At 40.8% G+C, this 139,954-nt stretch overlaps 12 protein-coding genes and 4 long non-coding RNA genes across 25 annotated transcripts in view; 9 read left to right on the forward strand and 7 right to left on the reverse strand.

The window, feature by feature from the left end:
• Positions 1-435: 435 nt before the first annotated feature.
• On the reverse strand, positions 436-14,351 carry stat3 (signal transducer and activator of transcription 3 (acute-phase response factor)). Of its 2 annotated transcripts, XM_020094514.2 has the most exons (24): positions 14,090-14,351; positions 10,669-10,823; positions 10,081-10,324; positions 9,880-9,972; positions 9,675-9,756; positions 9,432-9,532; positions 8,711-8,862; positions 8,332-8,490; positions 7,936-8,028; positions 7,748-7,807; positions 7,607-7,636; positions 7,421-7,514; positions 7,281-7,328; positions 7,014-7,097; positions 6,157-6,255; positions 5,854-5,989; positions 5,697-5,749; positions 5,510-5,604; positions 5,204-5,343; positions 4,895-5,116; positions 4,739-4,781; positions 3,727-3,786; positions 2,307-2,404; positions 436-1,593 (listed from the first exon to the last, which is right to left on the reverse strand). In XM_020094514.2, exons 2-24 carry the CDS (start codon positions 10,794-10,796, stop codon positions 1,553-1,555), a joined length of 2,355 nt encoding a protein of 784 aa, XP_019950073.1. In that variant the 5' UTR covers positions 10,797-10,823; positions 14,090-14,351; the 3' UTR covers positions 436-1,552. The 2 variants fall into 2 exon arrangements, with proteins under 2 accessions (XP_019950073.1, XP_019950075.1); XM_020094516.2 differs by lacking the exon at positions 3,727-3,786.
• A 383-nt stretch (positions 14,352-14,734) lies between these two features.
• cavin1a (caveolae associated protein 1a) lies at positions 14,735-32,976 on the reverse strand. The gene is made up of 2 exons (XM_020094158.2): positions 32,181-32,976; positions 14,735-17,855 (listed from the first exon to the last, which is right to left on the reverse strand). Exons 1-2 carry the CDS (start codon positions 32,679-32,681, stop codon positions 17,094-17,096), a joined length of 1,263 nt encoding a protein of 420 aa, XP_019949717.1. The 5' UTR covers positions 32,682-32,976; the 3' UTR covers positions 14,735-17,093.
• A 1,636-nt stretch (positions 32,977-34,612) lies between these two features.
• Positions 34,613-48,748, forward strand: atp6v0a1a (ATPase H+ transporting V0 subunit a1a). Of its 3 annotated transcripts, none has more exons than XM_020094720.2 (22): positions 34,613-34,818; positions 35,958-36,122; positions 36,987-37,065; positions 37,619-37,716; positions 37,807-37,935; positions 38,650-38,732; positions 39,608-39,734; positions 39,831-39,913; positions 40,011-40,104; positions 41,260-41,472; positions 42,049-42,199; positions 42,477-42,616; positions 42,785-42,951; positions 43,055-43,145; positions 43,269-43,387; positions 43,476-43,692; positions 43,786-43,893; positions 43,989-44,096; positions 44,999-45,043; positions 45,417-45,534; positions 45,653-45,824; positions 47,785-48,748. In XM_020094720.2, the coding sequence occupies exons 2-22, from the start codon at positions 36,006-36,008 to the stop codon at positions 47,876-47,878; spliced, it is 2,553 nt and encodes an 850-aa protein (XP_019950279.1). In that variant the 5' UTR covers positions 34,613-34,818; positions 35,958-36,005; the 3' UTR covers positions 47,879-48,748. The 3 variants fall into 3 exon arrangements, with proteins under 3 accessions (XP_019950279.1, XP_019950280.1, XP_019950282.1); XM_020094721.2 differs by having other exon boundaries at positions 34,645-34,818; positions 45,026-45,043; XM_020094723.2 differs by lacking the exon at positions 44,999-45,043 and having other exon boundaries at positions 34,645-34,818.
• Positions 48,749-50,629: 1,881 nt separating this feature from the next.
• On the forward strand, positions 50,630-54,401 carry LOC109646454 (uncharacterized). Its single transcript, XR_011240966.1, has 3 exons — positions 50,630-50,696; positions 53,285-53,428; positions 53,636-54,401. It is a non-coding gene; the product is annotated as an uncharacterized lncRNA (long non-coding RNA).
• Positions 54,402-58,870: 4,469 nt separating this feature from the next.
• LOC138407696 (flagellar attachment zone protein 1-like) lies at positions 58,871-61,000 on the reverse strand. Its single transcript, XM_069524878.1, has 2 exons — positions 60,833-61,000; positions 58,871-60,607 (listed from the first exon to the last, which is right to left on the reverse strand). Exons 1-2 carry the CDS (start codon positions 60,857-60,859, stop codon positions 59,396-59,398), a joined length of 1,239 nt encoding a protein of 412 aa, XP_069380979.1. The 5' UTR covers positions 60,860-61,000; the 3' UTR covers positions 58,871-59,395.
• Positions 61,001-61,105: 105 nt separating this feature from the next.
• Positions 61,106-61,786, forward strand: LOC138407699 (uncharacterized). The gene is made up of 2 exons (XR_011241032.1): positions 61,106-61,193; positions 61,424-61,786. It is a non-coding gene; the product is annotated as an uncharacterized lncRNA (long non-coding RNA).
• Positions 61,787-62,208: 422 nt separating this feature from the next.
• LOC138407697 (flagellar attachment zone protein 1-like) lies at positions 62,209-63,983 on the reverse strand. The gene is made up of 2 exons (XM_069524879.1): positions 63,807-63,983; positions 62,209-63,581 (listed from the first exon to the last, which is right to left on the reverse strand). The coding sequence occupies exons 1-2, from the start codon at positions 63,831-63,833 to the stop codon at positions 62,535-62,537; spliced, it is 1,074 nt and encodes a 357-aa protein (XP_069380980.1). The 5' UTR covers positions 63,834-63,983; the 3' UTR covers positions 62,209-62,534.
• Positions 63,984-64,109: 126 nt separating this feature from the next.
• On the forward strand, positions 64,110-70,068 carry LOC138407698 (uncharacterized). The gene is made up of 2 exons (XR_011241031.1): positions 64,110-64,167; positions 64,408-70,068. It is a non-coding gene; the product is annotated as an uncharacterized lncRNA (long non-coding RNA).
• Positions 68,764-81,324, reverse strand: stk17al (serine/threonine kinase 17a like). The gene is made up of 7 exons (XM_020094800.2): positions 80,894-81,324; positions 77,106-77,318; positions 72,714-72,858; positions 71,800-71,926; positions 71,660-71,708; positions 71,182-71,361; positions 68,764-70,496 (listed from the first exon to the last, which is right to left on the reverse strand). The coding sequence occupies exons 1-7, from the start codon at positions 81,037-81,039 to the stop codon at positions 70,205-70,207; spliced, it is 1,152 nt and encodes a 383-aa protein (XP_019950359.2). The 5' UTR covers positions 81,040-81,324; the 3' UTR covers positions 68,764-70,204.
• A 14,255-nt stretch (positions 81,325-95,579) lies between these two features.
• Positions 95,580-105,103, forward strand: hsd17b1 (hydroxysteroid (17-beta) dehydrogenase 1). Of its 4 annotated transcripts, XM_069525238.1 has the most exons (11): positions 95,580-95,754; positions 96,965-97,279; positions 97,412-97,500; positions 100,956-101,011; positions 101,111-101,201; positions 102,385-102,545; positions 103,297-103,458; positions 103,536-103,715; positions 103,875-103,968; positions 104,086-104,269; positions 104,652-105,103. In XM_069525238.1, the coding sequence occupies exons 6-11, from the start codon at positions 102,416-102,418 to the stop codon at positions 104,805-104,807; spliced, it is 906 nt and encodes a 301-aa protein (XP_069381339.1). In that variant the 5' UTR covers positions 95,580-95,754; positions 96,965-97,279; positions 97,412-97,500; positions 100,956-101,011; positions 101,111-101,201; positions 102,385-102,415; the 3' UTR covers positions 104,808-105,103. The 4 variants fall into 4 exon arrangements, with proteins under 4 accessions (XP_069381339.1, XP_019950004.1, XP_069381338.1 ...); XM_020094445.2 differs by lacking the exon at positions 97,412-97,500; XM_069525237.1 differs by having other exon boundaries at positions 97,412-97,533; positions 100,956-102,545.
• Positions 105,104-107,229: 2,126 nt separating this feature from the next.
• Positions 107,230-110,444, forward strand: LOC109634133 (coenzyme Q-binding protein COQ10 homolog, mitochondrial). Its single transcript, XM_020094427.2, has 5 exons — positions 107,230-107,457; positions 108,039-108,191; positions 108,325-108,517; positions 108,694-108,795; positions 109,886-110,444. The coding sequence occupies exons 1-5, from the start codon at positions 107,354-107,356 to the stop codon at positions 110,036-110,038; spliced, it is 705 nt and encodes a 234-aa protein (XP_019949986.1). The 5' UTR covers positions 107,230-107,353; the 3' UTR covers positions 110,039-110,444.
• A 641-nt stretch (positions 110,445-111,085) lies between these two features.
• Positions 111,086-112,350, forward strand: LOC109634146 (complement C1q-like protein 2). Its single transcript, XM_020094443.2, has 3 exons — positions 111,086-111,397; positions 111,481-111,615; positions 111,705-112,350. The coding sequence occupies exons 1-3, from the start codon at positions 111,142-111,144 to the stop codon at positions 111,989-111,991; spliced, it is 678 nt and encodes a 225-aa protein (XP_019950002.2). The 5' UTR covers positions 111,086-111,141; the 3' UTR covers positions 111,992-112,350.
• Positions 112,351-112,830: 480 nt separating this feature from the next.
• On the reverse strand, positions 112,831-125,027 carry mylk5 (myosin, light chain kinase 5). 3 transcript variants are annotated; one of them, XM_020094142.2, is made up of 17 exons: positions 124,637-125,027; positions 122,222-122,371; positions 121,784-121,936; positions 121,464-121,646; positions 121,013-121,048; positions 119,444-119,571; positions 119,183-119,336; positions 118,787-119,098; positions 118,593-118,701; positions 118,074-118,277; positions 117,090-117,307; positions 116,887-117,010; positions 115,736-115,888; positions 115,525-115,654; positions 115,367-115,454; positions 115,133-115,273; positions 112,831-113,453 (listed from the first exon to the last, which is right to left on the reverse strand). In XM_020094142.2, exons 1-17 carry the CDS (start codon positions 124,785-124,787, stop codon positions 113,248-113,250), a joined length of 2,640 nt encoding a protein of 879 aa, XP_019949701.2. In that variant the 5' UTR covers positions 124,788-125,027; the 3' UTR covers positions 112,831-113,247. The 3 variants fall into 3 exon arrangements, with proteins under 3 accessions (XP_019949701.2, XP_019949702.2, XP_069381263.1); XM_020094143.2 differs by lacking the exon at positions 124,637-125,027 and adding an exon at positions 123,819-123,945; XM_069525162.1 differs by lacking the exon at positions 121,013-121,048.
• LOC109633943 (uncharacterized) lies at positions 115,373-124,739 on the forward strand. Its single transcript, XR_002203023.2, has 5 exons — positions 115,373-115,498; positions 119,469-119,589; positions 122,249-122,388; positions 123,154-123,203; positions 124,630-124,739. It is a non-coding gene; the product is annotated as an uncharacterized lncRNA (long non-coding RNA).
• A 9,404-nt stretch (positions 125,028-134,431) lies between the features above and the next one.
• On the reverse strand, positions 134,432-136,842 carry fzd2 (frizzled class receptor 2). The gene has a single exon (XM_020113633.2). The coding sequence runs from the start codon at positions 136,712-136,714 to the stop codon at positions 135,029-135,031; it is 1,686 nt and encodes a 561-aa protein (XP_019969192.1). The 5' UTR covers positions 136,715-136,842; the 3' UTR covers positions 134,432-135,028.
• A 1,205-nt stretch (positions 136,843-138,047) lies between these two features.
• The window catches only part of moto (minamoto), a 4,950-nt gene continuing 3,043 nt past the window's right edge, over positions 138,048-139,954 (forward strand). Inside the window, exons 1-4 of one of the 2 annotated variants that reach the window (XM_069525655.1) lie at positions 138,057-138,173; positions 138,429-138,534; positions 139,510-139,682; positions 139,912-139,954. The exon at positions 139,912-139,954 is cut by the window's right edge and continues 59 nt beyond it. In XM_069525655.1, coding sequence (XP_069381756.1) covers positions 138,436-138,534; positions 139,510-139,682; positions 139,912-139,954 — 315 coding nt within the window. In that variant the 5' untranslated portion in view covers positions 138,057-138,173; positions 138,429-138,435. Of the gene's footprint in view, positions 138,174-138,428; positions 138,535-139,509; positions 139,683-139,911 lie in introns of both variants that reach the window. The other variant, XM_069525656.1, reaches the window with a different exon arrangement.

Here is a 139,954-nt window from a genome sequence, read left to right on the forward strand (position 1 = left end):
TCACAGTCCAAAGACATGCAGGTTGGGTTAATTTGACCATAAATTGACCAGTGAGTATTAGCATGAATGGTTGTGTCTCTGTATGTTGACTCTGTGATTTGCTGGCGACTTCTCCACGGTGTCCCCACCTCTTACTAAATGTCAGCTGGCTCCACATTGTAAGAAGAAAATAAACAAGTTTTTGCTCTTTATTTTATTTCCACTTCACTTCAACTTCATTTTCCATCACATTGAATCTTACTTCGTCCTGCACATGACTGTGGAGCATAAACAGAGCTCAGCTTAATTTGATGTTTTTCACTGGCTGCATTTGACAAGTTTAGTTTTTGGTCCTTATAGATTGTTCACAATAATGTATCTATTTACTTCATGATGAAACATTGACTTTTTCTTTTTTGTTAATAGTTGTCAATAATTACACCCAGATTGCATGAATACTTTCAATCATCAATCAAATTTTATTTATATAGGCCATATTCACAAATCACAATTTGTCTCATAGGGCTTAACAAGGTGTGACATCCTTCATCCTTAACCCTCAACTAAAGTAAGCAAAAATAATTCAAAAAACATCTATTAACAGGGGAAAACATAGACTTTCAGGTCCAACTTGGTTTTATTGCGATCTGTCAAATCATGAATAATTACAGTGTATTTTGGAGAACCTCTTGATGTAACCCAGAATCGTGGTGTGGATTTATTCAACTGCGTGAAAAGTTATGACTGTGTACACTCTGATAAACTGAAAAAACATCCTCAAATATCCACAAAATCATTTACTTTATATATCTGGTCATATCAGGTGAATTTAACCAAACAAAAACTTACAAGAATCCTGATCTCAAAAGCAAGTACAGTTCACAAGATCACAAATTAAAGTATTTGAGTGGGAATGACAAAACACTTTCTCACAATACAATACAGTGAAAGAAAACTCATGACTAAATAAGTAAGTCTCTGAACTCCTCGTCTTTCCTTTTAGTTACAAATTTAAAACTCTTCAAACTGCTGTGAGAAATAGAACAAATATTCAATTTTGTGTAAAATCTGCAATGACACAGAAACAGTTTTAAGTGCAACCACGGTTTTTTGGAACAACTGTGACATATTACATTTGGCAGGGATCAAACATGCAACAAAACAAAGTAAAAGAGACAATAAAATGCATAAAAAATAAATCCTTGTACATACATTTCTAAAGCGTCATAGCTTATACAACAATCATTCTCATTACATTTCTTATTCAAAGAAAAAAAACTCATGATTTCATAACCATCATCAAGATTCAATGACACACACAGTACGATGTTTTAAAAAAATACAATTCCAGATATCTATGAAGAGGGGGAAGTACTGAATGGAAGGTCAGTGAGTCAGTATCGATCAAGAGTTCCAGACACTGTGTACAGTCAAAGGCTAAAAAAAAGGACATCTTCCAATTCCCTACTGTGTGAAAGTTTACACAGAAACAAGAAACAAACTGTACAGGCAGGACAAGTGTACAGAGGGAGGGAAGAGAAATCATCATATCCTAACAATGAAAGACATCTCTTCACATGGGTGAAGCTACGTCCATGTCCAAAGTCAGCGAATCTGTGAAAAGAAAAATACAGCTATTAATATTTATTCTAAATGTTGTACTGTGTGTTCTTGTAACCTACTTGAAGACAATGAAGACAAGTTCAACAGGATGGATTTTGGTTGGTCCCATCTTTATCAAAGTACTGTTTGGTTTTAACGTTAAGATTAGAATTTGTTTTATGCCAAGTTTGACAAAAGCCAGTCGCCATTTGCTCTGTGCAAACTCTTCAAAGACCTCCTACTAGATTACTAGCAGACTAAATATCTCAATGAATCTGAGGCTACTACAGCCAATCAGAGCGCAGGAAGGGGTGAAGAGGGTATAAAGAGGCAGAAATCAGACGTACAACTCGGGGGTTTCCCCTGGTAAAAGATCATGTAGTGTGACCCCCTGTCACCAGTCCCTCAGTGTAGCATGAATGCCTGAAAAGACTCCTGATCACAAGACAGAAAGTCTCCGAGTGGGATCTGCGCAGCAATCTGACAACTACTCTGAACCACAGCGTGGATAAAAAGGTTTTTTATGAATCAGATTCAGGTTGGGATCGGTCACGTTGGCTGGGCCATAATTGGGAAAAAACATCGGACACAGGTCAGATTCTGATTAAAAAACCGAATACCTCTCCACTCCTTTAGTTTTTGCGATTGAAGGGTTTCGACATGTGGTACGTGTATATAAATACAAATGTTTGTGTTAATGAACAGTATGTGTGTAAGTGACTCACCCAAATGTCCTGGATTAGCTTCTGCTTCGTTGTGCATCAGAGAGTCGAGGGTGCGGGGTGACATGGGGAACAGGTCACTGGTGTTTCCAGAATTTGTGCTGTAAAAACATGAAAAGAGGAAAAACATTTAAAAAAAAGGTGAACCAATGACCACACACGCACCTACGTGTGGATTCTTGCCATAGATGATTCATGTTAGTCAACCCAACTGTTAGTTTGTCCTTATCACACTGACTGCAGGGCTACCATTAGTCAAAAGGCTGCGATTCTTCTGAATTGTTTAATATACATCTAACAAGTATACTGTATATAATCCGTCAGTCTCATCATACTCTGAAAGATGATTCAACATTCAGCGTCAATATGAAAGGACTCCAAGAAAAGAAAGTAGATTTAAGATGGGGTGGCTCTGACAAACCGCGAAACCAAGAAACACTTGGCAGATGTTGAGGATGTTTTTTCTGCTTTAAATGTAAGAAGAGGGAAGCACAAAGACACAAAAGGCGTTAATGTTACTGAAGGTTTATATTAATGATGACTACTCTACGATGTCAGTTGTTGGTTAGCAAAGAGGGTTAAGTGGATGGAACAGGCATTACTCAATTTTTTTTTTATTTTAACATTTAACAAAGAGCAATTTCCCTTTTTAATTTCCTTCTTCTTTCAATGGCTTTTGCTTTGTCTACTTTTTTATGGAATTATTAAAGGTTCAGTGTGTAGAATCTTGTGATATCTAGTGTTGAAATTGCATGTTGCAGCTGAACACCCCTCACCTCACCCTCCCCTTCCAAAAGTGAAAAAGAACCAGTGGTGGCCCTTAGTTGTCATAAAAACTCAAAAGGTGTTTAGTTTTCCAGTCTGGACTAATGTAAAAAAACATGGCGGCCTCTGTAGAGAGGGTCCCCCCGATGCAAATATAAAGTATTTAAATATAAAGGGCCTTTTCTGGGGTAAAGAAAACTACAATTCATACAATTTAGATGAAACGAACTAATGAAATCATAATGAGGATTATTCTCCATTAAATATCTGCCAATAGTTCCCTTTCACCTAAATCTTACACACTGGACCTTAATGATTTTTGAATATGTGGATCAAAAACACAAAAAATATCTGAATTCTCTAATCAACCTTTCCCTGACACAATCACAGCATAAATAGTTTGGACTGTTTAATCCATACAGATGGATTTCATTGAGGAATTATGAAAAATGTGACCTGAAACAAATAAAAATGGATGATAGGGAGATGCATTTGCATTAGAACCAGGAGACAAGAAGCTGTGAGACACAGACAGCAATTATGTAGGTGGGGGTGCCACTCCACTATCCCTGAACCCCCCCCCCCAATCAGACACACAGACAAAGTGACATGATGCACACACAGCCCTGCATGCCAGCTTTCCCCCCTGGGTTCCTACCCTGGGAATCCGTTCCCAAGCAGCTCACTGTCCGGCAAGTCCATGAACACGGAGGGACACCTACGGAGACAGGTCAGGATCTCGCTGAGCAAACCTCTCAACCCGCCAGCACACCTTCTACCAACCAACCAGAACACACATGGCTGACTGGCCTGTGTGTACACACTTCTCTGACCTCTGTCAACCTCGCAATCACCTTTGACCCCTCTCCACCTCCCACCTCAGTTATTAATACGTCCACCAAGGAGGTTTGTCTACCGGACAGATAACCGCAAAACTTGGTACTTGGAATTGTTTTTCCAACTTTCTTTAACAATTTGGTGAGGCTTGATTAAATTTAAGGGGTGTTTGGCTTCTACTGCTGTTTTTATGTTGATCGCATGCCTGGTCTACAGAAATAAAGGTGTGACATGATGATTTGCTCACTGAGCATGGAAATAAATTCCCATCTGAGGCTTTAAGACACTAACCTGATTCCAGGTCTAAAAGTCAATCGATTTAAACAGAAACTGGACGGAATCTGCACATCTGGGTTCCTCTAATGATGGTGGTGACTCACAGTGAGAGTAAAAAAAACGTTGTTCTCTTTTCTTTGAGCATTAGAAAACACGTGTCGTGATTGAAAGAAGTTTAAAGAAGGAAGTTAAGTTCTTGGGCAGTCTGTTAAATATCAAGAGCAAATAATCGTTTTTTGGAACCAATTTCTACATTTCTACGTTTTGTCACTGCACAGACTTGACAGCAGCCAAACCTCCTTCTTTGTTACTGTGTGACATTATGATCTTACATATACATTTGTACCATCTAGTCCTATTATCAAGGTGCATATTACAGTCTATATTATCACTGTTATTACAGATTGTGGGATCAAAGTATGTATTACAGACCCGACTATCAAGGTGATCATTACCATCTGTAATTTCACAGAACTCATTGCTGAACAAATACTCCTATTCATTACAGACCATATTATCATATTCTCAATTAAGATAAAGGAGGGACAGATACTTACGGAGTGACGCAGATGAACTTTGTCTTCAAGTATGGCTGAATAGCTGTCAGGGAAAAGAAATGTCCAAAAATGAAAAACAATAACGTCCATATGAAGCAAAATGTTGTGTCTCTTAAGAGGCATAGATACCACAGAGGTCAAAGACGAGTGACTTACTGCTTGTTGAGTCTCCTCCTATCTCAGGTTCAGGAGCTGCCTCTGGCCTGCAGTACTTCCCGAACGCTTCCTCTTTGGGGATGTCAGGGTAGAGGTAGACGAGAGGTGAGACCAGGATGTTGGTGGCATCCATAATCTTGTAGCCCATGATGATGTCGGCGAAAGACATATTGTTGAGCTGCTGCTTGGTGTAGGGCTCCACCGACTGGATCTGAGTCTTTCCTGTAGCCACACAACTTGTGTCACAACAAGAACCAATGGTCTTAAAAATATATCACTGAACTGTATAAGAGGGATTAAAATACTCACCACTGATGTCTTTCTCCACCCATGTGAATGTTATGCCCCCCTCTTTGCTGCTCTCGCTGAAGCGCAGAAGAAAGGTGCCAGGAGGTTTTGGACTCAGAATGGCCCTCTCCCTCTCCTTACTGATAAATCCCATGATATATCTGTAGAAAGAAACAGGAAGGTAAATAATACACATCAAAATTTTAAATAGTAAATATACTCAAACTGTTGACAGTTGCATGCCAAAACACTTTCTATACAATGAAAAACACCAGATTCCAGCAGCTGCTCAGCGACTTCACTTGTAAACAAAGGATGACCTCTCACCCCTCATTCCACAGTGCCAGGATATACTTCTTCACCAGGTCAATGATGTTGTCCAGCCACACCCAGAAGGAGAAGCCTTTACCAGCCATGTTTTCCTACACAGAGGAAGGGAAAAAAATCACTTGCACCGACTCAATACAATGGCAATATGGCGGACAGAGGCATCTGTGGCTGGAAGGTGAAGTACCTTACAGAACTTGGCCCAAGTGATCTGACAGCCAGAGTAGTTGACACAAGGCCCTAAATGGAAAATTGAAAATCACACATTAAAACATGTAGTATTAGTATATGAAACAGTGCAATATTTGAAGTTTTTAGAGCAAGTCTAAGGCATGTCAACTCACCTAGTAATTTCTCAGCCAGTGTGGTGAGCTGTTCAATGGTCAGGCCTCTCTTGGTGGTGGAGGAGAATTGCCAGCTTAGCACCTCAGCAACCTGGTCCCATGTTCCCACTGGAGGCTTGGTGAAGAAGTTTACATTCTGTGCAAACATAGCCAAGACAGCTTATTACAAAAACATAACATTGTCCAAATACTTTTTAAGGTGCACCAGAGAACAACACAGAGTATTTCGACAAAACTTCCTCTCCAGGTAACATTCTCCACCAACAGAATTCAGGCCCTTTCCACCAGAGGGTGCTGTCTTACCTTTGGGTGGTTAGTGAGCATGTTGTACCACAGGATGGAGGCCCAGGCATTGGGCATCTGGCAGATGTTTGAAATGACTACCACAGGAAGAGAATGAGTCTGCATATATGAAAGAAAAAATGTATTTCAGTATGCCCTCTTAAAATATGAAAAAAAAAAATATATATTTTGCTTGTCAACATTTAGTCCTGCACAATAACGCTTAAATGTTCTTGCTTCTATTTCACTAGATCACCCACTCATCAATGCTGCAACAAGGCATGTAGCTGTTCTTAGTGCAAAATATTTTATTATGAAAGGGTTGCTTTGTTAAAGGACCCACAAAAGATTTAGCATATCAAGCCCTAGGATCACAGCAGCGATTATGATGGGCCCCGTCAAGAAAGATAATGACATAATGCACTGAAATAAAATCATAATATGTCAAATTCATTATTTGAAGATCACTCAAGATGCACATTTATTGTTTAGCCTGTATTCAGAACAAATATACCATCTATCAATGGGAGAATTTTGTTTTAAGATAATCCTTTACTAATCCCAACAGGGAAACTTGCCATTAGATAAATTATTATGTTGAAAAGGATAAATGAATAAAACATTGCTTCAGCATAAATATTCAGTGCTGTTACTCTGCCCTCAGTGGGTTACTAGGGGAAACAATTGCATCTTCAGTAACAGCTCATTTAGAAGCTTGGGCAAAGACAAAGTCTCTGAATGACTAATTTGTCCGATGAGTTCTCTATGAAGTGTCAGCGAACATAACACTGCATTATGCTCTCAGAGTTTTTTGAGTTTTCAAGTTTACTTCTAGTTTTGTGTGAAAGTTAGAATGAAAAACCGGAAAGGCTACTCACCTCCAGATCAATCTTCAGACCTTGGTGGTAGACTTCTGTCTCAAAAGTGATAAGATGCAGCTCCTCTGTGACAATCAGAGAGGCCTGGAGAAAACAGAACATTTGAACCTCTAGTGTATGAAAAGCAAACCGTGTGGACTGTTTATATGCATCTATGCCCACAAAATTTTAAGTTAAAACAAAAAATAATCATTAAATACAATCATTAAATACACTTTGGTTACAGTTATAGTATTATATAGTTATAGTGTTAGGAAGAGTACCTACATCACTATTGGTCCGGCCACCATTACCGCACCTCTGTTCTCTCAGGGTCTGTAAAAAAACAGGAAGTCAGAGCTCCATAACAGGCCATTCTGAGAAAACGTCATCACTGTGGAGTGTAAAGTTTTGCCTCCATAACTCACCAAGTGTTTAAACTCTGCTGACAGGCTGCCATTGTTGGATTCCTCCATGTTCATAACTTTTGTGTTGGTGCCGAGGATGTTAAACTTTCGTGACCTGAGAAAAATGAAAGGGGCAGCAGAAAGTGAGACTCTTTTTCCAACAGTAAATGACTAGGCTTTCAAAAAGCAAATGTTCCTAAGTCTTACCCTCGAATTGCAGCCACATCACCAGATTCCCTTAAAATAAAAAGTTCAAGTGTCAATGAAGCAGAAATCATTCTTTATCTTCAATCATGAAAGTGTCGTACTGATAAAGACCTAATAATAAATGATAAAAGAATAACTCACTTGTCAATGCAAACTTTAATTTTCAGCTGGTAATTCAGTTCAGGAAACTTAACAAGTAACCTGGAAAAAAAGAGATGAAAGTATTTATAAAATATTCATCAAGATATAAAACTGTAGTATTTTCTCCTTTAACAGATAAAAACACAAATTGTCTCTGATATCTCAGTGTTTTAAGTCTGCATCCTTACCTGACTTTATTTGTGAACTGCACTCCTGTTTTAATAACCAGAGGTCTGTCTGGATGCATGGGCATACAGGGTTGCCTTTCCACGACAAAAGCACTAGAAGAAGAGTGGATCATGTTTCAGGGGAGATTTACCATATGCTGTTGATAAATATAAGGTCCACATACTATTAATCCTGAGCTGTCAACTGTGTATCACATTTGTCTGGATCACATTCATCATATGGTCACAATGTAAACTTGATCTAAGCCAATTCATTTGTAGAATTTAGACTGAGAGATGTGGCTGAAAGCTCTGTATCATTAAAATGTGATACCATAAACTTACATTGTTCTTCAAGTTCCCAAAGAAGGAACTGCATCCATAGTTATACGAGTGAAGCTTAATCAAATGCAGTACCTCTTCATTAGGTTTCGGAACAAGTCCACAATCTTCTCCTCCAGGGCAGGTCGGTGCTGAATGATGGGGTCTCCTTTGTAGGACACTTTCTGCTGAAGTTCTTCCAACTTCTTGATCTGCTGACGAATCTGGAGCTGGGACTCAGCCAAGGATGTGATCCTGGTTAGAAAGTGAAAGCCAGTTCAGTCAACCCATGTTTTCAGATGCTGGACAGATGCTGAGCTGTTGTTTACTTGTTATTGATCAAATAACTTAATAAAGCTTTCATCAATGTGCATTTGTGTTCTGTTTGTTTTTTAAAAATACAAATAGATCCCTAATAATTAAAGTGACCGACATCTGGCTTAGGAAATTGCTTTAAATCTGAACTCATGGTTACCATGTCTCGAGGCGATCCAGGCAGATGTTCGGCGGACCCCCAATACAAGCAATTTGCTGTCGTCTCTTCCAGTCTGCTAGTTCTTCATCTGTCAGGTTCTTCTGCACATAATCCATGGCAGTCAGCAAGCCTCCCATCTCGGTCACAATTTGCTAAAAGATACGAAGGACAGCACATGTAAGCGGTGGCATAATTCATATGGGCAAAGTGAGTGGTGGCATTAACCTCTTTAAAGCATGTTATTGATTATCGAGGTCTAACTCGCTCTTTTCCATTAATCATCAGTGTCCTTTTGCAAAGACACCTTTTAAATGTGCCGAGCCAAGACCCGTCCTTCAGGTTTGTGCCTTCAAGTTATTCAGAAAATTTCACATAAAGTCAAAACTGGTGGCCTAACAACAAAATGCAACACACGACTCTATGGCAGATCTTCAATGGTTTCCATCAACAATCTCAAGCTGAGTATCATTGTATGAGCACAACATCATGAAACTATAAGTGTTTTACTGGATTTGTAAGTCAATACATTTGATATTATAACATTTGCCAATTATTAACTTTTGCACAAACATACAAGGACAAAGCCTCTTCATGATATTCTTGTGATCCTTGTTATTCTTGTGTTTATCAGTTGATGTCTTCTTGGTTATACTTAAGGCATTTAAGACAACCCAAACCATTTTTGACTTATCTCAATACATTGCAAGTCATATGGACCCACCCTCCTGAGCTGGTCCAAAGCGCTCAGCATCTGTTCAAGCTGAGCCATCTTCTGTCTTGTAGCAGTTGCCTGGCTATTTCCATTAAGGTCCTGGGACAACTCTGGAATGAGGCAGGGGCATGTAATAGGTCAGTTACAAATGCTGATCAAAGCATTTTAATAAATGTTCATTTAAAACAGTGTTCAGACATTTGCAACAGTCCAATATCAGGGAAAAGCTAAAAACTATGAAGTAGAATATACCTCCTTGGCTTTTCAGTGTCTTATAATTGAAGTCGAAATCATCCTGCAAGTTCTCAAGCATTTTCATCTTCTGCTCCATATCCTGTTGAGAGACAGATGATGATGATTTGTACATGTATGACAAGACTTCAAGGTTAGTGTGTTCAGAATGATGTATATTACATATGTGAATATTTCAAGCAGTGATTTTCTGATGGAAACTCACCTGCACTCGTTTCCTAATGTCTTGAAGGTTGTGCTCCAGGATCTGCTGCTTCTCTGTCACTACTGTACCAGTGGGATGAGCTGCCTGACCATCCTGCAAGAAGAAGATACACAACATTCAGAATCACTCAGCCAACCCATACCCATTAATGACTTTATTAAGTAAAAAAATCTTAAGCTTGGTTTGTGTGGCTTTCCCTACCTGTGCAGCAGTCGTTGCAGTCTGCAAGAGCCTTTGCTCCTCCCACAAGCAGCGGGCAACAATGCGTGCAATATCCATTGGCTTTTCCAAGTACTTGCTCTGCAGATGCTGTTTAATTCTGCGGAGGTTATGCTGGTAGAGCACGTTGTTTTCCTGCAGGAAACGGCTATACTGCTGATCTATCTCTCCCAGGAGGTTGTGAAACACCAGTGTAGCGTGTGACTCCTTATTGGCAGCGTAAGCCCTTGTCAAAGGAGAGGAGAAGATAACCCTTATAACTCAAAACATCAAACAGAAACATTCTCAGGAGAAAGCTTCACTCTGAATGGAAACTGTCAGGTACACTGTGATATATAATATGCATGAGTTCCCTGTAATTGAGTCGTGAGGGTAGACGTAGGCATGATAAGGAAGAGGTTGATAACTGATGTTAAAATATGATAGCTAACGTATTAGCAAGTCATGGCTACCTGCCAGTCTGGAAGAATAAAGTGGAGAATAAACACAAATGGCATATGATAACAAACAGGAGAAAAAACTTTAAAATGGGCTTTTATAACAGATCACAGGAATTAAATTATTACTCACCAGTCTTGGCTCTCAATCCAGGGGGCAAGAAACTGCCGGAGCTCCATGGGGAAGCTGTCACTGTACAAGTGGTAGAGCTGCTCCAGATACCTGGTCTCCAGCTGCTGCAACTGGTTCCACTGTGCCATCTTGACATACAGTATACCTCCTCAAACCTATATAAAGAGATAAGGGTAAGAACACACTGTAAATTAAGCAAGAGGAGACATACCGATAGAGAAACAGCTAAATGTCAAATTTCCTTTAAAAAATGATGACAGGCCCATGGGAGGCGTCCCTCTCAGTGCAGTCACTTCCTGTTCAGTGAAACACTAAACCTTCACTGAGAAATACAGGCCTACATGAACAGCTGTCAACTCCCTTAACAGATGGGAGTTATTGATCTTTTACTGATGTTTTGCCCAAGTCATAGTTGTAGTGAAAAAAACATTACTTCTGACGTGTTGAAAAGCTACGGTAGGGATGGATTTGTAACAAGAGAAACATACGTTCTTTGAAAAAATAAAAGATATTAATTTTCAAGCTCAATACAATGACTATTATCCATCAGATCCACTTGGCAGGCTCTTGGCCTTCTCATTTTACCAACAGCAGGCTCCACTGTTCTCTGGAGGGCTGTAGACTACAGTAAAAATACCTAGTCAGTGAATAAATCCAATAGAATGCTGTCTTTCCATCCATGCAGTATTAAATGATGAACTGAAGCCTTTGTTTAAGCCACTTATATAACCTTGGATACTTCTGCATTATCAATCAATGTATGAGTAGTTAGTTTCACAGTGTCACTGAACAATTCTGATATGAGCATTGACACTATGGAGAGTCAAAAGACAGACACACACGTTTAACCAAAGCTCTGATCCTATGTTAATGATGACTCAGATGTTTTTTTGACACTAAACCAGAATGTGCTTTCTGTTTCCAAGAGCTAAGGTGTTGCTTTTGCTGACAGAAAGCACAGATATAAGAGCCAACTTTTACTTTTGATTACTTTGTATACTCACTGTACTAAAAACTTTTGCCCATTATATACACACAAGTAGGACGGAGTAACACAAACTCCTCTCGATATAAAGCAATCCTCTATACCACAACCACAAATGTCAGCCTCAGTGATTACCATAGAGTTAATCAACTCTCCTCAGATACAGTGTCGAACAATGCGTGAACATTACATCCTTTATCCCCATTTGCTTCTTTCTCCCTCTGCAAACATTTAGACACAATGTAGAATAAAAAGTGTAGGTGTAACTAGAAATAGCCATGATGCCATTGCTACATTTAGGTTGTTTGCAGGGTGGACCTGTTGAGTTGTCAAACTGTTTAGTTGTGACAGAGGTCTCAGTCTATTTTCCAAGTTTCATTTACATCAAGTCAGTATTCTGAGGAAGCAACAAGAAAACAGTTAACAGCTCAGTTTTACATATTCTAAGTGAACTTTTTGTTGTGCATGCAAAACTGAAATTGTTCCACAAAGGTTCTTCTTTCACTGACATATGAAAGTGGCGTGTGAATTTCTGAGCACATGAAAACCCTGAGAGGTTCATCACTGAGCAGTCGGTTGTAATTACTGTGAAAATTCCATTCATCATCTCAATTGGGGTCAACTGCTTTACGTGTTGGTGATTTTGAGTTGAACATCTTTTATTTCACATTTCTTTGACACACAAAGAAACAATGCTAGGCAGTAAAAATATGGGATCAGGAGGGTCATTTAAGTTTAATCTGAAACCGTCGTAATACAATGTGACTTTTACTAGTCTCATTGATTTCATTTCAAGTCTTTTCATATATGGTATTGAATTACAAAATCGCTTTCCAGTAAAATCAGCACCTGCATCAATTGGCTGGACTCCTCCAACATATGCTCATGAAATACCTGTGAAAAATCTGCTGGATCACCAATGACCCAGTGCATACGATCATATCAGTGATATAACTATCTTCATGTTGATTAGCAATTACCTTAAATAACATCTGGCATGGAATTAATGATGCATAATCCCTGCTTTACAACTTTTTTTTTTTTTTTAATCAAATGACAAAGGCAAAATATTTGAGACAACTTGTCTGTGTCACAAAACATTTGAAAAAGAGAAATCCTGCACACTTAAAGCTTCCGATACAGGATTTATTTGCCAGTGACGGTTGGCATGGCACATAGCTTGACCTCAGACTTCTCCAAAAACAAATGTTTTGTGATGTTTTGTTGATCCATCACCCATCACAAGATTTCTTTACTGGGTGAATGATGTTCCCATTTTCTGATGTTGACTTTTCTGGGTGACACACATGCATTATAAATGACTTTCACAAATACTACTCTATGTGCCAAGAAAAGCGGTTTGAGCAAACACCACAGCTTTAATTAGCTTGCATACAAACAGACTTGGACAACATCATTGCATGTGCAGGGCAAACCAGATGTTCCAGGGCTTGCCAATGGTCAAAGACAATGAGTGATTCCATAATGTAGCCTGATATTTCAGTTAGTACTTCCCGGAGCCAACAAAAGAAAGCAGTGTTCATGCTGATGGCCTCTCCATACATAACACAAATAATATTAATAAGCAGACTAATTAAAATAATTACTTACAATGCTTTATTGAAGCATTTAAGGTGGAAGGCACAGCACTTTTTCCTTTCTTGACATGAACTCAAGTTAGACTGAGCTAGATGATGACATTTATGAAGATCGTCCATCATACCATATCCAATTCTCTCGAGATGTAATATAAGGATGTGTTTGGCTTCCAATGCTTTAAATTGACCTTTTTTTGCAATCATCTATCCATATGGTGTATACATGCCATAAACAGTGGCTCATCACTGTATCACTATGACTCCACAGCTGTAGTGACTGCAGTGAATACAATAGCATCACAAACATTAAGATTCGGTGCGGGAATACGGGAAAAGGTGTGTGTCAGACACGTTGGCGTGCAGCTGGGAGGAGGGAGATGGGCGTTACAATTCATGGCAAACACAAAACAATGATGGTCAATGACCTGATTTTCACTGAGTCAAACGAACTCAATAAAACATGATGTGCTAATTATGAAGCGTCAGTCATGTTTTCACGACAACAGACGGAAAACTGAGCAGAAGTAAACAGGGAGATCCACACCACTTGTGCAAAACAGGAAACTACTATCCAGGAATCTTTGGTTGAGATATAAGCAGGTTTATAAGGTGGGAGCAGGGCTGAGAGATTAGCTTGAGTTGCTTTTACAATAAACAGGACATAGGATGGTTGCTCATGAATAACTTATAACGTAGTCACGAAGCTGTAATTGTAGTCCGGTATAGATACACCGTGTAATCACTCTGGTCTGTTGTGACATTACTACAAAAACCAGTTGACCTCGGGTTTGAGAGAAACTCATGACGAAAAGAAGAAGTGGTTTTATTCTTCGCCTACCTGGCTCGGTGTCACTCCTTTAAAAGTTTCTTCGTGGCGAACTGCGACCCTCGCCCCTTGAAAACACTCACAAACAGCCAGAGGAGACTTTCCGAAACAATGGAGCCGCGAAATTGAAGATAAAGTCGCAGAGAAAATGGCAAAAACTCCTTTCCTATCGTCCCCTGGTCGGGAAATACTTGTCTCGCACACGCACGAACCTATGCAGTGTTTCCGGCCACACAAACCTTATCACCCGCTCTTATTGACACCTCCGACGACCAATGGTAGCGGGGAACTCCACTGCAGCCAATCAAAATGTCTGTTTTAGACATAAGAGGCGGGGCTTAGCTGTGGGGTTGGTTGAGAACGTGGTGTTTACTGCCGTCGCAGCAGCGCTGTTCCCGCTGGGCGCGCCCTCCCCTGGGTTGCAACGTAGAGGAGAGTCATGCGGGGGGGAAGAGGAGTTCTTCGACGGAACAGCCAGCCTGGAAGTCATCTGAGTTACTGGCAGTGCTGACGTCATCAAGACTTTAATAACACCAGAGCTGATCTTTACTGATCAGCCTTCAATCACAGGTCAGTAACGTACATCTCCTCTCTCAGTGGGTAAATATAACATCTCACATAGAAGTAGTTAAAGACCCACACAAATAAAAGGCAGTATTTATTATTCAGTAAGCTTTTATTTTTTATTGAAGGGAATAGGCAAATAAAACAAGAGGCTTTAAACACAACAGCAACAGCTCCAGTGTCTAATTTATTTAATGACACCTACTTATAGCAATTATGTGAAACATTCATTTAAATGACTAATAATCTTTTTTTCTGTATTAGCTCAGCATCACCTACATTCCACTCGCAGCACACTGGTAGCTTATAAAAATGTACAAGGCGGCAAAAACACACATTTTCTGATATCTTACAAGTGTTTCAATGTTTGATGTGCAAGACAGTGCACATTCATGTCGAAAAAGAAATCAATAAAAGTGTGCTACTGTGATTATAAGCCTATGTGACGTCACAGACCGGTGCCTTGAGAGTTTCACAAACACATTGTGAGTATATAGTATGCACATACTTTTCACAATCACACAATTACACACATACAAAATGTCCTTCACCCAGTTTTCATACCCTGCTCAGTGCTCGGGAGCACTCTCCTTAATTGCATCCCTCAGCCTATTGATTGTTTTAATGGAGTTCCCTGCTACACAGTGGGCCTAAACCACATCAAGGTCACATACAGCCTCTAAGAAGGGAAAATGGAGGCTGCACCACCACCTCGTTTCCATCTGCAGCCCTGTGGTCAAAAGCAACGATAGAGCACTGCCATCATCAGGTTCAGAATAATCACAACCCTATTAACAAATAGCTTCCTCTAATCCTCCACTGCCACCTTATTTTGTGAGTCATGTCTTTGACTGCTATTTGTCACAGTTGTATTTTCCCCCATCACAGTGGACATTCAATAATAATTCCGAGGAGGAACACAGAATTTGCACCTGGTCTCTGTGAAAACGTTTGTGAACTGGACCGTGCAGTTGCGGTGGTCTGACATTTGTTCAAGTACCAAGCCATTCATAAATACCTGGCAGCGTGCTGTCTGCCTTTAACTACATTTAGAATGGCATTTCAATCTCCACAAGCCACGAGTTACGTAATCAGCCATTAAACTGTCATCTTGTTCTTCAGACCATATATTTTGTGCCTGCATCTACCTTGGGAAATTTTTATAGGGCTGTGCAAATGGACTAGGATGAGCTGTAACCATGGAAACGCAATTGTTTTTTTTCTGTGCAGCGGTGTGCTGTGTGCAACTTAGAAATATGACATGGGGAATGAGTGCGCTCCAGTAAAAGATGACCAAACAGTGTTTTCAAGCCTGCATTGTAAAGATAAATCACAGCAAAGGTTACATCCTAAATTTTATTATTATATGCTTTTAGTAGTTTAAAATCACTGCTGAAATGAGCAACCGAATAATGACCCTGGATAGAGTAGCAGGAGATATTTCCCTAATAATATAGCATACATTTAATTTGATCATTTGTATTTGTATCTTTTTTGTTTGTTTGATATAAAACTTGAGATCCTATAATGTTCGTCACAAGTTCATGAAAAATTCTTAACTTTTTAATTCTTATACATTTGTGTAAGTATTTCAGTATTCCTGATACAATTGAAAAGATATTACACTTCTATTTTCAGTACTTTACATTTGTATTTTACCTTACAAATAATTCTTACATTTGACACGATGCTGTGAGTAGTATATTTTGCTCTGAGGCATAACTCATTACTCAAGCACTCATTCCTTTGAGTTCAGTTTTATATTTTTACACATAATTTAAATCATCAACCACAATAACATACACCACTCAGCCACAACATTTAAACTGTGCCTGGTTTTATTGTTGTGTGTGTTTGTGTTCACTTTGAACCATCAGGATTTCAAATTTAAGTTCAAGGTATTTCGTATGTCTTTCTGGCTTGACCAAGTCAAAAATACACAGATCTGTGTAAATCTTCCAACAACTTCCTGTTACCCTTCCTATTAATGTGCATTTCATACACGGTTAATATTATATTATACATTACATCTCAATAGCAAAGACTATTTATATCTTTTTTTCTGTATCGCTCCTCAATTTATCAACCAACAACAATCAGCAAAGATTCTAAACAAGTCTAAGATTCCCAGTCAGCCTGCAGCATGTTTCAAAAGCTTTGTTTTTTAATAGATTTTCTTATTTATATGGCAAAGAGGAGCAAATATGAAAGTTATCCATTTTTGGTACAATAAAAAGAGAACAGAAAACAAACGACATATCATAGATTGTGATCACGTCTAGAAAGTCTCTACAACTAATATTGTGTCCATGTAATTAGACTAATGTATCGAGACTTCTTTCCTTCTTCATTCTTTCATTCATTGAGACTTCTTTCCTTCTTTATTCATTCCTTCATGAGGGCTTCTTTCCTTTCCTCATTATTTCGTCTTTTCCTGCACAGGTGGGTCTCTCTACTCGCGTTGTGCCTTCTTGAGGTGGTCTGCCTCCACCAGGACCAGATCCTCAGTCACCTCCAACAGAGCATCCATCTCTGGGCTGTCCACACTCACCAGCTCCCCTTCCTCCACCTCCACGTGCACGCCGAGCCCATTCTCCTCTTCCCCCAGGTGGCCCTCAGACTCAGCCACCTCCTCCATCTCTGTGTTCTGTATCACCTCCTCCTCTTCCCCATCTCGGATCTTCTTCACGTGGAAGGTGAATGGGGGCACACGGTACACGGTGGTCTTAGAGCGAGCATAGACCGTGTGGTCAGGGGTTAGGGACTTCCTCACCTTATCTTTGGAGGTCTTCATCTTTGCCCGGCGCTCCTGGTTGGGTGTCATGCGGGTCCCGAGTTTGCCGATCTTCTTCTCTAGGCTGTGCTTAGTTTTCTCCAGGTTGTCACGGGTTCTCTGTCTTGTCTTCTCCAGGTTCTCACGGGTTCTCTGTCTTGTCTTCTCCAGGTTCTCCTTGGTCTTTAGTTTGGTCTTCTCCATTTTCTCTTTGGAGAAGGCTTTCTTTATGTTGTCCACTTGCTGCTTGGTGGTGCGTTGGAGTCGCTTGGTACGAGACTCTTCAATAATCTCCTCAATCTCCACCTCCTCGTCTGAATTGAGATTGGCCTGGACTCCCTCTTGTCCCTCTTCGGGTATCTGCTCAAGGCCCTCCACTGCGTTACCCTCTGCTGTCTCTGCCGTCTTGTCTTTTGATGCCTTTGGTGCCTTCACATGGTCCTGCAGGAGAAAATAAGGAGGGATACAGAAAAGCATTAGCCACAGTAGCATCAGATCATAATGCATGAAATTAATTGCATTTCCACTTTGACATTTACTCCAAAATTAACAGTCATGAAGCTAAACTGACTGTATTGTATGATTAATGTAAATTATGGCATTTCATTTTATATGTCATGTGAAAATTATCAGTTTGAGAAAGTGAAGTCAATGGCCTTTGGGTGATAAATGAAATAGAAAATATGAGCATGTTGCCTCACAGATTGATGTAATCGACAAAGTCAATGAGCTCAGTTGTTCACTGCTTCAAGCTAGTGTAGACTGCCATCTAGTGGTGTTTACCACGTGCCAGTAAAGTTACATCCCTTTACTTTACACTTACAATGATTACAATTACAACAACTCTGGTTGTGGTGCATTTCATGACACATCTCCCATATAATATGATTTCAAAGAAAAATGATACAATCGGCAGCTCCACAGTCATAATGAAACCAAAGCCTACGGGTACATTTTCTGCCATGCTGCTGTTATTTTCTCTGCACTCAGTCCAGTCTAAAAATAAATTAAGAAGACTCTCAGGTTCTTTCAGGTTATTTGTCTGAATAAAACATAGATTATCTATGAATTACAAAGGTTTTATAATTTATAATGCTCTCACTTGTATGTAAGGACGTTGTGGTTAGAACAGTATTCAATTTCTAAAAAATAAATAAATAAACGTAATTTAAAGAAAGGACTGCTTTCAAGGTGCTTTTCAAGTTAAAAACAAAAAAAAAAACAAGATACAGCCATACAGACAGCTTCCCCTATCCTTTAAAACCTATTTGCCAAGTTTACCCATGAATTCTCAAATGTAACCCCCCCCCCCCACCCGCCCAGTCTACTGTTCCACAATCCAAACCAATGCACACAGAAGGTTTTCCATGACTTAACAACATGATTTGTTCACACATCACTACACTGCTATAATGCTGACAGCTGCCAATCCATCAGCACAGCAGCATCCATATTTCCACAGTGTGGCACCAGATATCCACTCAGGGAGAAGAAGTTCAAGGCAAAGAATGTGATCCCTCTGAACGGGATGTCTGTGACCTCCCCTGGAGGGATTTGTGGCCCCACCCTGCTGCACCTCGTGCCACGCCTCACTGCCTCACTGCGCTGGATTTCATCAGGGCACCAACATCATTAACTTTACACTCATGGGAAATATAGTATATTTTCATAGAAATGAGAGCTTGAGTCACCATGGCCTTATAACCAGAGCTGCCCATGTCACTGTATAGTATGAATTATAGTTAGACTAATGAATGTTTGATGATACTGATATCCTGAATTATTATTTTTGATCTTTTTGTTTTATGAAATATATTTTTTTAATTCTTATCGTGGTAGAAAATAATTTAAACAGTATTCAGACTAGTTTGACATTTTTAAGAGACAGCAGGTCTTCAATGCAAATAACCTAAAATATTCTAAAATTAAAATATATATATATATCTTTGATCAATGTCTATGTCTTTATTAGCAGAGAAAAGTAGATGGTTCTCAATGTAAGGATTATCTCTCAGTATTGACCTTATGTGGTTTAATGAGGTTACACTCAACCTGTTGCCTCATATAGACTGGAGCCACATATGCTCAGTTGAAATAGATATACAGTACTGGCACACTGCACATGTCTGTTTGTCTCAGCACCTATTCATTGGACAAATTGTAAAAACAAACAGCCTCATAAGGCAGCACTATGCTGTCAAATTAATCACCATCACCACATCAACAGTTTGAATTAATTCATCACCTCTGTGACGACCAGCTGCACCAGCTTCATCCTGCTTCCTGTGTTGGGTTTGCTGCACCAACCAACAGACATCACACTATATTCTCACTCATCCACACACGTCTGACACAACTGATGTCTCTCATACTTACACATCCCACCATTCAATTAATATGCTGTATTAGTGGCTAAATAAATTACTTTTGATTGATCTATTTGTGTGTGCCCTCCCTTTTTGTTGCCAGCCTTGAGCCAGGTGGTAACACCTCTGACACAAGCGCATGTCCTCATCATCCAGTCTCATTTAATCACTCTTCCTTCCCCCGCCTAGCTGTCACTTCAGATGAAATCAGGTTCTAATTTATGTGGTTGTACTGTTTGTTTTTTATTTAAACACCTTGCCGTCTTATCATTATCTCATGTGCCACGCAGACGATGACTGTATCCACTGAAACTCAAGTCATAGAGGTATATGCCATTTGAACATGCAGGACATTGTTGAAAAAATAAGATTCACATAATTTAGAGCAAACAAAGATGGTAGTCAGTGTACGTCTAAGTTTTGGGGATATCAAGACTTATGGTGTGAAGAAAGAAACAAATGTGAAGAAAACGCAGGTGAAAATAATTTACGTATAGTTGATAAAAATCTGTTTCCAATGTAGAATTATACATCAAGAATTTTTGTTTTTTATTTTAGTATTTATTTCCGCTGAGGAGGTTATGTTTTCAACTGAGTTTGTAGTTTTTGTCATTAAATCAGCATAATTATGAAAAAAGTATTGGACAGATTACCATGAAACTTGGTGGAAAGAAGAAAGCGGGGGGGGGGGGGGTCTTTATGGACTGCGTGTGTGAATTTGGTGCAGATCCAAATAAAAATCTATATCTAGTGAATTCATAGGAGGCTTGTTGAGGTTAGAGGGATGTACTCTAGTGCCATTCTAGTTTGGGCATTTATTTGGTAGTTGCTGGGCAACAGATCAGGGGAATGACATGTAATAAATGGTATGGACGGCCATGATGGGAAATTGGAGCCTCACTGATAAGGGCAGCTGTACTCATTTGGTAAATGTACAAGAATAAATAACGTGAGAGTGTTTTTTGTTGTATTAATTCATCAGTAATGTGCAGTGTTGAAAAATACGCAGCAAATAGGATTTTAATCCTGATATCTGATTTATGACAGACAGACACCTGTCAGGTCACGAGTGGCAAATCTCCCTTGGCAGTTCAAATATTGCCATACAGTCCTGTCATGATACAGACCGTGCCTCCTTATCTGGTGCTGCGTGCGGTGTGGACCTGCTCCATATAGGTTTATTTTGGGCTGGCCTTTCCCTCTCTGTGGATACCATCTATCATTCTCTGGCCACCAGCCACCGCAGCATTCAGCCCTGCCACACAACACCCCTCCCCTCTCCCTACACAGCAACAGATAAACACTGCTCTCTGTCACCATGGCGACCACCTCCTCACGTTGTCTCTGATGGGCGGGTGAAGTTTAGCCAGATAAACAGCTGACAACTCAACAACAATATCCCAACAGGAGGCTGTCAGTTGTTCTAAGCGTATTACATTTACATTTTGATCAAACTGCACCTCCTTTGCAGACATGAGGTGTAACAGTAACATTGATGAGAGATATTTTTGAATCTGTGAGCAACATTTTTCCATATGTATGATTAGAACAATGTAGAATCTTAAAAATGGAATTGGACATATACAAAAAGCTCTAAAAAATGGCCTGATATTTTACTAAAAAATAAAATATTTCAAAGATAAGCCTCACATAGTAAACATGTGTACCCACAGCAGAATTACATACATAAAAAAACCTACTATGCACTCAATAGCTGTGTAGGAAGCTGTTCAACTGAGCTCATATGTCCCCGGCAAAGCTTGTTTTCTGCTGTGGGGTAAATTTGGCTGGAGGGCTAAAATTGAAAGCCAATGTGTTAATCTTACATTTTAAAAATATATTTATATACAAATGCATCTGTTACGTTCATGGAGAAAGTAACAAGTATGAGTATTCATGCCAACACGTATTTATCCACCCTCACGCACATGAAGCCAAACTGTGAACACCTTTCATAAGAAGTGGCAGCTCTGATCCCCGAGCAGGACATTTCCACAGCCAACGGAGAAACAGCAGTGAAGTCATGCAACACAGGGAAATTACGACATGTTCCAGCATCGTGTCCGTTATATAATACTACTATCTGTAATGAGCTAATACTTTGAGTTACATTGCAAAACTTTTCAGTCTTTTTTAGGCTCTCAAGGCTCGTGGGAAAGTGTAACTAAAAACAAAGACGCTGCTTGTTGGAACTTTTTGCTGTTTACATTCTTAAAACTTGACTCAGTCCGCTGTATCTGTGGAAATTGTGATTATATCAGCAAACCCTGTTTGGGTTTCCCTGCCTGATTACAAACCAAAAGAACCCAGTGAGGAATGGTCCAGTCCATTAGTGTCTCTGCGCTGCCTTCCTCTCTCCTTCCATTTACCAGCAGTGGAAAAGTCAGAACTCTGTGAGTGTGTGTGTGCTCTCCTCAATAAGAGGGTCTGTTGCTAATGTTTCTTTCCTCCAAATAGCATGAATCACACCTCATGGAAAAGCGGCCCATAATGGGGACTCTCTCTTTGTCCTATTTGTTCAGACAAGCTGACGACTGTCTCTCCACTGAGCTGTCTGTCTGAGCTGTCTTTCAGAAATAGGCACAACATAGGAGATGCAATTAAAAAGTCCCAGCAGATATGAGAGAGAGAGAGTTTGGTAAACAGCTACGACTCAAGTTATTATCAAGCGAGCCAGCAATGTATAAACAGGGAAAAGATGCAGGAAGCAGCTCAAGATGTAAAGAGACATCATCCAAGAATTGAGAATAATCAAAATCCCCAAAACAATAATATCAGTCTACAGGGAAAAACAATCCTTCAAAAATCTTTGGATTTTAAGTGTTTGTGTAAAAACAGCATTGTTTTTCTGTTCTCTGTCTGACTCATACAAGGGCTCAGGCTTTAACCAGAGACATTACTGGATTTACATGTAGGTTTTTGTGCTGGTGACCGTTGAACGAGCAGTTATGTCACTCTCACCATTCATTCTGACAGGAACCTGGCCTTATCCTGAAATAACTGCGAAGACGGCAGCAGAATGATGAGTCCTGCCTAAAAGGACTTTGCTGTTACTATGGACAACAGCACAGTGTATAGACCACAGCAGCTTTGACTAAAGCCACCGGCATTTCACTGTATTTCCCCCATCACATTCTCTGTCTCTAAATCAGTTACAGGGCTTCCATTAATCCACCTGGTTCAGGGTTGTTTCTCATACTGAAATATGTCCTCATGCTCAATGAGAGCCACAGGCATCAATAAATGAATGAAGAGGCTGTTTCAGCAGGTTACTTTATTGAGTCAAATTAAAATGATGTTGGAAGAAGTCAATTTCCTGATTGAGCAATAATTAATGTTTTCTGCTCTGGGTGTTTCTTTTATGGTTGTAACTTGGTTTTGTTGTCAAAGTTTGTGTTATGTGCAGTAATACATATATATAGGTATAGCCCTTGCATTAAAATAACAATCTATTCACGTTATAGTAATCAAACTAAAACTAAACTAAAAATCAAACAAATTCTATGTATGAAGTCATTTCAGATTTAAAAAATATGCAATTATGATTAAAATAGAGCACATATTTCTGCCGGCTTATCAATAACCGATATTGGCAGCAGGTAGGGAATGTATCAATACTGATTCTTGTTTTATTAAGAAATCTTATTTAAACAACATTCATGACCTCAATCCACCTACAGGATGGTGCGTGTATACACACACTGTTCCTTCTGAGGCAGAGTGATGAAAGGCCTGTCGGTGAGTCACAGGAGCAGCTGTCTTATCCTGTCCAGTGCTCTGCAGCTGTGCACTTAGCTTTCACAATGAATTATATCACTGACCCGTGTGCCAGCCTAGGATGGGTGCAAGGCCAGTTTGGGAGATTGAAATGAAACAGAGGTGGAGGTTTGCATGTTCGAGTCATGCGCAGGGCAGAATCATGTTGGTCTGATCCCTAACGAGAGCTCGGAGGCTAACATAAGGACGCTAATGTGCTCTGGTCATTAATATTGAATCCTCCCACTCTCTTCACATAATTCATAGAGGACTGCACCAGCTTCAGGCAGATTGGAGTTTACACAATGCAAATTCTGTTTCACGAAGCTCAAGTGTCCTACGTTTTTAAATGTCCCGTGGGCAATGGAAATATTAACCAGTCCTGCTGTCAATACACAGATTCTTTCAAAGAGAAGGCCTCTGTATACACCAAATAGCCACCATGGCGATATCATGTTAGGGGCACACCACAGGAAGGGAGTTCCTTGGCTTCTCTGTCACAGTGATGTGTGATTTCACACAGGAACCCCGAGGGGGAAGCCCTTTTTCCACAGCTCACCCTTCCCACATCCAGGCCTCTGAAACCGCTGGAATCCCTTGGTCAGTCTCATGCAAAGATAGAAAACAAGCTTTTCCACTGACGTCTCTGTGTGAAGCGGCAGCCACAGACCTGGAATATATTATACACAGTGGTGACTAAACCCCCTTTTATTCTCTGATGGTGCCATCCATATTGACACTAAAGAGGTACAGTAAATTTCAGCCAACTCGGACCCTCAAATTTGCACGTCCTGCTAGACTGAGCATAAAGATCCAAAAATGCATTTATTGATTTAATCATAAGAAAAGAAAAAAAAGAGATGTAGTACAGTAATACTGATATGTTGCAGATATTGTATAAATATTTTTTTCCTTTAAAGGATAATGTGATGTGCGGCTCAAGTGAGCAGATCACTGGGCCCAGCTTTAGGAAACTATAACTACTGAGTAACATTATGCCGATGTAATGATTAATGACCGACTACTCCCGTCAAATAACACCTGGTATGGGAAAGAAGGCGTGCAGCCAATCACCCACAATGCTTTGCTTTGTTCTGAAATAAGCAGTTGTTTGTGTGGGATTGAAAAATGAGACTTTCCCAGATGTGCACTTTTTTCAAATATAGTCAAACAGCTTGTCCTAAACTTTTGCTTCTTGCACAGATAACTGAAGTACTATTTGTATTATTAATAGATTAAACATCCTAAACATGCTTGTGCATGCAAAATCTAATCCTAAAGTGTTTCCACGCCGACACGCTCCCTGTGACAACCTATAACTCACATGTCAGAGACAAGAACAGCGAGCCGCCACAGCAGCAGTGAGCAGCACCAAACTTCACTTTCACACGCAACATATTAGGTTACAGGAATAACAGTGAGGAATATTAATACAAACATTTATGAGTTTACCATAAGCGAAGTACAGAATGCTTCTAAAAACTACAGACACTACATGGTCAAACTCACACATTTATCTGGAAATAGGTGCAAATGCAATTAGTCAGTTAATTGGTGGTGCTGATTCCTAAGTTCAGACCCCTTCAATGCAACAGGACACTGCACCATTCCACTGCACTGCTGCAGGTGTATTTATAATCAAAAGCAAAATAGTAGTAGCGTCTTTTAATACCGTGAAGCCACTCAGATAATTAGGCCAACTTTTTATTTTGGCGATGGCCTTGTAGATGAAGGGCGTGCCTGTAAATTTTTAGAATCAGCAGCTTCCACTGAGTTGTGGTGTGGTATGAGGACACATTTCTGTTTGCCAGCCAAGAAGCTGGATGAAAAACTACAACCGTTCAAAATCGAGGGGGCGACCTGATCGGTGTCCCAGCTGGTAAATCCTGTCTGCTCTGGTGGGATGGGGATGTGCGTTGAGAGGGGAGGGCAGCTGCAGCCTGAGATCAGGCGTCTGGGAATATAAATGTATTCTGATAGGAGCGGTAGGAGCATGTAATATTGTGGAGCAGAAGAAATGGCTCACAGCAAAACAGCTGGACTGCAAAATGTTGGATACATGCAGATGTGCTAGTGTATGCAGACAAGTGGATTTTGATGGTGACTGACTTGGAGCTAGTTTTTGTTTTTTTAAGTGCAACACAGACCAATGAACCAACATCAATCCAAGTTAAATTAACATTTTAATACCACATAGAATGTTTCACGTACAGTCATGAATAGATCTCAGTAGAAAAAGTACAGGTGTTACTTATAACATTCACACTGGCTCTGTCCCATTAACATATGACCATGAGACACTGGGCCAGCATGAAAAACACCAGGACCCTGAAGCTGAAGCAACTAAATGGAATTCAGCCATCACTCATTTTATTATTTGCACTTGTACTTTTTCTCAAAGTCAAAAATTTCTAGTGTGAAAAGGCCCATTAAATCAAGTTTGTTTTAGGTTTTGCTGATTAATGAGGTCCAACTAAATGAATACAGCAGACATATCATTTAAATCTATTTTTAGTCAATAATAATAATTGTATGCAGACACGTGCAGTTTTCACGTGCTGGAACAGCAGGGATCCTCTTTCTGCTGTACACGCTCTATAGCCTTATGACAGGAGCACGGAAAAGGCAACAGTAACACTATCAACAAGTTCAACTCCTATATCTCAGACACACACACACACACACACTCGATCATCTCACAGTGTAAATGTGTTATAAGTGAATATAAACCAGACCAGAAATGCCACAGCAATCATTATTACAGTCATAGCTGTTCAAAATAAAATAATAATAAATAATTCTTTTTATGACCAGATCAGCTTGAAAATTCACTACAAACACAAAGTGAACAATAGCAGAGGAATCTGGTCGTTATGTGTGGGTTTTTAAAGAAAGGACAATGGTTTGGAGCTTTACCAAATATGAAAGAACTACAAACAAACCTCTAAACACTTTTGTTTTTGCAATGAGTTGAACTCACTTGTTCCTTATTCCATGAATGACAAGTGTGTGACCAGAAATGTAGTTTTGGCTCCAAGATGTCACTGAACACAGCTGAATGAATTAAATGAGAGGGATGGGAGGCTCAGAGGAAATAAAAGATTGACTTTAAAGGAATAGTTCAACATTCTGGGAAATACAATTAGTACTTAAGTAAGTAGCATAAGAAGATCAAATCTGTACAGAAAATAAGAAGATTAATGATGATGATTTTGGGGCAAAAGTGTTAAACAAAGAGGACAAAATGTTTAGACAAATTTAAAAGTCTTTAAGCTGAGCTATTCTCTTTTTTTATTCTTTATTTTCATGGCAGCCATTTATGTTACAAGGCATATATCAGGACAAGAGCAGTACGATTTCTTCTGCTGTCTACAGATTTTGAACAAAATATAATGCTATGTGAACATCTGCCTGTGGAACCTTCCTATTTACCTTACCCATCCAAGAGTGGTTTCTGTCTCTTGGCTGTTTTCTCCGATACCTGGTCCTGGATGATTGTTGGCTGAAAGTAATAGTTCACAATCTTTACTGTAATAAACACTGTATATCTGAAATGTCTTTCTGTATCATGTGTGCCATTATCTGACCACAACTTTTTATCCGAGCACAACTTTTTACCTGCAGTGGATCACACACACACACACCACTGAGTACTGGAACTTGACTGGCTGGCTCGACACAGCAGCTGACATGCAATAGTGAAATGTGGAGCCTTCCAGATATCTTTCCAGTGGCCTAGAGAGCAGCAGAGGAAAGATAGCGAGGGGAGACTAGAGAAGAGCAACATAGTGAACATGTACTGTAAGCAAGCAAGTACTGAATGAGCCTCGGCCGTCACTCCTAAGTGGGGGTTGTGGGCTTAGTCGATAGTGAGAGTCAACTGAGAAGAGGGGAGAGGAACAAGTGGGCATGTTAGCAGGATATGCACAGAGATGCCAACGGGATGAATCACAACACTAACTTGGTTCTGCTACAGGCTTGTGCTTCTGCTGCTCCTCAGCTGCTCACTCTTGCCTGCAAGGGGTCGGCTAAATGCTTCATGACTATACCATCCCTGTAATGAGGCCAAGATCTGATTTGTGCCTGGAAACAAATATTCAGAGAGATGGAGAAGCCAGAAGCTTTAGCTGGACCACTGTGTCTGCAGAAAGTGGAAGTGAGTTATTACACAAAGTCTGGGCTGGGCTGAAGCCAATAAAGAAACTTGGGCTGAGGCTTGTTGGCGGCAACCTGAGCTCTGGAAGGTCTGTGAAGTCGGCGTGGAATAAGTAGACTGAAAGTGAGAAGTCTTACATCTTCCTGATAGAGTTGAGCACATGGCTATATCAATGTCCTTGAGCTGTAGCCATGCAATGCGCTGATTCCAGACACAGGGCAGGACTGTCTCACACTCTGATGGACAAACACTATCACGTTGCACAAACTCATTTACATAATCCAACAGATAATGTGCATTATGAAACACACACGTGACCCCTATCGTTTTTAAGGCCAAGTCACATTTTGAAGTCGCAATGGAACTATGTTACTTAACTGAATATGATTTTGGGGTTCTATCAATTCATTTGCAGATTCATTTTTCAATTAATAATTATGCCATCACCAATCATTACTTCTTACAGCCTATGTTGATCATCAAATGTTTTAGGTTCTCTAAAACCCTAAGATATTCAATTCACTGAAATGAACTTAGGGAAAAGTTGCAAATTCTAATGAGGCTGCAACATGATATATTTGGCAGTTTCACTTGAAAAATGAATAATTATAAATTGATGCGCAAAATATCTGCCAATTAATTTTTCTTCAAATCTATAAATTGAGTTTATGACTTATCTTTGCAGTTTTACTATGTAATTCTGCAGAATAATATTCAAATAATTTAATTGATTTACAAAAAAACAATACTGATTATTAACAAACACAAAATGTGTTTTATCATTTTTTATCTGATATGGCAATGTTGATTAGGTGGTCAAGTTCTAACATGTTTCACACCAAAGTGAAATACATCTCCTATGGGCTCTGGGAATTGATTTGTAACTATTTTCAAAATTTTATTGACAACAATTAATTTATTGATAAAGAAAATAATCCACAAAAGTACATTTATTAGTTTCCTTTAATCATGCCCAGCTGAGGCTGACACCTTTTAGCTGTCCCTAAAGACAAACTCAACATAGAGCTGCTGTGAAAACCCTCTTAACCGACACTTCTAAATCATACATCATAAAATCTTCAGTTTCATTTATAAACCTTTTCACCTTTTCACCAGAATTAAGTCTTGTTGTTGTTATCAGCCTCCATCTTGGTTCATTTCCTGACAATTTCTGCTGTCAACAAGCAGGAAATGAGGCATGTGAGGCTAAAATAGTCGCATGCCTGGCAATGTGAGACTAAATAAGGAAATAAGCTTGCAGTCAATTAGAATGTTTGTGTTTGATTCTTTGAAGAGACAATTGGTCTATTAAGGACAAGAATATCATATGAAACATGGTGAGGGAGGGTGTGAACAACACAGGACTCGCTCGCCATTTGAGCTGTGATGACAGGCTGGTCGTGCAGCAGGACACACAGTCAGAGGTTTGTTATTCTAAAAGCTCAGTGTCACAGCTGCAGAGAGACACCACCCAGTTGTACCTCACACGCTTTTCAAATTCTAAACTCTCAAAATGTAATTAAAATCCTTGAACTGGAACAAGAGGAAGCACATTTTAGATTCTAATGAGAATTTTCTCTGTTTAAATGGGATCACAGTTAGACTTTGGCTCCCCAGCTGTATTCTCATATCGGACATTATACTATGAGGCCAGGTGGATAAAGTCGGCAGAAACTGCAGAGTGCTTGTCTGAAAGCAGCTGAAGTAAAGATGGATGACATAATTGCTCCTCAAAAGTGCAGCCAAAACATCTGGATCACCCCCTGGTGGCTGGCTGCAGTATAGATCATAAAGCCAGCCTCCTCTATGTTAGTGGATGGAAAATGGGCCAAATTACATGTTAAATACAATGCTCTGTCATTTTAGTTCGATCTTATCACACCAATGTTTGTTCAAGTGTTTCGATAAGCTTAGTTTTGATTCGTTATTTGACGCTATAAAAATGATGCAACAGGTCATAATTGACAGCTGAGACTTGTGATTAGTCGAGCACGTGTATCGATGGAATCTCAATACCATGGTTCTACACCACGATCATTACTGAACACACTCCATCTTCGTATACAGTCTATGATCAGTAGCTATGATCCAATAATATAATATAAATGATTCTGAAATGGTTAGACTTGCTGCTAATATTCACTTTTATTTAAATATAAAAATCAATTTACTTGTAATACTATTTGTGTAGTATTTTCTACACTGTGGATTTGTTACTTCTACTTAAGTAAAGGTTATGAATACTTCCACCCCTGCTGATACATGATTACTGCCACACCCTGCTGTTGCCGGGGGATCCTGTGCACCACCAACATCGCAGAGTTAATTATAAAGCACCACTGTCAAAATCTTTCCTGCTTGAAATCCTGAAGTATGCGGTTATTCTCAGAGTACGCAGACAGAATGCAGTAGAGAGTGTCAGTTTGACAAAGCTGAGGATACGTCACTTGTCTTACTCAATTCTGCCTCAGTTGACACTAAATTTGTGGTTGAAATCAAGTACTGGTGAGGAATGGCCACACACCCACACACACACTGGTATGACTAAACTTGTGAGGACACTAAGCTAGCTTGCATTAATTCCCTAACCATATAGAAGCCTAACCCTGATCTCATCCTTAACCTAATTCTAAACTTATCCCACTCTAACACATTAACACACAAACAGACTGCGGAAAGTGGTGAAACATGTCGGGGAGCCAGTGTTGATTTGCAATGCTGCCAATATTGGAGCAGCGCGTCTGTCAGTCATCTAAACTGGACACTGTGCGGCCATCCTCTGGCAGTAAATATAGACCGTGGGAGCCCAAAACTGCTACTGCGCCATGGAAGCTGTGCACAGTTCTTACAACTGCTTTGTAAACGTGACAGAGACCAACTATAGACAGAGATAAGAGCATTACATTTGCAATAACACAAACAGGGACTGGTTTATGCCGGTTCTCTACCAGTTGTAATACAATCCAAACTCAGAATAAAAGCCTTCAAATGTCAAACTTCATAAATAGCTCAATATCTTGACTTGACTCCTGCACTGACAACTGCTTGCAGACCTTCGTGACTGTTAAGAGGCTCAAGCAGCAGGAAGCCACTGCTTTACAGAGTAATTTAGTAATTTAGTGTATGATTGGATTTCTGCTAGATGCCGATAGTGAAACCTGCTCCCACAAAGGACATCCCTGGAGGGGGAAATGAAAAAGTTTTGGCCTGCCAGTGCAGACCCAGAAAAGCTCTACTCACGAGAGGCTTGCAACTCTGAGATTTACTGTTACTAATGCTTTTAAAGAAAATCTTCAGCCTTTAACAGCCAGCAAAGATTGCAAATGTTATGATGTGACATGTGCAAACTCTCAGGAACAGGCATTTTCTTTGATTCGTGGCGTTGAAAGCAAATTTCAGATCATTCGACACTTCCCACTTCTGAGAAATTTTCATAATGAAGATCTTCATCTTACAAGTGACCGGCCTGCCAACTATCTGCCCTCTGGCCACTCGGAGGTTGGGGCGTTGGTTCTGTCTCGAGTGGCCCCATCATGTCAGTGTTTATGAGGTTTGTATTTTTATTTACACCCACAAGCCTTTCTTTAGTTTCATTGGGTAATCATGAACTCCTGTGGAATGAGAGAGGTCACTATACCTGCCTCAGTTTTTTTTTTTCCCCATGGAAGTCTGGCTCTCCATTGCGAGCATGAGCACAGATTACACAACAGCTTCTAAATAGAGGAGCACATTGTCGGACGCTTCACAAATATCACAGCCTCATTCAAGTTTCAGGAAAAAGTGATCCTGGCGTTTATGTCATGGAAACCGCAGAGGTGGAACCACCGGGAAAATACACTCAGATGCCAGTTTATTAGGAACACCGGGCTGAAATGAATGCAGCAGCCCTGCATTAATCAAAGCTCCACAGCAGCTCAGTTTGTGTTGATCTAACTCTACGGTTATTTTAGAGGCTACAGTTCTTGCTGATGTACACAAGCCTCTTTCTGTGTGATGCTATTTAGCAGTGTATTTCCATGAAAGGTAAGATTTATTGCTCAGCTCCTTTTCATTTGGGGGTGAAACTCTCTCTTGTGAGATGATGTCAATTGGCTTTTCAGGTGCATTTCACTTACTCAAAACTTTTATTTGTAATGTGGGGAATGCAACCGGGACTGTGAGTGTAATTTTTTACTGTGATGATCACATTCTCAAACCACTATTACTTGCTATAACATGATGAGACGTATAATACACACACACACACACACACACACACACACACACACACACACACACACATCTTAGTGAGGACACTCATTGGCATAGTGCATTCCGTAGCCCCTTACCCTAACCTTAACCATCCTTTCTAAATGCCTAACCCCGACCCTAATCTAAACCAAATCCTAAACCTCATTCTAACCCTGACCTGAAAACCAAGACTTGGTCCTCAAAAATGTATAAATACAAGAACAAACACACACACACTGTCATTTCACCCCCTATCACCTGGTAGATGAGGACTTTGAAGTTGCGTCTCTTCAGCAGCTCGTTCTCGTTGCTCTCCAGCTTCTTGATTTGGCCCGCCTGCTTCTCCAGGTTGCTGCGCACCGTCTTGACGTTGACGCTGACCTTGCGTACCTTATCCAGCATTTTGTTGACCGTGTTGGCGGTCCCCACGTGGTTCTTGGACAACTTGGCCAGCTCCCCCTGGATGGTCGACACAGACTTCTCCATGGATTCTTGCCGGGCCTCAAGGCCGTTCTGGGTCTGCTGGATCTGGTCGACCACACCGATGATTTTGTCTAGCAGGGACAGGACCATGACCCCATTCATCTGGGCTTCGCTTGGGCCTCCGGAGGCCAGCACCAGGTCCACGTCCCCGGTGGGGTCATCGTCATCATCATCTACTGCTGGTTCTGTGGCGGCACTCACCAGAGCTACTTCCTCATCGTCGTAAGCCACCTCTGCCAGGGCTGTGTGCTCCTTCATGACACCTGTGTCTGCCATGGCTGTCAAACCGCTTGCACGCCAACTACAGATAAAAATACACAACTGAAAAACAACCTGCAGGAGCCACTCTGCACAGAAACTCAGTCCCTAAGGCTTTTTCAAGTTTCAGTTCCACTTGTTTGCCTTTTCCTAGTCTACTTTCCACGGTAACTTTCTCTTCACCCTCCGTCTCTCACACTCTACCCTCTCTGTCTCTCTCTGCCTCTGCTCTGGGATGCCAGCCAGCCAAGGGGAGAAGGGCCTCTTACAGCTGAGGCATGTGTGCCCTGACTCAAATGCCTCTGCTCCCTGTGAAACCACCCCTTCAAACTTTTCCCTCCCCACACCCGCCCCTATCCTCGGCTTGCCGCAGGGGCTCCACCCAATTGTGTCTCCAGGCACAGGGCAGCATATCTCCAGACTCCCCCTATATGTGACACAACTCTTTTACAGGGAGCAGTGAGGGGGCCATCACAGGTGCAATCCAGTCCCACAAAAAGTCTTTGTTTCTACAGTTGATAATTTCTCTGTTCTCATATGTTATTATGTTAAGGTGGATTAATGAACAAAATGAAATAAATAAATATTAGCTCTGTGAAAACATGCTTACCTGTTGACCTTCTTGGCTGTGGTGCGATGACTGGCCCAGCTTTGTTGGGACGTTCACCATAACTTTCTTATGGCACAGGGTTAATATTAATTTGCGACATATTGTACGACAATTAGCGAACTACACAGGAATAACTTGGGATTGCGTGGCCCTTAGTCACATTCAGCTGCCACAAAACACAGAGACAAACGCTGTCGCGTGTTAGTTCTGGTTGACACATTCAGAATAAATGCAACAACAGACCAACAAAGCTATTGTTGTATGATTGTTTTTTAACATCTGCTGTTGGTCCCTAACATCTGATAATATCAACAGGTGGTAGGCAGGTAGGTATAGAGGTAATGATGTCTGATCTACTGAGCGGGCCACATGGCTTTCTAGTGTTGCCATACAACCCAGTAACCAGTCAGATTTACCTTTAGCCGCAGCGTACCCTCAAGTTTGGCCTGTATCATTGATTACAAGGCCAAAACACTTGATGACGCTAAGGTGTACAACTGAGGTTATGTCCCAAACATCTGCCAGTGGCCTCTAACATCTGCTTGCATCTTCTGGTAGTTTGTAAGTTAAACTGTGCAGAAGAACCTTCAAACATACAAACGCTGTTGACCATCTTGTACAATATTCTAATCTTATTTCGTGTTATGTATATTATCTTTCAGGTACTTGTTCTTCTGTGTATTTTAAAGCACACTGACTGTATATAAAGAAACAACGCCACTTTCATTAAAATATTTTTCCATTCCCTGTTAGATCCTTCTTTTGTTTTTAGTATGGATTGAAGTTGATTGTGTCATATTGTTAATGGATGTGTACTGATGTGTGTGTGAATCATATAAGTTCATCTTATTCTTTCCTTCAGCCATTAAAGGTTAAGTGTGTAGAATTTAGTGACATCTAGTGGTGAAGTTGCATGTTGCAGCTGAGTAGCCTACCCCTCACCTCATCCTACACTTCCAAACATGACAGAGAACACGTGGTAGCCTTCAATTATCATAAAAACTCAAAAGGTGTTTAGATTGAAAACACAGTGGCCTCTGTAGAGAGGACCCCTAAATATAAAGGGTCCATTCTAGGGAAAAGAAAACAACAATTTGTACAATTTAGATGATTACACACTAGTGATTATTTATATTCAATTTCTGCCAATAGATCCCTTTCACCTAAATCTTACACACTGGACGTTCAACATTTCACACAAATATAATCGAATAGACCTTTTTACGGTTGTTTTGCGCACTTGATCCACTGGGAGGCGCTGAACACCCGTGATCACTGTTGATGATTAACTTCCGCAGGCATCAAGGCGGACAAAACAAAACACACGAGCGTTTCCGGTACAGACCTTCAAAATAAAGGCGATAGAAGAGGGCTGGAGCTGCTGGAGCTGCTGGTGTTCATGTGAGTCTGCGTCTGCTCCACTTCCCCTTTCTTCAGACGGTCAGAGCAGTCCACAACAAACAGAAGAGGAAACCAGGGCGGAAATCGGAGTGTGGCTGAGAAGAGGAGAGACAGGATCTGCCGCTGAACAGCAACGACACAGAGGTACAAACAAAAAAATAAGAATATGGCTGAATTACAATTACAATTAACTGACAATAGAAACTGTTGGAGTCGCTTCCATGCTATGAAATGGGCTCGGTCAAATATTACAGAGCAGGTGCGCTAAGTTAGCATTATCCGTCATGTTAGCTCATTACAACTCAAGTCATTTAAGTGAGCTAATTTAGCTAACTGGGACCAGAGTCATCTCACGATAGCATCGAATGAACTCATATCTTTTATCTTCTTCGCCATGTTGAAGTTCTACCAGCATGCTAACACGGCTAACTCCAAATTGTGTGTTGCTTAAGTTAAATAAATAAAACGCTGACGCCTTCTAATTAGCCAACACAACCTGTCACGGCTATGCTACGTTATTAGCACGATGTGTGTAATAGTGTTGTTGCATCAATTCGTAAGTAGACGTGACAGTAGCTGTTAGCTCTGTAGCACCTCCAGCTTTGACAGGCGAAGCTGCATCAGTCAGGACGCTAAGCTAGTCAGTAGCTGTCTGATGTGTCAGTTTATAGATTCACTGTTAACAAAATGTTGAAACTGTATTTTTTACTTTTATTTAATGGTGTGGCAATGCAAACCTGTGTTACAGCGTTAGGTCTGTGAACGAGCACTCAGCCGTGGTGTGCGTGGGGCTTACTAGAGCTACAGGTCACATGCTACCTTGTAATCCACAGTTAAGCCCAGTGTGGTGGTTTTTACAGAAGGAGGTTATTTTGCTTGGCTGCAGGATATCCTGGGAAAACTTCACCGTTTAAACTACAAAAAAAATACAATTCAGCCTACTAGGACCACCAACTTGTGCTTTACTTCCACAATAAAAATCCATTATACACACACAGGTCTTTTAATGGTAGAGATCAAACTCTTTCTAAGCATAAGAACATTCCTGTACTAATCATGGGATCAGTATGGGGCAGGCTGAAATACTTTTCTTTTTTTAAAGTCACAAGGCTTCTTCTCACACTTGTGCTAAACTAACGCAGAACCGACACAGGCCTCCCATCATTAGTGGTTTTGACACGAGCATGCCAAGTAGAGAAAAGTGTTGAATGTTGAACAAAACTGAAAATGGGGTTTGCTTTTATTCTTGCCACTGACGGGAAAATATATTTTTCGTTTTCTAGAGGTGCTGCTTGATTCGAGGCGACGCAGAGCTCACATCCTTCAGCAACATGGGGGAGCTCTTCAGAAGTGAGGAGATGACGCTGGCTCAGCTCTTCCTCCAGTCAGAAGCTGCCTACTGTTGTGTCAGTGAACTGGGAGAGATTGGGATGGTGCAATTCCGTGATGTAAGTCCACCTCTATCCCTTCCTGTGGCCCCGTTTTCATAATGTCTTAGTTGTTTACTTGTGAAACAGACCAATAAATCAGTGGGCTGATTATTCAAGTTGATATTAGTCATCGGCTTCTTCACTCACATGGCTAATAACAAAAAAGGCAGCAGACACATCTTTAGACATTCTTTTATTTTTTGAGTGTAGATTTTTGATTACTTACATTTTAAACAAGTAGAACGCACTAATACATTGGGGTGAAATAAATCTTTATTTACACATTATTTACTTCAGATTTTGCGTGACATTTTCTACCAACTAAAACTTGGTGGTACTCACAGCATAAAGCGTAAAGTCTTTTGTGGTGATGTAAAAAATGATCACATCAGTAAAACTGTTGAGAAAGTGCATGCCTTCTGCATCATGTTCATCATGTGCTCACAGCTGACTCCTCATTCCGCGCATAAGAAAACCCATTCCTGACGAGCCGTGAGAGAAGCTTTGTGCTAGAGTGTTGGTTGAGCTTTAACAAGAGTAGGTCCGTTCACCCACAGTGATGTTTTATTCATATGATCAAATTACACTACACCAGTGAACAAAATCAATATTAAATCATAAGAAAAAAATGTTTTTTGAATCTCTGAAAAAGTTTATTGATATACTCTAAAATCAATGGAAATGTTGTTTCAGCACATTATTTAGTTACAGATTCTGGAGCTGTAGGTTGCTGATGAGAATCTGTGTACTTGGTCTTACATCTTCTCTGATACAAATGTTACTGGAGCATAATTTTAAAATTTCTTAACTGCCATTCCTTTGTAAACATGACGAATCCATGTTGTGTTGCTCGACCTTGAGTTATGTTCTATTTCCTTGCAGTTAAATCCTGATGTGAACGTGTTCCAGCGAAAGTTTGTCAATGAAGTGCGACGATGTGAAGAGATGGATCGTAAACTGAGTAAGTGAAGTTAGAGCACTGCCTTTTCACTGAGATTTTAACTCTCAATCACTGACAGATTTCCTTCAGGTGGTTTCCACAAAGGCCGCACATAAGGTCAGTTTAGATGTGAAAGGATAAAAAAGTCAAGGGGAGCAGGATGTGTCACATCCTGAGCCTGGCAGCGGTATGAACGTTTGCAATGTCGAATGTAGCTTTGCTGTATCTTAAATAATACAGACATCTTCCTTTTCTTTAAAAACACATCCATACAGTGACTACACACAGTGGTGTACTGGCCATCAAATATACAGAGACAAATCCTGGTGGGCCACTGGAGAGTCAAAATATAAATTAAGTTTTTACCAGCCCTGTCAGTCCCATCTCCAGCCCCCCCACCCCCTGTCAGTCAGAAGCTTCTGTGTTTTTGCTTGAATTCATGGGTGGACATGAAAAATGCTGCCACTCATACAGGCAGGCCCTTATGCTTATAAGGAGAGATTCTTTATTCCACATAAAACAACTATATGCACGCCTGTACCCTTCTTTTCACCTTTTTAATTCTCACTTACAGGATTTGTAGAGAAAGAAATAAAGAAGGCAAACATCACAATCATTGACACTGGAGAAAACCCAGAAGTCCCTTTTCCAAGGGACATGATCGACCTGGAGGTGACTGCTCTCAATCTCTCTTTAAGATAAACATTGAGCTCTACCATCCACTGCTACCTGCTACTCACCGCTCTGTACGTCTCTCCACAGGCCACATTCGAGAAGCTCGAGAATGAGCTGAAGGAAATAAACACCAACCAAGAGGCCCTTAAGAAGAACTACTTGGAACTGACAGAGCTCAAACACATTCTGCGTCGCACGCAACAGTTCTTTGATGAGGTCAGCTTCAATGAAAGTTATTTAATGTTGTGTCCCCTGAAAGAGAAGTGAGACTTTTCTAGTTTTTTATGCCTACGGGTCAAAATTACAACGGAAACTCAGCATCTCAGCTTTGCATTGGCAGTGGTGTAATACTTGCTGATGTCTATGCTGATTTCACACACATGCACACACAAGGGAACATTTATTTGTGCTTGATGGGTTTTTGCACTCATGATTCTTTATTTGCTCACATGACATAATCTATTCACATAATTTAAAACCGCTGTATAGCATTTTATTAAGGCTCAGTTCTGCGTCCTCTGTTCATTTATCTTTTAAGTAAAATTCTTTCCTCCACCTTTGCCCTACTTCAATTCCACTTCACTGCCTTCACAAGCAAACCTGTGTTAACTTGCAATGCCAAATGATCTTTTACAAGTTGTTATGGGCTTAGATTGAGGTGAATCATTTATCTAAACATGTGCAGTGTCTGTTTAGCCATTAACCAGTGAAGCTCACTGTCTTTGCTGTAAACAAACCCTTGCTAATTATCTTCCTTCTTTCCAAATCTCATGACCTTTTACAGTATGTGATTAAAATGTCTTTTTAATATATCTTCTTTATTAGATATTTTATATTAGCACTGTTCATGTGTATGTGTGTCCGGGTAATGCTGTGGCATAAGTGAATATGTTTCCATTATAACTGATGATTTAACTGACTCTCATCCAGATGGAGGACCCCAGTTTACTGGAGGAGTCAGCAGCCCCCCTGGATCCCAATGAGGTTACCAGAGGGACTCCTCTCAGACTGGGGTGAGTCCGCTTATATGGAATTTTCTTATTTATAAGGATTAAGCTCTACTGTTTGAGATTTCCATTCTGTGCCATCTGTGTCTAAACTGTTACAACCAGCCAATCAACTCCCACACACCAGCTCATGCCAAAAAGCTTAGATATACAGCAAAGGTCACCTGAAGTGAAAATTTCAATACATTCACAGAATAAAGAAGAGCGTCCTTTAGCAGACAGATAAAAAACTCTCAACCTGTCTTTTAAAGTCAGGAAAACAAACAGAATTTATTTAAGTACACTCAAACGTCTAGTGTGTTTTATTTCATACCATGGAATGCACATGATGGAAAACGGTTTTCATTTTGTTTAAGAAAAGACTAAAGTTGTCAAGGCCCATCCCAGATTTTACGAAAGGACTAATGGCCAGGGCTTTATATATATATAATACATGTAAATTATTTTGAGACCAATTGGAATGGATATCAGCGGACATATTGCACATATTTTTATGTTTCCAGTAAAATCACATAAGATATGGATGAAATTTTCATGGAAATTGATTAACATTTACAGTAGCCATGTGACCGTGAATGTTTGTCACGCCCCTGTGCCAGAGTTGACAGTAACTAGTAACTCTCTGTTGTCGAAGACATGTTGCTGCCACCTTCGTCTCTGCCTGCGGATTAAACACCACTGAGTGCAGGATGAGCCATCAAACTGTTGAAATCGTAAAAGAGTAAAGATTGGGATTGTATATTTTTATAACAATAAAAACAGAGACACAGGATTAAAACTATGAACATTTACTTTTCATTTAATGGGGCCTTTAAGGTGCATTTTATTAATAGCAGCCAAAGGAACCAGTAATAAGTGACAGATTATGTTTGTTTTTTTAGATTTGTAGCTGGAGTCATTGGCAGAGAACGTATCCCCACGTTTGAGAGGATGCTCTGGAGAGTTTGCAGAGGTAACGTCTTTCTGAGGCAGGCAGACATTGAAGATCCTCTGGAGGACCCGACCACGGTCAGTTAAATCAATAAACAAAATGATTTGTAGTCTGTGAGATATTGTACATGCTTCACTGTTCTCCTTCCAAACTCCAATTTCATTTCCCCACAGGGTGACCAGGTCCACAAGTCTGTCTTCATCATCTTCTTCCAGGGAGACCAGCTGAAGAATAGAGTCAAGAAGATCTGTGAGGGGTAAGTGAATCAACAACCTTTTACACCTGTACAAAACAATTTTCTCAAGTGTTCTCAGCCAACAGATCCTCATCTGTAATTCTTCATCTGTCCTTAGCTTCAGAGCCACTTTGTACCCTTGCCCAGAAACACCACAGGAGAGGAAAGAGATGTTAGCAGGAGTGAATGCTCGCATTGATGACCTGCAAATGGTAAATGCACTGTCAGGGAAAACACCCACACACAGTTGACTCATGAGCTTGCACACTTAAACTTTTTAGTCCTCTTTTCTTTTTGCTTTTATCTGTTTCGTTCATCACAGAGAGTCACTACAGGAAGTTTCATAAGACAGGAAGTGATCTGTTCTTTGCAGTTTGCTCTCAGACGAACGTCTAAGCCGGACATCCTTATCATAAGTACATTTATTAGATTCATGCACAAATGATACCTAGATTGTATAATTTATGGGAATTTAAATTGGCTCAAGTCTCTCATATGCTCCTAAACTCAGTTAACCAGTTGTGTCAGGTTTGTTCACGGAGGATATACTCAAATATTGTGAGATCACTGACCGTTTCAGTAACAGCTTGTATGACTCAGATACATGATGCCTAGCATGCCTCCTGTCTGTATGTATGTATCTTGGCACCTGTGGATGCAGTGTTATGCTTGTCGCTACGTGGGCATGAGAACTGAATGACAGAATGGCATAGAAGATGAAGAAAGTTGAGCTATTTGGCCAGCAATCAGCAATGTGCGTGGGCTATTAAGTCTCTTGACAGCAGGCAAAACCGTGCCTGTAGGCAGACAGCAGAGTTCAAATATACTTCCGTTTACCGATAATGGGCATCGGTTTTAAATCTGAGTCATAGAGCCGCATACCTGGTAACATCCTGTTTTTCATATTCGAAAAATCTAATGGATTAGATGGCCTGTTAATGTTGACTAATCATGCCGGTAAATGAAAACTCTTTCTATGAATATCGAGGAATGCGTGATTCATTGCTGCTATTTTTAGTTTTCTCGTTATGATTGCCTTTTTTGGTTGTCGTGGACATTACCATCCGCACAGCTGTGACTATATTTAAAAAGATTTATAGATGACAAATGTTTAATGATTTGATTTGTAAAAATCTAGCTGATATGTAAGAATAGTGTCCCGGCCCGGATAGGCAGCACAAACTATGAGCTTTCAGACATGTGCTCAGCTCTGGAAGTTCCGGAGTCCATGTATAAAAACAGCTTAAAGACAAATCCACATAAGTCATGCAGCAATATAAGCAGCAATATCAGATAATGCAATCTTAAAATACAGACATTTAAAGTATGTTTTCTGTCATTGACCCACATGACTCTTGTCCCCAAAGGTGCTGAACCAGACAGAGGATCACAGGCAGAGGGTCTTGCAGGCTGCAGCCAAGACAGTCAGAGTGTGGTTCATCAAGGTGAGGAAGATGAAGGCCATCTACCACACCCTCAACCTCTGCAACATCGATGTCACTCAGAAGTGTCTGATCGCTGAGGTGTGGTGTCCCGTCTCTGACCTGGACTCCATCCAGTTTGCCCTGCGCAGGGGGACGGTGAGTAACTGAGCAGTAGTTTATAGAGACTGTCTTCCTTTTACTAGGTCTAGCTCGTAGCCTGCTTTTTTTCTTAGATGATGATAATAATAAAATCATAATAATTTTTTCAGACAAATTCAAGCTTTGCTGTGGCTTACTTAAATAAAACAGAACCAGATTGAAGACTTGTTTTTCTAGCACGTGCTTGATCAGACTGAGAAGTGGAGAGGCCAAGGCAGTAAATTTGCTTCCACAAACCATTGCTAAATTATTTTTTGGACTGTGGCAGAGGCCACTGCCATTAGGAAATACTGTTGCCATGAAGGGGTTCACTAGTTCCAAGGAATAATGGTCTGTAACACCCTAAATCGTATGAAGTGAGAAATATCTTATTTCTGTGCAGTTAGTTGTAAGTATTCTCAAAGCATCATTCCATTTTTTGGCAAGACATGATTTTCTCCATCATGTGCTGTTTGCATAGCTTCCTCTCTCGCTGTCTGTTGCATGAGATTAAAAAGGAATAGAAGATCTGTGGGAATAAGATGCTTGTCTGACATCATTATGCCTTTTGTGACATTGTTTTCTGCACTGCAGGAAAAAAGCGGCTCCACTGTGCCTTCCATTCTCAACAGGATGCAGACTAAGCAGACCCCACCCACCTTTAACAAGACAAATAAGTTCACCTCTGGCTTTCAAAACATCGTCGATGCCTATGGAATTGGCAGCTACCGAGAGATTAACCCTGGTAAGCATTTGCTACACTGTCGCTCTGGTCATATTTAGATCCTCAGTGTTATCCTTCATCATCTGAGGCAGGTTTTTGTTCATGAAAAAGTCTGTTTACTCAGCTGCCTGCAGTATTAAACTCCAGTCACTGACAGGCTTTATGGCCTCAGCTGCCGCCTCCTCCATTATCACCTTGTTGTGATGTCTTTCATAATGCGTGTCACTCATTTGTTGTTTCACTTCCCACACCACCTCCCTCTCATGTGATGCCTGCCTCCCTGCCGTCTCGTCTCCAGCGCCATACACCATCATCACCTTCCCTTTCCTTTTTGCGGTCATGTTTGGTGACTTTGGCCATGGGGTGCTCATGACCTGTGCCGCCCTGTACCTTGTGTTGAGAGAGAGCAGGCTAATGGCCCAAAAGAACGATAATGAGGTATGGAACCCTTCATTCCCAACTCCCCAGTCCTACACCATCCTTACAGGTGAAAGACTAGCCCCTGGGCTGTAAAAGACTTTGGATTTATGCTCATGATTGCAGAGATAGAGCTTCAGTACTTATGTACTGTAAATGTTCATTCATTTTTCTTCTGCTTTGGGGCAGATGTTCAGCATGGTGTTTGCTGGGCGCTACATAATCCTGCTGATGGGAATGTTCTCTGTCTACACGGGCATCATTTACAACGACTGCTTTTCCAAGTCCCTCAACGTGTTTGGCTCTGGCTGGAGCGTCAGGCCAATGTTTGACCCTCGAGCAGGAGGCAACTGGACGTAAGTGTCACTGACGATGACTGACGGGTGCTATTACCCAGTGACTGTTGTAGCTGTGCAGCCATTCAAGTCAGATATCTGACTTGTGTTTTCATCTGTTTAGGCTTGATACACTTGAAGGCAATAAAGTTTTGCAGCTGGACCCAATGATAGAGGGAGTGTTCAAAGGGCCATACCCCATTGGCATCGATCCGGTGATTATTTTAATATGTTTTCCAATAATTCTGCTTAGTACAGACAAGCCATGTAAAATCACGTCCATCTAACAATTGTTGGTATTGCTAATTGTGACATTTTATGTAACTTGATCATCTCAGATATGGAATATTGCGGCCAACAAGCTGACATTCCTGAATTCCTTCAAGATGAAGATGTCTGTGATCCTAGGAGTCTTTCACATGCTGTTTGGAGTCTCTCTCAGTCTCTTCAACCACCTGTGAGTTTTTCCATCAAAGTGTATCCTTGTCTTTTGTTCCTGTTTGAAGTAGTTCATAATTGCTATGGCTGTTTGTATTTTTCTGCAGTTATTTCCAGAAGCCCCTGAACATCTACTTGGGATTCATCCCGGAGATCGTCTTCATGGCCAGTTTGTTTGGCTACCTCGTGATACTGATCTTCTATAAGTGGGTCGCATATGACGCACTCACCTCCAGGGATGCTCCCAGTCTCCTCATTGCCTTTATCAACATGTTTCTCTTCAACAACAACGACCCCAGTAACAAACCTCTCTACCGTGGACAGGTTGGGTACACATGTTGGTTGCGTCCATCCATTCTTTTGTCCTCAAATGAACCTCAGATAGATCACTCTCCTTGTTTTTTCTTTTCTGTGTAGGCGGTTGTACAATCACTCTTAGTGGTTATCGCCTTGGCATGTGTTCCCTGCATGTTAATAGTGAAAACTTTGATTCTGCGGAGGCAGTACTTGTGGCGGAAAAATTTGGTAAGATGAAACCTGCAACCACTTTCACTCTGAAAAATATTTAATACATAGTAAATAAAAATATTAAATATTACTTTACCCATCTTGTATGACAGGGTACACAGAACTTTGGAGGGATCAGGGTGGGAAATGGACCCACTGAGGACCAGGCTGAAATCATCCAGCATGACCAGCTCTCGCAACACTCTGAGGAAGAACCTGAGGTATAAATAAATAAATAATTAAAGACTTGTCCACGTCAGTAATGGCGTCTCCTTGGCAATTGCATTTTCCTTTTCTTGGCCACTAAGCAGGAGTAACGGCAGGCCGACAGTTACTGAGGTTATAAGATCTACTCAGGTCTTTGAATAATTCAGTCACTCGGACATGGTCGGAAACAGAAATCGATACCTTATGTCTCCACTTCCACTGTGTCAAATCAATCAAAAACATCAATTATGGATTAAAGTCTAGTTTGACCAGAGAAGGTTTAACGAGTGTCAGTTTTTTAAATATAGTTCACTCCTTAGTCATTTTTAAATGCTGTTTAGAGATTTTAAGAAATGTAATTTACTCTGGTGTTTACTTGGTTTCATAGTTAGGTTTCTTCATTCCATTCAAATTTGTTGACACTTTTGTAAGAATACACTTTTTAGGGAGTGTCTCAACACTGCCATAATACAGTCAATGACTTTTATATGAACCTCTTTAAAATTGATTTAATGATACAGTTTCGTAATTACCTTCGCCAAGGAGGGTGTATTTTTGTCTGGGTTTATTTGTTTGCAGGATCAGGCAAAAAACTTGACAGATTTCAATGAAATTCTGTGGAGGGGTGGATCATCACCTAATGAAGAACCTGTAACGTTCTGGATCAGATCTGGATAAATAAACTTTTCTTTAACATTGTGAGAAAGGTTGTTAGCCATAATGGAGGTATGCACTCATTGAGTGCCCTTCTATTTTTTAACTCCAAATGCACTGACGTGTGAGAAGACGTGTCATTCTTTAATGTTTGGTTCCTCTTGTTTCTATTGGAGTGTGTAACTGATTTCTCTCATCACTGTTCTATTTACCCATGTCTGTCTGTCCATTTATGTGTGTCTGTGTGCTGCCAATAACCAAGAGTTGCCTTTTGTCACCTGCTTTCAAGGCCCATGAAGAGGAAGAGGTAGGACAGGAGCTCGTGCTACACCCCCACCCTGCAACCTATCCCCTTGTCTTGTTAAAGTGCATGCGGAGCCAATTCTGTCCCTTTCTGTCCCTCGCTTCGTATTTTATCATCCACTGACTGCTGCTCTTAGCTGTATCTTCTGTCTGTATTAGTTGGTGTGTGGTAGCGGCTGATTCTTTGGGTTCACAGGGTCTTGAGTCGACGGTGCATCTACTAATTTATTGGATTTGGCTTCAATTACCTGAATGATCATGTAAATACAATGAAGCAGCTCCTTCTATATGGACCCTGGGACATAGAGATGTTGTTTTCCAGAGATTCATGCTTACATACATTATGTTTTGATTTTATGTCTTGTTATGTCCCATAGTTCAACTTTGCGGATGTTGCCGTGCATCAGGCAATCCATACCATAGAGTACTGCCTGGGCTGCATCTCAAACACTGCTTCCTATCTGAGGCTCTGGGCCCTCAGTCTGGCTCATGCACGTAAGAACACATCCTTTGTCCTTTCTTAATAAAGAGGTTATACACAGACATGAAATGCATGCACCTTTAAGTGTATCTGAGCAGTGACATCTGTGTGTTTTCACTGTCTCATGTGCAGAGTTGTCGGAGGTGCTGTGGACCATGGTGATGCACATCGGCCTTTCTTCCAGCAGCGTTGTAGGTTTCTTCCTTCTGGCCATAGTCTTTTACTTCTTTGCTGTTCTCACAGTTGCCATCCTCCTCATTATGGAGGGTCTGTCAGCCTTCCTACATGCACTACGACTGCACTGGTAAGCTGAGTTTTGCCATTTTTTATATATGTATATTATTGTTTTTACTTATATAAACTTTCATCACATGATCTGCATGACTGTAAGCACTGCAAACTGCAGAGCTGTAGCGCCATCTGCAGGCAAGAGTTTTTTTAACTTTACTGGTTTTCAGTGGACCATCCCATGTTGCACAGAAAAAGATATAATAGAAATGAGAGTTAATCTGTTCTATTTATGATTTCAATCTTCTGTCTTTCAACTTACAGATCTTTAATCAAAAAATAGATTATGTAGTTCTAATATCCAGTAGAGCTGGACCAATTTGGACTTTTAGGGACCAATGTCAATAATCATTTATATATGTCTGCCAGTCAACTTGGCTATGTCCTATTTAGAATTCAAACAATCCCATTGCCCATCACTCAAACTCTTTCCTGGCTGGGGACCTGGAACATTTTTGGCTCATGTCAGTGTTGTGTTTTCCATTTATTTTGTGTTTGCATTGTGCAGAGCAGTCTCCTTAGTGTAGCACAGACCAGTCTTTGTTGTTCCCTCATTACTGTCTTTGTCTGGCTTTGGTGAATGTCATCCACGGCTCATAATCCACTGGCACATTTACAAAGCATGCCTGTGCTGCAGCCACTCCTCTATAATTGTCCCTTATACAAGAATGCTGGTTGAATCAGCTTTCATCAAATGGGCTTCAAGGACAATTGGATATAATTTTGAGCAGAGGGAAGCTTAAATAATAACTCGTCATAGTTGTTTTCTATTTACATGGCTCTTGAAATCATTTGATAATTGAATGTATGATTTGTGCATGATTTTTAGAATCTGTTTGCCAAAGTAAAGGTGAACAAAATTTAAGTTTTAATTAGTCAAAGGACAAATGTCTGCACTTTTAAGTGCTCATCTCTTTTAAGCTGCCTTCAGACAGCATTGAAGTCCAGAAATTTCCTGAAAATTTCCAGAAGGGCTGTATTTGTCAACACAAACCTCAGAGTCAGTTAAACCCGCACATTTCGTCAAACTTTTCTTGCCACCCACTAGTAAAATGCCAAAAAAATATCTTAGTGAGCCCATGTGAGAATAAGGCATGAAAATGACAGGAAAATTCACAGCTAGCGAGTTGTCATGGTGATGATGTTTCTAGAACACAATGGCTGCAAAAATGAAAGAAGAGGAACGAAATTTGAGATAAACTCCAATGCAGCTGTTCTGGAAACAAAAATACTGCTTTCCACAGCGGAATGTTTGCATCATGTCTAGCCTCCTGTCCCACCGTTCAACTGAATGCTCTGGACATTGTGAAAATGTGAAAAATGTCTGGACCCAATTTTACAGACATTTTTCAGAGTTCATGTCCGAAAACGTGAAAAGATTTTAGCGCTAGCTGAGAAATCATGGAGACCATAACCATCAAATGTACTATTTTGCAGTGTATGCATCATTTAGCTAGAACAGAAGTTAGAACAGTAGTGAGCTAGTGTTTATAATTTTAAAAGAAAGTATATCTATGGGACTAAAAACAAACTGATAAGACTTGAAAATAATTAACTTAATTCAACAAATTACTTATTTTTCATTTTGAACACGGGCACCATCTGAGCTTTTTTAGAAGAAAACGCACAGGAAGTTATGTACAGCACTGACAGGCTATGGAATGACAGGTATCTGTGGCTGCTCAGTTAAAAGGTCAATCAGCCATCACTTAGCATTGGCCTTTTTTAAAAATAGAGCCCGATCACTTTCCAGAGTGGAAGAGGCTTAGGTATCTGGCCCCACGACCGATCCAGGAACAGAGCTGTAGACAGGAAGGGGAGCAGACTGTGGAATGAGGAGCAAGGGTCACAGGCTACAATCCCTTCACTCAGCATTTCCTTACCTGAAAGTCATCACTGATGTGTACCTGACCGTGTTATTGTGTGAAAGGCTTCCTGGTCATTGTTTTTTAATCAGATCTTTATTTTCTCTGCAGGGTGGAGTTCCAGAACAAGTTTTACTCAGGCCAGGGCTTCAAATTCCTCCCCTTCACCTTCGAAAGCATCTTGGACGGGAGGTTTGAAGACTGAGATCTGACGCCTCTTCTTCTTCTACTTCAATTACTATCTCTCATCTGAGAATCTGTGTGGTGTTAAACAGTGATTTTTGAGTGAAGCATTTTTCACAACTTTTCTGAGTGAGCCAAGATTATCTGTCAGACTGTCGCTTGTTTTGAACCTCTTGTCATTTTCAGAATCAGTAGCTAAGTCTTGAACACCTACCTATTCATTCCAGAGAAAAAAAAAAATAGCACTAGCTGTATCTGTCATGTGTCTCGTTTCAATTAAGTCATTTTGTTTTACCTGTGTTTTATTTAGTTTACTATTATTTATGCAAAATTCTTTATAAAACCTACATTTTTCCTATGTGGGAGTGTTGCAATACTGATTATTACAAGCAATGCTATGTGCAAATTTCTTGACTGATGATGCTGATAAAAGCTAGACAAGTCTTTTCCACATTGGTGTATGCTGATTGTCTCTTTCTCTTGGTATACAAGTACACCTATCAAATTGCATACTGACCTCGCACATCAAGCTATAAAGGTCTAAAGGGAAAACAATGAAACATCTGGATGCCGGTTGATTCTTTCATATCTGCATCTCTTGCGTTGTGCTCTGACGTTATCGAAGCCCTTTGTGCTGAGTAATCTGAATAAAGTGGAATCTGTTGGTGGTTGTTCTCAAACATCCGAACACACTGAAATTACTGTCAAGTAATTTTTGTTCCTTCTCAATTTTACTAAAATGTCAAAGTTTGAAATGTTTTCCTCAAATTTAAAAGGGAGTAAGAGCGACACACAGCAGTCAAGACCAAGTAGAATTCATTCAGCAGAAATGAATGAGCACCGGCATTCATTGTGCATCTCTTTGTCAATAAAGTAGAAAGAGCTGGTTTAAGTTTTGGTGTTGGTTTGATTATTTTTTTCCCTCATGTACTAAAGCAAAATTATAGTCCAGTAATAGTACAAAAATACACAAGTAAAATTCCTCTTATCTTTCTGAAATGTAAATACAGACGTTTTATCAGCAAAATGTACTTGCATCATCAAAAGTAGAAATACTTATTACATATACAATAGCAGCTTAATTGCTGTTTATGAATGTTTCATATGTATTTGGGCTTTGAAAACTATTTTCTTAAAACGTGCAACAACAAAAAACACAGCAGGAACTATAATTTCCTTTCTTTTGAATTGAAACCGATTTATTACAGAAGCTGCATTAGAATAAAAGCAGATTGAATGCTTAATTAACAACAGAGGTAACTTAAGCAGTTTTTGATACGTACAGCATGTAGAGTCTTTCTCTAAAATAATGTGTAACTTTAGGAGATGAAGTAAAAGCTATTGTCGAATTAACAAGAACCTTGTACACTTTAGAGGCAGCAGTGAAAACAATTATTGTGAGCTAAAATTCACAAGCACTAAAATAGTTTATATATATTACATATAAATTCACATTAAATAAACACATCACTAACATGATCCAATATAATGAGTGGTGAGGACCATGTGTCTCACAGTGTTATTGCTCCTCTTGGTGGCGCTGTTGAATAGGCTGAACTTTATATGTGACAGCTCCATGAGAAATGACAGAAATGAGAGTTCCCCCTCTTGTATGTCACCAGTTGTAATAAAAGCACTTACAGTGTTTCAGTCCTCGACAGATGGAGTATTTTGATTACCTGCTCTACTGCTGGCATTTGTGCCTGAAATTGGATATTGGAGATTTATTTGGCGACCCATGAGGAAATAACCCATAAGAACACCGACTACACTGGAAATAGATGGACAGCTATGTATTATCTACATAATGGTCCTTTTCTTTAGCGTGGCTGTAATTGCCTGGGTTCCCTCAGTCTTACAGTCGCCAGGACGTTGAGTTACAATGCCCCAACAGAAGTGTCAATTTGTCTCTCCACCTATTTTAAAAGGGTTTGGTTGACTTTTCTCAGGGCTTGTTAAAGGCAGCAGGAAACAATCAGCTTCACACAATATTACTTTTTTATGATTCAGCAGTGATGGAAGAATTACTCAAGGGAATAGCACAGTGTAAACACAGTTTATTCTAAGGGTTATTCTTTCAAACGTGTTGGCCTGGAAAGAACCAAAACTAAAAGTATTCAATATGCAGGATGTTGTGTTTCATAATAATCTAAATTATATTATTCGATTATTATGTATCTAATTAATGAAGCTGGTAAAGGTGGGGCTAATTCAATTTTAATTACTTTTACACAAAATTAATTTTAATAGCTTGTGAAATCTCTCCCCAGGGATTTCAAAAGTCTAATAAAGTCCTTATTGTTCTTTTACTGGTCAGCTGAAGGAATGGCTTATTGATAATCAGAGTGTGCACATTAGACTACTGACTGCCTGGAGACTTTTGCTGCTTGACTGCAGTTTGTCTTTGTTGGTTTTAACTTGCTTTGCTTTGTCTTATATGCTGTGTTGTTCCTTATTGTTATGCATCGTATCTGAATCTGTATATATTGCTTGCATGTGTTGACTATAAGTCTCATATACAGTCATCCTGATGTTGATTAATGAGCATTGTCCCTGTCAAATAAACCAATTAAATGAAATTGAATTATAGACCACAATTTGTTTGGTGATTATGTTTTGTAGAACAACCTGAAATTGCAAGGGAACTAGTAAAGGTTTTTCGATAGTAGTGGAGTAGTAGTAGATTTCTCAAACTATACTTGAGTGGAAGGAGGGGTAACAGGAAGTCCACCAAACCAGGAAAAGGGGTGGAGACTATAAAAGGGGGTGGGACCCTCACCTGGCCTTTCTTCCTGCACGGAGACACACATGAGGTCAGCTTTGGTTTGGTGTTTTATTCGGTGTTGTGTTTAAAATCATGACTTAAAGTGAAACTGTAGAACAAAAGATATGTTAAATTTAAATGTGTTAATGGTCCAGTGTGTAAGATTTAGGTGAAAGGGAACTATTTGCAGACATTTAATGTAGAATAATCCCCATGATGTTTTCACTAGTTCGTTTCATCTAAATTGTATGAATTGTAGTTTTCTTTATGCCAGAAAAGGTCCTTTATATTTAAATGCTTTATATTTACATCGAGAAGGTCCTCTCTATGGAGGCCGCCATGTTTTTTTACATTAGTCCAGACTGGACAAACAAAGCACCTTTTGAGTTTTGTGACAATTAAAGGCCACGACAGTTTCTTTTTCATGTTTGGAAGGATAGGATGAGGGGTGTTCAGCTGCAACATGCAATTTCAACACTGATATCACTAAATTCTACACACTGTAACTTTAAGTGTGCACATGTTTGGTGAGGGATTAATGCTTGAAGTAGTTGTTTAGGCCTGTCAGCCTTAACAAGGTGCTTAAACATAATGGAAATGCTTTTAAACAGATTTTTTCGAATATGTGTGGATTTAAATGCTGGGATGGACATGGATGTATAAATGGTGTTGATTATTTTACCTATGATGACCTATATTTTTTTTCTATGAACAAATGTGATAATCCTGTGAGGCCTGATCGTATTCATTACAATGATGCCTTGTCCTCTGGTAATTTTAATACTTGCCATAAATGCATTTAAGCAGTTTCACCTGCAAATTAAACCTGTCAATCCCTTTTTAATTTATGGCTGTTTTATCAATATACTTTTCAAACAAAGACACAATAGGAAGAACCGAACACAGTTTTTTTCCCCCCCGTCCATTTTATTAGAGTCTTATGTGCCATTTGCTAATCTGGGGCGGGGGGGGTATGCTTGTTTTCCTGTAGTGTTAAAGGTTACTGAGTGGTTCAGTTGCAGTTCTCCATGTCTGTTAAAGTGTGGTTGCCTAAGCTTTGAATTGTTTCACATTATGTACTGGTGGTTTATTCATAATTTGCAGACATATTTTGATACTGTTTTACCTGGCCATACTGCTTATTTTAGGTTTGTTCATTTAATAAATTGGGTTTTTGTGTTATTTGTAGAATTTGTCTTCATCCCTATTTTGCTGTGACCTGCATTTAACCCCCAATTAAATGAAATAATTTTGGCACAGCAATGTGTGGTTCTGGTTTATTCCTTTATCACCTGGACTCACTCTTAAGTAGAGTAAATGTTTGATTGTCGCAGGATTATGACAATCAACAATGTTTGCTGGTGGAAAATCCCACAGTGAATTTTAAATGTTTAATTTACACGTTGTAAAGAATGATTGTACATATTGCTTGATTGGTTGTACACTATTTTTCATGATGCATTATGGGAAACAATGAGTGCATTATGTAGGATATGAAAAAAGCTCACTAAACATTTGGACATACAAACTACAGAACTACAAAATGGCAAACTCACCATATAGTGATTAGTGAATGATTTTGGACACAGCCAAAATTTAAAGTTTTCTCCTGGTAACACCATGGGGGGAGGCTGACTGTAAAACCCTTCAGCTGCTCACCATGAGGAGCATCATGTTCACTGTATATTTTTTAAAAGGGGGGTCTGCTATTAGCCACAACAGCCCTGAGTAATAATACAGCTATTTATTTATCATTTTTTTCTTTTCTTAAGAAGCTCATTTAATTTGATATTTCCCAGTGTGTCAAGTATGAACCTGGGTGAGGGTAAGCTTGTGTGAAAGCTCCAGAAATCCTGTTGTTTACACATGTAGGGACTTATTACGCTGCAGTTCAAAGCACCAAACCCCAATGAGATCGAGTTTATTATTTTGCTCCTTTATCTAACGCAAATATTAAATGCACTTTAGTTTGGCACAAAATGGCCCAGAGGAATGTTGTGTTTCTTGTAAGGTTACACTTTTTCTTTGGGATAACAGAGATGCTTTTGCAGCTGTCCCAGGGCGGCAGGCGTTGCTGTCTTCTTGTTTCAGGCTCAGAAAACAGGGTTGTATAAACTGAAACTGCTGCTCCGGTGGCAACTTCAAATCTTTCTTCATGTACTTGGTTTGTCGAAGACAATTTCTCACTTGGTTTGGAATGGTTTCTAGAATTTTGAGTCATTATCGCTCACAATGTCATGTTCTTGCTAATTTTTCTGAAAATGTGTTTGCTTATTTGATTCTATAAAACCATGATGAATGAGAGCTGAGACTTGTGATTGGTTGAGCATGTGTATAGGTGGGACCTCAGTGTCATGGCTTCACTTCAGAGTAACAGACTCTGACTTCAAATGATGTCTGAAGAACAAGATGGCATCACAATATCTGAGATATTTTGGCTTTATTTTTGCACAGTGGGAGCAAATGATGATGCATCGTCTATCTTTATATGCAGTCTGTCTATGCACTAAACATGGAGTTCAGTTCTGGAAGATACCAATCAAAGTAGCCTATTGAACAAATTTGAATTTTGACCCCAATGATGGGGCTTCAGGGGAATCTGGCCAATGGTATTTTCAGATATGAAATAAAACTTCCCAACTTGTTTTTTGTTGTTTTTTTTAGGGGTAAAAAAAAGGGAGTGAGTCAGTGTACTTGCTGGTCTTGATCCCTCTCGACATCCACCTGCAAGGCAGCACAAATAAACCCTGTCAGAAGACTGCCACAAGCTGTCACATCAGGAGTTATCGTGGCTGACAGATGGAGAAGGTAAAATTGTTCATGCAGTCATGAGTGACAAGCCAATACATTCTTCTAATAGAAAGTTCAGGTGAAACTAGGATAGCGGAAGGCTTTCTTTACTCAAAAGGCTTGTACCTTTCCACACCATCAGGATTTTATTACCAGGTCTGCTGATAACATTGTTCCTCAAACAGTTTTCCCTCAACCTGTCTGACCCCTACCTATTGTTTCCAGGCTCTTTTTTCAGACACCGATTTGGCCGATTACATCAGGAAGCTTCAGACAATATGAAAATATGGCAGCAATGACTCTCACACGCACCCACATGCACACATCTTCATAACTCTGGATGAACGTTACATAACACAAACGGCCAGGGAAAGGAGGAACAGAAGGAGAGAGAAAAAAACAAGTGACAATCACTTAAAACGATGTGACAGTTGACTTTTTTATTAATTAATTCTTCCTGGCTCCAGGAAACTTTCCTAGAGGCAGAATGTTCCACACAAAAGTCTCCAAGTTCCAGAGAAATACATTTCCTTCTGTCATCAGTCAAGATTAAGTCACACATGCAGAACTGCTGAAAGATTAACAAATGGCAGCTCTCTCTGTCAACACTTTAGAGACAGGAGGTGCCAGACAAATAATCTTTTCTAAATACAACCTCTCCAGTAAAACAAGTGCTTGAATTCACTGAAATATCTCATGTGTTTGATGATTTGCTATAAAAATTTGAGAAACAAATTTGTGGTCCCCTGAGGATGAATCCTGCAGACTTTGGTGTTTTCCTGACTTTTCCTCCAGGACCACTGTGAGGCTGTCTTGACAATTATGAGTTGGACTGCTACTATGATTTGGAGCAGACACTCTGACTTTTCTTGAGCACCAAATAAAAGTTTTATTCATAAGGAAAAAACGTGTTCAGTGTGTGAACTGTCCACAGCTGAGTAGGTACTATGATGCACCAGCGTGATATGCTAGTTTGCTGTTCTCTCATTTAATATAACGTCGTTACATAAAACCTTGTCTCAGCACCCTCAGCTTTGACTCATCATCCTCGGTTGTATTTGTTCACAGCTGATTATCAAATATTTGAATGCTAACAAGCTAAACAAGGCTAAAGGTAGCTATGGACTCTTTCCCTTGTTGTTGTAGTGAATCCTAAACTTTTTGTCAAAATAGGGGAATTGTCTGCCACAGTTACCTTCATCCCTATTTTGCTGTGACCTGCATTTAACCCCCTATTGCTTTAATTTATTGTAAATAAAATAATTTTGGCACAGCAATGTGTGGTTCCGGTTTATTCCTTTATCACCTGGGCTCACTCTTAAGTACAGAGTAAATGTTTGTTATTGTCGCAGGATTATAACAATCAACAATGTTTGCTGGTGGAAAATCCCACAGTGAATTTTAAATGTTTAATTTACACTTAGTATTTTAACTAAAAACATGTTGAATTATTATCGTTATCTTTATTTCCCATCTCTCCTAAGCAAACTGATTGGGTTTTAAGAAAAGTGCATCATGCTGCAGTAAATCAGAATGTGTCAACATGTTGATGTTGAAAGAGGAGTTGTAGAGATTATGACATTTCATAAACATATTACATCAATGTGGAGAAAAAGAGGGAGGTAATAATGAAGGAAAAAATAAATTAGACTTATCTTATCCCTGCAATTGAGCGTGCGTGCGTGCGTGCGTGCGTGCGTGCGTGTGTGTGTGTAACCCTCTAATCCAGTACCATAGTAAACAAGGAGAGGGCTGTGGGTTGAAAATCCAGCGCTCGAAAAGATCCAGACCACCACAATCTGTTCCCTGCCGGTCCGAAAACCTGGACCTCCTCCCGAGCTTGAAGCGAGTCAGCGGACAGAGTTCACTGTGGGTACTCTGGCAAGTGTGTGTGTGGGTGTGTGTATAAACTACAGTGTAAGTACATGTGAGTGGGTATTCGTGTGCACCGCGTCCTGCAAATCCAAACAACAGAGCTGGCAGTGTTTTTGTTTCTTTCCATGAGCTTACCCACAGTGAAATTGAAACTTTTAAGGATTAACTTAGCCGTGTCCCTTGTTTTGGTTGGATTTTTTACATAGCTTTTGAGTTGAAAAGTTCTCCCTGGGCTCAGTGTGCCTATTGTGTGGCTCTTTGAGCTCCAGTTGTGCCCCCACGTCGAGGGAGGATATGGTCGCCACAGACAGAGGAAAACAGGCAGCAGCATTAGGTCGTGCTATCCTTTGTTGAGAATGCTTATGTTGTTCTTCAACTGTTTCCAGGCACAGAATAAATAGCTCGGCTTGACCAAAGGCATTTTCCTTTCTCGCTGAATGCACCACCATGAGAAACATATTACCTGTGGTTACGAGTGTTCTGCCTCTTCTGGAAATTCTCCCTTGCTTTTTGTTTGCAAGGATTTCTGGGAAAAAAATGTTTTTCCATTGCTCTCCCTGTCAACTTAGTAAGCATGAGTGTAGAAGATTTCAGCCAGACAATGGTAACAGTGAGGATATTTGTGCATTTTCCTCCTTGTAATATTCACTTGAAAGAAAATATGTACTAGTCTAATGGACCAAGGTTTTTAACACTACTGCAATTCCTCTATGTGCCATGTGCTCAATTCCCTCATTCACATCCCACATAACATATTTCAAACAAACTAATCCTAATGTGATTTAAACTCATGTAAACCTGAAATACACTCAGCCAGCAACATGTTTCTTACATTTACTAATATGTAGAGCAACATGCAGGACACAATAAAAACCTGCACCACATATCTCTCACCCTCAACATTCACCATCTTGGTAGCGTAGAGCAAGTTATAATAATAATAACTGAATTTTATAGCACTTATCTAAACAAAGTTACAAAGTGCTTCACAGGAAAAATAATCAAATCCATGACTAGAAGAGTTTAACCATCACATTTGAGCTCTTTAAAACTGGTGGTCGTAATAATAATAAAAAAAATTCAGTTGTACCTTGTTGTAATCAAGTATTTCAGCCTATTAATCACAAAAACATTGAGAGAGGCCAAAAGTAAATCTGACTGGCTACTGGCTTGTATGGCAGTGCTATGAAAGCCATGTGGCCCCCTCGATAGATAAGACATCATTATTATTTGTTTTTAAACTAAATTGAACTAAATACCTACTGTCATAGGAAGCAGAGTCAGAATCTGTCATATTAAACCCATAGACTGTATATAAAGAGATTAAACCCAACAGATCCCACAATGAGCAAGCTCTTTGACGACTGTGGAGAGAGAAAAACTTCCTCTTTAGCTGGGAGAAACCTCTGGCAGAACCAGACTCAGTGTGGGTAATCTGCCTCGACCGGTTGGGGTGAGTGGAGAAAAATGGGGAAAGAGGAGGTGGGTGGCAATTAGGGAGTACAATAGAGAGAGAGATGGGGTGGTGGGGTCAGGGGAAGGGAGAGGGACTTCAAGAACATCATACGTGAACTCTGTAAGTGTCATTATTGTGGTGCAAGTAATTAAAGGTCGCATGTTAGAAATGCTTTCCTATAAAAATAAGTTTTGAGCAGTGATTTAAAGATCGGTATTGAGTTTGCAAGCCTAATCTCATCCGGCAGCATTCTCTGCAGCCTGCTCTTTCAGTGCAGTGATTTCTGCAGCCGGAGCAGTGATTTCTGCTGCCTCCTTCCTCACAGCTGTGTTTTGTTCAGTCAGAGCTGCATTATTATCATCCACCTTCCTTCTCAGAATACTGTACACTGCAGCTCTCTCTTCAAACTTTGCAGCCTTCTTTTGCAGAGCAGTGTTTTCTGCAGCCAGAGCAGCATTTTCTGCAGCTTGCTCTTTCAGTGCAGTGTTTTCTGCAGCCAGAGCAGTGTTTTCTGCAGTCAGAGCAGTGTTTTCTGCAGTCAGCTCACTCAGCGACTGAAAGTCAAGAATAAACATGTAGCAGGTAAAAACACAGTCCCATCCTCAGTTCAGATATATTCAGACAGATTATTAATACATTTTAGTCATTTACACATGACTGCTTTTAAAGTCTGTAAAACTACTGTAAAGTAAGATGAAGAAATAAAAGATAATTGTGTCTTCATGAGGTATGAAAGTAAAGTTTAACCTGAAGTCTCTCCAGCTGAAAACAAAACTTTGTCTGTAGAGCAATTCTTCTTCGTGTTGGATAAACACAGGTGATCCAATGTAACAAAGTTGTTTTAAAGTATTTTGGCCGTGAAGCACTGGTCTACTGACAGTTGTCTGTGACGTTTTAAGGACGTTGTCAAAGAGAAGATTCTCACGCAGCTGTCATCTTCTAATGGTCGTAGAGTCTGATTCTGCTGAGAAATGTTTCTCCTTTATATATAAGTTAATTGGCTCTAACCTGTTCTGGCTTTGATCTGAACTGGACTGAAACAAGTGTTACGTGAGGGTTGGATGTGTGGTGGTTGGATCACTCTTTATTAGGAACAGCAGGATGACGACGGATAACTTTCTCAAGCAGCACTTTACTCGATTCCACACTTCTTAACATTTTTCACTTCCTGCTTCGCACTACTCACGTGACTGAACTAACCAATCAGAAGCTAGGTCTTCAATTAAGGTGAACTTGAGGGAATCAGAAAGGCAGATTCAACAGACTTAATCTTAAATGTCTAAAAGATGCACTTTTAAATATTTAAACATGTAAATAATAAATGTGTAACATAAATATGTAAATAGTTAACTAATGTAAATTAAACTTCTGAGCCTTACAGCTGTCAAATATAAATTAACTTCACTTCTTAACCTTACATTATTATAACATAAATTGTTGCTGCTATCGTTAATAACATATTTGCATCTACTATTCTCTTTCTCTCTCTCGTCTTTTCCATCCAGCCCCCCCCCCCCCCCCCCCCCCCCCATTTTTTCTCCAGTCACCGACTGGTCAAGGCAGATGTCGTCCACGTTGAGTTTGGTTCTTTCTTCCAGTTCATGAGGAGTGTTTTTTATTTCATTTCAGTTGTCAGAGCTGTTCATTTTGGGAATTGTTGAGCTAATGTATATTATAATTTAAAAATTTGATTCAATGTTTTTATACATTTTATTTATTATTGTAATTATTGTTAAAGGTCCAGTGTGTAAGATTTAGGTAAAAGGGATCTATTGGCAGAAATTCTATCTAGAATAATCCTCTTGATGTTTGGACTAGTTCATTTCATCTAAATTGTTTGAATTGTAGTTTTCTTTACCCCAAAAAATGCCCTTTATATTTAAATAAAGTAGATTTCAATACTTTATATTTACATCGGGGGGGTCCTCTCTACGGAGGCCACCATGTTTTTTACAGTCGTCCAAACTAGACAATCTAAACAGCTTGTGAGTTTTTATTACAACTGAAGGCTACCACAGGTTATTTTTAATGTTCGGAAGGGGAGGGTGAGGTGAGGGGTGTTCAGCTGCAACATGACACTTCACCACAAGATATCACAAAATTCTACACACTGAACCTTTAAATACACATTTAATGTTTTAATTGATTTTACTGTGTCATTTGTTTGTCTTTAGATTTAAATCAGTTTGGTCACGTCCTCTGACTCAGAAATCTCTTCTTCACCATAGTCTGTGCATCATTTATATGATTTCTCAAATGATTTTTTACTAGTTGACAGGGTGTTCAGTTTCCTGAAAGAACTTTGTAATAAAACAAAATTTCTCTTAGTCATGTTTCTGCTCTAATGTTTTTATTTTTATCAAGTGTTGGATCATTTTTTCCACTTAAATAAAACATAAGAAGTTTAGACAGAAATATCTTATTCAATATGTCACAAACCATGACTTAAACTAAAAGAAGTATCTTCAGCTATTAAAGATAAATTAGCATGAAGAGAAAAAGAACATTTTGCTGTGAGTAGAAACAGAGAAGGTATAGAAAGAGGTGAGTAATAGAAAGAGGTGAGTATTCAGCTGCAACATGATAATTTACCACTAGATATCACAAAATACTACACATTGGACCTTTAAAATCAAAATAATACAACTGCTTTTTTACTGCAGTTTTTTCTGCAGCCATAGCAGAGGTTTCTGCAGCCTGCTATCTCTATGCAGTTTTTTCTGCAGCCAGAGCAGCATTTTCTGCAGCCTGCTTTCTCTATGTAGTTTTTCCTGCTGTAACTGTGCAGCCTTTTGTGTTGCCTCCTTCGTCAGATTTTCTGCCGCCTGCTTTTTCAGTGCAGTGTTTTCTTCTGCCAGAGCAGTGATTTCTGCAACCAGAGCAGTGTTTTCTGCAGGTAGAGCAGCATTTTCTGCAGACTGCTCTTTCAGTGCAGTGTTTTCTGCAGCCAGAGCAGTTTTTTCTTTAGCCAGAGCAGTGTTTTCTGCAGCTAAAGCAGCACTTTCTGCAACCTGCTCTTTCAGTGCAGTGTTTTCTGCAGCCAGAGCAGTGTTTTCTGCAGGTAGAGTAGCATTTTCTGCAGCCTGCACTTTCAGTGCAGTGTTTTCTGCAACCAGAGCAGTGTTTTCTGCAGCTAAAGTAACAATTTCTGCAGCCTGCTCTTTCAGTGCAGTATTTTCTGCAACCAGAGCAGTGTTTTCTGCAGCTAAAGTAGCACTTTCTGCAGCCTGCTCTTTCAGTGCAGTATTTTCTGCAACCAGAGCAGTGTTTTCTGCAGCTAAACTAGCACTTTCTGCAGCCTGCTCTTTCAGTGCAGTATTTTCTGCAACCAGAGCAGCGTTTTCTGCAGCTAAAGTAGCACTTTCTGCAGCCTGCTCTTTCAGTGCAGTATTTTCTGCAACCAGAGCAGTGATTTCTGCAGGTAGAGCAGCATTTTCTGCAGCCTGCTCTTTCAGTGCAGCGTTTTCTGCAGCCTGAGCAGGTATTTCTGCAGCCAGAGCAGTGATTTCTGCAGCCAGAGCAGTGATTTTTGCTGCCTCCTTCCTCACAGCTGTGTTTTCTTTAGTCAGAGCTGCATTATTATCATCAATCTTCCTTCTCAGAATACTGTACAATGCAGCTTTCTCTTCAAACGTTGCAGCCTTTTGTGTTGTCTCCTTCGTCAGATTTTCTGCAGCCTGCTTTTCCAGAGCAGTGATTTCTGAAGCCAGAGCAGTGTTTTGTGCTGCCTCCTTCCTCAGAGCTGTGTTTTCTTCAGTCAGTATTGCATAATTATAATTCACAATACTGTACACTACAGCTCTCTCTTCAAACTTTGCAGACTTCTTTTGCAGAGCAGTGTTTTCAGCATTCAGCTGAGTCTTTGACTGAAAGACACAAATATACATGTAACAGGTAAAAACACAGTCCCATTCTAAGTTCAGATATATTCAGACAGATTATTAATACATTTTAGTCATTTACACATGTCTGCTTTTAAAGTCTGCAAAACTACTGTAAAGTAAGATGAAGAAATAAAAGATAATTGTTTCTTCATGAGGTACAAAAGTACAGTTTAACCAGAAGTCTCTCCAGCTGAAAACAAAACTTACTTTGTTTCTAGAGCAATTCTTATTCATGTTGGATAAACGCAGGTGATCCAATGTAACAAAGTATTTTTGCCGTGAAGCGCTGGTCTACTGACAGTTGTCTTTGGCGATTTAGGGACGTTGTCAAAGAGAAGATTCGCATGCAGCTGTCTTCTACTAATGGTCGTAGAGTCTGATTCTGCTGAGAAATGTTTCTCCTTTTTATAGAAGTTAATTGGCTATGATCTGTTCTGGCTTTGATCTCAACTGGACTGAAACAAGTTCACACTCTATGAAGTGCTTTTGTAAAAAGCAGTTGAAAGATATTGCGTTTCTTTGCAAAGTGTAGAGACATGTAGGGTTGACTGCAACATGAATTTGACATGTAAATATAATCACTTTATTCATAAAGCACCTTTGAAAACAGTTGTTACAAAGTCCTTCACTAAGAGGCCAAATGAAAACAAGAAAATAAACATGAAAGACAACAATAATGTCATCATCATCATAATTATTATATACATTGCTGTCATTAATGCTGTCATTAATAACATATTTGCATCTACTATTCTCTTTCTCTCTCTCATCTTTTCCACCCCCCCATTTTTTCTCCAGTCACCGACTGGTCAAGGCAGATGTCGTCCACGTTGAGTTTGGTTCTTTCTTCCAGTTCATGAGGAGTGTTTTTTATTTCATTTCAGTTGTCAGAGCTGTTCATTTTAGGAATTGTTCAGCTAATGTATATTATAATTTAAAAATTTGATTCAATGTTTTTATACATTTTATTTATTATTGTAATTATTGTTAAAGGTCCAGTGTGTAAGATTTAGGTAAAAGGGATCTATTGGCAGAAATTCTATCTAGAATAATCCTCTTGATGTTTGGACTAGTTCATTTCATCTAAATTGTTTGAATTGTAGTTTTCTTTACCCCAAAAAATGCCCTTTATATTTAAATAAAGTAGATTTCAATACTTTATATTTACATCGGGGGGGTCCTCTCTACGGAGGCCACCATGTTTTTTACAGTCGTCCAAACTAGACAATCTAAACAGCTTGTGAGTTTTTATTACAACTGAAGGCTACCACAGGTTATTTTTAATGTTCGGAAGGGGAGGGTGAGGTGAGGGGTGTTCAGCTGCAACATGACACTTCACCACAAGATATCACAAAATTCTACACACTGAACCTTTAAATACACATTTAATGTTTTAATTGATTTTACTGTGTCATTTGTTTGTCTTTAGATTTAAATCAGTTTGGTCTCGTCCTCTGACTCAGAAATCTCTTCTTCACCATAGTCTGTGCATCATTTATATGATTTCTCAAATGATTTTTTACTAGTTGACAGGGTGTTCAGTTTCCTGAAAGAACTTTGTAATAAAACAAAATTTCTCTTAGTCATGTTTCTGCTCTAATGTTTTTATTTTTATCAAGTGTTGGATCATTTTTTCCACTTAAATAAAACATAAGAAGTTTAGACAGAAATATCTTATTCAATATGTCACAAACCATGACTTAAACTAAAAGAAGTATCTTCAGCTATTAAAGATAAATTAGCATGAAGAGAAAAAGAACATTTTGCTGTGAGTAGAAACAGAGAAGGTATAGAAAGAGGTGAGTAATAGAAAGAGGTGAGTATTCAGCTGCAACATGATAATTTACCACTAGATATCACAAAATACTACACATTGGACCTTTAAAATCAAAATAATACAACTGCTTTTTTACTGCAGTTTTTTCTGCAGCCATAGCAGAGGTTTCTGCAGCCTGCTATCTCTATGCAGTTTTTTCTGCAGCCAGAGCAGCATTTTCTGCAGCCTGCTTTCTCTATGTAGTTTTTCCTGCTGTAACTGTGCAGCCTTTTGTGTTGCCTCCTTCGTCAGATTTTCTGCCGCCTGCTTTTTCAGTGCAGTGTTTTCTTCTGCCAGAGCAGTGATTTCTGCAACCAGAGCAGTGTTTTCTGCAGGTAGAGCAGCATTTTCTGCAGACTGCTCTTTCAGTGCAGTGTTTTCTGCAGCCAGAGCAGTGTTTTCTGCAGGTAGAGCAGCATTTTCTGCAGCCTGCACTTTCAGTGCAGTGTTTTCTGCAACCAGAGCAGAGTTTTCTGCAGCTAAAGTAGCACTTTCTGCAGCCTGCTCTTTCAGTGCAGTATTTTCTGCAACCAGAGATGTGTTTTCTGCAGCTAAAGTAGCACTTTCTGCAGCCTGCTCTTTCAGTGCAGTATTTTCTGCAACGAGGGCAGCGTTTTCTGCAGCTAAAGTAGCACTTTCTGCAGCCTGCTCTTTCAGTGCAGTATTTTCTGCAACCAGAGCAGTGATTTCTGCAGGTAGAGCAGCATTTTCTGCAGCCTGCTCTTTCAGTGCAGCGTTTTCTGCAGCCTGAGCAGGTATTTCTGCAGCCAGAGCAGTGATTTCTGCAGCCAGAGCAGTGATTTTTGCTGCCTCCTTCCTCACAGCTGTGTTTTCTTTAGTCAGAGCTGCATTATTATCATCAATCTTCCTTCTCAGAATACTGTACAATGCAGCTTTCTCTTCAAACGTTGCAGCCTTTTGTGTTGTCTCCTTCGTCAGATTTTCTGCAGCCTGCTTTTCCAGAGCAGTGATTTCTGAAGCCAGAGCAGTGTTTTGTGCTGCCTCCTTCCTCAGAGCTGTGTTTTCTTCAGTCAGTATTGCATAATTATAATTCACAATACTGTACACTACAGCTCTCTCTTCAAACTTTGCAGACTTCTTTTGCAGAGCAGTGTTTTCAGCATTCAGCTGAGTCTTTGACTGAAAGACACAAATATACATGTAACAGGTAAAAACACAGTCCCATTCTAAGTTCAGATATATTCAGACAGATTATTAATACATTTTAGTCATTTACACATGTCTGCTTTTAAAGTCTGCAAAACTACTGTAAAGTAAGATGAAGAAATAAAAGATAATTGTTTCTTCATGAGGTACAAAAGTACAGTTTAACCAGAAGTCTCTCCAGCTGAAAACAAAACTTACTTTGTTTCTAGAGCAATTCTTATTCATGTTGGATAAACGCAGGTGATCCAATGTAACAAAGTATTTTTGCCGTGAAGCGCTGGTCTACTGACAGTTGTCTTTGGCGATTTAGGGACGTTGTCAAAGAGAAGATTCGCATGCAGCTGTCTTCTACTAATGGTCGTAGAGTCTGATTCTGCTGAGAAATGTTTCTCCTTTTTATAGAAGTTAATTGGCTATGATCTGTTCTGGCTTTGATCTCAACTGGACTGAAACAAGTTCACACTCTATGAAGTGCTTTTGTAAAAAGCAGTTGAAAGATATTGCGTTTCTTTGCAAAGTGTAGAGACATGTAGGGTTGACTGCAACATGAATTTGACATGTAAATATAATCACTTTATTCATAAAGCACCTTTGAAAACAGTTGTTACAAAGTCCTTCACTAAGAGGCCAAATGAAAACAAGAAAATAAACATGAAAGACAACAATAATGTCATCATCATCATAATTATTATATACATTGCTGTCATTAATGCTGTCATTAATAACATATTTGCATCTACTATTCTCTTTCTCTCTCTCATCTTTTCCACCCCCCCCCCCCCTTTCATTTTTTCTCCAGTCACCGACTGGTCAAGGCAGATGTCGTCCACGTTGAGTTTGGTTCTTACTTCCAGTTCATGAGGAGTGTTTTTTATTTCATTTCAGTCGTCAGAGCTGTTCATTGTGGGAATTGTTGAGATAATGTATATAATAATTTAAAAATTGAATTCAATGTTTTTATAAATGTACATTTATTATTGTAATTATTGTTAAAAGGCAACATAATACAAATGCTTTTTAGTGCAGTTTTTCCTGCTGTAATTGTGCAGCAATTTGTGCTGCATCCTTCTTCAGAGCTTTGTTTTCTGCAGCCGGCTTTTTCAGTGCAGTGTTTTGTGCTGCATCCTTCTTCAGAGCTGGGCTTTCTTCAGTCAGAGCTGCATTGTGATCATCCACCTTCCTTCTCAGAATACTGTACACTGTAGCTCTCTCTTCACACTTTGCAGTCTTCTTTGTAGTTTTTAAGATTATGAGATAGGATATGTTTCACTGATTTCTCAGATAATAATTAATGAATCTTGAGGAAAAAAATCAGATGATTAAAGGACTAATATTTATGATCTAGTGAATTAAAATGTGGTGTTATGAGGAGACTGTTGGGCCTTGGGATGGGGGAGTCAGGATGAGGGGATGGTTGAGGGAGAGGAAGGATGAGAAAGGGGATTAGGACAAGATCTGGCCCATAAAGAGAAAACTAGGGAACATCTTCATCCTCTCTTTCTTCTCTCTCTTCTTCAGTTAATTCCTCTACTTCTTCTCTCTCTCCAGTTTCTCTTTCTTTTCTTGATTCTTCTATTCTTTCTTCTACTTTCTCTCCATTCCATTTTCCATTCTCTCCATTTCTTTCAGCTTCAGCTAAAATGATCTGATGTAAAGTACCTGAAGCTCAAAGTTGTGCAGGATCAGGGGTTTTACTTCTTTCTCCATCTTTCTCTCTTTTCACACTAACAAGTGCATATAGGGAGACACACACACACACACACACACACACACACTCAGTACAACCATCAGGTGCAACTTGTTGTTCAGTATGTTGTCCAAGGACACTTAGACAAAGGAGTCAGTGTTCGAACCATTGGCCTTCTGATTAGTGGACATGCCTCAGTGAACCATGGGCTGTAGTCCTTGACCTTATTGTGGAAGTGTGGAAATGTAAAAGATCTATGTGAATTATTGGGTTCAAACCCTCACCCTGGGATGTAGCAGGAGTGAACTCATTTGGCGGTAGTGGCTAAAAGGTTAAGGTGTTGTGGACGCCCATTAAGCACATTCCTAAAAGATAAGATGAAAATCATTTGATTAGCCATATGTTGCAAAATCAACAAGATCATATACGGTTATGTTGAAGAAAGCTGAGGTTATAGAGTGCTACGGGTTACAGGGTTTCCAACCCCAGGGGATAGATCATGTTTTCCTGACGTTTTCTGTGTTCTTTCTTGAAATAATCAGAAACACAAGCGTAAAGGAATTTCCTCCATTATGTAAGGTGTGAGGGGAACTATAGTTCTGAGAAAACTAGTTCACTGGGAGAGATCTAGAGATTGAGAGAGACAGGGAGAGCAGAAAATACGACAGTGAGAGAAGGAGAGCGACAACCATAGTAGGAGGTCAGGCAGATGGGGAGAGAGAGACAGGAGCATCTGTGAAGAACTGGGAACGCTCCCTTTTAGTCTTTCTAGTGATAGAAGTAGGCCATTCATAGAGGCAGCTGGCCGGGCCTTGAAGATCAGCTTTTAATTGATATCCATGTGCATGCACCACAGAAGTACTTTTAAGCAAGGCATCAGCCCCTTAAACTGCTTTACAGGAGTGTTTGTGCAGTAGAAACTAAATACACTTGAATTCCAGTTCAGCGATCGCGAAAAGGTAAAAACTAAAAGTACTTTGTACTATTTGAAGAAATGAAAACATGAAAAAAGTTGGTTGAACAAAGGCATCACGTTTTTGCAAATTTCATATTTGTAGTTCTTACTGCAATTGTTATCTATCGGGGTCTGTGTGGTGCTTTATGTAAATGTGTGAAATTTAAAGCCCAGTCATTATGTTCCATTTTCAATTCCATTTTGGACAATTTAAGTAATATGAGACAAAAACAAAGTTCTTTACATAAACAGAAATTCTATTTCAGCCATGATAGCATTTTACTGCATGTTCCTAAACTTTTAGTGGCACTAAGATGGTAATACCACAGTCGAAATGTTTCCATGCTGTCAAACAATCTGCAGTTATGTTCTGATAGTTTTGACCTTTACAGTGAAGATTACAGGTTTTCCAGTTTCCAAAGAGATTTACATTTAAAAACACCAGTTCAGGATTTTAACTAACTTCAGGCGATCAAAGTGCGGCAGCTGGAACCAGACTTATTCTTTAGGATGTGCCGTGGGTCAGTGTAAGATGAAACAAGTGCCTGTAGCAAACATCATCAGCCTAGTTTTTAGATATTGAAAGGAAAACCAGAACTCAAGAGAGACAAATTGATTTTTTAAGAAAAAGTGCCTCATTGTTGAGCTCAACTGGAATATTTGTTGCTTTCAAAAACCATTAAGTCAGACTTCATAGTTTTAATCCACGTGCATGTTGAGAGCAGGTTATCTGGACAACACAACAAGCTTTGGCTGGCTCTTTGTGTTTGTTTGGATCTGTGGGAGTCAAGTGCTCTTTTGCTACAAAGCCAGATTTTGCAGTGCACTGTGGGTCAGCAGATGACATGAACTACATCCACATCTGTCTTAAATCATCTGTTAATGGTCACCTTAAATATCAAAGTGAAATTAATTGATTCCAAGAATCCCTCTGAGACACGGCCACTTAATCATCCACATCAACGACCATGTTTGTGTGTGTGGGATGAAACCCATAAGGATGGAAGAAGGGAACAGAAGCATAAAGGACAAGGTTTGAAAAAAGGAAGGAAGCCAGTTATAGACATTTCTGGCATTCCTTGGCTTCATGCAGCAGGATTTTCTTTAGGGGAAACAGCCGGTCCAGCCAAGAGCCACCAGAGCAGGACCCTGCAGGGAGCCCCGCTTTTTCCTGGCTGGCCACGACACAGCTGAACTGGCTTGCTGCCAACCACAAGTGGAAGAACACATTAAAGCAAAACTTCAGGACATTGAATGGCAGGGATATTTTTTAACCTGACACAAGTAAACAAGAGTGTGAGCACGAGAGAGAAAGTAACTTTACTACAGTGGAAAAACTTTGTGTTCCTCCTCACAGGATGCTGGCATTTCCTGTTCTGAGAGGCTCCTGAATATTTATGGCTGACCGGCTCAAGAGAATGCTTTTATTTTCTTTATGATACTCCGTTTCTGTAAATAGACTCACTGAAAGGAAAAGCAGATGCTTCAATGATCCAAGCTCACGTAATCTGTTTTGTTATGAGATCTGCTCTTCCACAGACTGCACACACACACACTCGCAGGTTAACTGTCAACATCAGAACAGAACAGAGACATTGAAAGATATTACTGTTGATCATCAGTCAAAATCAGAATTTGGGATCATGAGGGAGTTTACGGAGCAATGGCAATACATGCTGGGATGATTTGTGAGTACTGGTCTCCAGTCTGAGGCCCCAGATGCTCCAAATTGTCATCATTAATATGCTAATATTATAGACCATAGTATAAAATCTGAAAATGTTATCTACAATTTTTAGTTTTATGTTTTTTTGCGTCTGACAGAAGTAGCCTACTTTAAGATCAAGAGGACACATCATGAGTTTTACTAAATTTTGTGATTAGGATATTCTTATGTAAGATTAGTTTCTTCTATTAAATATAGGTATATATGTAAAGAAGTATATTTACAATTTTACTCTGCGATTTTAAAATTTAGTCTGTAAGGAAGCTTATTCCTCAGCAATAGATTTAGTTGAAAGCTTATCATTCCGGTTGTAGTTTCATTTGTAAACAGTGATTGAACCTGACAAACCCATGAGTTTTTTGTGTGCTTTGAGCTTAACACTAACGTCAGCATGCTAACATACTCATACTAGTGCACAGCTTAGTTTAGCATTTTAGAAAACTACCATTTTTTACAATGTTCGCACTAAACGCAGCTCAGGAAAATCATTAATTTTGCACATATTTAGTTATTTATTTAAAGTTGTGTCCCAATGATGGTACTACAAGAATAAAAGCAACAGAGTTGTTGTGATATATCATCCAAGGCAGTCTCATAGCCTCTAGTAAGACTTGAAAACTAACCACAGACTATTATTGATTAACTTTCTTAATCCAAGCAAGTTCACTAGTAAACAGTTAAAAGAAAAAACTGTGGATCTATATAACTATTTGGAAAATAAACTAATGCTCACAAAAGTTTGATTTCATAACTATTGGTGCTTTAAAAATAGTCACACATACGTTAGTTTGATACAAAATGCACATGTATTTGATTTTCTTCGTTACATTTTGCAAGGCATGCCATCAACATTCAATCATTTAAACATAATGTCCACAAGGACAAGTGCAAACCTGCCTGAAATTCATGAGCAGACAATAATAAGTAAAAGTACAAAATAAGACTTGATATAATGATGTTAACATTCATACACTGGTAAACAAAACAAAACAAAAAACATTATCCTGACAAATAAATTTTAATACTAACGCACAATATACATTTCAGTACTTTTTTGAGAAATCAAAAACTATTTCTCTGCTCCCGAGCGTCTGCAGGCAAATATCACATATTTATTCAACTCTGTGCTCTTCAGTTGACCATGTCATTGCTTATCTATTACAATCCTAATCATAAAACCGAACTGTTGCATTCAACCCCTGCCATTCCTGAGAATGAAAGTGTGGCATCATTGCAGTTAAGTACGAAAAAAAACAAAAAACGTGTGCAACTTGTGCAATAGCCAACAAAATAAAACAAAATTTAAGTAAAACTGTTTATATTAACAAAGACTTGAGGTTGACACAGTGGCACTTTGTGAAAAAAAAGGTTGTGTGACAAAATCAGTGGATGGTGGATAAATATGAATATGTACAGTACATTGTGACAGCTGACTGTGCTTGATGAGCCTTTGGTTTCTTATGATTACACACACAGATAACGAAATGAAAAAGTGCTTGATTGTCCTTAAAAAAGAAAAAAGAATGCTACCATCTCCATCTAAAACTGTGGCATATACGGGGCTTTTGTTTATTCAAGGGACTGAAGTGGTATTATAAAATCATAAATTAGCATATCAAACAGTGGAGAAAGTTAACATGTGGTGGCCTCAGCGTTGCTTTTAATTCCTTTGTTAAGAAGAACCATCTGTCAAAACCCTTCAGTTCCTTCAAGAGAACTCATCACAGAAGGTATGTCTGGGTCAGCTGAAGCATAACATGTTTTGATGAGAGTGCACAGTGAGTGAAGTCATTTCCCAAAGAGGCAGGAAGCTGCCTCTCCTCCTTCAAAAGGAGAAACCAGTGTGCGTGCAGGGGTGAACCAGCCTCAGTGTGAAGCTGAGAACAGTTCTGTCACTTTTAAGGCAGCAGTGCAGTCCTGCGACAGAATCCTCATGCGTCTTTCTCCCACATCTTCATTCCTCTCACTTTCCTGCCGTGCAATCATAAATCAGCACGCAGTAGCAGGTATTATTCTCACACACACAGACACATTCAGAGGTGTCAAACAGCCCAGCTCACAGACGTCACAGCAGTGGAAGCAGCCAGCAGCAGCAGGCGCACAGCATCCATACAGCACGGCGCTGTGCCACATCCAGTCTAAGAAGCTGTAGGCTGATTCGCTCTCAGCGTCCGTCGAGATTGAATATGTTCAGTCCCTGTCTTTCCCTCCAACCTGTGAAGCATCACTCAGCAGATCAGCTCCTGCTGTATTTCAGGCCGCGTGGGGAACGGGGTCTCGCTGAAGGAGAAGGCATCGCGGCCCGCCTTTAGTCCACCCTGGCCCGGGCACCCCAGGAATGAGCCGATCAAGTCCAGCTCCGGGGAGGGGGCCGGGCTCTCTGGCTCTGACTCGGACTGGCTTGTCTCTGGTTCGTCCAGAGACGAGGCTGACCTGGAGTGGAGGTGCGGGTGGGAGTGGGGATGTGGGAGTGGGTTCAGCCAGGGGTGTTTGAGGCATTCCTCTGCCGTGGCTCTCTTCCTGCACACACAAACAAAATAACAGTGTGGATGAGTGGAAATTCCAGAAGAGTTTACATAACCGACAATTCGCCTGGATCTTTTGATTCACTCAGACGTCAGCCATATTACTTTTCAACATTTGGTTTGGAAAACCACAAATAATAAAATCACTTTTTTGCTCTCAAGATTTTTTCCCCCCTCAGTTTCTCACCGATTACTCAGACACTAGGGAATCTTCAATCTTTTTCCAGTGACACCACTAATCTGTGGCATTTAAATGATACTGACTGGAGACAGAGGCTGCTGCTACTCTTCATCAACAAATTGTGGTGACAAATTAAATGCTCCGTGTTGGAGAATTAGGGTTAGAATTAAGTATGACTGCTTGGCTTCCTTTGGAAATCAGCTTAGTTTACCTTCTTCATTTTTTTCATGGTGACACTTAAAGCTGATGTTTGGGGAAATGTGAGAACAATGATAATATCATATCTTTCAAAATGAGGTGAGCTTGCAACCACATTTTGCAAAAAGGGAAATGTCTTCCTGCCTAACTGACGTAAATCTTGTTACCACACATGCTCATTCAGACGTATGCGGATGTACTTCCGTGCAGATATGGACATGACTCACATCCTCAGTGTGCAGTTTTATCCATAATCAGAGCATCTCATCATCTTCACTGTTCATTTAAAAAACTGCCTCACCTGGGGTTTTTAACCAACAAGGACTTGATGAAGTCAACAGCCGGGGAAGAGATTCCTTCAAACGTGTCCTGCGAGTAGTCTACATTAACTTGGGAGATGTTGAGGAATGTCTCCTGCTTTTCGTCACCGAGAAAGGGAGACTCGCCCGTCAGCATGACGTAGGTCAGGACCCCGATACTCCTGATAAAAAGAGAGGAGGAAAAGAAATGAGGCAATTTGTCTTCTTTGACGGTTGCAGAATCTGAATTGCGACAGTTTGTGGCACAACGGATTTGGTGGACTTCCACAATGTCATGAAGCAAAGATGAGCTCATCATCAAAATTTTAGACAGAAAAACTGTTGTTTGCATGGCAAAGTGATGATGTCACTGTCCTGAATGTCTTTATTCCAAGAGGTAAAGCACAAACTAAGGGATTTCTGCATTGCATGCATTTTAATGAGTGGAAATAGTCTCATTAACTATGCCAGTCAACTTACCACATGTCTGTCGCAGTGCTAATGGGTTCATAGTTCAGGATCTCTGGTGCTGCAACAAAGCACATGGCTCCCATTAGTCATCATAAATGACACTCAATGAGAAAAGACACAGGTGACACTGGGCATTAAGCAGGACTTACCCACATACTCTGGCGTACCCAGGATCTCCCTGACTTCTGTGATGTTGTCCATGCGTCTGGACAAGCCAAAGTCCACAATACGAATGTCCCCGAGAGGCCTGGCACTGGTCAGCAAGACGTTCTGGGGCTGGAGATGTGGAAACATGCACACGTTAGACAGAGGTTCGTTACTACATGTGACTGATGACTATTCAAGGAGCCTGAGGACTGACATGTGAGGTCATTAAAGCGCTTGAGGTAACTGGTCTCAAGAGGATCTGGGGTCTGTTTGGTCAGTCAGCGTTCTAGCTGCTCCTCAGGGCTAAGATCATCCGTTAAGCCTATCAGACGATACTGAAAAACGGTACGGTGTTCCTGCCAAGTAAGTGCCTAATGCATTTTTGTGTGCAAATACTGTGGTATACCATTAACTGTGCTTCATTCTGGGTCAAACTGGCTTTGAGCCACAGTTGGTTGGAACATATGAGATAAGACAAGCTAACTTCAGGCTTGGGCCACAAAGTCTATCAAACCACAGGAGCCTCACACTGTGTTATTAAACACCAAAATGTTTTAAAGTGTCACTCCTGCTAAACCATGGGCTTGGAATATTTGAACTGAACATTTAATTTAAAACACATGCACTTTTTCAAGGCACATATTCACTTTTGACAGAATTGTATAACACGTAAAGAGAAACCAGGTTCATTTTTTGAGACAGACAACGTCAATGATGACGACCTTGTTACCTCAGGGCCCATTAAATAAAACATGATAGGGCAGTGAGGTCCCGTCACAGGCTCATTCCTCGTGGGAACAGGGTCATAACACACTGAATGAACTGTGCTTGCATAACAGAAATCATATCTCCCCCAGTCTGCCACTCGGGGGAATGCACTGTCCTACATCGCCATATCACGTTTCAGTGCACTTACTTTCAGATCCAGATGCACCACATTGTTTCGATGCAGGAAGGCAACCCCATTCAGGATCTGCTTGGCCAGCCGGATCACATCTTTCTCTGTGAAGGCCTCGTCATTATCAGCCACACACTGGTTGAAGATTTCACCACCGGCGGCGCTGGAGGGAAAGCACAGGAAGGAAAACTGGGAGTTTAGTTTGGCTCACCTTCATTTTTGATTATTCATCTTAACTTGTCATAATAAATTTTGCCTTAAACCGTACAAATACACCCTTCCTCCGAGCTTGAAAGTTGACAATGGCGAATTCCAAACCATCAGTATGATTGTAGGCCCAAATTATTTCCACTTTCTTTGAGATTATGTAACAGCCTGTCCCCTCATTAGTGCACTTTACCTTGGAGGAACAAAGTACATCCACATCTACAGAAATTATTATAATTTAAGGACCCCAACCTCAGCATGTACTTTCCCCTTCTCAGGAATATTACTGGAGATATATCAGACATATCAGCTGACAGCAGGCTAAGATAAGGACTTATATGGGACTGATATATAAGTTAAATTAATAAATCAAAAAAAGGGAAGGCAGCAATAGAAGGGGGTTAAATGATTCATCATTTAAAAAATTACAGTTTTTAAGTCATAAAAAAGACAGAGAAGGTGCAGAAAAAGGTGGCAGGAGAGAAATGTGTGGTTGGTAATTGGATACTGTTCTGAATGAGCCCCAGCCTGAATAGTTTTCTGCTCTAAACAACTTACAAGCACTGTATAAAAGGGATTATCCTTCTTTTGGAATTCAGTAATTATACAACCGGATGGACTCACATTTTCTGCACATGAAAAAGTCAGAGTCCTGCCCGGTCTTGCTGCACTTGTGAAATAACATTAGGGAAAAAAAGTGGAGACATGGTGGACTTATGCTGGGAGCTCCGTCAGTCAGATCAGTGCCTGAAGCTGACAGTTCACCCAAAATATGAAAACCATGTGTGGGGGATTTAGATGGCCCACATGCTTTTTATCTTCAGAGGACAACTTTAGGCCCTGGGCATGTCTCGTTACATAACCGCCCACCCTGAGCTCTTCACTATCCTCAGCTGTGAAAATAGTGCCCCTGTTTTTTTGTTGGATTTCGAGGATATCCTTGCTTATAATCTTTCCCTTTGCTCCAAACAGCAAAATACTTGACCTGCCACCTACCCTACTTGTTGCAAACGTGCTCAAACCCACCAAACAACCCCCAGAGAGTTTAAGAGCAGCAGAGATGGACAATAAAATGTTGCACTTAATCTGCTTATATTGATCTGCTCTGAAATCCAAATGCGAGCAAGCCTGGTGTTAGCGTTTTCATTTGGGAGAGGAAATGAAAAATGTGTGTATTGTTAAAAAATGAAATGGGGAAAAAAACCTGTGCCCCTCGCTGAGTTGGTGTTAAATCAAGAATAACCTTAAATCTGTCAACGTAACGCGGCCTGTGTTTCAAGCTGTCAGCAGAGCGCCCCAGAGGATTTAAAATCTTGATAAAATACCATCTTGTTTGAGTTCAACAGGGTGCACACATTCTGAACGAGCACTTAAGAATGATCCTACACTTCCCTGAACTCTAAATATCGTCTCTGCGTTCTCCCTCCCTCACTCCATCTCTCTATCCTCCCATCAATCCCTCCCTCCAGGAGAGTTAATGTGCTCACTCCTTCAGTGCGTAGGCCCGAAATCCTCCCACCAGACCTCAATAATACCCACAAACACGAGAGCAGGCATAAAACAAGCTTACAGACGAGCTTCAATCTTTGAATAAAAAGAAGAAGCAGATATAGTTTTCTATCTTTTAGCCATAAACCAAGTCAACCTCCTTTCTAGTTTTTTTTCCCAAAGCTATTCTTGGCTGACCACCAGGCTGGGTGATCATTGACGTCACCCTCACAGCAGCCTGGCAGCCAGTTCCCACAAGCGTAACCTGTCTGTTGGCTGAATTTTCTGGACAGCGATTGTGTTCCTTTATAGTCCAATTATAGCCCTGATGGTGAGAACATTAGTGCTCCGGGTTACATTATACGCAAGGAGGGATATTGAAATCGGAATTTACATGAAACATGGCTCTCTAAAAAAAGAAGAGAAAGCAAATCTAAAGGAGGAAACAGAAAAATCTAATGAAATTCAAGTCAGGCCATATTAAGGAGAGTTGTGCAGAGATGTCCTGCGGTGCATATGTAATGAAAAGGAGACCGAATTTTGAATAAATGATACCTTTTGAATATGAAACTCTTTAGATTTACAGAACACCAGGAATGTAAAGGGCTGAATCTGTAGTTTCTGTAAGTTCATCACTTTCCTTAAGCACACAAACTAATTAGTGTGATCTTCTTTGGCTATATGCACAAAAAAGTGCTCAGAGGTGATGCCTGTTCTTTTTTCATCAAAGTGACCATCTCTCACATCAGTCACACACTGTGGTTTTCTGTGAAACTGACACACGATAGAGCTACACTTAATCTAAAGATGATTCAAATTCAACTTCTTGCCTCCAGTTCACTAAGGATGTGGCTGTGGTTATGATGAGTGCATGTGTTTGTGTCGGCATGTGTGTGCAACACTTTATACGAGCACGGCGCTGTGCTACTTTTGGGAGTTTTGCTTGCTGCTTACATTTAAACCCACAGGAAATGGAAAATGGTTTGCGATTCTCGAAAACTCATGCTGAGGTCAGACAGTTTTTGGAGATGCAGCCTCTCAGCCAAAAACTCTCGCTGCTTGGTTACTGCAGTTTTTAAAAAGGACGAATGACACTATTAAAGATTATAACTGACGAAAGAATGAACTGACATATAGAACGAAGCTTTTAAAATTGCTAAAATATCATGCATGTGCAGGCCGCAGCTCCATTTGGCAGCTGGAGAGGAACTGCGGACTGGTGCCGAGCGACCTCCTGCTGTGTTTTCTCTGCAGGCATGCAGGGGTGAACTGCGGTGCTACTTCCCCTTTCACACTTCAGTCAGAGGTCAAACACAGCCCTACAGAAAAGGCTTTTGTTCTGCAGAGGCATTCCATGTCTGGGATGCGGACGACTAGCAAGGTCTGGGCAGGAGGCTGCTTCCTGCTGGAGTATAGCGAGCAGTTCAGAAACAGGGTCAGGCTACCGCGGTTCAAGTGTAATTGTCTGGTGTTATCTCCCTACTAATGAGGCGAGCGAGGTAATAAAGACGCCAAGTGTCCTTTCAAAATCCCAATTAAAAGCTGTGATTGGATACATCATTGCATTTAACACCAAACCACAACAGAGCAACAGCAGACAGCCGGGACGACCTTTGCTGGGGTCACTGAACGAGCAGATTCTCTCAGCCAGATCACCTGCATGTCAAAAGACAACAAACCATCCACAGAACTGAGGAATTGGTTCTCACAGCAGCAGAGTTTAAAAGACTCATCTTGCCCTATATTGTTTTTTCACACAGTAAGCATAGTGCGCTTATAGCACGTTGGTATTTAAAGTTCCTGTAAACATTCAGTGCAAAAAGAGAGGTGTCGAGGCTGAGATGAGCAGTGAACCGCAAAGAAAAAAAATTCCATTTAAGGCAGAGTTAGTGTGATAGCAGTGTGACGGCTGTGCATTTCACACATGTATGTTTTTTTTCTTTCTTTGAGGTGACAGGAAATAAGTGACAAGTGAGCAGTTTTCTCAGTAAGTAGCACGTAACACTAAACCAGGAAGTGTCTTTTTCCCCCTTCAGATCAGATAAAAGCGGACTTACACAGAAAACCATACGCACTGACGTCACGCAATCGTTATTTGATTTCAGATTTTGTCTCCCAATCACAGAGAAAAAAAACTTTTCTTATGAAGTAGAAATGACTGATGGAATTATTTGAGGCCAGTTATGGATCCCTCAGACATTCTGCATGAGAAAAACTCCAGTGTTGAAAAGTTCACATGGAGTAATTAAAGGATTTTTCTGGTGTGGCCCTCGAACGTTTAAAAGGACATTAAATTATCAACATCATTACCTCCACCAAGGAGGTTATGTTTTGGTCTGTGTTTGTTTGTGTGTTCGTCTGTTATCTGGCAGGATTACGCAAAACCAGACAACCAAGAAACTTGGCAGGATTTAGTATGGGTCAGGAAAGAACCCATTAAACTTTGGTGCAGATCGACATCAGGGGGTAGATTTTTTTTCCATTTTTGTTTATTTCTCTATTATTAAAGATGAAAAAAATATCTGGCATGTTTAGGGGATGGATATTTCTTGAATTTGGTGCAATGTGGTGCAGAAAGTGAATTTAAAAGTGGTTTAATAAGGGAACTCTTGTGCCTTGGTGGAGTTAAGCACTCTACTAAGGGGCCATTCTAGTTTTCTTTTTTTATGTGTGGCAGGGCATGTTTTATTTTTTCACTAATGCCTACTGGCTTACCACTCGAGGACGAGGATGATTTCAGTGTTGGTTTCGTAGACCTCGTGCAGGGCCACCACATATGGGTTGGCCTTGGCTGACTCCAGCACAGAAATCTCGTTCAAGATGTCCATGCGGCAGTCCTCACCCTTCCGCCGCTTTCGCAGGAACTTGGCAGCGTACTGCTTCCCTGTTGCCTTCTCGATGCACTTCTTCACCACCGCAAACTTTCCCCTGGGAAACAACAAAGAGGGGGAGAGAGCGAGAGAGTGATTAGTGAGGAGACAGAATAATTACAACCACACCACTGGCTTTTCAAATAGATTTGGTCAGCGATGGTTCTGTTCTGCATCCAAGTGGCCGACGGGACCACTGGATCGCATTTAAGCCATTTAAACTGCACACTCGTCGCAGTTTAAACTGCTGTGAGGCGAAACCTAGATTACAGTGCAGGACGTTTGGAAATTCCCACAGAGCAATGGGTGTAGGCGAGATCAACAGTTCAGAGATAAGAAGTTTAAGCACCATCGTTTGAAAAATGCAGACTCTGCTATTGACCGCTGATATGCTCAGCTGAGGAGGCGTCATTGGGCATTCGGTAAAAGATTACGCTCTCTCTCCTCCTTTTCCCTTAGCCCTCAGGAGGGTCTGACAGCAGGGAGATAAGGTTGACAGTTTTGGCGGCAGCTGCTGAACCGTGGGCAGGGACCCAATAAGGCTGATGCCACTTTACAGGTCGAGCAAAAGCAAAGAGATGCAACAGTTTGATTGCTGGATGTTGCAGAACAGAACATAAAACAGAACATCCGCTCTAACAACCTCCTTGCTGCCATTCATATTTCTGCATTTACACTGATGGATTCACGGGAGGTTTTAAAGGTCAGCCGTGGGTGTGGGCAGGATGTCCGATGTGTGCAGAATTGCCTCTGTGTCAAGCCGACCACTATCACCAGCCATCCCTCCCAGGCTGATAATGAGGCCTTGTCTGTTTCCCTTTTCTTTACAGCTGACAGCAGCACGGACAAATGGAATTGTGTCAACGCCTCCGCCCAGACCCTTGGCCAGAGCCTTCCTCTCCTTTTGACAGTCGTACAAAAGCTGACCAGTTGGTTAACTCAGCCGCTCCGAGACCAGGACCACCCACCTGACCACGGCTGGGGTAGGCCAGGCAGGGGGTCACTGCTGTTACAGTCAGGTTGGAGCCTGAGCAGCATGCCAGAATGGATATTGCAGCCTCAACATCTATATCCAATTGTTTTAATAAGCTTTACAAACCAGATGCACTTGGAAAAGCCTTGATAAAATGAACATTGGGTGTGAAAAGATGTCTCTGCACCCTGCAGAATCTAAATGAAGTGGCCGAGAGGTCCAGTCAGCATGGTGCCAGTCATTTTTCCACAAAGTGTTACTTCGAGCTCACAGCGCTGCACAGACCAAAAACAGCAACTGTTCTGGCCGGAGCCTTTGCCCTGTTTTGGCTGCCGCCCCGGCCTGCACGCTGTGGGGCCTGTTCCTTCTCCTTCTGCCTTTTCCCAGTCTTGAGAATGGTGACGACTCATTGTTCAGAATGAAAAGGCAAAACCCGTCAGAGCCTTTTCATCCTTAATTAGTCAAGTTCAGAGCAGCTCACTGTGGGCTGGGAACTACATATGGAGTGAAAAGGAATGACCGCTGGCGACGGAAAGGAGCAACGGGAGGCCTTTCAAAGGCTGACAACAGGTCAGAGGTTACTAAACATGGCTGTTGTCCAGCCGGCTGTGTTCACACTCTTTCTAGGCTGATGCACAGAATCTCCTGATCATACAAAACATCATGGGGCTTTAATGTAATATTTCATGCATGATGTTTCTTTCCTTTCAAGCTCACAGTTATAGCCAAACTCTAATGAACACTTTCTCAAACATCCAAGTACAGTGATGTGCATCAAACAGCTCATTTGCAAGGTCGTCCTCAGCCTGTCATCATTCATCAACTTCACTGTTGCACACAAAGCAAACTCCTCTCCAGCAGTGGAGATGGTGATAAGTAGATTGAGAAACCCCATTTCCTGTGGTGTCTGCGTTTTCTTCTCTCTCGGCGGGACACTGACTCACGTCTGACATGCAGTGAGAAATGACAGCCACACAGACAGACTGACACACAACAAGAGTTCCTTTCCTGCTTCTCGAGTTGACCGCAACATTTTTATTGTAAACAGGTCTGCAGGGGAGGACAGCTCATCATGCAAAGCTTGATGATGGGAAGAAAATAAGGCAGATGAGCTTTATTTTGTTTCTCTCAGCTTCAAGAGAGATGAAAGCAGCAACAGGAGGAATAATACAACTCAGCCACCTACTGGTTAAAATGTGATCAACATCCATCCTAATGTACAGACTACATAGCTGATCTCCTGGCATGCAGCGCTACATACATTCCTCCCCTTAATGCGATTATGAGGCCTGATCTCAGGATGTTGTTGGGTTGGGAGTCATGAGAAGAGGAGGGAAGAAGGATGAAGGGTTGAGGTCTGGGGGTGAGGGGAGGGTGGCCTAAACTTCACAGGCGGCCCCCAGCCAATCCACCCCCACTATGGGTTCTGGCTGCTGTCCCAGGATGTCCTAGGGTGTCCGACAAGGAAAACTGACTGCTCCTAATGGACTCTTTATTTAGCCCGTCCCATCACAGTATGGAGCGGCAGCAGACTAATGAAAAGTGGAGTTGTTGCTGGGGCAGAGGCAGAACTGGATCGAGTGGGAATCAAACAGCTGTTGCATTAAGCGGAACCCACTGCGGTTTTTCGTCTCGATTCAAAAAAAACTTTCTGGGTGGAAGTCATTACTGCCTGGCATACATCCCAGCTTAAGTGGCACTGGAATGTGCACGTAAGTCAGTCAGTCAGTCTGTCAGTCAGTCAGTGTGGCAACTCTAATGCGTTTGACTGAAGAGAGAGAGGGAGAAAAGCGGCTGATGGTACATGGTACATTAGATCCTCAAAGACAGGCACATAAATTTAGAGACTGTGTTCTAACTTGCATCAAAAATATCTCCTAAAGCCATAAGGGACACTCAATGTTTTCATAGTTATCTCTAATAATACTTGGTAATCTAACATCACACTTACACAGTGATAAATTGGAGGATGGCACATGGTATATTTGATCTTGCATATCCTGGATGACAGGAACAGAAAACTATATACACTGCCTTAGTAATAACTTTAAAATTAAAAATATCTCCAAAAGCCACAAGGGGTACAGTGTGTTTCCATGTGGGGATTTCTCTTCGTGTTGTATATTTTGCATCATTACATCACACTTCAAAATGTGACTCAGAAATAACATTGAAGCGCAGCTTGTGGCATTTAAGGACATCTACTGGACCACAGAGGTTGACAGCAACACAAACAGAGACACAGGTTTCGCAGTTTCAAAATACAAGGAAGAAAATTATGCCTACATTCTGTCTTCAGTTGTCAGACATAAGAATAGTGTGGGGAAAAGGCGACCCACAAAACTATATACCTCATTCTTCACAATCACAAGATCACAAGAGTCCCAGCACTTCTCAGCCAGGAGCAGGAGCGCATTACCATCATTACGCATTCTTGGTGCGTGGCTCCACCAGTGCCTTTCCCTTAACTCAGGTTGGAATGCGGGAATGGAAATGTTCAATTAACCCTCTCCCCATCAACACGTGCACAGAACAAACCTGACGTGATTAGCAGATAATCTCATCAAGACATTGTGCCAAAGTCCAGTCAGTAAATCGGTCTGCCAGGGAGCGCACGAACAAACCCAGTTTACAAAGATGATTCTTTTACTCAAACTCACCTGCCCAGCTCTTTGCCCACCAACTCGTAAGTGGCCGGGAACGGGTCACTTCTTATCCTCGTGTGGATCTTGGTCACCATTCCGTTTTTGCTCATCGTGGCTGAATCTAGCATTGAAGTCGCGTCTTGGAGCAAAACAATCTTCATTCGCCAAAACCAATGGACTGGCAACAAAGTGGACTTTCTACTATGATCAAGTAAAAACTTGCATGACAAAGAGGAAATCGGGTGAACAGCAGCTGTGTGAAGGCACCGGGAGATAATCCAGGCGGAGCACGTCTCCAAACGAGAGGATGATGCCCTGCGGGAGCGTGACACACAGACAGACAGACGGAGTCGGTGCGGTAAACTGAGTTTGAGCGCTACTACACATTCCTGACAATAAACTCCTCGTCCAGGACCAGAGGACCAGCCCCCCTGCGATGACGCGCTGCTGCGGAGGACCAATGGATCTGCAGAGGAGGACGGAGCCAGCTGGCGAGTGATGCGTTCAGGGCACATACTAGGGCAGGTACACTAATATAAACAAACATTTATATGTTATCATAAGTTTCAGTATGAGAGTTATTAGTATGACTTATGTGATGAAATAATCAAAACTCAGTAGATGATTAAACATGAGCATCCCTCCTATCTATCTATCTATAAGTTTTTATCTATGTATTTACATGTTGTTATCTATCTATCTATCTATCTATCTATCTATCTATCTATCTATCTATCTATCTATCTACAGGTTTTTATCCGTCTGTCTTTCTATTTACATGTTTTTATCTATCTATCTTATTATTATAATGATTCTGTAAATACTTATTAATTACCAATAAAACTAATCTTTATCAGTTTAGATTTTGGCATTTGGCATGTTTACTGTACAAATAAACTTTGATTTAATAAAGAAGAGTTCAAATGTGTTTTGAATGCAAATTATTAAGCTACTTATGTTAACCAATCCATCCAACATTTTGAACATCTCTGATGTGGGACCTTTGGTGGGGTTTTTCCTGCTCCTTCTTGGACTTGGATTTGCTGCAGGTGAGACTTGATTTGTTTTTTTCCCACACAATGCTCAGCCATTAATTTGTATCTGCCCTTGGGCTATGAGAGCATTCTGCACATGTTTTCTTATTTCATAATGTGTGGGAGAGTTGTTTGTCTACCTGCGTGCCATTAAAGAAGAATTCAAAGCATCCCATCACACCATTCATCACTCAACACAGAGATGTTGATGCACAAGTGCTTCAGTTTCTCTCCATAAAATATTAACTGTAAATTAGAAATAGAAAACATGTTACCACTAGTTAGCCTGTATTGTGGATAGTTAAAATCAAAGACCAGACCAGTAAGGAGACATTAGTGTTGGTATTTACAGCCTGCAGAGGGGACCAGTGTGGGGAAGAAAGGCCTGGATGCCATGGGAAATGTGTCACCTAAGCTCCAAGGGCTTGTTGAAGCTAAAACTGTGAAGCTGTTAGAAGACCAGGGCCTGCGCTGACCTTAACTAAACAGAACCCCCCCACTACCACCACCACCACCACACACACCACACACACACACACACAGCTGAGAGTCATTCCCAGACAATAAAGGAACTGGTGGTGGAGGCTGTGGTTTGGCCTCAGTTTACGCCTCGTGTACAGAGGAGAACATATGAGACCATGTGAGATGTTTGCCTTCCTCAAAAACATTGTCGTAACGTGTAGCAACGGGCAAATAAAACCAAGACCCATGCAGGGAGTCATTGCCATTGAGGGCTACATCAAATAACTATTTTGTTTTTTTCATCAGGGTCCAATAATTTTTCCCTGCAGGGACAACAATGAAAATGTCAAAGAAACAATGTCCTATCTCGCAATGTTAAAGCAAGTGATTAAAAAACTCCCAGATCCACCATCTGATCTGGATCTGCACCATAATCCAAAAATTCCTGACCTACATTGCACCCTTTTACCAAATTTTGTTGTAATCTGTCCTTTAATTTTTGTGTAATTCTTTTTAAAGACAAACAAACAAGAATGACACTGAGTAGAGCGCATCCCTACGACAAGGCCCAACAGTCCCAGATCTGCACCAAAATTTAATCGACTCTTTCTTGGGTCAAGTCCCTCCCCTCCACAAAATTATTTATGGTGATCTATTCAGTTGTTTTTGCATATTCCTGATAACGAACAAAAAAATCAACCAATAAACAAACAGACATGCGTGAAAACATGATCTCCCTGGCGGAGGTAATAAATGATTGACAAATATCTGTGGGTTAATGACTCATTCTGTTGGGCACACTTGGTATCATCATTACAGGCACATACTTTCCCTAAAGAAGGGAGAGACTCATACCAGCCTCTCAACTGCATTTTCCTTAAATGAACAGATGAGTATTTTTGCTGATGTGATGGAAGGAAAGGGAAGGGAAGGCGTGAAGAAAGATGACACAATGACACGTTCCTCTGAGTTGGCTTTATGTCCCATAGCTGAGCACAGTGCCAGTGGTTGGTCATATGCCCCAAATAGTCCTTATGTATCACATAGAGCAGGATTGGTCCAGTCTTACCATACCAAAGCCAATTTTGTTGCCACAAACAGCAACCAATGTAAAAGGGACCTATTGAGAGTGGACATTCCTCAGGCACTGCCGAGTCATTAGTGTCCAGCAACAAGGTTACATAACCTGTTTTGCCTCCTCAAATTGTTACCTTAAGTCTAAGTGAGCCCACTCTGAAGACTTGACCCTCTTTCTCTGCCAGCCCTCCCATTAAAGCCGGGGTCGGAGTTCAGTGGAGCTGCGTTAGTGAGGGAGCGCTACCCGGGCCCCCAGAGACTTAATGAAAACACATACCGGTGAATTAGCCTGCCAGCCTACAGTTTAGCTAACATAAATATGAGAAGTTTGGCCATGACCTGGGGGAGCGCGAACGCTTTCTGAGCCACTGGAACAAATAGGCCTAGTCATGACTGGGTCAGAAAACATGGCTCTATGTTTTAACAGGCGCTCAGGGTCTTGTTTAAGAGATTTTTATAGGGTGGAAGTGTATTTGACGTTGTTTCAACTTATGCCTGAGTTTGTATTTATGATATGACCGTAACACAGAGTGCCTTTGTTCTCCAGTAATGGAATTAGAAGACGATGGTTCCGTTCCAGTGAACCCTTCATCTCGTCCACACGCAGGTCGGATAATCAGAGGAGTTGTTGAAGAAGGCAAGAGAAGGTCAAAAGGTTTTTTACGAGCAGCCGGGCAGAAGCAATCCGGCGTTAAAGAATCGACCACTGCAGGATCTGAGTTAAAGTGCACTGTTAAGCTCTTGTATGACTCCCTTAGGTAAATGTGTTAGAGAGACAGACAGTCTCTTGTCCACTGTTTCAAAGATGTCCTTTCTCTCCTTTATGTTGCCCAGGGGAGTGTTAAAGAAAGGGAGGAGTGGTGGGCTCTCATTATGTAAGTGTTTTTCTTCTTTGACTATGTGACACTGTGCTGCTAAATGTTTGCTGCCGTGCATATATGAGGCTGCTAAGGCCTGGGCCGTTATGTTAAGATCTATGACTTTGATAACATCCCAGACTTTTCCTTTCTGCTTGACTGACCACAATGACCTGTTTCCACCCGCTGCTTATAACACAGAGGTATGAATGATGAGGTGTCCTTTTTTAGTTTTTAGTAAAGGTTCGAGTCTCTTTCATTGCCTCATTTTTCTCGTATTTCTTGTTTTGCTCCATCTCTGAGCAAGGACACCATGACAGCCACCTTCGTGCAAGCAATAATTTCGTGAGAACAAAAAGGCCAACAATCTTTCTTAGGAAATGTGTCTTGTTAACAAGGCCTTAAAGACTACATCTGCAAAATTTCAAAATGCTGAATCCTTACAGAGCGTGATTGCTGGCTGTCTAAAGTCTCTGTTTATGCTTCTCAGTCATAAACCATTGTTTACGCAGTGAGAAGATTCAGTCTAATGAATAGGTTCAGGCCCAGGAGGGCTACTCGGTAATCTCACCTTAGTCGATAAGTGTTCCCTGTCTTCTTTGGTTGCTTAAACAGGGCTTCAGTACAAAACACATGTGTCACATGTTGTGCAATTTGTAATTAACAATCGACTGATGTTCTGGCGAAAAAGCTCTGCTCTATGTTTCTGCATCACGGGCAAACGCTAATTTGCTTAGGTAGATAGCGTGCATGTTACCACTTACAGGGTTAGGGGAGGCTAACAGCAGGCTAATTTAATGCATGATGTCATGCTTTCATTAACTCTATAAATCACCGGTGCGCTGGCGTAACAGTGGCGAGCCCAGGTCACACACTGGTGTGATCTCTAATCTGTTTTCGGTGACCTCAGAGTAAAGTGTCTGAATGCAGCGGCAAAGGTCTCGCAACTCATAAAACCAAACAGCCCAATGGCTCTGGTTGATTTAGATGCTCAACTCACCACCCACGTATCAAAGCCTCCCCCCCCACCACCCGCAAACTACTGCTGGTATTTCTGCCACATCAACAACAGCGGTGAAAAAGGACAAATGTCTTCCTCTGTGACCTGAAAGAGTTCCCAAACACTGGCGCTGGAAGTCGTACCACCTCGAGTCGTGCAGAGCTGACGTTGGAACGGTATTAAAAGATAAGTTCCTAATCCTTTTGGCAACTGAGAAAAACAGCGGAGGAGGGATAAAAATAAGACATCAGAATGGGCTCAAGATGTAATTGCCGTGATTGTGATCTAAAAGCGACGCATGGTAAACAGGCCTGCAGGGGAAGTGGTGTGTGGCCTCGCTGATTTATCATACTATTCTTCAAGGCGACATCATCAATGAGTCAGAGCTTTTCAGAGGTCCTCTGTGATTTATCTCCACCAAGGACGGTATGTTTTCGCCTCTGTCCATTTATTCACTGGTTGGTTGTTTGTATACAAGAGCACTTCTGAACGGATTACGACAAAACTTGGTGGCAGGATGCAGTATGGGTCAGGAGTGAACCTATAAAACTTTGGTCTGGATCCAGATTAGGGGACGGATCGAGGAATGTTTTTTTCACATTTAACTTGATTTCTCAGAGAATAATTCATGTGTCTTGATGATAAAAATCTATGAGTGTGTGAAGGGGGGTGCAGATCCAAATAAAAATATGGATCTAGTGATTTTAAATGTGGTCTCATAAGGGGCATTGTAAAGGTATGCACTCCAGTTTCTTGTTAATTTGTTTATTGGACAATTCTGGAATTTCAGTTTATTCAAATAAGCTGCTTGTAAAATGATTGACATTATGAGCATACTTGTATTTCTTTATGCGTTTGTTAAAAACAAAATAAAGATGAGTCTTTCTCAAATATCTTTTATCAATATTATCCATTTAAGTAAATAATCTAACCCTAATTGGACTGTCTAGAACAGGCATCCTATAGTATGACTTTCTCTTAGCATCTGCAACTAAGTAGGACATTTGCAACTCATACAAGTCTTACTAATAATTACTTTTCTCAAAACTAGCAGGACACTGTTGTTGCTGTAAACTTATTTTCCACGAGGACGTCTCAGGTGAACGAGAGAACATGTTTTTCAACTCCTCACAGTCCCGGTGGAGCTTCATTTGTCAAATGCGTCCCTCCAGGCTCTCACACACACACACGTACCTCTCTGTTTGCATCTCTGTCACAAATCATCCCAAAACAACAGCCCCTCTTTGACAGCCCTGTTGCTACAGTCAGCAGCAGGAGCAACGTCAGCCCCCCTTTTTGGTGGCCTAATATTTTGAAAATGGGGTGACACTTATGGATGTTAATTACATTCAAACAGCTGGTTTTGGTTCGTCTTTCCTGACCAGAAAACCGATGGGAAAAGCTGACATGATGCTCAGGATGAATGCACCAGATGAGAAACCCTGAGGACAGACAAAGTAGGGCACTGGGAATGCTTGTGTTTAAATTGCAGACCCACTGATTGCAGTGGAAAGCTTGAGTGTGAACTATACGTCTCTTTTTTTGTTTGGCCGCAAATATGAATTTGGCTTTTGCAGACTTTTTTTCCCTCTAGGTTGCAGCGGCTGATTTGTCATCTGTCAGGCTGCACTGTGTGGGCTGGTGCAGAACAGCAGCACAGGAAGAGAAGGCTGAGACAGAGAGTAGATGAAAGCTGAACTGCAGGTAGAGGCAACCGAGCAGTATGTTCTGCCTCATCCTGCCTCACTTTCTGGCAATGTGACCTCCCAGCACGGAGGAAGTCATAACTACAGCTCTGCACACGTCTGCGAGACGCTCTCTGCAAGTGAAGGCAGTAATTGCGGTAAAGTGATTATTTCCTTCAGGCAGCAGAAACAAAAAACTGTATAAACAAGACAAGACACACATAGACAAGCCTAGTGTGAGACAAAAACAAAATACAGCAGCTGCATTCACATAAAAATAAAAAGGCATTAGTCACATGCAAGAACTCTAGATTGGCCAAAATAGCTCCATGCATACTTAAGTATTACCCCGCACTAAAGGCCATTGGGGTGTTGGCATTAACAGATGCAGCCAGGCTTAACCACAGACACGCAGCACAGACAGACCAACTTAGAAACCGAAAGGGTTTTCTCAGCTGTTGCTTCTGTCTCGGGTCTCCATCCTCCCTCACAGCCTCATCATTGTCTCATTAATCCAACAATAGACACATAAACCCTTTCACAGCTCAATCACTGTACACGCTTTGTGCTGAACAGCACTTGCATTACTCAGATAATATCAAAGTGGATTAAACACAACTTGAGAAAAATTTGAATACCAGACACCTTCTTGGACCAGATGAGAAATTCTGCCTAACACCAGTCGCCATCCATCAAACCGTTATCTGTGTGGGTTGGTTGCCAAAACAAACTACTGTTGTGTCAGTTGGGGCTTGATGACACAGTAAAGTAAAGTTGTAAAAAAAGAAATAGCAACTGCAGTCTGGCCATAATGAATCGAATTTCCCAGCAACTCAAGATAAAGAAAATGGAGGAGTGAATTTGGCTTTTCACCCTTTTCTGAGATGCTCAGATAAACCTAAAACCAGTCAGCGAGGCTTGGAAGAATATGAATCGCTCGAATGTGAAGAGAGAGCGAAAGAAGACGTGCCAGCGGCTGGAGAAGAAAGACGAGAGAAGGAAACAGAGGAAATGGGGAAGCGGACAAATCCGTTTGGAATGTCTGACTCAGGAAAGAAATGGAAACAATTTATTTTGATTGGCGAGCGAACATGGGAAGCGGGGAGAGGTGGGGTGGTGAGTATTAAGAAATAGGGTGGTGTTAATCGTGCAGAAATGCCAGTGAGATTAAAAAATATGTCGAGAAACAAAGACTAATTGAAAAGGAGCTTGAAGACAATGAAGTAACTTGTGGTGCTTTGCAGAAAATCTCTTAGTAAAGCCAACACCTTGAAAGTAAGAATGGTAAACAAGAATTTGAATCATGATGAACGTCTGTGAGGAAAATCTGCAACAGTCATTTTCTAACATTTCATATATTTTTCATAGCCAAGGGAATTTCCAGATTATTTTTTAAACATTGGCTTTGTCCAAGAGGAAATATTTCACCCACAAAGTTATTGGACATGACAGAACACACGTGATACTTTTGGAAAAATATTGACAAATAAAAACCATGAGCTTCTTCTGCCTAAAACCAACTCACACCCTCCGTCTGAGTCTCCAGCATCTCCACTGAGTCTCCACTGAATAAAACAAATCTTCCTGGTCACCACACACAGTCACAGCCCAGTGACTCCAGCAACAGCAGGTAGACGCGACCATATGTCATCTGAGGAATGGCAGGGGTCAAAGGTCGGCTCGCTGCTAATGATTACCTGCTGAACCACGCCGCTTCGGTTATCCTTGTTTGTTTGCGTAGCTGTGGTTACGGTGCAACAAGCTGCTGCATTAAGGATACATGCCCACTCCCCTTCATCACCATGCCAACTTCTACCATCCTCTTGACAATGAGTCCAGAAATAAGGAAAACATAATAATTGCAAATCAATATAAAGTTAGAATCAAATAAAATGCACAGCCAACTTGAAAGCGTTGTGACGTCAAAATCTAAAGAGCTTTAGATTTTTTTCTCTCTGTGTGTAGGCAGAGTTTGCTTTAAAGCCGGCATAGCAGATTTTTTAAAGGAGTTCAGCCTCGTCCTTGTTTCCATCCCACCACAAGGCCATTAGTGAAAGCTCTGTGGTTTTTGGTTTATGGGCAGGTCTCGACTTCAAATGAGGTGAAGGACAGAAAAATCACAAGCCACCTCATAAGAGACACGACAGTCATGATTTTGCGAGGTGAAAACAGCACATAGGTAGGTTTCATGAGCTCAAGGGCCACAGCTTTGAACGTGATAGGCGAGCGGCCAGTGTGAATTAAGTCGAAATGTTCATTCGGCCAGTTGTGTGTGTGTGTCTATACATATGCATGGTGTGTGTTTGCCTGCCCCCGTGTTTGTGTTTGTCTTTGTGTAATCAGCGGGCAGCTTGCTCGGTTGCCTTTTGTGACTTGCACGAGGAGGGAGGTGAGGGTCAAAGGTCAAACAAAATCGATCAGTTCCTTCTTTGCTGCAAATGTCACACCTCCTTTATTCATATTGTGAACAGTTGCACTGTGTAATGCAAGAAAACCCCCCCAAGCCATTATTTGTCATGTGCTTACAGGAATAGTAGTGAGTTAACTTAGTTTAGCATCAACACTGAACTGTAACCATAGACTGTATAACTCACAAAAAAGAACAGTAACATAAGATGTCAAACCTTTTTCCAGTCCTGATGGTATGTCGCTGTTATTTGCATTTTTGAGATCAGTTTGGTCATTTCTATTTTCTGTAGCTGACACCGATCTGTTAAGAAGTTAACTTTTTTCAAAGTCACATTCCACATTATAAAAAAGTTGGGCTTAAAAAGTCTGGGTGAAGGTTATAACATTTATTGGCCTATGGGAGGTTATAGAGGGCAAAATGATTTATGAGAAGAAGGACATTTAGGTCAAATGCCTCAATGCAAATGATTAAACAGAATTTTATTTGTTGCTCTCAGCTCATAAATTATTTAATGTATTGTGTATATGTGGAGAATTTCAGCCTCGTGGTAGCAACAGGGGTCACTGGACTAATTGGGAATCAAATACATCCCCAGCAAAAGTGATGGAAAACCAACCAAAACGTTTTGATACATGTTGACATGGACCAAAGTGTTGGTCAGAGCCAAACTGTGGCAGTGGTGGGGGAGGGTTATGGGGTCTAAAATATGTAGGGATCATCCCCTTGGGACTGGGATCCCCAACCAACTTCAATGAAGGAGAAAAAAAATCTGTACAAATTCGCAGACACTAAAATCTGACTTATACATAACACAATTACCTAAATATGTTTGCAAAGCTCATAAACCTATTTTTATATTTCTTCTTCTCCACAGATATCATTCATCTCATTCTGTTGTACTGGCTGTGCCCAAGTGAGCTGCCACTGTTTTGCGTCTCACTCATACAAACAAATACTTCTCCAGCCTTGGCAGCTTGAATCCCCCATGAACTTGAGTCTGGCGTCTCCTTCACTCTCATAATTTTGTATTCTGTTCCCACTTCCTCACGTTCTTTGCCCTCTACAGGACCTCCCAGAGAGACACCTAAACTTAAGAGCGACTGCCCATACTTGTGTGTGTGTTTCCACCAACTTAGCAATCCCAGCTATGACTTATAGCTCTTGCTGACAGCCAGTTATTCATGCTTCCCTCCAGGCCTCTATGGTAAAACTGTTTTCTTTACTACCCCCCCTCATCTTTTCAGCTGATTGCATCACAAATCAGACAAGTGACCAAAATCCATGCACCAATCAATCAAACTTTTCTAAACATGCTCATTTTCCCCAGGAAGGAATTTATTCAGGCTTTTTTTTAACAGAAGTTACCCTCTGTTCTGTTTTATAATCTGGTGAAGGATTTTAGGTGTGCAATATAACCGGTCACAGAATATTGTAAATGTAAGATAAATTGCCCATTAAACAATATTTAAAGGGTTGGAGAGTGTCCAGCTTTCGGTGATCTGCAGCTCCTTCCTCACGCTGAATGGGAACATAAAACACTCTGGCAGGGATTCAGACTCAGAGTTAAACGCCCTCCAGGCCGATGTCTGTGGCCTCGCTGAGGGCGTGTCCCCGCTTTGAGGAGACAACCGCCCCTGACTCACCCTCCTCTAAATCCAAACCCTGAGACCCCACAAATAAAGGCACTGGTTAGAGCCATCTGTTGGTAACATAATCTTCCCTGTTAATTCAAGTGATTTGTCTGGGAATCTGGATGTCACATGTATTTGTGTGGGTGGTGTGTTGGGTTGATGATACATCCACATTTATATCCAAATTATGTGACTTTTTCCGAAGTTGAAAGCAGAGTTGGATTTTCGTGCATGGTCACAAATCTTACACATCTTCATCTTCATTCATAGCTTTGCATTTATCATAGACAGGGCCTCTTGTGTTAACAGACACTGAATTGCTCCTTTGTCTCTTCCATCCCTATTGAGTGAAGTGTGTGCTGGAGAGGGGACCATCGTCACCATGGGATGGATGTTATTTGGTATTCTGTGCCACCATTCGCCTCCCTGGACATAACTCTGAGCTCACTGAACATGTTTCTCACACCCCTCAATCTCGCCAGGGGGGACAGGAAACGTTTATGTCCGTCTGCGTCGTTGCGATGGTTATGCGTTGGGTCGGGAAGAATGCAGCACCCAGATGCTGAATCTCAAGGAATCTCCCTGCTGACGCAAGGCCAGGCGGATGGAATCTGCTGCCACATCTGTGTTAAACCAGTGGCAGGACTGGAATTATTTGGAAATGTTGATTCTGATTACTGGTTTCGTGAAAAACAACCTCAGGACCTCATTTACATTACAAGGTATCTTTACAAAAACAGTCTTTAAATAGGAAAGTTCAACAATTTTATATATTGTTAAAATTTTAAGATGTACACTTTTCCAGCAACAATTCAGATTACAAATCTCATGAAAAATACTATAGCGTGTACTTCTGTCATGCAAGGCACAACAGAAACCACATTTAAATCTACCAGATCTGGTGAAAAAAACACACCCTATCTTGTAGTATTAAAAAAATACCCAGAGATCTGCTCCTTTGTCTAGATAGCCAAACTTTAATGGGATCTTTCTGGGCCTGTATCTCATTCTTCTGCCATGGAAAAGTGTTCAGATGTTTTTGCGTAATCCTGCTGACAAACATATACAAACATGAACAGGGCTGAAAACATAACCTCCCTGGCAGATGAAATTAATAATATAAACATTTCAAGCAAATAAGTACAAAGTGCTTTCCATGGTCAAAATTGAACATGCCATATTAAAAAGGACAATTCTAGATAAAATTAAAAAAGTTAAGTGAACAGCTCATACAAAAGAAGTCAAATATATCAGTTAAAATAAATAATAATACGAAATAATTATAATAGAACAACAGACTTATTGTAATTCTTATTTGTTATTAGTATTATTACATTTTTTGACGAACATTTCATGAAAAATCAGACTTTCCCTTAATCTACTCTGACGTCTCTCTCCTCTGAGACTTTTCCAGCACCTTTGATGTAACTTCACTTTTGTCTGGGCAGTAATGTTAATGAGGAGAGCAGCGTATGTCCACTGCAGTATTTGATGTGAAGCACTGATCAAAGACCCCAGAGACAGATGAGTCGTACAATCCGGCCCAGTTTACTGAAAGAGTCAGACAGCCATGACGGTCATGAATTAAACCAAGTCAAAGCTCACATGGCTCAGGCTCCGAGGAGCGTTTCCTCAATGCTTTTATGCACTTAAATTCCCAGGAAAAGGTTTGTCTCTTTTTCTCAGAAGTGCACAGCCAGTGTTTGTAAGTGGAAGTGAAACATGTCCTGATGTCATCAGATGAAGCGCACACATGTTAAGGCCACCACCATAACCTGCTTTGCCTGACAGACTTGATAACTGAGAATGAAACAGTTTATTCAGCTGATAAAAAGACATCATGTAATTAGTTACAAAATTAATAAAGAATTAAACCCTTTTCACTTTACTAAAGATGTTTTGGCAACTTCATCCCAATTCCTTTCAGCCAAAAATATTTCACTCTATTTGTATTATTTCACACAAATGTATCTATTAGGTACTTTTTACATAGCAAATATAGTCTTAATAAACATTTGTTGTAAATTAAACCAGTGCCTCCCAGCCTCTTGGCACGTGACCTGTGGTTGGGGTCAGATTTCTTGGTTTTGGATGTCTGACTTGTTATCAGTTCACCTCAAAACTGCACATGATTTCATTTAGATCATTTCCAAGGGTTTAAAACAACCAATATGTCACAATAAAAAGCAAAGATTAGTGAAAAGCTTCAAAGCTTTTTTTTCTAATTTGTGCATTTCTTTCTTTTTCACCTTCCTTTAACTATCTCATGACCTCTTAGGTTTATTGTGACCCTTTTTAACCTTAAATCAAGCAAGGGTTGGACTCCATCTAATTATTTGTCTAATTACTTCCCTATGAAGCATTAAAATGATATGTAAGCATTCATAAAGCCCTTTGTTAGAATTTAAATATTGTAAATTATACATTATTTAAAATAATAAGAACCCTCTGATTCCTAGGACAGTTCGTAGGTCAGAATCAAGAAGAACTGTTTGCGTTTCTTGCATCTGTTAAGGAAATCATACATTTGTTTGTCAGCAGAATTACAGAAAAACTTCTGAAACACTTGCATGGAGCATGAATCAGGGAAGAGTTAAGTGTAAATCCAGGCATGTTGATGGTTAGAAGAAATTAAAAAATGTTATGAGTAATTTTTGTCAATTTCTCAGTAAATAATGTACGGCCCAAGATGTGAACATATTTCAGATTGTTTTGCTTTAGCGGAGGTATGTACTGTAGCTATTGGGTGCTATTCTAGCTGTAAGTATAAGGGTGTGAAGGGCAATGAGCAACACCCAAACATGTGACCTTCCAAATGAGCCATAAACAAGGAAGGAATGTGAAGGTGAGTTCACTGCAGCGCGATTGACAGAAACTGAGAGTGGCTGGAATGTAAGGGAGAGTCAAACTGGCCCATCAGCTTGGTTTAATGCCCATATTAGGCTGTTAGTGCCATGGCATTCCCGACATGCCCGTCTTGAAGAGTGCCATGCTTGTCACTCCCAGAATTCAACTTAATTTCTTGGGTTGGCCAAGTCACGGAAAAGCTGTCTTATATAACCAGCAGCTAATAATCATGTGTTTGGGCTCATCTCCTCCTCCTGACTACTTTATCTGCTGCCTCCACAAGAAGTCTTCTTTCTAAAACCCAAATTATAGACCAAAAGGTTCTTACGTAATAATTGCCAAGTATGATAAACTGTCAGCAGAAATGTTTGCCCCAGATATGGCTGAATGCTCTGCTTATGTTGGAGGACCTCTGTGGATCCCGGAGGATCGTGCAACGCAGCACATTTCCCAGAGATTTCTTTTGACCTTTGCGCTGTCGTCTCGTAACCGCAAGACAGATTCAAAGGCTGTCAACCAGAGGGATGTCTGAGAAACTCTTCAGCATGTCACAGTGACCCCGCTCTATCGCTGCCCAACTGTACCTTAGCCTCTAACTCGTCCTCTTATCACTTTAAAAGACAGCAGCATTAGGGGCGTTAATACAAGAAAAGTAAGATAGGAGTAGCTCCTGCTACAGAACATGGAGGGATGTGTGATAAGCACGTAGCTTATTGGCAACATTTACCATCCATTCCCACACTTGAGGGACTTGGCTCCTGATCATGGTCATTTAATGTGAAGAAATTATGTTAAGACGAGATAAGACCCAGATGGTCTTTGCAAATCTTTCTTCAAATGCATCCTATAAGCATATACAAGGCTGCAGAAAAAGTTATCCGATCTACTGTAATAAATAACCTTTTCTGGTGCAAAGGTGGCCAAAAAGTGAATACTACTCTTCTCTTGATTGCTATTTTTATGGGCTAGTATCCTATTTGACCTTTGCTTATATAAGCTGTTGCATGTGGCACGACATTATCATAAATAAATCTTATTTGACACAGCATGTAGGGTGATACAATCACAACAGCAGAGATTTGAGCAGGATGCTAAATCTCCTCCAGCTCCTGTACTTTTAAACAAGAAGAGAAAAAAGAAGAGATCTCATGAGGCAATAATTACCTCCACCAAGGAAGAGATGTTTCTTACCACTGTCTGTTTGTTTGTTTTGTTGTGTGCAGGATGATGCAAAAATTGAGAAGGATTTTGATGAAAATTTGTGGAAGGATGCGGGATGGCTTCGGTGCAGGTTCCAGCATTTTCATTGTTTTCCAAGAGAATAATTTATGGATCTTAAAAAACAGCTGGCATATTTAAGGGACTGATCTATAAGTGTAAGCAATTTGGTGCAGCTTGAGTGAATTTAAGGGGACTGTGGGGCCTTGGCAGAGGTATGAGAGTTTTGCCTGGGATGTGATATTTCTTCTGTTTAGAAATTAACAGCCTTACTGTTGTTTTAATCATACTGACAGGGTATTTATGCATTACAAACCTAATCATTAAACTGTCAAATTTATCATGTGGTCACGTGAAATATTGAAGACACATATCTGGGTTCTTTAACAACCTCAAATATGACTTCTCACTTTCTCTTTGCCCTGTACATTAGTTTACTGTCATCACCTGTTGTAAAGTGAAATTGGCAGGAAGTGAAACAGAGGGGAAACAAAGCCATCAGAGCAAACAAGTTACTCAGAAACTCTACGTTGGCTTTCGCTGCAGGTCGACGCTCTCTTTGTTGCTCTGCAGCTTCTTTTCAAGTGTAGCTCAGACAAAACCTGTGAGGAGACAACCAATGAGAACACCACAGTGTCAAAAAAAACCTGCGCAGGTAAGTCAGAAATGAAGACGAACAACATTTCTCTTTATTCAGAAGTATTTGTATGGTAATAACAAGGAATTGCTCTCTCTGTGGAACATACTGGACCTGTGCATAGTGCAGATGACAAAGAGCGATAAGGAAATATGATCCATCAAAATGCGTCAGTTAGAGGGCGGGGAGGGAAATGTGCTCGCGGTGATTGGCATTTAGCAGGTTTGCATGCCACAGGTGTGGAACTCAGTGTCACTGTGTTCTTGTCAAGTCGAGGTTACATACAGTAACTGTGGTGTGGGCAGGGGATACATTCCCATTAGACTTCTAGGGCACTTCTAGGGTCATTGTCATAGACTGTCTGCCAAGGTTTCACTGCAGCTTCTCTCTGACAGCAAGCTTATGCAAAAATAGGTGGGGTATCAAAAAGCAACAAAGCCGTCTCCAAGACAAACAATAAATATGTTAAATATGTTCAGCCATGTAAGGACTGGATATGTTAAGTGTGTGGCAGGGAAATCTTAGTTTAGGTGAATTGGTTGCATTCAAGAGTCAAGGGGAGATGGGTTTGTTGAGTTTCTGCACATGAGGACAGAGCAAAATATAAAATGCATGTTAGAATGTAGCAGTTTCTGATGTTATGTGCGTGAGCATGTTTTCCCTCTTACTGTCATTTATGCTCATACAGCCAACCACATTGTGCCTACCAGGGGTGGGATGTAAAGAAATACATTTACTTTCCATGTATTTGCACTTTTATTTTCAGGTACTGTTGCTTTTTCTTCACTACATATATCAGCACATATCTGGACTTTCTACTCAACTACAATGCATTGCATACATGCCCACACAGTTTTATTTTAGCAATTGGTCCATTTATCCAATCAGATTGGAAAGGTAACCTTAGACCCCGCCTCCTTCTGCAAGAAACATCAAAAATGAATCCATGGTGTTTTCAGTAGCATCACCTGCACTATTCTTTATTATTAATAGAGTCGGTGTTATCCTTGTATTAAACAAAATATACAGTTTAAGATGTAGTAGACCAGAATAGGAAATACTTGGCAAGTACGTTTACTTTTAATACTTAGCTACTCACTTATTTTTACTCAAGTAGTGGTACTTTTACTTTAATTTGAGTACATGTTTGTCCATTTATTTGAACTTGAGATAAATGTTTGGTTACTTCCTCCACCCCTGATGTCTACACTTATTTCATTGTTTCCAGGCCCGGCTGTAAACAGAGTGTATCCAGGTAACCAGGTGGTGGGTGGGGTGCACCACTGATTCCATCAGTGTCTGTGGGAAGGCAAGAATGCACATGGGGCAGCGTTATTCAGATGTGATTCAGACAACAAGAGAGTTCGACTGACTGGAGGAGAAGAAGAAGAAAGAGGAGGGGCCAGCTGTGAGGGCAAAACAAAGTCATTTGGCGTGAGAACCGCACTCCCCGCCGACAACGATTTTAGGAGCATACCAGCACGGCTGAGTCACTTGCTGTGTCCCGACACTCCACCCATCACTTGATTTCCCCACATCACAGGTGAGGTACTGATGCATGGAGTGCTTGGCATTCTCCGCCTGCTGCACCTGGAGCTCACAGACAGAGAGCCAAGTCAGAAAAGATAAAACACTGAAGTATAAATACATTTGAGGGTTTCTTTTGTTATTCCAGATGCGTTAATGCATTTTACTCAGCCCCTGAAGTTTTGACGCTGCTGTCTCCACCGGTGTTTTCCCAGCTATACCAGCAAACCTCTCCTGGTGAGATCTGCAAATGCATCAGAATTCTCTCTTGTACGTTATCTAATGAATTTGATCTCACAACAGAACAACCTCTGATACAGAGTTCAGATACGTTTGTACCTCGCTAACAAACAACCAAATGATGGTGCAGCTGCTTGAGCTATGCGTACATTGAAACTGCTATTGGTGCTCTGAGCAAAATACAGGTCAGGTCTAGTCCTATGGCTAACCAGAGCGCCTGAAGGCCCAGAAAGGAGCAGGAACAGGATGTCCCCAATATAACAACGAGAAAGAATGCCTTGAGCATTCCATTCAAGACAGAAGGGACATTTCCCATGACACAATCCCCCACCATTTCCTGGAGCGTTGAAGTTCTGTGTACAAACAGGTCCTGTGGAATGCCTGAACGACCAATGCCACTAACCTCAGGCAGCGGCCCTCAGGGTTACAGCTGACGTCCAGCACATCGCCATAAACCCTGCTTGACCTCACACCGTATATCAAAAACTCTGGGAACTGGGAAAAATATACACGTATGACAGCCTTGTACCCTTGACCTTTGACCTCTGCAAATGGAAGCATGGCGAGACTCTTCCCTTGTGCCCGGAGCATGAAATATTAATGGCTGTTTATTTGTTTCCCTCTGTCATGGCTTTGCTGAACAATGAATTATAGACTTGCAGGTCTTTCATACAAAGGGCTCAACTTGCATGTAAATACAATTCTAAAACGATTAGGTAGATATAAATCCTGCAGCCATAATGCAATTTTACTTCGTACATCATAAACTGAAAATGTGCTGACTCTGCCCCTGTATACAGTATGGGTGTTCAGAAGCATTCATACTTTCCACACGTCTTCTCCCGTTTCAACCATGATGATTTTAGCAGAGAGGAGCGAACCCTGCTGCCTCTATATTACCTTGAGAAAAACACACTCTGCGCTTCTCAGGTTCTCTCTTCTCCCTTTATTGAAGTAAACCTGCTGAATCTCTGTGGTCGTCACAACAGAGCGATTTGTTGGGGCCAGATCTCTCATCGGTTGTGGTTCATAAGCAGGAATATCAAGATTTAAAGCTCCTTTAGTTTTGGTATTTTATCATCCTGGATTAGATTCTCAGAGGAGGGAATTATTTTCCATCTCGCACTCCAGTGTCAGTTGTCCTGTGTGCAGGAATGGTTTCACAGAACAGAGGATACTTTCTATTTACCACATATCCCTGCAAGTGTAATACACAAGAGCACAAGACCTCTCTCAAACATTGGCAGTTTACCTTGGAAACCTGTTCAGCACTGAGCTACATGCAATATATGCATATGTGTGAAAGTATGTGAAGAAACTCTGGAAGCACATGAGAAATATTAGCGTTCAGGGTCAAACACGTCGTGACTGAAACAGTTGAGAGGCTGCAGACGTTGATGAATTATCAGAGCCAGGAAGGAAGAAAAAGATATGGATTCAATGTATCTGCTGTGTGTTGAAAGGAGAGGCAGGAAAAGGTCATAGACTGTAACTCAACCTAATCACATGCAGACGCAGAGTTCTAATCATAAAATCCATCAAGTCCAGACCACAGCAGTCAAACGGTGGTTTTATAAAATGAAACAAAACTCTCTCAGACAGGTGGGGAGCAATCAAATTGATATCAGATGGGAATTCTGCTGTAACATGAACTGGTTGGCATGGTGACAACACCAGACAAAAACACCCATTAGGGGACATTCCTATTTTATTCTCATCTCTGTCACAAGCCTTGTTGTGGTCAAAACATTTGTCCGCAATTCTATCGACCTTAAACGTGTTTCGTCATTTTACTGAACTGAAGAATGAAAGATAATATGACCTGCATCTCAGGATGTCACAATGAGGTTACTAGTCTAATAGATATGTGAAAAAATTCATTTCATAATTTGAGACCTCAGGTGGTTCACAAACATTTGCCAAACTTATCCCCACAGCCCTGTCAATCAAGTAACAGCCCATCGACATGACCTGCCCCACATGTGTTCGTTTAAAAAGGGGTCAGTATCTATCAGTGTTATGAGAGCGGCTATAGGATGTTACAATAATGCAAATTTGAACTTTCAATATTTACGTTTGTGTTGCTAAAGTTTTCATGTGACCACTTGTGATAAGCTACTTCAGTTTTACTCAAGCAAATTGTGATATACATTTAGCTACCCACTGTATTTTAACCATTACTTTTAGCTCGCTTGCTATTTATTTCTCGTGTATTCTTAGTTGAAACTCAGTATATAGGCTTTTATAAATACCAGGTATCCAATCACACTCTTGTATCTGCAGAAATCCCTCAAGTAACCCCTGGCTAGGAATCTGTAACGCATATTCTCTTGGCATCATTGTTAAGATGATCAACAATTTGTGTTAATCAGCTTCAAAAGGTTTTTAAACAGGTTCAGGCAAACATTTCTGAGAAATGTATCTGCGTTCAGTCCCGCTGCCAGGTATGGCGTGCCATTTAAGCTTCACCGCATCCACCATGACTGGTTTCAGGTGTTTCACTTCTGCTCATCAGTCTCACATGGGACATCCTGTTGTGTACATCTGCTTCTGCATCACAAACCTCATACTGTGTCTACACCGTGACCATATTACATGTCTGTCCTGGAATAGCACAATGGGACTCGCTCAGCGTGGTCGTCCACAGGGCGAGCACATGAATGGACTCACACCAAGGAGCTGTTATGCTCTTTCCTCCTGCAGCATTAGCAGATACGTCCTTCACTGCAGTCACAGTGCAGAATTCATGCTGCTACGACTCATGCATATCACCCATGAGCACGAGGCCAGCCTGCTGCCTCCGCCGGCTCCAACAAATGCTTCAAGACACACAGCTGTGCACGTAGGACGTCCTCGCTCTTTCCCAGAGCAACTGTAAGGTCTTCAGAAGTCTCTTTACGCTCAGCACTGTGGGCCGAACTTGTCCACGAGGTGCTTTAAAGGCTTTTCCAGACCACTGTGTACCTCCCCTCAACTTCCTCTGGGTAATTACTAGGCTACAAGGCCACGTGAAGAAGAAAACAGCATGAGTGCACTACACTGGACCACAGTACCATGCTGCCAGGCCAGACTCAGAGAAAATTGATATATGTAGTGTAGCCCACTTCTGACTGATGCCTGAGAGAGAGAGACAGGAAAGGAGGTCGAAAGCTTCTGCTTTTTCACTCAAGTTACAGTAATTTACATACAGTAGCAACAGACACTTGGCTGTGCCTCATCAACTCTTCTAGTAACAACACAATATGCATGTATGCATACTGTAAAGCACAGTGTATTAAAGCCACACCACCACAAGCAAGATAACATTAGAAGAAAATAAACACACTGATGAATACAGTAAAGTGCTTAAAATTCCATATGTCTGAGGTCAAGCAGTTCAAGATTTTTTAATGATGCTCGAGGGCTGTAGATATTTGAAAGAGGTTCAATTCCTGGTACTATCTGTCCCGCAGACTCTGGGACCACAGCCAGGCTGATGCCATCTCAAGGGGAGGAATGCAACAAAATGGCAGGAAATTCCGACTTGGTTTGTTCCCAATCTTTTTTCAAATCATGCTGCTGAAATGTTGTATAACGTTTTGTTTTTCTTCCATCCTTTTTTGACCAGTCTGTTTTTGGCTGTAATGCACATGAGATGGAAACCAGTTAGCATGCAGAAACAAAGACGTGAGAACTGACCCAAATGATCGTGACACAAAGTAGGTGCAAGGTTTGTTTACAACGACAAATTGAAACTGCAAAACAACTTTCATGCAAGGTGTATCTGAACACATACATTCTACATGGGAATTCCTAGAGATGAATAACATATTTGATGCAATAATTCATCCAAACCCAGCACAGTGTCAAATATTTCTTGGGAGCCAAGAAGAATTACAACTTTACACACTTTTGAATAGGACACATATGTAGGCAAGCACCAAGGAGCAAGCGCAAAGTAATCTGTACCTGAGGTTTTGTTGCCACCTAGTGAAAGTTCACTGACATGCACATGATGTACCCTATAATTGTTACATGTCTGATGGATTACTTGAACTGTGTAAAAGACAATTGAACACCAGATATTTTTTCACTGAGCACGGTTTCCTCTTAGTTCACATTAACTACATTTTGAAATGTCCAAATCCTACAACCATGTGATCACAAATGACAAAATGATCATCTAGACATTGAAACATATCATAGTTCAGCTCTTTGTGATCTTGACTCCATTGACTTTCCAGACCATCCTCGACTTGAACACGGAAACTCATTCTTGACCTCAGGAACAGTATGCATGAGAAATTATTCTCAGCTTTTTCAATACTTTCATCAGTCGATAAAGACTGTGAAGTGCAGCTGAAACATTATTTGCTCACACATTCCAAGAATTGGTAGATTCATGACTGGATGACCCACTGACTGTTGTATTTGCTTTTTAAAACAACCACAGCTGAATGAACAATAATGGGAAAAAGGTGCAAGATTTCCAAATATTTTGTGAGCAACACAGTGATCGATCCTTCAGAATTCAAACTTTTGTTGTCAGCCTCATTCTGATGACACACATAGTGCAGGAGTGCTATTTCAGCATTTTGCTGCCACCTGCTGCTCAAGTCAGTGTTGCAATTCAAAGCACAAAGAGTACATCATTTACCTGGTTTTCTCAGCTATCATCATTCTCAGGAGGAGAAATCTCAGAGCCGTCACAGCAAAAGAAAGGAATGTTTCCCACGTCTCACTAGAAAAGTCAAACTATATAAACAAGGAGATAAAGCGGGAGGACTGCAGGTGGCTGATAACAGAATGATGTTTAGGAGACACTGGCCTTGTGATGGCATGACAACACTGGCAATCAGAGTTTTCACATGCCTCCATCCCGCTGACTGACTCCTCTCAAAGGTGTCAACCTCACTTTGCTCAGCCGCTCACTATGGAGCAGGAGGACTTTGGTGAGCCGGGCTCCATGGACAAGAGGGTGGTGCTGATCACGGGCTGCTCCTCGGGGATCGGTCTCAGCCTGGCAGTTCGGCTGGCCTCTGACCCCGACAAAAAGTTCAAAGGTAACAACAGGGTTAGACTTTTGCTTTGTGACATGGTGCATTACAAATCTGGAAGTAGCCAGTAAAAGATGAGTGTGGCCATGGACGGATGCAACAATAGTAATACAGGTGGTGGCATTCAGACAATGAGGGATTAGCATTAAAGGGGCCCATGGTGTGCAAAGAAAACACAGCCTCCACAGCCTTGACATGCTGACAAAAGGCATATGGATTCATGGATATTCAGAGAGATTTCTGTTCTCATCTGACAAGAGTGGAACCCACTGTGACCTCTCTGATCTTAGATGTGAACTGAAAGTTTTTTGTTTTCTATCTGCTTCATTTTATTCACTTCAGCCACATGAGTGACTTCTTGGATGACCACATGAATAGCTGAGTAAGTTTATGTGCTACTTGACTGAATAAACGTCTTGACAGCTTGTGTAAAGCTGGTTGTTTGCTTACCAGAAGGTCGGTGGGTCCATCCTCGGCTTCTCCAGTCCGTATGCCGAGACAATGAGTCTTAAACAGCTTCTGAAAGCTGTGCCAGCAATGCATGATTAAGAAAAGAAAACACTGTGTATGGAAGTGCTGTGGGAATGTGATTTGTATTGTTAAGTGCTTTGACTGGTCAATAAGACTAGAAAACTGCTATATAAATACAGTGAATTTACTATTCTATTTGTAAACCCTTTATTTGTACGGGTGATTTAGTCAGATGTGTGCATTTCTTTAAATGAAAATGTGTCACTGAGGGCTACTTTCTGTTTAGTCTATGCCACGATGAGGAACCTGGCTAAGAAGGAGCGCCTATTAGAGAGCGTGAAAGGCCTGCACCAGGACACGCTGGACATTCTCCAAATGGATGTGACGGAGCGTCAGTCCATTCTGGATGCGAGGGACAGGGTTGTGGAGAAGCGGGTGGACATTCTGGGTATGGCCTCATGACCGTGTGTTCTGATCAGGATTAACATTTTAGCATGTCATTAATCTTGTCCTCACTGCTTACAGTGTGTAATGCTGGTGTGGGTCTGATGGGGCCTCTGGAGCTGCAGTCCTTGGACTCCATGAGGCAGATTCTTGAGGTCAACCTCTTGGGCACCATCCAGACCATCCAGGCCTTCCTACCTGAGATGAAGGCTCAAGGTCAGGGCCGCATTCTGGTAACAGGGAGCACCGGAGGGCTTCACGGTGAGATAAGGAGTCGCTGCTGGTCAGCTAAGTTGCACATGTGCAGTTTCTGTAATGATTTGAATGGGAGTCATGTTAGCAAACCATGTCAAGACTTGCTGCCATGCATGAAATTGCCAAAATAACCTGTCTTGGCACTTGTCATCTCATCTCTCACAGGTCTCCCTTTTAATGAGTTGTACTGCGCCAGTAAATTTGCAATAGAGGGAGCATGTGAGAGTTTGGCTGTTCTCCTGCAACACTTCAATATCCAGTGAGTTTTAAATTGTGCTGTCGTTTGCTTCCTGTGTTTAGAGACTTATTGCTGTACAAAGTTTAGTAGCAAACAATTGATCAGGAGAAACTATTGACCCGATGCTTCGTCCTGCAGCGTGAGTCTGATCGAGTGTGGTCCAGTCAACACTGATTTCCTGGTCAACCTGCAAAAGGCGGAGCTTGGGGATGCATCTCTTCAACAGGTCGATACCCACACACTCGGCCTGTATGAAAAGTACCTGCAGCACTGCGACTCTGTTTTCCGAAACGCAGCACAGGACACAGAGGACATTGTAAAGGTGTGGTGTATTTTCAGAGCACATCATGACACACACACACACACATGCACACACACACATGCACACACTCTTTTCACAGGGCTGTGGTACAAAGTAGATTTTTCTTCAGGCAGTAATTATACTTTATTTCTTTTTCATGCCATTTTATACATTTTAAAATGTTTCTAATTAATAAGATGATATATGTATATTATATAAAAAGCTGCATTTTTCTGCAAATACTCTCTGTGAATGCTCACAAACTTTTTAACAGAGGCAGTTTGCATTGTATTGCCACTTGCCCGAGAAGATAAGAAAATTCATATAATGTATTTATAGCCTTTGTCGCTGTGAGTGCAGCCACACATCTAACTGTTGTGATGTGTTTGTTTTTCTCTCCAAGGTATTTCTAGATGCCATCCAGTCACCCAGCCCTGCGTTCAGATACTTCACCAGTGGTGTCGTTCCACCTCTTACCCAAATGAAGATCACAGAACCAGACGGCTCACGGTGCATCCGTGCTATGAGCAAAATCATTTTCTCAGCCGAGGAAAACTAACTTCCACTCTAGCACATGCAAGCCTCTGCTTCATATGCAGACTTTGCCTCCCTTTACTTTAGATACAGAGGTTGATCATTTTTTGTTTTCATTTTCATTTCCTGGAATAAAGTTGATGCTCTCTGACTCACTCTTGTTGCTCAACTGGAAAGGGCAGTAAGTTCAGTATTTTGTGGAAAGAGTTCACACAAGGGATGGACTCCATGCTTCTATATTTGTATGTCCCTTACCCGTATTCACATTTCTTATCACAAAAAAATACAAAAATAAACAGTTTTCTGTGGTTGGTGAAGAAATACTTGATAAGGATTTTGTGTTATGATACAAAAGCACTCCAGACATTAGGAGGTGTTCTTATTCACACACACACACACACACACACACACACACAGCATATTTTCACTGGGGAGTTTCTGGACACATTGTTAAAGAGAAGACTGCAGTGTAATTTTTTTTGTTTTCTATTCTGAGAAAACAAAGACAACTTCCTGACACCAAATAATAAAATAATAAAAAGGTTCCAGGAAACTTTCCACAGTCATGAATGACACTAAAAATATCAGTTGCCCTTCAGCTGACCAATTTGTTCCAAATGAAAAAAAATATTGAAATAACTAAATCTCTTGCAGATTGCATTGCACAGGTCTTCATGTTGTTGTAACTTCTGTCTCTATCAATAAGAAATAGTGAATATTTAGTATTCATAGTAATGTTAAAATGTGAAACTGGTTAGAAATTGGAAAGAGGCCATATGAAATCTATGGGGTTATCTGAAGTGCTAAAAGTAGGTTGTAAGGGGGACAATAACCATTTTGAATCACTTAACTGTATTACGTTCAGTGTTTTAAGGTGGAAAAGAAGGCCAGGCGTCTCCAGCTGGAACAGCATCGTTTCCTGTGTAACTTCTGGCTCTGTCTGGGGTTGTTAAGCCCTTGAGTGGTTTCTCTTTCTAACCTGAGACAGTCTGTCTTGTCTGTGCGTCGATGAGACACATTTCCAAGGCCAATCTTTGATAGGATTGACAGAGGTTCTAAAATACCTCCCTGATCAAGAGCCCTAATTCCAGTCGGAAAATCCTGAAATGGATCCAGCACTAGTTCTGCCACGTAATCCAGCAGCACTTACAGGTGTCAGCCTAGAGCAGGGGTCACCAACCTTTTTGAAACTGAGAGCTACTTCATGTGTACTGAGTCATACGAAGGGCTACCAGTTTGATACACTCTTCTGAAATAACAAATTTGCTCAGTTTGCCTTTAGTTATACATCATTATTAATGATAAATGATACTCATCTATGTGAGGACACTGATCACGTTAATGATTTCTCACGATAATTATCAACAATCACTTGACAAGGTGGGAAACAGATTATATCAATATTCAACACTTTATTTCTATTAATCTCAGCAATTGTTTAGAAAGTTTCAGATGATCACTTGTACAACATTTCATCCGAAAAATGTCCCATTTTCACTAGCCACTGACAAACCCTTTTAACAAATCAAAACAAATAGTCAACTTCAATGTGAGAATAAAAATTTGACAGTATAAAAAATAAATAATTAAATTGAATTAGAAACGCATATCAAATTTTAGATGCAGCTCACTGGTGAGTTGTGTTATTTTTAGAACAGGCCTGCGGGGTGTTGGTGACCCCTGGCCTAGAGCCTGTGGTATTATGTAGATCGGTATAATAAGGGTAAGGTAAAGGCTGTTGTAAAATGTTTAAATGATGGTGTTTCATACCATCATGTAAACATTTTCATTTTTTTATTTTTATCATTTTATTATTGCTCTGAATTGGCATTATGAAAAAGAAGGCCTTTATTCCAGTGTAGGACCAAAGTCCAGGTTTATCATGTGGACAGCATGTGCTGACTGGACTCACTGCTCACTAGCTCGCACACATTCACTTTGACTTGTTCACAGAAACCTCTCCTAACCCTGTGATGAGTTCACTGGCAAACATTTTCAGTGGTTGAATCACAGATGACTAAGAGGAGACAAACCTGTATTTCCTCCTTTTCTTATTTCGTAGAGTTTATTTCACGCAATTCAAATTAATTAAAACTAAATTTAATTTTGGGGTGATGTTAATGAGAACACTACACATATAAGCATAAAGGAGAAAAAAACGAAAGATAGGAAAATATATATAGATTTAGGGTTGGGAAATAAGAATATAAAAATATATCCATACAATGAGTATCCATTGTGTGTGAATAACAGAATCTAAGATAGCTGTTTATTCCAAATAAAATGTCTTCTGATCTAATTTAGATTTTGTGACACATTTAATTGCTTAATAAAGCTCAAACCATTTCACCATTTTGACAAATCACCTCTTGACCTTTAAACCTGTCGACCTGTCCCTCTGATTGGCCAGAGCAGGGCCTGCTGTCACGTCACCGTCCTGTACAGTCAGGTGGGGGCGCAAGTGACGCATCAGTGTGAACGAAGCCAGGTAGAGTGAGGCTGCTGCTGCTGCTGCTGCACAAATACACCGTCATCAAGAATCTCCATTACATCTGAGTTTAAAACTTCACCATGACCAACAAAACGACTCCTCTGCTGTTGAAGACGCTGCTGGAGCTGCGTGAAGCCCAGGCTACTAAAGTTCTGCGAGGAAACACGAGAAGAGCAAACTTCAGGTGAGTCACGATGAGACTTCTCCACAGGTGGGTGGAGTTGAAGTGGGCTTGTTTGGGTTCAAGTGTATTAGTTATTAAAGTGAAACCCATGGTATGATTTCCACCTGAATATTCTGTAGTTATTTTACTTGTAGTTATTTAACTTTAGCACATGGTAGGATTTCGACCTGAATATTCTTTAGTTGTTTTATCATTAGTTTTTTAAAATGTAGCCCATGGTAGGATTTAGATCTGAGTATTCTGTAGTTGTTTAATTATTCAAAAGGGTAGAGCCATCAGTAAGCTACCTTAAATGTTCTTTGGTTTCACGAACCAAAGAACATTTAATTAACTTGATCCAGATTTTTATATCTAACTGAACTTTGCAATTTTCTATCAATGTTGCAAAATGTTGCAGAAATCTTTCAATGTTTAGTCTGGATCTGCCCCCTGATATAGATCCACATGAGAGTTAAAAGGCTTCTTTCCTGACTCCTACCACATCCTTCCACTAAGTTTTGTAATAATCCATCCAGTAGTTTTTGAGCTTGATTCATTAATGTGCTCCAACATACTTATATTCTTAATTCCCCCCCCCTCAGACACTTGGGCTCCTGTGGGGCCCTGGCAGCGAGGAGGACCAGCCTGCCCCTCTGTCCCGCCACCTCCATCAGCATACCCAGCCGCAGCTTCATCAACCTGGTTGTTCCTATCAGCACCCGCAGGATGGAGTACACAGAGTGCCGGACATTAGGGTGAGTGCTCTGAAAACTGCAATAACATGCCTGTTACTCTATAGAAACTTTCAAAATTTGACTATTTTAGTGCTTTGGACTTTTAACTAATTGTCTGCACCCCCTTATTGTCCTGACGTGACTGTGTGCTCAGGTATACTCCAGAGCAGATGTTCAATGTGGTGGCCAGAGTGGATCAGTACCAGCACTTTGTTCCCTGGTGCAAGAAGTCTCGGATCATGAAGGGACGAGACGGAGGTGTCCGGGCAGAGCTCGAAATCGGTTTCCCTCCCATTGTGGATCGCTACACCTCTGAGGTCACGGTCATCCCAAACCACCAAGTCAGAGTAAGTCTTTGCCTTGGTAGATCCAGAAAAAACTCCATTACAAATACTTTTTTCCTCAACACTTGCTTGTTTCTTATGCAGAGTCCCGTCAACTATACAATGCATCTAATGTTATTGCCTTGTCATCACCCTTTTCAGCATTCAGTGACAATAAAGGCTTGTTTGTTGTGAAACAGGCTGTGTGCACTGATGGATCCCTCTTCAGCCATCTTGAAACAGTATGGAGGTTTGCCCCCGGAACCAAAGACCTAGCAGACTCCTGCAAAGTGGATTTCTATGTAAGTGTATAAAATAAAATAAAATTTTTGTTGTGCAATGAAAATATAATAATGTTAACAATGACAGGAATAAAACAGAAGTGAAAGTGAATCCATGAAATTAACAAACCCACTGATAATAAAAAACCCAACGATTGAGGGATAAGATTGCATGTGTAAAGAGAGACTAATTAAAAGCCTCCGCCTCTGTGCTGGGTGTGTTGCGTAAAATCTCATTATGCTGTAAAGTTAGCCTTGAATAGCATGGTGATGTCCTGGAGGCCTGAAATAGCTGTCAGGTTAGGGAACAGAATTAATGTTGACAGGAGTTTAACCTTAATGTTGGCTCACGTAACCTCAGGCTCAGCCAGGAAGTGGTTAGATTACAGTAAAACACACCAAATACAGAACTCAGGAGGACTGGTTATTGTGAACTTTTAAAAAAAAGTTTTTAATTTTGGTGATCTTCAAATTTTCCAATTCATAAATGATTTTTTCTAATAATAATAATCTATAAACAATTCCCAATACATGAATAATGGCCACACATTTGAAGCTGTATCACCCTGATTTGTCTGTGGCAAGACCCGCACATAAGACCCTGTGTTTCCCACAGAATTGATTCAGTCTGTGGCGGTAGTGTGGGTGCTGAAACTATCAGGTCTGACAGTCTGCATGTGCTGTAAAAACTATGGACAAGCATGAGTGAGAGCGATAGCAAGTGAGCACAAGGCAAATAGCTCTTCAAAAAACAATTTTAGGTTGTTTTTGGTTCATTATGAAACTCTGGCATAACAAATAAGAATATGCTGTGCAGCCACAGTCTGTTAATGATTAATGGAAAACACTGAAGAAAGACAGTAACACAGGTTATTTTTAATCTCAGTTGTTCATATTTCACTTTAATATTAAATAAGCTAGTATAAAGCTTTTTACACATTGAACTGTTGCCAGAGTCCCTCATTCTAATTGTTCTTTAACTTCTTTAATTATTATTAAGCTCTATTTCTCTCCCTCTTTTTGCTGATCTGAAAAATGATCAGAGCCAAGCTGTGTTTTATGCCCCGTTGCATCCTGCCTGATAATTGTCCCTCTCCTGTTTTGTCTTTAGTTGTCGTTTGAGTTCAAGTCCCTTCTGCACTCTCAGCTGGCCAGCGTGTTCTTTGACGAGGTGGCAAAGCAGATGGTCGGTGCCTTTGAGGGCAGGGCAGCAGCACTTTATAGAAACCAGCAGGAGGCGTCACTGAGGAGGCGGTCGACATAAGAACATCCCCTCCATCCCCATCCACATGGACCTTTCATAAAACCCTGCCAGCCTGCTGCACTTTTCCACTTCCAACACTGTTCTGACACAGGAGACTGGATTTTCCTTTTTGCACTCACTCATATCTCGTTCTTGAGTTGACATGCACAAGAAATATACTTTAAACTATTTATTTATAAGCCACAATCTAACTTTTTTTGTTCATATTTGAATATTTATTTTACAGCTTGGCATATATATTTTTTTTCAAATGATCTTTTTGAACACAAATGTTTTCTTTGTTAAATTGTAGGTTAATGTACAGTCACCTGATTCCTGCGCAGTGCTGAAACATCTAAAAGGGTTCAGAGCTTGTTCTTGTTCGGTCATGTAGTTCAGTGGTATTAAAAAGCTCTTGTGTTATCTGTCCAAGTGTCATTGGAGCTTTTTTCCTAATGTACTGTTTCAAACTAATAAGGTTTAGATTACATCTCTATCTCATCTGTTGCTAAAATGAATGCATTACTACTCTATATTATGTCATTTTCTTTTCTTTCTTCATATGAATTATTTTTCAATCTAAATAAGTTTAGGTCATGTCTATCCTCCTTTATATGCTATGTGAGATACCTTCATTTTAACAATAGCCTCCCAAGTAATGCGTCTATGTGTTGCTGAGCTATTTGTTACACACACACGGATGAAAACAATTTTTGTGTAGTTTTGCCAACACACAGGTAAATATAAGTTGAGGAGTAGAAGCACCCCTCATTTCTAGAATCTCAATAAGCGAAAAGTACAAGAAATAGTTCTGTTGGTGTTGAAACATATATAAACAAGAGCACTTTCACCAAGCACAGACATTGTTTAGAGAAGGGAAGTTTTTCTTGCCCTATCTTTTGTGGCTCTGTTTGAAAACTCAAAGGGCACGTCACATCTATGGGCAAGGCCAAGGGAGAGGAATTGGGACAGAAGTACTGAACTTTGTCACTATTAGACAATCAACTTAACTCAATTTCCCATTTGTTTAACCTTCTCAACTTGACATCAATAAAGGGGGCGGGCCATGGGTTTTGGAGTGTTTTTCAGAAGCAGAAGGAGACTCAGAGTCCAAAACCACAAGGATGAAGACGATTGCAGTGCTGATTCTTGCCTTCAGCTGCTGTCTAAGTGAAGCGCAAGTTAAAGAAAATGGGGACATCGCTGATCATTGTACAGGATCAAGCAGGTGCTGTGAAATATGCGGCCTCACTTCTGTAGCCCGAAACCTGGGAGCTGTGGAAGAGAGAATCACAAACATGGCAGAGAAAATAACACTTCTGGAGTCCAAGTTGCAAAATACTGAAAAAGAAGTCCTGGAGCTACGGAGCCTCACCACAAGTAAGACCGTTTTTATTAGTTTATGGAATACAAAAACTTTTCCTTCAAATCTTACCTCATGTTTGTGGTAATGGTGTTCTCAGGCACACCTCAGGTGGCCTTTTCTGTAGCTCTCAGGGAATCTGGCAGTGGAAACATTGGACCTTTCAACACTGACACCCCACTAAAGTACAAGAAGGTCTTCTCAAATACTGGCAATAACTACGATCCTTCAACAGGTAGTGTATGAGAGAAAGAGGTAAAGACACAGAAAAAAGTGAAGAACTCATTCAATGTAAATCATTATCTATTCTCCTTCCTTTGGCAGGCATTTTCACAGCAGTGGTCGGAGGAATGTACTTCTTTCGATTCTCAATGTTCAACAACTTGGCTTCTACTCCCAGCTCTGTTTTGAGCCTCATGAAGAACGGCCAACGGCTGGTATCTGTGTGGGACACCTCAGGGACTGACGCTAACGACATGGGCAGCAACGCTGCGGTCATCGCCCTCAGCGCAGGGGACAGTGTGCATATCGAGCTCCCGGCAAACAGGATAGTCTATGATGATTCCATGAACTACAACACCTTCACTGGTTTTCTGCTCTTCACCATGTGATTCAAACAACACAATTTAATGTCTGCATAGCTCTTCATGCTTTTGCAATAAAACATCCAACTTTATTATCTCTGACTAACTAACTGTTAATTATGGAAAGTGGAAAGAATAATTAATGTATCATAAATCAGACATGTTTAGGGGACTGATAAAGTGTGTGCAATTTGGTGCAGATCCAAATAAAATGTGGATCATGTGATTTTAAATGTGGTTTCATAAGGGGGCTGTTGGGCCTTGGCAAAGGAATTGACTCTACTAGTTAGTAATGTTAGTGTCTGTTGACTTACACACACAATTACACACAATGGTAAGATTGTAAATTATAAAGATAATAAAGTAATAAAATAAATACAAAAGCACTGGTGCCTGAGTTTTTGTACAACCATTGCTGTTTTGCATGCATACACAGATACAGTAAATATACCAATAGCTTTAGCTGTTCTCTGAGCCAACTCTGGACAGGCTCATCAGCTCTCTAGAAGCCTCAATGAAATATCGGTAACTAAGGGCACATGGAAAAGCTTCCACCAAGGCTATTGCCTTATCTCTCCACATCAAAGAATCTGACAATTTATCCAGGTCTGTTGCAAAATTCATTGGGTTCTTTCTTGGGTTGTATCCCACCCCTCCACAAACTTTAATGCAAATCAGTTCAGTCGCTTATGAGAAATCCTGCTGACAGACAGACTACCAAACTGTAATAAACACACAACCTTAGCGTTTTGTGTTTTGAAAACACTTGAATTTTCTTATTTTAACCCAAAAAATCTATAACTCATATTAGAAATCACAACTCAGATCTTTACTATGTGATTCAAACAGCATCATTTCAGGCCTGCTTATTTTCAAAAATGGAAGAATCCCAGTTTATTCATATTCAGGTGGTAGCTTTGAAAGAGAATCTCAAAATGATTCACAGCTGAAACAACATATTATTGAAGTATAATGGTCAAATGTAAAATAACATTTTATACATATACTGTATATATTATATAAATATATAATATATACAGTATATGTATATATGATAGTATATATATTATATATATTTTATGTGTGGCTCTGAAACAATATTCATCTGTTCATTTATTAAGTAACACATGTATTATATATTCCAAGCTACAGTACAGGATCAAGAGTGTTGTCCCAGTTTGTATTAAAGCAAGAATGTACAGTAGTGTTCAAGGCACTCAAGAACATTAATATTATATTCATATCTCTGTCTTGTACAGTAAGTTGACACCAATGTAATGAATCTACTCTTGAACAGTGAGGTTGGCTGAGCAGCACACCTCCCCATGCTCATTGGTGGCTCTACAGGTGTAAATATTGGCATCCATGGCCTCAACTTTGGCAAGGACCAGGGTACATCGGCCATCTTCCTCATACTCTATCTGCACCGTTGGTGTCTCCACTATGGGCTCCTTTCCACACAGCCACACCACCTCAGGGTCGGGGTATCCTGCCAAGATATAGATGGGATGAGTGAGAACAGGGGACAGAGGCAGAGGTGCCAAGTTCACATCCTGTCAAAAGTTTGTAAAACAAATTGTTAAATTCAAAATTGAAATGTTTATTTCAAAACTTTTAAAAATGGAACACCTAATAATGGTTCATGCAATTTGTGTGACAGATTTCACTCAATCAATACTATTGTGTTGGGAAGTCTTCCCATTGAGGGTGAACAGGGTGTCTAGTAGGAGTGTTGAATGCAACCCCAGCCTTGACTCCTCCTCCAGCCAAACCCTCAATCAGAGGCAGGCTATATGAGGCACCATGAGGAACGTGGGCCTTTGTTCCTCCTTTCTGCAGCTTGTCCTGCCTTGGTTGTAGCTGGTGGTGTTGGTGACACAGGTACAAAGCTAAAGTGTCAAGTTGACTCTGTTTAAGTCAATTTCTGTTGTATATTGTCTAAGTTTGCTGCCTCCATTTCAGTGACATGTGTTAAGGCCTCATACTAACGCAACATGATCAGCCTGGCTAATCATGATGTTTTTCTTGTGTTGGTGTCCCCTGCTGCTGTTTTGTTATTATTGGTGCTATTCTTTTTGGCTGTGTTTTGCCTGATTGTGTAGCTTTTTTAATCGTCAATTTTGTTAATTTGACAAACTTGGCTTATCTTTTGCTTGAGCTATATTTTGTTTTCAGTGCAGCTGAGTGCCACACATCTGGGTGGATAGGCACTCCTGGTTAGGCTCCTGCATTTTATGCATGTAAGAGCACTAAGACATTCTTATTTTTAGGGATTGTAGTTTAAGTTTGTTTTTTTCTTTTTTTACATACTAAAGTAAATGTAATAAAATAAGCCAGCGCATTGAATTTACTATTTTGGATTGAATAAAATCTTTGTAACTGGCTAAACGTGTCTCTGCCTCTGTCTGTGCATTTAATCTGTGTCCAAAGAATGACCTTGAGACAGTAGCCCCTGGGGTGCAATTGCACAGGTGGCATAGTTGTTCACACCTCATTCTGTTTATGGCCCCACCACACTTTCAAAGTCTTTGAGGAGTCAAGCCAATTACCTGCGTGGTGAACAAAGAACACCATGATATAGTAATGGAAAGTTAGATATAGGCACCAAAGCTCCTCAATTTTGCAAAGCAAACTGGTTGGAAACTGCTTTTAACAAATTGCCATTTCCACCTGCCTGATGTTCAGTCTCATATCACTTAAACAATACAAAGGGTCTGACAGCTGGAAAGTTTTCACACTATCCCCCATAAACTAACTAACATTCCTCATATGTAACCACATTTAAATTCAATTTATATTTTTACTTAGAGCTGCATACTGTATATGATATATATATTAAGATGAAAAGAAATGACATCCTAAGCACAACCCATCTAAATTTATTTGAACAAGATGGATAGCAGCATGTACATTTCTCGCAGCACCTTAACACTGAGATTTAGAATACGTATTGAAACACAAAAATCTGAGACACTGAATGCATTTTTAAATAGTGTTAGCAATTGTTAATTTATTCAAACTACCTGATGTCCCTTTTTTGTCTGCCTTAGATGCTTTTTAAGATATCTCTTGACATGCGTCGCAAGCTTGTGTGCCTATTCCTATTGAAATGTCAGGAAGAATACAGGGTACTTTTGGAGCTCTCGAGGGTAAGACGTCAGTGTCTACCTGTGAGGTGGCATGAGAGACAGGCACTGGATCCTCGAGTCACTGTCTGGTCCTCCAGACACTGGGTGAAGTGCGGTGGCCCCTGCATCTTCTTCTCCAGAGACTCGAGGGCATGCTCTGCTTCTGGGCTCAGGGGTGAGCCTGGAAAAGAGGGTAGTAGAGAGGTGGAAACAAGTTATAACAGGAAACTAAAATAGTTCTGAAAACAGTAAGATAATAAATTGTGTCTCTTACCTCCCCCAGAGCTGGTTGGAGATCCAGAGCTTTCGCCTTTGGATAGTAAAGTCATTCTCGTCAGGGCAAGCATGGCCTTACCTGCTTTCTATGAGACAAAGATTGTGAAGGCAAAACCAACAACACTCCCATGTAAGTAAAGTAATGAGATGGGTTACCTTCCACTTCTGCCTGGCCAGAAACCTCTTCATCTTCTCCTTAGACAGACACTTGGTGTTGGCACAATCTCCAGAGTCAAATGCTGCCATCCAAGGGTGGGCGAGGGCCTCTACACAGGACATCCTCCGTCTGACAAACACAGAGGGTTATGGTGGTTAAGTGAAGATTTTAACTGAGCAAGTGGCATTAGCTTCAAGTTTATAAATGTACCTGGTGTCCTTGTTGAGCAGTGAACTGATGAAATTCTTGGCCTCATCTGTTATTTCCTCAAAGCTCTCCTCATCAAATTCCCAATGAGCAGCTGTGACCGAGGCCAGGGTCTCTGTATCGCTGTCTCCCTGGAAAGGAGACTCACCACTCAGTCTGAAAACCAGAGACAGGCATTGAAGCTGCAGTGTCATTATGGCTGTTACAACCTATATCCATTAGGTGGCAGTAAAAGTGTAAAATTCAAAATGTTAATCCATCATGAATATTAGCACCAACACGATCCAAAAATCAAATCTATTCAAATCAATTTTTGGAGTTTTAAGCTTCTACAGGCCTGTTAGCTAAATGGATTAGATTAAATTCTAACTTGATGTGATAAGAATGTTCTCTCACAAGTTCATAAATGGCAGTATGCTGGATGTGCATGACACAAATTGGTAATGTAACATTTTGGAAAGCATTATTACTTAAAATTTTTTTTAAGGGTTGAGAAGTTTGCAGATGAAAGATGAAAATACCACTGGTGACTAGAACAGGGAGAAACTGTAATCCTGGCACAGCCCAATAATCTACTGACCAGTAACCTCTGCAGCTCACTGATTAATATAATATGTGACAAAGTATTATGTCACATTTTGAGTTTTCTTCAATATGACAAACGGCATTATCAATCATTTGGAGCTGTGTGTCTGGCCCGCTGATGATTGTTGGTCAAATATACATTTCAATTTCAGCTTTGTGTTTGGTCTCTACCAACTCCTGAGGAAAATATCTGGTTCTCACTAACTCACAAACTGTCTGCTGTGTCATGCTAAATAGATTATCCATGGTGGGTTTTAAAGCTTTTTGCAGAAAACAATATGAAATTTGGATTGTAGCTTGAAGATTGTTCTTGGGCTTAGGTATCAGATTGGAGAGACTCCAATAGCTTTAGAGATTCTGGTAGATATATTTTTTATATTACCTGTCAGGCTAGCAATTCCCCCCCGTCTCCAGTCTTTGTGCTAAGCTAACAGGCCTCTCCCTGCGGCATTTTATATTTCTTGCACAGACATGACCTTTCCGTCTCACTCTCACCACAAAGCATGACTCCAAAAATGTCAAACTGTTACTTTAATGTAGATAAGACTATTGGAGTTACAGTGACTTACAATATGTAGCAGATCACTCCAATGCTCCACATGTCAGTGGCTAAACACACAGGCTCATAGTTTATCACTTCCGGTGCCACAAACTCTGGAGTCCCATGCATTACCTTCAGAGGCGTGTTTGGATCTGTTAAACACAATGATTTGATATTGAAACATAACATAACATACTTAGATAAATATTATGAGACTTTAATTTCACATACCAAACTTGCTGGCTAATCCGAAGTCAATAATCTTTATGGAGGTACCAATGGTGTCAATGCACACAATGTTCTCAGGTTTGAGGTCCAGGTGGATAATGTTTTGCTCATGCATATACGCAATCCCCTCCAGGATCTGCTGCATGTAGTGCACACTGGCTGGCTCTGTGTGTTCAAAGCTGTCATCTACAATACGTTCAAACAGTTCCCCACCTGCGATACTGCACACAGACAAAACACAGTGACAGCAAACCATTATTTTATTTCTCTGTAAGAGTTTGCAGTTGTTATAAGAATTTAAAGGTTCAGTGTGTGGAATATATTGACACCCAGTGGTGAAGTTGCATGTTGCAGCCGAATACCCCTTACATTACCCTCTCGTTCCAAACCTGAAAGAGAACATGTGGCAGCCTTCGGTTTTCATAAAAATTCAAAAGGTGATTAGTTTGTCCAGTCTGGGCTACTGTAAAAAACATGGCAGCCTATGTAGAGAGGATTCCTTCCCAATGTCAATATAAAGTATTTAAATATAAAGTTCCCATTCTAGGGTGAAGATAACTATAATTTAGATGAAACACTAGTGAAAACATCACTTGGATTATTTTAAATTGAATTTGCACCAATAGATTAATTTTACCTAAATCTTTCACACTGGACCTTTAAACAAGCAGTGTGTAGCTTTAAGTGGCATCTAGTGGTAAGGTTGCAAACTGCAACCAATTGAATACCACTCTGGTGTATCTTTCTGGGTGTGTCAGAAAAACTATGAAGTAAAAACACATAAGGACCCATGTAGAGTGTCTTGGTTTGTCCATGGCACTGCAACATGATGGTTTACATGTATGAGCATCCTAAATGATTGTTCTAAGAAAACAAAAACACAATGTTTCGGGCAATTGAAAACAAATATTATGTTCCATTACTGCCAATAGATTCCACTAAATCCTACACATTTAAACCGTGTCAGGTTTTCGTCTTGATACTCACAATTCCATGACCATGACCATCTCAGGCTTGTGATCGTAGGCCGCCAGACAATGAACCAGTTTGGGGTGGTGGAGATAGTTCATCAACTCTATCTCTTTACGAGCAGCCTCCCTTTCCTTGGCACGTCGGCCTTTGTAAAATTTCCCAGCGCACACTCGTCCCGTCTCTTTGTCAGTTAGTTTGAACACCAGGCCAAACTTTCCCCTTCAACAGAAACATGAATGTTGTGTCATTATAAATCTTGAAAAATGTGGTCATGCAATGAAGTCAGCCCATCACAGTGTCTATTTACTGATGGAGGCTGATTAAAAATCCCAGAAAACAAAACCTTTTGTAATACTAGCACCATCTTGAACTGCAGCCATTGAAAACATTTGTTTGCTCAACAGAACCCTGTCTCTACATGCATTTGTTTTAATCCTTTGCCACACTTGGCAGGACTTACCATATTCCAGATAACTCTTCAAAAAAAGGCTTGAGGCTCATTGAAAATTAGCGCTTGGTTTGTCAGATACTCACATTCCCAGTTTCTCCTGCAAAACATAGTGGTCTGTGACTTTGTGGGAAGAGTCAATAGAGACACAGGTGTACGCCTGAAGGGCCTCCTCTTCTTGCAGTTTGTCTGAATCTATGCATCCAGACACAATAGCTGTAATATATGTCTTACAATGATTGTCAGCATTTTCCAATGTGGTATTTAGCTAATGACTCACCTTCCTGCTCCATCTTAACCACAGGTGACACTGGTCCTGGTTCGCTTACTCCCACTGCGTTGTAGGCCCTAACTCTGAAACAGTATTGCTCTCCAGGGGGCAGCCCAGCAGACACTCTGTATGAAGTACTCCTACACTGGGCAGTGAGTTTGGTCCAGTCCCCGGCCTCAGCACTTCCACGTTTCTTTACCTCAACCACATAACCCAGGATGGCGCTGCCACCGTCGTAGCAGGGTCCGGACCAGGACAGCACCAGGCTGGTGGCAGAGACACGGGAGATCACGGGGGAAGAGGCAGGAGGCTCTGGCCTCTCTGGTTGGGAAGGAGGGGTGATGAATATAAAAGTGTTTTTACAACTTCTCATGGACGTTCAAAGTGCAGAGTGCGTCATCTTACCTATTACAGAAAGTGTGATCGTGTTTTGCGCTGAGCTCTTTCGGTCCCTCACTACAATAGTGTAGCAACCTGTGTGCTGTGGTTTGGTCTCTGCTATCACCAGTGTGCTGCTCTGATCTGTATTTTCTGTCCACAGCTCTGGACCATCCACTATCTGCAGGGTTGCAATGTGTGAGGTTTACATACTGACAAAAGCAGGGGAGATAAAGTTGGAATGACAAACAGTGAATATTTGTGAATTAGCTTATAAAATAACAACACCTGTTCTTTGTTATTGATCCAACAGGACACCAGAGGGGGGCTGCCACTGAACCGAGACAACAGACGGGCGGTCTGTCCCACCTTCACCTTGAGGTGCTGTGGGGGGTTCTCAAAATGCAGTGTTGCACCTGCAAAGCCAAAAAATAGTGAGTGCTTTGATTCAAAGCACTCTGTTTGTTGCAGTGTCTTCATTCCTAAAACATGACGCTAGAGGAAGGAAATGATCCAGTGTGGTGTGTGTGAGTGAAGATAAAGACAGGGGCGCTGCAACAGGGTAGGCAAAGAAGGCAATTGCCTGGGGCCTGGGCTGAGAGGCCCGCCCCTACAACTGATTATGTCTCTCCACAGCAATGAAACACCATGATGAGCCTTCTTCTAAAAGTGTCATAGTTTTGGTTGAAGACTAAAACATCTAAATGTGTGTGTGTCTGGGATGATGGTGGAGGTTTGCACTCAAAGTTTCTTGCTTTAATATTTATGTGAATGCACAGTATGCACTTTATAATTTGAATACTAAAAGATTAATTTGGAAAGTGGAATGAGGTGGTGTGGTATCATGTCTTTCTTTTGGGGGGGGTGCTGTTCAGTTTGTTTTGATCCAGGAACCCCAGGTTTTTTTCTTTGAGCCCCAAAATCCGTTGGAACGCCCCTGTCTGTACTGTACTGTAAAACTGGGAGTGTATTACTTCCCCTGAGACCCTTATTATTGTAGTGCACTGCAGACGTAGTGTCTCAAGTGGAAACAAAAGACAAAACACAGTTAACCTACACCACAAGCAAAACCAGTCCTTGTGCAACCAACTGTGTTAAACACTGCTACACTAGATCACCTGTTCTCTGAGGAGACCTAAAGATTAATATTTTTCATAAACTTCGAACTAATCACTTAAACAAATATGCATTAAAAAAAAGCAAACAGAGCATGTATTTTAAGTCATGCACAGCAGCCTATCCCATATATGAGCTGAAGATATATCATGTCTGACGCTGCCAGTATTCAAATATAATCGCATCAGAATGGTCAATTTGACTGGACAATCTGATGCAACTTTAATATATTTACTTTACATGGCCAATTGTGCTGCCGTCTTTTTCATAGCAGTGTCTCAAACATTTCTCTTTGCTGCAAGAGTATGATGCATCCTGTGCATCAATAACAGACTGACTTTAGATTTTATTGTCCCCCAGGGGATATTTGATTTCACAGCCATTCCGGTACAATCAATGCTAATAGACACATTTCAACAGAGGCAACCGAGCGTTAGGACAGAACATCACATGCAACATAAACATAAACACTCTTGCACAATAACAGATATCCACAATTTATAATGTTTAGTCCTAAGGTAAGGTTCCCTTTTAATATATATGAGCACAATAACATTATAACAAGACCAAAGGCCAAAAAATAGGAAGTAGCTGCCAGGTAAAACCCCAGGATACACAAGAACAAACAGATTCTATGAAGAGGTTGGTTTGGACAGTTAACAAAGTGGAGTAGAAAATGTGTGTGTTGGAATAGACAGGTGTCAAAGATGGTGAAAAAGCATGAGTGTGTGTGTTTCTTACCTTTCCCTGAGTCAGCTCTCTTCTTTGGTATAACTTCTGCAGAAGCAGATGAGGTAGGTTTAGTCAGGATGTTTAGAGGTGTGGTCCTGTTCTGCCTATGGCTATCAGTTTTCAGACACTGCGTTACTGTGTCACTGTCCACTTCCCTACATGGTGCTCACTTGTGTTTTGTGGCTGTATTAGAAAGCTACATAGCTGTGAAAATCCTGCACTATTGCTGTTCAGTATACATGTTGTCTGACAGTCAATTACACAAGGACTGGAAATGATGTGTTTCCCTTCATTTATTTATGGATATCCGGTGTGGGAACAATGTTAAAGAGGCAGAGATATGTATATACAGTATATATTCAGCCCTCAAACATGCATGTGTAAGTAATAATGGATGTAACAACCTACATATGCTAAAATACTTTGGACCTACATGTGAAATTTGTAATTATATGATTACCTCTCGGAGATGAGACCGTTCTCTGCTTGTCAGACACTGGAGGAGAGGTACAAGTAGATCCTCCGAACTCCTGCAGCTCATCTGTGGGAGGTGACGGTGACCTTCCATTCTTCATAATGCTTTTGGATGCAGAAGTTGGGATCTTTGAGACCCAATTCTGCACACCGCAGATAGTTTCAAAGTCTGGATTGGTGGTAAGAGTGAGGGAAAGGAGAAGTAACATCAGAAGTGAAACTTGTTAGTTCTTATTTTTATTCTCCTTCAATGAGAAACACCAAAACGTGTGCATGAATTATCTTGTGGTTCAGTTTCTCCCTCACCTCTGACGCACACGGCAGAGCTGCAGGACGTCGTCCCTGCTCTGTTCGAAGCCATGCAGATGTAGGCTCCAGCATCCTCCGGCAGACACTCCGTCACCACGAAACTCACCTCCCTGCCATTGAAAGAGGGTTTCCCAAAACGGGCCACTTCACCTGCCCATAGGAGCAAACAAACAAACTAGAAACACTCTCCCCCACTGTAGTGTAACATCTAACAACAAACTCTTTTGGTTTAAATTACAAATGTCTCATGCAACTAGAAGAAATAGCAGAAAAAAAGATTGGCATTTACATCTTATTCAAATGTATGTGAAAAATCCTGTTCTAAAACAAACCAAGTAAATGGGAATAGCTCTGCTGTATTTACTTTCACTGACTGTATCTGGGCCTCAGGCTTCATCGAGCTGCAGCCGTGTACATCCCAGTGTCTCTACTCACCATTGTGCAACCATGACACTTTGATAGGCTGACTCCCTGTGAGAACCCCGCGCAGTCTGATGTCACTTCCCTCGTCCACATAGCAGTCCTCCAGAGGCTCTATGAAGACGGGTGGATCCAGATGTTTGGCAGAGGAGAGGTTGAGAGAACCTGAACATGAAAAGGAGGTGAGGAGTCACATAGCAACACAAGACTTACTTAACTGCATTTAATAAGTCTAGTTATTAAACCCTAATTTTACTACAATGTTCTGTATAATCAGTAAAGCCCTTAAATATCCACCTTTATTATAGTGATATTATTATCATAGTTTTGTAGTGTTGTTGACATTAATTCACACAGTGAACTACTATGTTTTCACACAGAGTCTGAAGTGAAGTAAAAATAATTAGTCTGTAAGTGTGATCTTCCACCCGCTCATCTATAGAACTGTTAAAACCACAATTCATTTGCTTTTCTTCTTCCTTTTCCCTCTTGTTAAATATGTTCAGGTCAACACTGCCCAGACAAAACAACATTAACATCAGTGTAAAACCAAAAAATAGATATTACTATCAAGGTTTTACTATTAAGGCACCAGAGAACTGTTGTTAGCTTTCAGAGGTATTGTTTTAATTATTCTGTTTGTCTGTTTGTTAGCAGGATTACACAAAAACTACAAAACAAAACACAAAAATTGTTGGGAGGATGCAGTATTGGCCAGGGAAGAGCCCTTGACCCCTATTTTAGTGTATCCGATTTCTTTTCACCTTAGTTAAATAATGTGAGGTATGTACAGTACATAAAGTTTTGCTGATTTCCCAGAGAATCCAGATCTAGTCAATTTAAAGGAGACCCTACTAAGTGCCATTGTATTTTATTTGTGTGTATTTCTTTTCCCCTCCAGGACTTTATCTTGCATTAATATTAAATTTAGCAATTCGTTTTCACAGGACTGCCACTGAATACTTGAAGCTTAGCTGAAGAAGCACTTCATCAGCAGGTGTAGTACAGAACCATTAACATTCAAACAGTGTTTATAGATTGACTGTGTGTTGTAATGCTTAGTCATGGACAGTAAACCAGTTATGCTTGAACAAGATAGGTGTTTAACCATCAGCCTTTAACCTGCAGTCTTTACAACACTAAGTTATTCATTGTGCAGCATGATGTTTGAGGACGGTCACTACACACTTGGCTCCTCTGCTCACAAACACACAGCGAGCTGGATTTTCCCATGTCATTCACATCATGATCCTTTCACCTTTACTTTTGGTGTATAGAACTCTGATTGTGTCAGCAGCTCAGTAAGATCAGTATAAACTTCAAACTGAAAGCTTCCAAACCCCAGGGTTATCTCACAGTATCGTATCAACACAGCCCATATGTGTGACTAACTAATGATCTCACCTGCTCTATGTCAACAACCATCCACCCTCCTCCTGAGAAACTGAGACAATCTGGATTTCTAATAATGTCACACTCAGGCACTGAAAAGGTTTTTCCACATTTCTGTTAATATATACCACCTGGGAAACCAATGTATTAATAATAATCTTCATCACTTTGATTTATGCTGCCATACTGTTGGGGCTGATAGAGCAGGCTGTCCACTAACCAGAAGGTTGCCAGTTGAATCCCTTGTCTCTCCCATTCTGCGAGTCCTTGGGCAAGATACTGAACCCCCAAATGGCCCCTGATGGCTGTGTGTGACAGAACTTGTTGCACATAGATGCACATTCCTATTGATTTAATAGTTGCTGCTGTTGTTTACCTTGTTTTGCATATCAAATGTCAATTTGGATTTGTAAAGTGTCCGTTGGTGACTCAAAAGATAATTATAAATAAAATTAATTATTGTCATTATTATTACCCCAGAAATACTAACATTTACAGTATGTCAGTTACTGAAATTTTGACTTGTTAGAAACGACTGCTAGGTAACGATCAACACTGAAATTATTGAAATAAGATACTTATAGGCAACAAACATTTTATCCAGCTGTTCAAAAACATTCTTGAAAGCTGTTTCAAATTTTCACAACAAAAGTCCCACATCCAGTCAAATTAAAAAAAAACAAGCTGAGAAATTGAATTATATTGGGGACTGTGATGTTCAGTGTGAGCTGAATGGAAGTGAAAAGGTCCCCAATACAAAAACAATCTGAGAACTGGACATTTAATCTCAAGGAAAACATAACACAGGATATTAACATTTAAAAGCAACAAACATGGAGTGTGTAAAGTTATGCAAATAAACTGGTTTTACACAAGGCATATTAAAGTGCTCTATTTTTTGGAGCACAAATGGGAATATAAAGCACCATGTTTAGACTTGTCTATTCAAGCAGTTAGTTTAATGACTCTGAAAATGTCAAACTCAAATTATTCATCTCCACTCCTTCTGTCTCTCTGCCTCTCTCATGCAGCCCTTACCTCTATCAGTGCATTTGTCCGAGGGCCTGGTGTTAGCAGTTCCTGGCCCACTGCTGGGTGAAGATGATGATGATGATGATGATGCACGTGCTGGCTTGATCTGCATCCTGAAGGTTGACACAAAACTCTGTTTGCTGCCATCGCCGTTCATGTCTGTCAGAAAACCCTGGCCTCTGAGGCAAACAAGTTTACAAAGTCATTTCCCAGCAGATTATCACACTTCCTCTCGGTGTCACAGCTGTGTGTGCCTCAGCGGCTAGCTCTGCAAAAACCAACAAGCCTCTGTCTGTCGTTCTCACTGCAGCCAGTGCTGCTCTGCTCTTGCTCCTCACACTTCTCTGCACACGTCTGTGCCTTCTTTCCTCACCCTCTGCGCTAACTCCACCTACATGAGAAATATTTTCTGTTTTGCTTGGGTCATTGCATGCTGCGTGGGCAGGTCTCTCCTTATCTCTCCAAAGTCACCCCAGTGTGAGGTTGCCCCCCACCCACTATACTCAAACCCCTCTTTTTTTTTTTATCACCATGGCTAACATACACCACACATGAACGAGCAAAGAGAAATCAGGGGAGGAAGGGATGGGGGGGGACTTATCTACCCTCCCAGCCAAAGGTCGTATTGTGTGTTTGTCGAATGCACTGCCATTTATCAATATCTCTGTTTGCCTTCTCACTTATCAATGCTGCAACTGAACTTTGTAATGCAAGTGACGCTGGCGATGTGAAGGTTTTCTCTTTTTCATGCCTGTGGGCTGTAAAGCTGTGATTGTGAAGAATGGGCTCATAAATTCTATGTGATGCACTATACCCCAATCCACACACAAACACAGAGGCTGTTTCAGATTCCTGCTGCTATAGTAGCATGAGGATGTCTCGAGAGGGGCCTGCTCTTGTTTTCATGAACACATGTCGATGAGACACAGCCGTATTGTACAGTATCACACAATCTGCAGCTTTTATTGTTTATAAAAGAATATTTTTTCCACCCCTGTCCATTTGTTGGTTGGTTGGTTGGTATGTGTTTGTGTGTGTCTGTTTGTTTGTGAGCAATAACACAAAAATGAGAGGACAGGCTACCACAAACCTTGGCAGAAGGATATGGTACAGTTAATCAAATGTTGGTGCAGATCAGGAGACGGATTCCAGGATTGTTTTTTTTTACTTTAACATTGCAACAAGGAGCGTTATTCAACATTTTCCATGAATCTTGATGGGGGGAAAAAACAGGCACTTTTAAGGAACTGACATCTATGAATAAGTGCATATTTGGTGCAACTTGTTTGAATACGAGGTGACTGTTGGGCCTTGTTGGATATATGTGTTCTAGTGAGTTCCAATCTGATTGTGGGATAAAATCATGTGAGAGAGAATGTGTAACAATCATCAACCTGACTGTACTTAATGTTTTGTACATTACAGAAGCCCAATGAGGGGATCCTAACATTTTGTTAATGCTCTGCTCACATCCCTAATACCAATAGAATATGACTGAGAGGTGCTAGTTTTAGTTTCTGTGAGCTATTCAAACATTTACCAAAATAAACACTAGTGAAAGGACTATTTTATACTGTAGATTTTTTTAACAGAGTTGCATACATCAATATGCAATTGTAAATCTTATCATTGTTCTGAATTAGCAGAAATTATTCTAGCATTGCCTATTTGCAACTGAGAAAGCACAGCAACATTTCTGCTTAATAAAACCATCCCACCTTTGTTCTACCCGCATTATAAATCTGAGGAAAGAAAATGAAGAATGAGAGATGGTGGGAAACCACTCGAATTCTTTTGGTTGGCTATTTAATTATCAAAACAATCCAAATTTTCTCAGCAATTTCCCAAACTCATAAAACTCTTGCTTAGACAGCTTACTCCCCCCTGTTTTCAAACATCCTTCATGTCAACTTTTTTGGAGTTCTGACACAACCACAGGCTTCAACTTGCAGAGGCACCTTTGTCTGATGAAATTCTAACATAACCTCTTCAAAGATAACATACACTCCCTCTTCTCAGGAAACGGCACATACTGGATCACATAGAAAAAAATATGAATTAAAGGGCCTTACTCGTATTGCATTGGTGTCTAAATCAGGTAGAGCGGATTATTGTAGTTTCTTGAAAGAGAGTGTTACACTTTATATGTTGGATGGAAACAGCATCAGATAAAGTAAGACTGACATTGAATAAGACAGAAAAAATAAAACACACAGGACGTTGATAGAAGCTGCAGAACTGATCATTCTCAGGAAACAATGTGATTTTTCCCACATAGCCTTGGCCTGCAGGAGCATAATTAATGTATTTTGGGCACAGGGCCACTTACTACACACAATAGAATCCATCACAGGAGGGAGACAAGCTGACTGACCTCCCTCTGTGTGCATGCCCCAGTGTTAACCAGCCAATGGCATGCATGCAGATAGTTATGTCTGCTGTCTGGCTTTGAATGACTAAAGTGATAAAACTAAAACTTTGCCATCTTTCCAGAACTAAACACTGTCTTAATCTGAGCATGAGGGAACAGATGGAGACTGAAGATTGTCCCAGCAGAGTGACAAGGAACCTTTGGAAGGCTTCAGAAGTGGAAGTGGATGCAGTGTGAGTGAGCTTAATGTGTTTTTTTAAGTACAAGCATTAGGTCACTATTACAGGAAACTGTTAAATTCAACACGGGAACACAGTATAATGGTGTAATCTGATCGATAAAAAACATGTCACCATCTGAAGAAGTTGGTGTAATCTCATTTAAAAGATGTGAAAGCAGCAAAGAAAACGAATGCATTTTTTTTTTATCAATCATCAAAAACTCACAGTTAATGTTACTGCTAAAATGTTACTGTAAATGTATCATTTATGCTTGCATCTGTCTTTGCAATGTCATTTAAAAAAATTTATAAATCCCACAGGAGGCACAAATAGTCAATGGACTATTTACCAATGTTAATATTTTTATTATAAAATTAAAAGTTTCCCATCAGAGAAAATTAAGACATAAATTTCTTTGATAAAGCACATTAATCAAAAACATGCATTTACATTGTGTGAGTGGGTTCGGGACATTGAACCACGGCGCCCCCTGGTGTCATCTCTCTGAGGGTATTCTATAAAACATAAGAGATCCATTGAGAAAATCAAAGGGTTACACATGGAGTCTTAATGTCCACTAGACAATAATGATCTAAAATAAAATGTTGTACTTATTTCACCTCTTCAGAGTAGCAGTTTCCAGAGGAGACTGGCACCATCTAGAGGCCATCTATAGACATGCTATAAGATTTAGTGTTAAACACTAAAAGAATGCAGTAGTTTTTTCAGCAGTGGAAACATATTATGAGACAACATACAAATTCATGGTTGATTTCTTGCGTTTGTTCCCATTACCTACAGAAATAAATACATGGTGGTATTTTATTATAGAAAAATAAATAAGATAAAATCCACTCTATTCATTGATACTCAAACTGTGAGGCATTTTCGATTCATGTGATCTTATAACTTGGGTAACACTGGCATTTTATTCTCTGACATAAAATAAAATCATTGTATGTTACATTATGGACCTACCATTTCCAACTCAAGCAAGACAAACACCAAGAGGTGACCCTACAATAGCACTTTATCACCCCCTTGTGGAATAGCCTGAATTTACTCAGGGCTCTGCCACTGGATTTCAAAACATAGGCCTCTACAGGACTGATGATTCATACAGTCAATTTCTGTGCCATTCCATTGACCCAAATTGCTCCTTGAATAGTTTTCTACTCACAAGCACAGTGAAGGAGAACTGACCTTTCCCTCTTTGTGCTCACTTCATAAAGCTGCGAACAAAACTTAATGCAACTCTTCAGCGCGGCTATTTCCGGAGCTTCCAAAGCGTCTCGAAAAATGTAACACTTCAAGTTGACAGGTCACCCCTGACTTCTCCCACAGCAGCTCTCAGGCTCGTAGGACAAATGGTCACACGTTGCTCATGGTCGTAGTGGATGACTAAGAGGCCAACACTGCTCTGTGACCTACAGAGTGTATCACCACCCACTGTTCTCACAACTTCATGTGCTTCTGCAGAGGATCTTCTTTTGGGAGACAATGAGCTCAAACTGAAACTCATCCACCATTTATACAAACATTTAAGACCAACAGGTCATAAAGTAACTCTTTTTTTTTTTTTTTGCTGATTTCATTGCGTGTTGTAATCAGATCAATTAAATACCTAATGACCTCCATATCCAAGACAATGCAAGTGCTTTTTCTGAAATTAAGTCTATTTGTGCATTCTTCTTAAAACCCCATCTTTACTTTCAAGGAGACTACCACCTGATCATTTCCCTCCCCTGCGGCTGAACGAGCAAATGAGCCGTGTTAAAGGTCGTCTTTAAATGCTGACCTTGTTGTGCAAAAGGTCATGTTGTTTTTCGCTCGGTTGATTTCACACATTGACCGTGACTGTCTGGCCCAGCAGTGACTCGGGGGCATTCCAGCCGACAGCTCAACATGTGCAGTGGGAGCACTACTCCAAAAAAAAAGAGGAAAACCCACAGTAGTTCGGGATATTTCCAGAGGAAATTACTTATGTGGATATTTCCCAAACTGAGAGATTGCAATCATACAGTTTTATCTGGGTTGCACGCACGACTGCGACGTCCCACACTGGAGGTTTACACGCCGACAGTTATGTAAATTTTTTTCTGCTTTTAAAAATTGAGGCTAGAGAAACTAGTCTGATGCTGTTGCAATTTCACCAATTGTAAAATAAAATAAAAACTTCTGGTAGTCTTGTGAAAAGGCTTGGCAGACCATGAGAGAAGGAGGCGGGCATTTGACTGAGAGAGAGCATTTATGAGCCTGTATGTGTCTATGTGTTCAACTTCCACCTATGCAATGAGGCCCCTCCACCACTCTGTCATCGCGAGGGCCCACATGGAAGCGATTATGCCGTGCAGAGAGTGAAATTACAGAGTGAACCTGCGGAACTGGAACCGTCCTATTTCCACTCACTCATTCACTGTGATTTACACACAAGAACACAAGCTCTGCAGCACGTACAGCCGAGTGGACACACACACGCAGATAGAGAAAGACAGATGAACACACACACACTCAAGCGGGAGCTCCGCTGCCACCTTGCCTGAAGCTGTACATTTCCACTGCTGGCTCTGTCGGGACAAGGCCGCAGTGTGCTCGCCTCCCCGCCTTATTCCCTCTCCTGGACTGGAGAGGGGTGGGGGGACGGGACGGGACCTGGGCTGTAAATTCCTCAAAAAGAGCTGCTAAGAGGGCCTCCGTTAAAAGAGGGAGGGGAGTCGGCGCTCGCCAGAGAGGAGCCCACTCAATAAGTCATCATCAAAGCCTGAGGCCTAACATGGGGCCCACGGGAGAGTAAGAGAGAGGATTAAGGCAGAGCGACCTCATTCTGTTTAATAGTTTACCTGCAGATCCAAGCGCTAAGAGGCGACACTGCATTTAAGGGGCAGTAAGAATAATTTTACTGCCTCGTAATTTATCCACAGGGGATTAATTGAGTTATCAATTAAAAGCTCATGTGTAACTCCATAGCTCTTGAGTTCTGTGACTTCCTATAGCTTCATAGCCCCTGCTGCATTTGAACTGAATTCCCTTTCGTCAAATCAGCATCCAACTGCTCATTTCAGTGAGGAAGAACAATGTTGTGCCGGAAGGTGGAAGATCTGTCTGTCTGCAGATCCATCAGCTTCAGCTGCGCCTCTCACATCGACTTAATCAACCAAACATCGCAAGTGAAAACACAGACACTTCATCCCTCCTTGTGTCATCATTTGCTTCTCGCAGCATCAACCAGAGAGTTTATGAGCGTGGCGTGCTTGTTTATACACTGTGGTGTCTGGATGCACATTAACTATTCCCTCCCATACACACACACACCCCTCCCAGTCAAGCCCATTATTATCCCAAGGCGTGCTGCAGGCTCCCAAAATATCTGTCAGGCAGCTGCCGGCACCTCTCTGCTCAGCAGCTGGAGCGGCTTTCAGGAACTCCCTTCACTTTCTACTCTGATAAGATATACACCAGAGAGGTGGGGGAGGCGAAATAGCCTCCCCTAACATCAGTGGGTCAGCCTCTTCCAGTCTGTTGTGTTTGTACTCTTGTCAAAACCCCCCCTGAGTGGTCGGTGCACTCATGTGCAATAAAATTCCCAGACAAATGGTGTGCAGGAGGCACCAAAAAGAGCCACCAAGAATGTTGAGTTAGGACTAAACTTCTGTCCACAATTCCTGCTGTATTGCCAATGGTATTTAAGCAATATGATGTGGAAATGTGTAGCTTAGTGGTGATTCTTTATTGACAATATCTCAGCTATAAAAGAAACCAGGAGTATGAATTACTTATAAATATTAAAAACAAATGAATTCCTGCTATCTCGTGTTATTGTTTTTAACTAGTGTTAGTTTTGCCTTGTAGTTCTTGATCAGCAAAACACAATTGTGACCTCAGAGGAATACTACTTTGTTTTGTGTTGTGATTTTGATGTAAAATAGCTGAATGTTTTCAGGTTTTTATCAGAGACTGTTTATAAAGATGGACGACTCGTCTCCACTTCCTCCCACCATTCAGTAATGAAGCTAAAATAGCCTGGATAGGAATGCCGCCATCTTGCACAGTAGCGATCAGGGTACGGAGCCGCAGCAGCAGCAAGGTCTTTTGATGCATGTGCTCGATCATTTATGAGTCAGTCTCAGCTGTTTCTCTTCTTTTTTTATAGCATTAAAACAACTAATTAGAAACCACACACTTGGACATAGCTACACTTTATGTCTTTGCTTACAATTTATTTGAAATTTACTTTTTAGTTTGGACAATGTCTCATCTGCTCACATGGAGAAGGCAGGATTTATAACCTAAACAGCAGCCAACCATCTTTACATGTAATATTTTTCAGTGAACAACACGGCTCTGAAAGAGTGAGGCAGTTGAGTTAAAAAGATAAATGGAGAAAAGCAGGACACCTCCTGATGCAGACTGTCAGGCCCAGTATTTATGGCTGGAGGACCTGAATCATACTCAGAATTCAAACCTTCAGTTTCCTGTCAACGTGTTGCGCTCCGTCCCACTCAGAGTGGACACCTCCAACGGCAACGATAAGAGGAGAGGGGACATATTGCACTTGCTGTCAAGCTTTCAAACAGACAGCAAGACAGATATACAATGTGCACTCTGGAAAATCCAAGCAGCTCTCCGATGGTTAGGATAATGTATGACTGCAACTAATCCAGTGTTAGCCCTCGGAGCATGAGCTCTTCCTGACTTTGTGCCAAGATTTGATTAGAAACAGACTTACTACATGTCTGGGTGGGTTTTTTTTTACTTTTCTTTCCTCCTATTTTCTCTTTTCCTTCATGTGGCCTGATACTTATATGGTTAAAAAGAAATAATGTTCACGCTACATTGGCACATACATGTACATGTACTTGAACAATGGCTGCACAGTAACAGTGGGAACTCTGGCGCTTCTGACTAACAACATGATCCTCCTCTAACATGCCAAGGCCCTCTTGCAATGAGAGCGACACCATAATATCAAGTCAAAAAGCATTCTTGCTGTCTTCCCCCTCGATCCTTGGCTTGTCCCTTCTTGCCCTGAAGCAAGCAGGAAACGGCTGCATGCAAGATTTAAGATCTGAGATCAGCAACATGGGAGACGGCTGCCACTGAAAAACTGGGCACAGACATTAAAGTGAACATAATCTACTTGTGAAAGCTGCCACTTCTTATGGGATTAATATCAACAGCTTTATACAATAGGTTTTATAAATTATAATCCTGATGGTTTTACATTTAGCAAGAAGTTCTCTGAAGGCAGGTAAAGTCTGCGTACATGTTCATGCAACGCACACAACAAGATTTACTGAGAGAAAATGACTTAGCCAATTTTTTTTTTGTTTCCTGGCGTGAGTTGAATGCTGAACATCTGATTCCATTTAGTTCTGACAATTTGAGATCCAAAGTTTAAGCTGAAATATTCACAAAATCACAGTCACGTCTCTCCTCATTTAGATTCCCCCTTTTCTTCCCTCCTTTGTTGTTTTCCCCCGAAGAAAGACAAAAGCGACCAAATAATGTAGAATTTTTCCATCACGCACTCCAAACCCCTCCACCCTAAAAACAATCTCGCTCCCTCCACCACCAGCACTCCACCCACATGCAGCTTCTCCTCATTCTCTCGCTCTTCGTTCGCTTGCCTTGCTTCAGTGCAAAGCCAAACAAGCCAGCTATTAAGTTGAGTTAAGCGCAGGAAGTGGGCCTTCGGGCCAGAAGGCACTGTTTACAAGGAGCTAGTCAGGTTTCAGCAGCGCTTTGAAGTGAGCAGCACACAGGAGACTGTCTGTCACTAACCAAAGGCCCAGCACCACTCCACTGACTCACTCGCATTCCCCCCATTCATTTGAGCGCAGAGAGAGGGAGGGTGACGGCTGAGGGGGTATAAGATGGCAGAATGAGAGGAGGCCACAGGTAGATTTATGGTTTTTCCCCCCGCAGATTATCTTCTCCCACCTTTAATCAGTCTGACTTGTCTATTATTACAACCCATCTTTATTTAACCCCAGATAAGGATACAAGAAAGACAAATATCAACTTGTTCCACAGGTCATGACATTTACGAGAGCTGTTGCTCTGCTATACGCACATATCACTAATTATACTGCAACCTATTGAAGTAAGTCTCATGGCATCATGTTCCCCTCTATACACCTTTAGAAAAACAATATGAACGCATGCACACACACACACACACACACACACACACACACACACACACACACACACACACACACACACACACACACACACACACACACACACACACAGTACTGTACGTGCTTGTATTTCTCAAAACGCCCATGGGCCTCTGCTCTGAGGCAGGAGGATCAACTTTCTCCAACACACCCATCATGTACTTCATGACATCACCGCAGACGAGGTTCGGTTTCAGCCATGCATTGCTTGGGGGATTCCAACTTGGCACGCAGCAGTGGCTCCAGAGGATCAACCCAACAGCAGAGCTGAACACCCTTGTTTTCCCTTCACCCAAACAGGCAGGAACATTTTCACAACAGCGCAGACGAACTTCTCTAACCAGATGATTCTTGTTGATTTACCCGAGCCCTCTCTAACAACAGGGCAAAAGGCGAGGGTGTGTGTGTGTGTGTGTGTGGGGGGGGGTCTTTTGTTTTGTTTAGCACTTGGAGGCGATGTTAGTGTTCATGTGTGAGGAAGTCATCCGTCGCATTCTTACAGATCGGCACCTGTTCCTCTGACGCAAAACATGTAGATGTTAAATATTTCAGTATGTAAAGATAGAGAAGTGATGACTTTCGTTTTTTGTTTTCTTTACAGGAAAGAGGTGTGTTCAGTTGACAGTCCCACAAGGAACTCATTCCTTGTATTTCCCAGAGGGCTACTGTCTTGTGTAAAAAGTCAAGTTTCCATTAAGAATTCCAATAATCTCTTTTACTGTTGCCTGCCAGTCTGAGGCAACAGATGTTCAGGTGTGACACAACCCTCCCTCGCCCCCTTCAGAAAACAACACGGCTGCACCTTTATCAAATAATTGAACTCGCCCTAAAGTCTTTAATTGTTAAGAAATACTGAAAACAAGGAGGGGCAATAATTAAAACTTGAGAAAGACACTTTTAACTAGGAATTCAGAATCGAGCATTTGATATGGTTATTTGCTGATATCTGAGACTCAGCACATGTTTTTGGTTAGAGAGGAGTGGGCTGAACTGAGAAGCTTCTTGGACATCACCCAACAGACTGAAATGTTGACATTCTTTTAATCCATTAAAAAAAAGTATAACCAGTGATTAATAAAAAAGTATCATGTCCTTTGGTATGTGGCATTTTCTTACAGTGCAAAAGTAAAGCAGGTACACTGGCAAATAAGGAAAAAAAAAGTATTTACTTTCTTTAAATACAAATATATAATTTCATGTTTTTACAAATACTATTTACAGTCTTGGTTTTAATTACACGTGAAATGTTTCGGCAGGGAGAATAAACAATCATTGCTCCACAGCTCATTTCCCTCCTTTCTGAGTTCTTGGCTGGTGGATCATCACTCCCCTCGACTTTATGGAGGCTTTGAGAAAAGAGCCAGAGGGGGGGAAGGTGAGCATTTCAGCACATGGCATCCATAGCCATGCTTGTTATTTGTTCAGACAGTTAGGTTCAGGCGTTGTTTATCCAGCTTGTCCTTTTGTCAAACCATAACCCTCAGTTTGGCATGCATGTGTGGCTATTAGGCTGAGGAGAATACAAATGCTGGAAGAGCTAAAGGCTACTCATTGTGCTACTTACCTATCACACGAGAAACAGGTAATAATACACAAGTTAGTCCCGGGAACATACAGATTTATTCTACACAGTGGTCTCTCCATGTTTGCCATTTGTCAGCCTTGTGTAGAACTTGTGCCAGGAGTGCAGAGTCTTTCCAGACCAGATCCAAAACCCAGAGGTGATCCCTACAATCAGCGTCATCAGGTACTTGATCATGTAGACAGTGAAGTCCGGGGTCATGCGGGGCCCGGTCTGCACTGGGCACTGGATGGCCAGGCCCCTGCAGTTGTGGCCGACCCAGCTGCGCTCCCAGTGCGGGCGGAAGGCCTGCTCGTAGAAGAAGCAGGCGATAACGATGGTGGCGGGGACGGTGTAGAGCACGCTGAACACCCCGATACGCACCATCAGCCGCTCCAGCTTCTCTGTCTTGGTGCCATCGTGTTTCATGATAGTGCGAATCCTAAACAGCGACACGAAGCCGGCCAGCAGGAACGAGGTCCCGATGAAGAGGTAAATGAAGAGAGGGGCCAACACGAAGCCCCGCATGGGGTCCAGGTTGCTGAGACTGACGAAGCAGACGCCGCTGAGCATATCGCCTTCGATCTGCCCGATGGCCAGGATGCTGATGGTCTTGACGGCCGGCACTGCCCAGGCTGCCAGGTGAAAATACTGGGAGTTAGCCTCAATGGCCTCGTGGCCCCACTTCATACCTGCTGCCAGGAACCAGGTGAGTGATAGGATGACCCACCAGATGGAACTGGCCATGCTGAAGAAATAGAGCATCATGAAGAGGATGGTGCAGCCTTCTTTTTTGGTGCCTTGGACGATGGTCTTGTAGCCATCAGGGCTGAAGCTCTCATTGCACACCACCTTGTCCCCCAGGAAGTAGCCAGCTATGTAGGCTATGGAGACCATGGTGTAGCAGCCAGACAGGAAGATGATAGGCCGCTCAGGGTATCTGAAGCGCTGCATGTCAACTAGATAGGTGGTTACTGTGAATAAAGTAGATGCACAACAAAGCACAGACCAAACCAGGATCCATATGCGGGAGAAATGAATCTCTTTGTCAGTGAAAAACATGTGACCACTGCTCCTTGATGGCTCACAGGGCGCTGCGCAGTCATTCACCTCTAAAAACTTGTAGTTCAGATACGTGGGCACTCTGAGGATAGAAGGGCACCTGAGGGGTCTCTCCTGTGTGGAGACAACAGAGATGTCGTGGGTGTCCGACGCGGCCACGACGGGTGGGACGGTGGCGGCGGAGGAGTCGTTCTGGCCCACACAGATCTGTCCGTCTCCGAGCACAGGGAAGTTCTCGCAGCGCAGCCGGTCCGGCCACTGGAAGCCGAACTTATTCATGAGCGCCTCGCAGCCCTGCTTGGCTCTCTCGCAGATGGACCTGCAGGGAGGGATGGCTTTCTCCAGAACGGTGCACACGGGCGCATACATGGAGCACAGGAAGAACTTCAACTCTGGCGAGCACTGTACCTTTACGAGAGGGTAAAACTGGTGCACCTCCAGTCCTGCGTCCTCCTGGTTGTAGTGGCCCACTAAGTTGGGCATGATGGTTTGGTTGTAGGCTATGTCCGTGCACAGGGGAATTGTGATCGGCTGACAGAATCCATGCTCCGGGACGACTATTCCGTTGTCCCCGTGATACTGCGCCGATATCAGCAGAGGCAGCAGGAGCGCGACACACCAGCAAAAAGTCATCCTCCCAAGTTTAACACTTTGTCCTGATTGACTTTCTGTAAAGTTGTGTAGCATCGGTTGTGCAAGATGTTCAGCGAGAGTAACTTTGTGAAAAGAAAAAGTTTTCAGGGTGAGGAGCTGGACGCTGTTCTCTTTGTGTCTGATCTCAACTCTAACTTTTTTCTTTCTGCTTCAGCACTGACAAGTCAGCCGCAGTACGCAACGTAACATCCGGTAACAAACTTCAAAATAAAACAAAAGTCTTGATAGTCAAAAACTTCCGTTCAATGAATACACAATCTATGGTTGAAGGTTATGCCACGACAATAGCAAGTACTTAATATAATACAATTAGTAAAATCAGGAGTTTTAGCAGTTTAATTGTTTCAGTTGACCCAAATAATACATTCACATAAACATTTAACTCAACAGTTAATTGACATATATAAATAATGAATCAATCAAATTTTATTTGTATAGCCCATATTCAAACATCAAATTTTTTCCTCATAGGGCTTTAAAAAAGTAATGATCCACTGCCGCCATCAGGATCCACCATCAGCTGCCACCTCGATCATGGTCCACCACTACCATCAGATGTGCCATTACTATCATGATCAGCCAAGACTATACAGCGTCTGCCATCACATTATTATTATCCTCAATAATAATAATAATAAAAAAAGTATACGCTATATACATTGCTTTAATCCATACAACCCATATTGTACAGATATATAATATAATTAAATATAAACTGTAAAATACAACCAACATGTACAACCTGTTAAACTGTATTTACTCAAAGTTGTTAGATTCTGTTACACATCTGATAATAAAATACGATGATGATGATTAATGATGATGATGATGTTAAAGCTGATAATGATGATGGTGATGATAGTGAAGATGATGACGGTGAAGATGATGATGATAATGATGATGGTGATGATAGTGAAGAAGATGATGGTGATGATGATGATGATGATGATAATGATGATGTTGATGATGAGGATGGTGAAGATGACGAAGGTGGTGATGTTGATGATGATAATGATGATGTTGATGATGATGATGATGATGGTGAAGATGATGATGATAGTGATGTTGTTGATGATGACGATGCTGATGATGACGATGATGATTGATAATGATGATAATTGAAGATGATGATGATGATGATAATGATGATGATTGAAGATGATGATGATGATGATATCTACATACGTCCATGTTACCTATACTAAAACTGATCAGAGCCCTGAGAGTTTGGTTTTTTAGCTTTTAATGGCGGAGGGTGTGACGCATCATCCAGGTGGTCACTATCAAGTTGCTATGCGCTCCAACTTTTCTGCTTGACGTTAATTGGTCCCAGATCCAGAATCCTGTCGGACTGAGCCAATGAGCGCTCAGATCGCGGGTGACGTATGCGGGTGGGGATAAGGCCAGAGAAGTTGTGAGCTCGTGATGTTTCCGTTAGTTTCTGGACCTGCGGTGATCCTGTGTCTCCGGTGAATCTTCCTCCGGTAACTCGGTACGTTCAGGTGACGTTTGACAAATTCAACCGGCAACGACGGCTCCATTGTTCCATTGTTACCCAGTTGTTTCCCCAAAGTGGTGGGACACTGCTAGCTTAACCCACCAACGGCTAACTTACTGATTTGCCTCTGAAAAATGATCTGCTAAGAACCTCTGCGCGACCCCTGAGCTCTCATGGTTGCTAATCACGAGATTATATACATATGTTATAATTTATTATAACTCAGAGGGTCTTCTCTCGTTGTGTCAGGTCCGAAATGGAGCAAAGAATCAGATCAGGTTCAATGGACTTCGGTTCATTTGACGGGCAACAGAGTTTATTTGCAAATTCACTCTTCCCAACATGCCAGCGTCAGGTAAGCTGTGTCCCTGGATCATGATGAACAACATGTCGGGTAAAGGCCTAAAGGTGGTTGATTTCATTTTCCCCCAAAATGGCCACAGGAGGGATTTAGAAGTCTTTCATTTTTATGAATACACTTTTGAGTAGTAATGCTGACACTACAGCTTAGCCACAGTAGACAGACATTTCATGATGGGAATCATATTTTAAATGAACTATTTTTAACATCAGTTCATTCACTCATCCATTGTTTTTTGTCTTTGTACACTTAAGATTATTGATACAAGTAGAATTCTGTTCTGATAAAGCTGTACTGATAAAAATGAGTTATTATCAATACGTTATTGGAATTGTTACAAATAATTATTGGCCTTATTAAAACGTTTGTTTTCTCTCATTCTCTGATCAGAGTGACTGTAATTTTGTATTTTGTGAATTACTGATATAATTCGGCAAACACTGCTTAGTTACTGGTAGTAAACCAATGATTTAACTATGTAGGCTGATTACCTGTGCGTTTGCTTGGCTGTGTTTACTTTGACACATTTTTATATCCATTTATACCAGAAGCATAGTTTAAGAATTTTTGGATTGTTGTATCTGAGACAGTTTCCTTCATTACTGATCATAGAAATGATTGTATGTTCTGTGAAGTGTTCAAAAACAATGACAATCATTTGTATTGCTTATGGTGATGTCTTACAAAGTTTCTTGCCTTACAGCCCTATTTAAAATGAAATAAAAGACTTATAATTATACATTTTTTATCTGCTAATTTATTATCTACCACCTTACTAATGAACTAATGAACTAATTATGTAACCTTTAATTGTCTCAGCAGTATTCATGAAGAGTTTGATGCCTCTGTGGCAGCTACAGCCATTCTTTCAATTAAATCTCCTAATTCTCACGAACCTGACTTGTGTGAGAAAAGAAAAACTTTATCTTTCCAGGTGAGCTTCAGTGTGATTGCTTATCTCTCTTTCAGGCCAGTATAAATGAAGGAGGTGGAAACAGCGGGAAAACAACATCATCCTCCCCGTTTGTCCCTGGTGTCCGAATGCAGGACAAGGACACAGCATCATATGTGCCCTGGTCTCACAATGCTCATGACGATCCATATCAACTTTTCAACTGTGTCCCGAGCTGTACTGTAACAAGGTATTCAATTAATCATGTTCAAGGTAATTCACTTGGGCATAATCCCAAATGTAGTGTGTGTGTGTGTCAGCTTTTATTCTGAATTCAGAAGTTATTCAGTATATTGGGAGCAGGTTTTCTTATGGAAGAAAAACACACAGGTTTTTCAGCCATACTGTTAAATTTGTGCCTTCAAAGTAAAAGGAAAGTCAGAGTGCAATTTTGATGAAATATTTTCTTTTCCTTTCAGGAAACCAACTCATGACATGAATTACGATGGAGAGACAGTTTTA

Source organism: Paralichthys olivaceus, chromosome 5, assembly GCF_024713975.1.
Source record: "Paralichthys olivaceus isolate ysfri-2021 chromosome 5, ASM2471397v2, whole genome shotgun sequence".
Taxonomy (NCBI): Eukaryota; Metazoa; Chordata; class Actinopteri; order Pleuronectiformes; family Paralichthyidae; genus Paralichthys; species Paralichthys olivaceus.

Coding starts and splice junctions, on each gene's coding strand:
- LOC138407696 (XM_069524878.1), bottom strand. CDS start 60,859: ATGAATAAGAATTGCTCTAGAAACAAA. Junction 60,608..60,832: donor AGAATTGCTCTAGAAACAAA/GTAAGTTTTGTT, acceptor TGTGTCTTTCAG/TCAAAGACTCAGCTGAATGC.
- fzd2 (XM_020113633.2), bottom strand. CDS start 136,714: ATGCTACACAACTTTACAGAAAGTCAATCAGGACAAAGTGTTAAACTT.
- LOC138407697 (XM_069524879.1), bottom strand. CDS start 63,833: ATGAATAAGAATTGCTCTAGAAACAAA. Junction 63,582..63,806: donor AGAATTGCTCTAGAAACAAA/GTAAGTTTTGTT, acceptor TGTGTCTTTCAG/TCAAAGACTCAGCTGAATGC.
- stk17al (XM_020094800.2), bottom strand. CDS start 81,039: ATGAAGATTGTTTTGCTCCAAGACGCGACTTCAATGCTAGATTCAGCC. Junction 71,362..71,659: donor AGCACTGCGACAGACATGTG/GTAAGTTGACTG, acceptor TCTTTTTATCAG/GAGTATCGGGGTCCTGACCT. Junction 70,497..71,181: donor TTGTTGGTTAAAAACCCCAG/GTGAGGCAGTTT, acceptor TTGTGTGTGCAG/GAAGAGAGCCACGGCAGAGG.
- mylk5 (XM_020094142.2), bottom strand. CDS start 124,787: ATGAACGGCGATGGCAGCAAACAGAGTTTTGTGTCAACCTTCAGGATG. Junction 119,337..119,443: donor GGATCAATAACAAAGAACAG/GTGTTGTTATTT, acceptor GCAACCCTGCAG/ATAGTGGATGGTCCAGAGCT. Junction 115,655..115,735: donor CTGCTCAACAAGGACACCAG/GTACATTTATAA, acceptor TGTGTTTGTCAG/ACGGAGGATGTCCTGTGTAG.
- LOC109634146 (XM_020094443.2), top strand. CDS start 111,142: ATGAAGACGATTGCAGTGCTGATTCTTGCCTTCAGCTGCTGTCTAAGT. Junction 111,398..111,480: donor GCTACGGAGCCTCACCACAA/GTAAGACCGTTT, acceptor TGGTGTTCTCAG/GCACACCTCAGGTGGCCTTT. Junction 111,616..111,704: donor TAACTACGATCCTTCAACAG/GTAGTGTATGAG, acceptor TTCCTTTGGCAG/GCATTTTCACAGCAGTGGTC.
- hsd17b1 (XM_069525237.1), top strand. CDS start 102,416: ATGGAGCAGGAGGACTTTGGTGAGCCGGGCTCCATGGACAAGAGGGTG. Junction 103,459..103,535: donor GAAGCGGGTGGACATTCTGG/GTATGGCCTCAT, acceptor CACTGCTTACAG/TGTGTAATGCTGGTGTGGGT. Junction 103,716..103,874: donor GAGCACCGGAGGGCTTCACG/GTGAGATAAGGA, acceptor CATCTCTCACAG/GTCTCCCTTTTAATGAGTTG.
- stat3 (XM_020094514.2), bottom strand. CDS start 10,796: ATGGCACAGTGGAACCAGTTGCAGCAGCTGGAGACCAGGTATCTGGAG. Junction 9,533..9,674: donor GACACTGAAAAGCCAAGGAG/GTATATTCTACT, acceptor GCCTCATTCCAG/AGTTGTCCCAGGACCTTAAT. Junction 8,029..8,331: donor TTCCGAAACCTAATGAAGAG/GTACTGCATTTG, acceptor CTCTTCTTCTAG/TGCTTTTGTCGTGGAAAGGC.
- LOC109634133 (XM_020094427.2), top strand. CDS start 107,354: ATGACCAACAAAACGACTCCTCTGCTGTTGAAGACGCTGCTGGAGCTG. Junction 108,518..108,693: donor TCCCAAACCACCAAGTCAGA/GTAAGTCTTTGC, acceptor GTTGTGAAACAG/GCTGTGTGCACTGATGGATC. Junction 108,796..109,885: donor CCTGCAAAGTGGATTTCTAT/GTAAGTGTATAA, acceptor TTTTGTCTTTAG/TTGTCGTTTGAGTTCAAGTC.
- atp6v0a1a (XM_020094720.2), top strand. CDS start 36,006: ATGGGGGAGCTCTTCAGAAGTGAGGAGATGACGCTGGCTCAGCTCTTC. Junction 41,473..42,048: donor TTGCCCTGCGCAGGGGGACG/GTGAGTAACTGA, acceptor TCTGCACTGCAG/GAAAAAAGCGGCTCCACTGT. Junction 42,200..42,476: donor CTACCGAGAGATTAACCCTG/GTAAGCATTTGC, acceptor TCTCGTCTCCAG/CGCCATACACCATCATCACC.
- cavin1a (XM_020094158.2), bottom strand. CDS start 32,681: ATGGCAGACACAGGTGTCATGAAGGAGCACACAGCCCTGGCAGAGGTG. Junction 17,856..32,180: donor TCAAAGTCCTCATCTACCAG/GTGATAGGGGGT, acceptor TTTCTCCTGCAG/GACCATGTGAAGGCACCAAA.